The following is a 143,666-nucleotide window of genomic DNA, read 5'->3' as shown; positions in this document are numbered from 1 at the left end:
TAAATAAAAAAACCTTTGGTTTTTCGAATTTTTTTTTGAGAATCGTTAGAGCGTTTTTTTTTAAATTAATTTTTTATACATCTACATTTGAATTTCAAAAAAAAATATGTTAACCCTTTTTTGAGATATTGAATTTTGAAAAAAAAATTCAATATTTTTTTAAAAATCCAAAAAATAAAAAATTACATTTTTGATAATCAAACATTATTAAGGCAATATAAGAGCTTATTCAAAAAAAAAATTATTGAAATCGGTTGACAAGTTGCTGAGAAAATTAAAAAAACAAAATAACGGTTGTATGAGCGGTACCTTTCCTGAGCAATCCAAAAATATTTTTTTCTTATTAAAAGAAGCCAAGTTAAAAAATAAAATTTTAAGAAAATTTAAAGAAAATCTATCGATCTGCTTTTGAGAAAATTCGAATATTAGTTTTTTGACCACAAAAAAATTATATGGTGGCCACTGTTAGTTTTGATCTTAAGAAAAATGAAAAAAAACGCCTAACGCGAATCTGCTCAAAACCCTAACTTCCAAGTTTTAACTCAATCGACCCAATGGTTTAGGCTGTAGGAGCGTGGACAGACAGACAAAACCGACCGGACGGATTCGCGGGACCCACTTTTTCGACTTCTCTACCATCGTAATATAATGTTTGATTAAAATCTCGAGTTCAAAATTTTGCACGAATGCTTGAAACTTGCCATATAGTTCCTATATGTCGCAAGTAAAAACTACAGAATACTGAAAACAATATTTCCTGTGAAATAAAAAAGTTTGAAGAGAATCTTTTTAAATTTGAAAAGGTATTTGAGTCAAAATAAAATTGTTACCAAGTTTTAGTATTGATTTTATATTAGATTTTATTTTTTGTAAAAAAAAAACTGTCAATTAGATTTTTCTCAAAATTTCACTGAATGTTAAAAACAATATTTTTTAAAAGATAAAAGTAGTTTAAAGACAATATCTCAATGTATTGGTATTTGAGTGAAAAATTAATTTTTATCAACTTTTATTAATTTTTTTGTTTGGGTTCTTACATTTTTTTGAAAAAAACTGTCAACTCGGTTTTTTTCAACATTTTACCAGATGTTAAAAACTTTATTTCGTTGCACAAAAATGTTTTAGAGATCAAATAATTCTGTATTAGTAAAATTTTCCGGGTGACAAATTTTTTGTTCAGTTTTTTTGATTTATAAAAAAAAAGTTATCTGATTTTTTTTCAAAAAATATATTTATTTGGTATCACGTTACAATATATTATATAAAATTTAATTCAAGTCTCTAGCGTTTTTGGTTCGTAAGATATTTAGGGTTAACCAAAATGTTCACCTTTTTTTTAAACAAAAGAAACGTTGGGAACGTACGGACATACGGAACGTACCTACACACGCACAGACCTTTTATTTCAACTCTAGGGACCTTGAAACGTCGAGAAATGTCAAATTTTTCAATTTGACAAATCGGACCCATTACAATAACTTCCTATGCGAAGTTAAAAAGGTGAAAATTTTGGTTAACACTAAATATCTCACGAACCAATAACGCTAGAGAGTTTAATTAAATTTTATATAATATATTGTAACGTGATACCAAATAAATGTATTTTTTGAAAGAAAATCCAAATAAAGTTTTTTTTATAAATCAAATAAAATATAATTGACACCTCACTTCAATTATTGAATATAATTTTTAAATGGTTGAGAAGCATATTTCAAATTTATTTAGAAAAATTATTAAAAACAGCGACTCTTGAAGAATTAGAAGTCGATAGTGATAACATACTACCAAATGTATTTAAAAGAGTAATAATAAGACTGGTTCGTTCAATTGACTGACTCGTATCCGCGGTAGATATCTGCTGGTATTTAAAAAATAAAATTATCTGCAAGTTTATAATATAAAAACAACTTTTCTGTCTTGTATTATCATTTAAGTTTTTTAAGCTCATAAAAAAACACCCGATACACCCCAAATAGTTGTGTTTGATCTCAGATAGATAATGTACCTATGCGGATAACTTTTTGTTTGTATTTTACGTGTAGGAAAACAGCTTATCAAAAAAAAATAAATGTGACTATCAACACAAGTCTTCCCGAATCTGGGGAACGGGTTTATTTTACGGTTTTTAAATTGACGCGGGTAGATTTTGACGTCCCATGGCGGCCATTTTGTCTTGGTGACGTCTGTCAAATCTTTTTTTTATTGTTAAGTTGTTTATGCCAAATTATCACAACACGTTCAAATGTACAGTAGACGTGGTAGCCCTTCACTTTCGACTCTTCAACGTTTGGTGGCCAAATTTGAGACGACCGATTCAGTAAACAATCAGCCAACCCATACGTTCAAGAAACGCAAGATCGGCTGAAACATCGTCGCGGTCCGTGAAAGTGTACAGGAGAACCCGAGGCCATCTATTCCTCGCCGTGCACAAGAACTTGGCCTTTCGCAGACTTCAACTTGCCGAATTTTGCGTTGGGATTTTGGTCTCGGGTCTTAATCTATACAAGATCCAACTGACCCAGAAGCTCAAAGTTCATTAAAATAGACAACGCTGTTTGTTCTCTGACTGGGCTTCGAATCGTTTGGAAGAGGACCAATTTCGGCCGAAAGATCACCTTTAGTAACGAGGCTCATTTTTGGATGAATGGCCGTGTTAACTAGTGAAATTGCAGTATATGGAACAACACTAACCCACAAGAGGTTCTTTATGTGATAATGCATACCCAAAAAGTTACCGTTTGGTGTGGGTTTTGGGCTAGCGCGGTGGTGTAATTGGTGCGTACTTTTTAGAAATTGACGTTAGTGAGGCGGTCAACGTCAACAACCAGCGCTACGTAACGATTTTAACTGATTTCTTATGGCTCAAATTGAACCATAATGGACTTTGACGATATGTGGTTCCAGCAGGACGGAGCTACGGACCACACATCAAACGCCACGACATCTACACACAATATATGTCTGCCCTTATTGAAAAACCCTATACTTTGAATAGGGGTTTTTCAATAAGGTTATGATTTTAACTTTTACAAAAATGTTAAAACACAATAAGATGTTAAATTTGTTTAAAATATGTTACCAGAGAGCATAACTTAATAATTACTTACTAAAAGGACTTTAACACATTTTATTTAACTTTAACGGAAGAACCTTAAATAAATTATAAATGAGGTGTGGAATCGGCGAAGATGTTACTTGATTGTCACATTTTTGAAAGTCAAATGTGAGTATCATCGATGAAAAGTAATTCTACTTCATTCAGTTCCATTGAATTTTTAAAATTTATCTTGCCATGGCCCATGGTGATGTCCTTAAGTGGTTTCAATCACATATCGCAATAAAACTTCCAAATTGACTGCCTTAGTAAATAATTATCTTCATGTTGCAATATATTTTTTAAAGCCTGTTACTTAAAAACTATTACAAACTTTTCAAGCATATTTTTGTACTTCTTATTCTCTCTTTAGTACTTTTGTCATACAAAAATCTTTAGCTAGTTAATGTATTTGTTTAGGGACAATGATTTGAATTTCGGCCAATATTTCACTTAAAGCTTGCATAACTTTTATACTCTCGATTTCAGGTAAACATATTTTTATTCTTTTTTTATTAAGAAACTTTACTCAATCAACTCTTATGGGCTCCTGAGACTATCCTCCCCTTTTAGGCCAATATTCTTTATAATTCAAAAACTTTCTTTTCTACGAGTAAAAAGCAAAGAGAAAAACGGGACACATAAACTTTTGTCACTTCAGGGTCAAAATCTATCAGTGCATAACGTACAAACAAACAACAAATCCTTTCTATCTAGGTAAAGAGTTATCAATTTTAAATAATGTGCAGACATCGAGGCGTCCTGATTGTTATAGATGTCTATTTTAAAGTAAGCAACAAAGTTTTTCAGATATGTATAGGTAAAAGAAAACCCTGACCGATATAAATCTATGCAACAAGTTTTCAACCCTTTAGTGATGTTTTAAGTAGAAGAAAACAAAATGTACATCATCAATAAGTTGAAACTTAAGTGCAAAATCGTAGATACATTTTTTCTTATAAGTTTATTACTTGACTTATTATGGCTTTAAAAGAATATCAATGTGGTTGTAAGCAATGTTTACCTTGAAATATGCATAGTTCTTACCGAGCTGCCATAAGTGACCTATGGAACTTAATCTCTACTTTTAATTTTTGAAAAGGAGATTTTCTTTGTTGAGATATAATTTAGTCTCAAAATAAAGTATTTCTAAACTCAAACCTTGAAACTTGTGACACACAATTTGTTGAGTTTGTTTAAATCAGAAGATTTGTTTGACGTTTACAAATTAGATATAACTGTCAAACTAGATGTCATTGTCATGTTAATGGAGTGTGTTTTAACTTTTTTACTTGCGACATATTGGAACCAAAAGGCCTTTGACATTACTTACTTACTTACTACAGTCCGGGCGGACCTGGGCTTCAACCAACATGCGTCTGCAACCAGCTCGGGCCCTAGCTAGCTGTCTCCAGTTTCGCACGCCAAGTTGGTTGAGGTCCTCTCCCACCTGAGTGCGCCACCTGAGTCGCGGTCTTCCTCTACTGCGCCGTCCCTCGATATTCCATTCGCTCTACATGACCCAGCCATCTAAGCCTTTGGACTTTAATTATGCTAACTAGGTCAGTGTCGCTGTACAGCCCGTACAGTTCGTCGTTATATCTTCTCCTCCATTCTCCATCTATGCGTACGGGATCAAAAATCACCCGAAGAATTTTTCTCTCGAAACGCTCTCATCTTTCTTTGACAGGGTCCAGGCCTCAGCGCCATAAATGAGAACCGGGATGATGAGTGTCTTATAGATGGTGATTTTACATGCTCGAGAGAGGACTTTACTTCTCAATTGCCTTCTAAGTCCAAAGAAGCAGCGATTTGCAAGAGTTATTCTTCGTTTGATTTCAGCGCTGGTGTCGTTAACTGTGTTAATAGCGGTGCCTAGGTAGACAAAGTCCTTAACTACCTCAAAGTTATATCTGTCCATGGTGACGTTTTGTCCAAGACGTTGTTGTTCAGTGTAATCTTTTGATGACGGCATATACTTGGTCTTGCCCTCATTGACCACTAAACCCATCTTCTTCGCTTCTGTCACAATGCTCAAAAACGCTCCACTGACATCACGCTTTGATCTTCCAATTATGTCAATATCATCTGCGTATCCGAGTAATTGGATGGACCTTTTTTGAAGATTGTGCCTCTAGTGTTGACGGTTGAGTTTTGCACAATTCTTTCCAGAACGATGTTGAAGAAGTCGCACGACAGTGCATCGCCTTGTCTAAAACCTTTTTTGACATCAAATGCATCGGTAAGATCTTTTCCGACCTTGATAGAGCAGCGTGCATTCTCCATCGTCATTCTGCACAAACGGATAAGTTTGACAGGGATGCCAAAGTTAGACATTGTTCTGTGGGGGTATCGATTTGAAGTTCCTGGATTTTTTCCAAGATCTGCCGTAGTGTGATTATTTGGTCGATAGTAACGATTGTGGACTTTCCTGTTCTGAATCCACACTGATAAGGACCTATCAGGATGTTGACGAACGGCTTTAGACGTTCAGATAATACGGCAGAGAGGATCTTATATGCAATGTTAAGGAGACTGATGCCTCTGTAGTTGGCGCAATTTAGTGGATCTCCTTTCTTATGTATCGGGCAAACGATTCCTAGATTCCTCTCATCGGACATTCTTTCTTTCGACCATATTTTGCAGATGAGTTGATGCATGTCATCGCCTGAAGCTTTGAATAGTTTCGGCAGCGATGCCGTCAGCTCCAGCAGCTTTGTTTGACTTTAGTTTAGATATAGCTATCTTCACTTCATCGAGTTCGGGTAGGCAGAAGTGTTGATCTCCGTCGCCTAGGTTGAGTGGTTCTATCTCCCTTACAGCGGAATCCGGTTCATCATCGCCGTTATATAATTTGGAGAAGTGGCCTTTCCGTATTCTCAACATCGACTGCGGTTCTACTACGATGGTCCCCTGATCGTTCTTACAGGGTTCGTGGCTGGTACCCTTGTTAGTGTTTTTTTACCTTTTGGTAAAATTTACGAAAGTCATTCCGGATGTGACATCCCTCTATCTAATCAATCGGGCGCTTTTCGTGCTCTCTTTTTTCCATCTATGAAGCCGGTGTTCCTCTGTCCTCTTCTGCTCGTAGAGCTCGCGAGCAGCTCTGGTCCTTCTGTGCAGCGCCGTTTTGTATGCCTGTTGTTTCGCTGCGTGCGCTTGCCGGCATTCGTCGTCAAACCAGGGGTTCGCTGTGGTGGCCGTGTGTAACCTAGCACTTCAGTAGCGGCACCTCTGATGGCAGCAAGGCAATGTTGCATAGGACTCCTTAAGAGGTTACTATAGACTCGATCGGAAAAGTCATGGCAGTCTCTTGCGATTGTAGCCGTCTAACGTCGAAACTTCTCACAGTACTTCCTTGTTTTGGCTTGGATAGGGATATCCGTAGCCTTACTTTGGCTCCTTACCTTGGCTACAACGAGGTAGTGGCCCGAGTCAATGTTGGCCTCTCGGAATGTTCGGATATCCTGGATACTGGAGAAGTGTCGTGCGTCGATCGCAATGTGGTCAATCTGGTTGACGGTTGATTGATCAGGAGATTTCCATGTCCCCTTGTGGATATTAAGATGTGTGAACTGCGCACTAGCTACCAGAACGTCTCGCCCCGCAGCGAAATCGACCAGCCTGAATCCGTTGTCGGAGGTAGTGTCGTTCAGGCTGTATCTCCCGATTATGCCATTAAAGATGTCTTCTCTCCCTATCTTGGCATTAAAATCTCCTAAGACAATTTTAATGTCATAGCCAGGGCACTGCTCATATGTCTTGTCCAAGAGCTCGAAGAATATGTCTTTTGTGTCTTCATCTTTCTCCTCTGTTGGGCCATGCGCGCATATTAGGCTTATGTTGGCGAATTTAGCTTTGATGCGGATTGTCGTGATGCACTCGCTCACACTGTTGAAACTCAAGACTTTTTGCCTGAGTCTAGTTCCAACAACAAATCCACACCCAAATAGACCCTGTCTTTGTTCTCGGTAGCAGTCGCCGTAGTATACATCGCAATCTTTTAGTTTGTGTTTTCTCGGTCCATCCCATCGCACTTCTTAGATGGCGGTAATATCTGCCTTGCAGCAGTTTAAATCTTCCGCTAGTTGTTCGGCTGCACGTGATCTGTTAAGGAACCTGACATTTCACGTACAGATCGGAAGTTCGTTGTCCTTATTTTGTTTGCGTGGGTTGTAAACAGTAAATCCGTCCGTTGACGAGGCTTGTTGGCACTTCGCAACTAAGGTATTTTTTACGTGGTCAGGAAGTCACCTCGAAGCGGCGCGGCGGCACAAGAACAGGAAGCCGGATAAACCGCTCCTTATATGCCTGGGCTCCTAATATGTTGTAGAAGCCCTATAAGGTGTTCACTAAGTAGTTTAACCTTACTGGAACTGTAGACGCCCCGTTGATTCCATCTAGGGAATTCCTCCACTGCCGTGTGGATAAGAAGAGGTGGCTTAGTGGAAACACCTCTCCCACCCTCTTTCGTTTAGTTTTTGACATTATGTGAATCGTTTAAATGGCACATTCGAAAGATCCAGTTTTCGATGACTTTGGTGCATAAATCTTGCTTAATTTGACAGATGGCATCATTTATGTTATCTTTGGGGCTGCATTTGTTGGGGGCTTATTCGCATAGACCTGCGACTTAAGAAAGCCCCACCAAAGGTCTAAAGGGATCAAATAACAGAATATTGATTATTTCTTGTCCATATGTCTTGGATGCCCATATCATTTATTTCAGAACACAACAAGTTAGTTATCATCGAACTATAGTGGTCGCCGTTGATGGTGATGGCCTGTACAACATCAATTTCGAAGAAGTACCGACCAATGACGCTATTAGCCCAAAATCTATACCAAACAGTTACTTTTTATATGGATGCATTGGCAACTCTTGAATCTTGTGTAGATTGGTGTGGTTCCAATATTTTAGTACCCATTTATCCGGAAATGGGCCTCATCCCTTTAGATGATTTTTTGACTAAAATTGTGGACAAAATCTAATAAGAGAATACACGAAGTTCGCTAATTCACCAAACAATTAATAGTCGACTTGGAAGGACAGAACCCATGCATATAGTTGAAACTATTTTGATTTTCCTTAAGTGACTGATTAAAAGATTATTTTGACAGAAAGTAAAAGAAACAATATGGCCGCCACGATTTATAAAATCAAACAGTCCCTATTATAAAAGTCGTCCGTCTAAGTTTTTAATTTTAAATTCGATGTCTCAAAAACGGGTCAGCAATTCTACCCGAAATTAAAATGTAAAGCGTATTCCTTTACGTTATTTTCGAGCAAGTCAAATTCATTGACATTTCAAAGCCATTTGTTAGAGCTTGGCTTCTAAACTAAAACTGTTTAGTTCCTCGATAACACTTTTGGGTGTCTTGTAAATAATTCAAAAGAGTGATAGGCAACTGTTATCTATCTAATGCTGAATGCCTTAGCTGGCTATATATTTTCGCCCAATTGGAAAATTCAAAATCGATGGATGTATGAATGTTGTCCTAAGTTCTCGGTTACTTTTGTTTTGCTTTAAAAATAGAAAAAAAAGGCCTTAAAAACTAAATTGATTACAAGCAAGTAAAGTTGCCTTAGTACAACACTAAATGTATTATTTTTCGTTCTATTTATTGCATTCTATGTCAAAATATAACATTGCATTAAAAACATTTAAAAAAAACTAAAAACATAATTTAAAAGAACCAAAACTCAAGCTTATAAAAGCTCTTTAATTGCAGTATTAATAATTATGAGTTAATGACATTTTAATTAACAATCTGACATAGTACATCTACGACGTTTGACAGTTCTTTTAGGGCATGGTTGTCCACCATTCTTTGGTTCACTAATAACATAACGTGAACGTTCCGAATAGCCAAGGCCACAACGTACATTACATTCTGACCAATTAGACCATTCGGACATGACACATCCTTCAGGCAAATCAAGATTTGATGGAGGTTTTTGAAGAACTTGTTTGGGGTAGATTGGTGCTGATTCTGTTGACGGACGATAAGTTTCCTGTTGAGATGATCCTATAGTGAGAATATTTGAGGTTAATTTCAACCGAAAATGAATGATTATAATGACTTACCTAACATTTTACAGGTGTTCATACAATCCTGCTCGCTAAGGAAATTATTGCGATTACCACGGCATCCTCCATAAGTAAAGGACTCACAACGTCCAATGTCTTGATTGTAGGCATAACGTGTGTACGATCCACGGCATGGACCAACATCTGACTTCTCACGGCAGATTTCTATAAAGACAAACATATTAATTAATAAAGAAAAAAGTGTCAAACTTATTTTTTCACATTACCTTTAGCCAAATCCATGCTCAAAGTACAATCGGCACGGACAGTACACTCTTTCTGTTGGTTCAACTCCATGCGAGCGGTACAGTTGGCCATCATGTCCTCCTCAACTAGCACTAAACGAGTACGAATAGTTACTCCACGACCGCATGTAGCTGTGCAAGGACTCCAATCACTCCATTGAGTAGTGGGACAGAGAGGATCTGGCAACTCGACTTGTTCAAAGGTACAATCGGGCTTCATGCACTTTTGCTTTTCAACAATGGTCACATGAGGGCAACGTTTCCTACCCAAATGATTAAGGAAGGTCCTAGTACGCATTGTGATTCCGATTCCACAACTTGCTGAACATTCTGACCAATCTGCCCATGGAGTTGTTTTACAAATTCCAGCACCTTCACCATCATCGTTGGATGAAATCTGACTCTTGGCAAGGTTCTCACCTTCGTCGTCGTCTTCAGCGGGAGCGCTATACAACAAGGGGAAGGAACATTTAAGTGATACTGGTTTCAGCAAATCGCAACATTTCATCCACACTTACCTACATTCGGGAATAGGAGCAGCACACATCTCCTTGGAAACTAGCTGACGGCTGCATTTTGCCATTTTAGCCTTATCAGGATTAAGGTATTCCCTAGTCCTCATTCGTATTCCTTTGCCACAGCTTACTGAACATGGGCTCCAACTGGAGTAGTCACCTACTCTGCACTCACCTGAAAATAGAGAGAAAGCTTAAATTTGGAAGCTTAAAGCTCTTTTTCCGTGTACTTACTTCTGGTGTCCTGATCTTCAGAATCATCAGAAACATCCAACTGGAGAGCTTGCAAAAAGTCGTCATCGCAATTTCTTGAGATAATCTTCTCCCTGCGAATGTACAATTTAGCCAAAGGAGTCATTGTCTTTGAGTTGGGGTTGTAGAAGGGTGCTCTTGGATCTTCAGGGTACATGGTTGTTATTTTGTGCATTCTCTCTCTGGGGATGGTTTCAATGTTTGGAGACATGTAAGTAATACCACTATCGGTACCAGCATCCCATGGGAACAAATCAAAGTCCATTGATTCCTTCCACGAACAGTCCTCAGTGCAAAGATCGAATCCACTAATACCAACAACCCAATCAGGAGAGGGACCTGACAAAAAGAAGTTTTATTTTTAGTAAACAATCACCAAGCTTTTCCCCTTAAGAGCTTTGAGCTTACCAAACATGGAAACCAACGAGACCTTATGATGCTTCCGATCGGTCCTAAAGTTTGACGACGTGTTTTGGTTGACATTTGGATACCATAAGCCTGCAGCTTTAATGAGAGTCCTCAGTCTCGAACCCTTTCCACGGAGTTCTGTCTCAAGAGCTGATGGGGAACCAAACTCAGCCAGTGAACGAAAACCATCGGTAGCGATGTGGTTTTCACCCCAGAAGGTAAAGTTTGAGTCGTGGGAAGCACCGACAATATCCGAGAAATGAGTTAGCCAAACTGCAAAGGGATAGTCCTTGGGATGAGTCTCATTCGACCAAATTCCTTCGAATACAAACTAAAGAGGTTCTTTTAGGACAAATCTTACAACAGCAACAATTCAAAAAATTACAACTTACACTGTATTTAGCTTCATCACAGGCACAGCATTCTTTCTTCACTGTTTTCACATCGGATTTCCGTTCGCACATTTTTTGAGTTAGGCGACCATCGTCAGAGAACCAAGCATGAGAACCTTCATAGACCATGGCTGAAATAGAAACACAACCCGATCCGGCTTCGGGGGCAACCCACATTACTTGAATTTCGGTTTTTGGTAGATCGTCAGCCTCCGAAATTGTATTCACACATTTCTCATTGAACTTAGTGAGGGAATCACTGAATAGTTGGAAACGTCCTACACGTCTGGGACTTGCCACTGTTGGACGTCTTGAGCCACTTACAGCCTCAGCCGTGATGGTGAAGTGAGTAAAATGTTGAACTTTGGTGTGGGTCCGAGAACCAAGGAGAACAACTGGAATAAGGAAGTTGAGAATAACATATGTCAATTTTTCATATTTTGAGACATTTGCATCATTACAATCAGTAATCAGATTTTGGGAGTTTTAATTCTTTGCAATTAAATAAAAGAGCAAGAACAGCTTAGGGAGCTATAGCACACTACAGATTTTGTCATTTACATAAAGTTGACGTATATTTATCTCATATTTGTTAAAATAGACTTCAAAATTATGCAGCCATGACAATGTAATGAATAGTTTTTTGATACAGCAAAAACCGTAATGCCTGAATCACAAACACGCTTCAGCTTCGGCTTCTTCTGCCTAACGGTGGCCTTGCTTCGATCTTGCTTTGAATGACATTTCTATTATTTCATCCCTCCAAAGAGCAAATATTTTTTTCGTTGACATTTTTTTTACAGCTGTTGAGCTGTCAGACAAAGCAAATGATCAGATAATTGCACTAGAGCTTCCGTTTGGAGTCACATTACGTTACATTACGATCTTTTCCTTACGATTGTCAAACGAAACGTGAGGTCGAAGCTCCATTGTGATAGCATGCATTGAATTCCTATGGCTGAGCGTGTTTGTTATTCAGCCTTCTTAACTAACTGATTCAATTACTGAATAATTGACTGATCATCAAAATTATGAAGCACTTTCCGGTGGCGTAGATACTTCAAATTTTGCAACGAGGTGGCCTGATGGTGAAATATAAAGAAAACATTGGAAAATTGAGTTAAACGATTTAGCGGGTGGTGCTTACACCCACTTTCTTATGAAAGCCATACAATTTCCAATTTAACGCATTGTAAAATTTAGTAAAGTTCTAGACTTATACATATGTATATGTACAGACCAATAAAAATATAAGCACTACAATTGTGCATTAAGGGGGCGTGGTATCCACCCATTTTTTTCATGAATTTGGTATGTTGTATATCAAAGATTTCTGTACTTTGACAACATACAAACTTTACAACGTTAGCGATCGGAAATATCTGGGTCCAGATTCTATTTAAACCGAAACGAAATAGAACGTTTCTTTTATTTTAAAAACGAAGTTAATTTTGCGTTAACGATATTATTAAAGTCTGTAACGCATAAAATCGAATTTGTTCCTTTTTCTGTTATTACAGAAGCAAATCGGTTCCATAAGCAAAAACGATCGTTCATTTTTTCCTTACAGAATGTAGCCCCAGTTCCCAGTTTGCTGTCTAAGGTTTGACAGTTGATAATCAGGCCTATTTTGCTATTCATCGGGGAGAATTTCACATGAATTTTCACTTATCATTATTCCGCTATTCATTCGAAGTGAATTTGTATATGTCGGTAATACTGTGCGGTATTCTTCTATTCACGTCAAAGCATTCATTCTTTACAATTCAGATCCGCATATAATTTTTCATATGATGCCTGGTTTGTTAATTTTTGTAAGCAAAATGTAATCAACAACTAATTTATTGCTAAATTTAGAATATTTGTTTTATAAATAAAAGAATATTAACATTTTTAGGGAAGAAAGACACTTTTTAACATTTCTCCGAAGCTCTCTGTTTGGGGATTTTCTTATTCTTCTGCTTACAATTGGACTAAAAAGTCAAATAGCGACCATTTCCAAGAGTTACACAAATTATTCTGTTTAGGTGGATTGATTAAACTTAATGTTTGTATGAATCAAAACAATTTACCCAACATCGCCAAGATTTTGACATGAACAGCTGTTTATTTGAATGTCAAGTTGGTTTGGGATAATGTAGTTCACTCAATGGATAGCAGAATGCAAAGGCAGTGTAAAAGGGAATCGAATGAGTGAATCGATTATACGATCCATGTGAATACTGAATAGCAGAATAGGGCTGAATGCCAACCTGTATTGAAATTTCGGTTTAGTAAGGGGCCAATTATAACTGTCAGTAAAAATTCAAACAGGAGGGACCTGAAATGTTTTACTGATAAACATTGGGCGCATTCATTAAGCTAGTGACTACGTAGTCAAAAACTAGCTTTGTGAATGCAAAATTGCACTACAAAGCTAGTCAATCCGGAACTGTCATATTAATGACAAATACAAATATGTACATATTTAAAATAAGAATCAGAACTTTTAATTGTTTTTTTTTTTTTCTTTTTAAATTTAATTAAACCAAAAAGAAGATAATAATATGATTGATTTATATTTGTATATAAACACCGAAAGATTAATTTCATTTTGTGTCCTTACCGAGCAGCTAATTGTGAAACGTCAAAAAAAAGTGTGAACTAACTTTGTATCTGAAATTTGTACACTACATCTAAGGGGAAATTTTAACAACATTTGTAGTTGCATTTAGCCAATCAGAATCCCTTGACTACGTAGCCACTAGCTTAGTGAATGTCCCCATAGATTCGACATTTGATGGCATCATTCTAGTAAATGACAGTATGAAATTCTTTCGTTAAAAATATAAATCGTAAGGAACGCAACTCCCTCATTTGACACAAACAATGACTATAAATGGGATATATTGTTGCCAGAGTGACATAAATACAGTTTGAATACAAATTTAAATGAAAAAATGTATCATTTAAAAAAAATATATCCAGGTAAGATGTTTAAGGATTGTGGGGGCTATCGCAAGTAATACTTTCCTCATAACGTGAATAATTTCGTAAGTATCCACTCAAGTCGTATTTTTTTAAATTTAATGTAGCAATCAATTTAAATCAATTCATCATTTTTATAAACCCAAAAGAATAAAACAAAAATCATTAATGGCTGAATCACAAACACGCTTCAGCGTTTGTTGACATTTTTTCACAGTTGTTGAGCTGTCAGACAAAGCAAATGTTCAGATAATTGAGCTAGAGCTTCCGTGTGGAGTCACATTACGTTCTTTTTCTTACGATTGTCAAACGAAACGTGAGGTCGAAGCTCCATTGTGATAGCATGCATTGAATTTCTATGGCTGAACTCGTAAACGTCAGGCGAAGACGAAGCTGAAATATGTTTGTGATTCAGCCATAACTATCAGTTCGAGCTGTTAGATAAGATTAATTTAAGTTCTCAAATGAAAATTCCTTCGTCCGTCTCGTTAGCAGAGCAGACATTTATTTAATTGCAAGTATAACACGTTCTGTCGTTTGACAAATTGCGTTTCTAACAATCAAATGCGTTTTTTCAAGCGATTAAGGGTTTTCGAAATGCTTTATCTGGATTTAAAAGACGAATGGTGAGTATACCTGCTTTAAAAATTATAAAAGTTTAAAAGAAAAAAATCGTATTTTTATGCGATAGTTAACATTTGCATATCTATAATTATTGCTAATTATCAAATTAGAGCTATGTTAGGATTAAAAGCCTTTTAATTCCACTTTTCACTCAAACCGCTAGTTGTGGCTTTAAGACTTTTGGCAGAATTCAATTTGTTCCTCCGATAATGAGTCATTATATTTACCATTCCATTGTTGACAATTTCAAATCAAGTGCCCAAAAACAAATTAATTTTGTATGTTTTATATTTCATACGAATATTTCATCATGAATTACATTATTTACGATAATATTTTGGCCTGGGGTATGAACATTTTCTGTGTCGGGCCCAAAATAAATAACATACTGATTTAGTTAACCATATTGTTGATCCAAAAAGTAACAACTATTATTCTTATCAGCAGATAGTACTACAAATGGTAGACATGTGCATTCAAGAGGACACAAGCGTCCATAGGTTTTTCTCAAAACCCACCTCTGTCAATCAACTCCTACTCTTAACTTCCCGCGGTGAACATCGGGTGCCTATTACCTCAACTGGAGATTGGGTTCTAACCCCAGTGGAAAGTTGTTGGGGGCAGCAAACGAGAGAGGGGGGAGAGGTGTTTCCACTAAGGCACCTCTCCTTATACAGACGGCAGCGGACGAATTCTCGAGATGGAATCAACGGTGGCGTCTAGAGCTCTAGTAGGGTTGAACTACTTAGTGAACACCTTATAGGGCTTCTACGACTTATTCGGAGCCCAGGCCTATAAGGAGCGGTTTATCCGGCTCCCCTTCCTTGGAGTTATACTAAGGATCTGGCCCTCCAGGTTGGGGTTTGTACCGTTGCGTAGGGGTGACATTAGTTTCGAAGCACCAACAAGCCTTGGATACGGACGGATTCACTGTTGACAACCCAAGCAAACGAATTAAGGACAAGAAACTTCGGATCTGTACGTGGAATGTTAGGTCCCTTAACAGACCACGTGCAGCAGAACAATTAGCGGAAGCCCTAAACTACTGCAAGGCAGATATTACCGCCATCTAAGAAGTGCGATGGGATGGACCGGGCAAACGCAAACTAAAAGACTGCGATATCTACTACGGCGACTGCTACCGAGAACAAAGACAAGGTCTATTTGGGTGTGGATTTGTTGTTGGAACTAGACTCAGGCAAAAAGTTTTGAGTTTCTACAGTGTGAGCGAGCGCATCGCAACAATCCGCATCAAGGCTAAATTAGGCAACATAAGCCTAATATGCGCGCGGCCCAACAGAGGAGAAAGATGAAGACACCAAAGACATATTCTTCCAGCTCTTGGACAAGACTTATGAGCAGTGCCCTTTGACATTAAAATTATCTTAGGAGATTTTAGCTCCAAGCTAGGAAGAAAAGACATCTTTGGTGGCATAATCGGAAGATACAGCCTGCACGACACCACCTTCGACAACGGACGTAGATCTCCTGATCCATCAACCGTCAAACAGATTGACCACATTGCGATCGACGCACGACACTTCTCCAGTATACAGGATATCCGAACATTCCGGGAGGCCAACATTGACTCGGACCACTACCTCTTTGTAGCCAAGGTACGGCTACGGATATCCCGATCCAAGCCAAAACAAGGAAGTTCTGTGAGAAGAATCGACTTTAGACGGCTACAATCGCAAGAGACTGCCATGTCCTTTTCCGATCGAGTCTCTTATAACTACTTAAGAAGTCATATGCTGCCTGCATTAAGCATTAAAAACCAGTGGCAACATTGCCTTGCAACCATCAGAGATGCCGCAGCGAAACAAGAGACACACAAAACAGCGCTGCACAGAAGGACCAGAACTCTAGCGAGCTCTACGAGCAGAAGATGGAAAAAAAGAGAGCATGAGAAGCGTGCGATCGAGCATCGAGGAGATAGAGGGATGTCACAACAGGAATGAGGTTCGTAAATTTTACCAAAAGGAAAAAAAAACCTCCCAAGAGTACCAGGCACGAACCGAACTGGTAAAGACGATCAGGGGAACATCGTAGTACAATCGCAGTCAATGTTGAAAATATGAAAAGACCACTTCTCCAAATTATATAACGGTGATGACGAACTGAATTCCGGTGTAAGGAAGATAGAACCACTCAACCTAGGCGACGTAGATCAACAATTCCGCCTACCCGACCTCGAAGAAGTGAAGATAGCTTTATCTAAATTGAAGCCAAAAAAGCTGCTGGAGCTGAAGGCATCGCTGCCGAAATATTTAAAGCAGCAGTAGATGACTTTGTAGGAAGCATGCAGTAACTTATCTGCAAAATATAGTCAGAAGTAAGCATGTCCGATGAGTTGAATCTCTAGTCTCCTTAACATTGCATACAAGACCCTCTCTGCCGTATTAAGTGAACGTCTGAAGCCCTTCTTCAACAACCTTATAGTATAGTATAGTTATAGACTTTCAGAATATAGAAGTCCACTATCGACCAAATATTTACATTACGGCAGATCTTGGAAAAAACCCATTAACTTCAAATTGATACCCACCATCTCTTTATCGATTTATTTATTTTTATTTATTTATTTAGCTTAATACAAGCTATCATAACTTAACTTAACTTAAAACTAGCTTAACATTTTTTTTTTTTTTTTTTTTTTTTGCAGTTCTTGTTATCAGTTTTCAACATTAATTCATGTGGGCCCTAAGGCCCACATCAAAGCTCTTTAATGTACAAGAACTTACAATTTTGATTTTACTTAACTTAAAATTACAGGGGACAGGGGATTCGGACTCAAAAAGGGAAAAAGTAAAGGGTATCTTTCAGATGGGATTTGGAAATGTTGAAATCGAAAACTACCATAGCAGCGTTGCAGTGACGAAGAATTCTGGACATTGGTTCAAAGTGCCCGTAATTAGTGCGGTGATGAGGGATATAGAAAAGGGAAACAGATCGCAGATTTCGAGGGTTAGTGTTAAGATGAATATCACTCAGGAGTGTCGGGGAATCTATATTGCCCATTAACAATTGGTGAGCAAACAATATATCAGCGTTTTTGCGTCTAATATATAAGGGCTGCAAGCCTATCAGTTTTAGTCGATCAGCATAAGGAGGCAAGTTGGATGTATCATCCCAGGGGAGGCCACGTAAGGCAAATCGAACGAAACGTCTTTGAACATTTTCAATTCTGAGTGAATGGTTTTCATAAAAGGGAGACCATACTTGGCATGCATCTTCAAGATGAGGACGGACTAGGGAAATGTAAAGCGCTTTAGTAACATAGTGGTTGGAAAATTCTTTTGACCATCTCTTAATAAAACCGAGAGATCTATTAGCTTTATTAATAATTTGGTCAAAATGGGAATGGAAATTCAGGTGTTTGTCACACATAATACCAAGATCTCTAATAGAATCGACTACGTTGACGGCGTCATTAAGGAAGTAGTATACTCTATGAGATGGAATTTGTTTGCGCGAAAAGGTCATTTGTTTACATTTACCTACATTTAACTCTAGGAAATTATGCATGCACCAATCAAAAAAGATATTAAGATCATTTTGGAGTAGAGATAATCTTAAAAATTTTCTTATCATCCGCAAACATTAGGATATCTGAGTTTTTTAATTTAAGACAGACATCGTTAACAGATAAGACGAAGAGAAGGGGGCCAAGGTGACTACCTTGTGGGACTCCAGAAGTCCAGAAGTTGCATGTATAGGACTGGAGACTGAGTTACGGAAAAGGACTCTATAAGTTCTATTCGCAAGATAGGAGCTTATCCAGTTTATAAATATAGATGGAAAGCCTAGAGCTCTTAGTTTGAGATAAATTATGTTATGGGATATTTTATCAAAGGCTTTGCTGTAATCAGTGTATACGACATCAACTTCTTTGCCATTCTTTGCCTGACAAAACTTTGGATATAAATTCAATTAAGTTAGTCGTAGTGGATCTACCTTTAAGAAAACCATGTTGAGCGGGGGAGAATAAAGGCTTGCAATGGAAATAAACGGAATCATAAACTAAGCTTTCAAAAAGTTTTGGAATGCATGAAAGTTTAGCAATAGGTCTATAATTGTTAATTTCAGTTTTATTGCCTTGTTTATGAATGGGAAATATAAATGAATCTTTCCATATATGAGGAAACACACCTTGGGAAAGAGAGAGTTCAAAGAGTGCAGTTAGAGGCTTTGACAGAGAATGCATACATTTTTTTAGAACAACTGATGGGACGCCATCAGGACCAGGGCTAAAGTTTTCTTTGAGGCTTACGATTTTGGCAAGTACCATTTCTTCAGTTATTGTAAACGATGAAAGGGAGGTTTGAGTGCAACCATCTAAATAACTAAAGTAGTGTGGATCAGGATCATGCAGATGTTCAGTATACGATTTGCTAAAGTAATTAGCAAATAGATTTGATATGGTTGTTGGATCAGAGGAGATAATGTTGGAGAAACTCATTGAAGGTGGAAACCCATCAGATTTTTGTTTGACATTTATAAACTTGAAAAATTTCCTTGCATCAGAAAGAAGGTTATTTTCCATTTGGTTAAGGTATTGGTTATAAAGGGATTTTAAAGCTGTGTACGACAGCATCTATAGAGAAGAGCTCTACAGAGCAATTTTTAATTTTGCCATCCCTGTCAAACTTATCCGTTTGTGCAGAATGACAATCAAAGTCGCAAAAGATCTTACCGATGCATTTGATGTCAAAAAAGGTTTTATACAAGGCGATGCACTGTCATGCGACTTCTTCAACATCGTTTTGGAAAGAATTGTGCAAAACTCAACCGTCAACACTAGAGGTACAATCTTCCAAAGATCCATCCAATTACTCGGATACGCAGATGATATTGACATAATTGGAAGATCAAAGCGGGATGTCAATGGAGCGTTTTTGAGCATTGCGACGGAAGCGAAGAAGATGGGTTTAGTGGTCAATGAGGGCAAGACCAAGTATATGCTGTCATCAAAAAGGGACACTGAACAACGACGTCTTGGACAAAACGTCACCATGGACAGCTATAACTTCGAGGTAGTTAAGGACTTTGTCTACCTAGGCACCGCTATTAACACAGACCGACACCAGCGCTGAAATCAAACGAAGAATAACTCTTCCGAATCGCTGCTTCTTTGGACTAAGAAGGCAATTGAGAATTAAAGTCCTCTCTTGCGCATCTAAAATAACCATCTATAAGACACTGATCATTCCGGTTCTTATTTATGGCGCTGAGGTCTGCACTCTGTCAAAGAAAGATGAGAGCGTCTTAGAATGCTTCGAAAGAAAAATTCTTCGGGTGATTTTTGGTCCCGTATGCATGCATATATGGAGAAGGGAGGAGAAGATATAACGACGAACTGTACGGGCTGCACAGCGACACTGACCTAGTTAGCAGAATTAAAGTCCAACGGCTTAGATGGCTGGGTCATGTAGAGCGAATATACACCAACGCTTTAGCCCGTAAAGTCTTTGAATTCAATCCCCATGGAGGGCGCAGTAGAGGAAGACCGCAACTAAGGTAGCGCACCCAGGTGGGAGACCAACTTGGCGTGCGAAACTGGAGACAGCTATCTAAGGACCGAGCTGGCTGTAGACGCGTGTTGGTTGTGGTCCAGTTCCGCCCCGAAATGTAGCGCCATCTTAAGTAAGTAAGTGACAAAAAAACACCTTAGATGGCGTACCCTACATAAATGGTCCTGTCACCTCATTTTGTCTAAAATTACTTTTTATGGGGTTATATAAAGTCATTGGGTTATACCGTCCACTTAGCAACTCTTTATATATTGGAAGTAGTTAAAGATTTGGCTATATTTATTTTATTTTGAACCTTCTAGAACCCTAGCCTTATAAACATTACTGGACATTTATATATAGCCTGCACTTCTTTTAAAAAAGATAAGCAATGTATTTCATATTTTAGGGCTGTAAAAACTAAAACACGAGTAGGACATTATGTAACCCGAATATTATTCAAAAAGATATAATTTTTGTACTTGGGTTACTTATTAGAGCAACATTATCAATATCCTCCAAAAAATCCAAAACTATCCGAATTGATGTAAGCTTCCCTTTCGTTAAAATCATAAAGAATACATAATTAGGTATTTTTTAAATATTTTTCTTCGATACTAATTGTTTGTGTTCAGATTGGAAAAAAATGTTCCACATACGCCAACGTATACCACCTTTAGTGCTTTTGTGTCCTTATTGCCGAACTTAAAATGTAGCAATATTTATTAAGTCGCCTGTATCTTCAAAACCAATATAAAATATTCGAATATCTTAAACAGCGTTATCAATTCTCTTTAAAGTACCTCGCTACATAAAAATCCTAATATTAAAAATAATGTTTTACTTAATAAATGAGTTCACACTCATGTTTAAAACACAACAACAACAACAAAAACTGCGAAAGGTCACGAAAGTTATCGCTGTTCTGAGAGCTGGCGATAACACAAACAAAGTTTAACTCTCCCAGTATGCCAATTTATTTCGCGTTGAAAATTCAACCTCATTTTTCAAAATATTTTTAACACCACAAGGCATAAAGGTATATAACCCTTATCCTTTTTTGATATGCACTATATACTTACTATTGTATGTCCTTCCAGGTACATATCCATTGGGACTGTCGGCAACAATTAAATTATAACCATTATCACCTCGCGTACGCCTACCATGTGGCAAATGGCTAGGAGCTCGAGGACACGCACCGATTAAAATAATTAAACTGAATATCACGAGAAGGACAGTTGCGAAATTTCTCTTATTCATCATCATTATTGTGTTCATCAACTTGACTTATCTATTTAAAATCCTCTAACTAATAACTAATGTAAGTAACTAAGCTATGATTATGATGATGAGATGATGCACAACGGAAAAGTATCTCAAAACACACTATAACACTTTATTCACCCCTCAAAACTAATTAACTCGCATGAAATGCGATACGAACGCGACAGGGATTTGTTTTGATAGCGTGTGCTATGCCTTTCCCAGTGTTTCCGACTCTGACTCTGACTGTGCCTATGCCTGTGATCTTTTCAACTTTTAACAGATAAAACAAAATAAAAATACTATGTATATTTTTTTGAAAGACACAATAACTAAAAAAAAAAGTGAAGGAGCACGTCTCGAGCCTCAAGACAGTATCTCACTTGTCTAATTGGCGACCGTTTGTAGACTGAATCCAATAAAGTATATCACTTTACTGGGGTTGTTTTGAGATACTTTCGATTAGAGTCCCCATAGTTATGAAATATAGCCGAGTCGTGGAATTAAACATATGTTTGCTTCTCTGTACTGTATGATGTTCTCCCGCTTGGAAGTAGCTAGAGTTTGATGCTGTTGGTGATGAGATTATAATAATCAAGTGCAATTGAAACGATGCTTCCTTCGGACTCATACGGTCTTATGTTTTAGTTTCTCGTTGTTTTTCTTTTTGTATGTTGATTTTTTTCCTTCCGTCCGTTTTTGTATGTTCTTGCCGCCCGCACCAAGTTTAGATCACAACCAACATCATAAACGCACTTAGTTTATTTTAATTTTTTTCTTCTTAGAACAAACAAATTCAAACATAAGAAAAAGAGATACATTTGAGGCAGGGTGGTCAATTAGGAGCACTTTTATTGGTATAAGCGACCTTAATGCTAATTGCTACGCATTTTCAAAGTTCACAGAAATGAAAGGGAAATTCAAAGCTGCGTTTATTAAAAAATCTATACACATCATCCCAGTTTTGTGACTTAAAGTATTCAAACGAATAAATGGCGCATACGAGGTTTGGCAATTAAGTACCGGGAATTTGTCAACAAAAAACAAAGAAATGGAGTTTTAGGACAAATTTTACTATCGACCTTCACAATAATCTCCCTTTAACTCTACACAGATTGGAGGCACCCTTGGTATTCCTCCGAAGTTAGCCCGTTTTGCACCACGGTTACACGTTCTTTTACCTTCTGTACGTGGCCATGATAAGTTCCCTTGAGGTGCGACTTCATCTTGGGGAATAGAAAAAAGTCGCAGGGAGCAATATCGGGGCTATAGGGTGGGTGAGGCAACGTTGGGATGCCTTTTTTGCCAAAAACTATTGCACAATGAACTAGAATGGGTGAGAACCTTAGGAACCATCTTTGTGCAGCTCTTTCGCATGTTCAAATTCTCGTGTAACATCTTCCGAGCCATTTCAACTCGTAAGACAATGCACGAATGCTTAGGCGACTTTCAGATGAGCTCAACATGCGCAAACGATCAACATTCGCATCGGTACGAGAGATGACGTGAGCTCCTTCACGTAGATCGTCTTCCACCGATTCACAGCCTTCCTTGAACCGCTTCGCTCATTTAAATACGCGCGTTTTTGACATGCTATCGTCTCCATAGACAACCTGCAATTTTTGGAGGATTTCCGAGGGTGTTTTGCCAGATTTCACTAAAAATTGAATCACAACACGCTGCTTTTAATGTACGTCACACATTTTCACTACGCCACTAAAAAAGTTACTTGCAAAAAATACGCATAAAACGCAAACCAAACGTGCTATATACTTCAACTTTGAACTCTAACTAAATTCCCGGATCTTAATTGCCACACCTCGTACAATTACTACACCAAGAACAATAAATCTGACGGTTCTTGACTTCAAGAAATATACATGAGGGATATAAGGGACTTCGATAACAGGTCTCTTTAAGAATTAACCTTTAAATAATGAATTGAGTTGTCAACCTAGTCAGTAAGAGCCACATCGGAAACCATTTACAAATTGGACGTTTAAAGGGAGGGTAGGTTAGGTTGATGGGCTAGCGATTAATGACACTTAGATGAATGTAGATCCAATGTGATACCCTGCAGTATTGAACTTCTCTAAAGGGATGGGTGTTGGACATTTTTGAGCATATTGCACTTCTTAACTTCTTCTTAAGTAAAATTTCAGAAAGTTGGACCTGAAGGAAAAAATTAGGTTAGATTTTAAATCAAAACTCATATTTCAAAGATATGTTCTACCAAGTAAGTTGAGAACTTGACATCCTCAAGCATAAATAGTACTTCTTATTCTGTTTTCCTTTAAATATTCATCATCTGAACGTAATGTGATACTGTGTGTTCTTTTTGTTCTTCGGCTTATAGACATCATAATGCAAACGCATGCATGCTAAGCTTCTCCACTAACGATGTTCATCTTTTGAGAATCATTAGAGGCAATTTTTTGTATGCTCTTTGTTGGATTGGGCTTCCCTTTCGTTTCTGGATACAGAACAAACTTTACATATCCTCATTCATATGAATGTTTTCTTACAAAAAAAATTATAAATATCACTATTTCCCTACAACACTGGTGTCATTTTTAATTGGCTTTAAATTGTGTGTCGCATTTCTATGCACAACACAAATGTACACACGCATTTCTAGTGCAGATACAAAATAAATCGATTTTGTTCAATTGAAGAAGGACAAAATATTTACGTTATTGTTTGAATTGAAACTAATTTACACAAAATAAAGAGTTTTTGTTTTTTTGTTGCAAATTTGAGATTTTTTTTTATTTTTTCATTTTATTTTTATTCTAAATTATAATTTATTTTTGTTTGTATACAATAAATAGACAATGCAAATTTCTTGGGGTCGGATACCAAACATACATAATTCGAATTGATTTTTGTTTTTACAAAGATGTCATATTATAGGTTTTGTAGTACATACTTTTATATATTGATAAGAAATACAATAAACTTTATTTGAGTTTTTGACCCTTAAAAACGACATGGTACTCATATAACTCTCAAAAATTCATTGAATTTCTATAAATATTGTACCATTAATTTTTTAAATAAAATTTTCGAGCTAAATAAACATAAAAAAAGAAATATAAAATTCTTATAAAAATCCATATCACCAAATATTAAATTAAAAAAAAAACAATAGCAAAATAAATGTCCTTTTTTAAAATTAAAAATAAATAAAAATACCAATTAGATCACAATTAAAATTGTTAATACTATCATATAGTAACATAAAAGTTTGGTTTCAAAATAAAGTTCATAAAAATAAACCGGAAACAAAAGTGTAAATAAACGTACATGTTTATGTTTAAAATGTCTCGTAAAATATTAAATACAATCAAAAAGAGAAACATAAAGTCTTGAACTTAGTGGATGAAGAGTTTATCGATGATTTTCTGTAATACTAAAATGTCAGTATTGGCGTCTCTCGGTGATCAAGAAGATCTGAAAGAAGATAAGAATAATTGTTATATAGTTTGTTGATATATTAAATAAAGAAAATTAAATTTAAGAAAAAAAAAAAACTTTACGAAAAAGGTAATTTTGATCTTTGAAAAACCAAATATTATAGTTGGTGTAGTATCGACGTTTCATTCTAAGATATATAAACAAACTGATCTAAGCAAAATGTTCAGTCGAACAGACCTAAATAATAATACCCCATGTAATGTAACTTCTACCACAACATTCTCAATTAAAAATGGTCTTCAACAGGGAGCGGTGAATTCGCCGATTCTCTTCAGCATTTACACCAGCGATCTGATAGGTAGTCTTACAAAGGCAATTGCGTACGCCGATGATCTAATTGCGTACAGAACGGCCCGAAAGGTTGAGGTTATTAGAATTCTCTTGCAGCGTGATTTCGACAAGATTCAGCGATATTGCGACGACTGGAAACTGAAAATAAATGTCCAGAAGTCGGAGACAATTCTGTTCCGGACTCCGTTGGCCAGGGCCACGAGGGATACGCGCAGGAATTGGCGCAAGATGGTTATTGTTGATCATCACGGGCAGCCATTAGCGAGAAAAAGTGTAGTGAAGTACCTAGGTATCTGGTTAGATCAGTATTTATATTTCGACAGACATATAAATGCTGCTCTGACCAGGGCCAGAGGAGCCTTCGCTCTGACGAAACGGCTGTTTTTTAGCAGTCGGCTTGACCCCAGAGTGAAGGTAATTTGCTACATGGCCCTCATACGGCCAATGATCGTTTATGGTTGTCCTGTGTGGTTCAACGTTGCCCCTTCCCAGATGGAGAAGTTTCGGGTGTTCCAGCGGCAGTGTTTACGACGCTGTACCGGCTTATATCGAACAGCCGAGTCTTCTTATGTGCATTACTATTCCAACGAGGTCCTATACAACGGGGCTCGAATCAACAGAATTGACAATTTCGTGATAAAACTCGTTCGAGGTCACATTGCAAGAGCTATGTCTTCGACGAACAATTTAATTTTCGGGGCGTTCTATCCGAACGACGAGTATTTTGAAAGCACGCTTGAGCGGCTTTATTCCACCAGAGGCATTCCTCTTTTTAGACAAATGCGGTCTGATACAGGATAGATTGGCAGTTCCGTTAATCTACCACGTCAGACGAAGTAAAATAGATCTTAGGGCCGAAAGGCATTAGTTTTAAGTGTTATAGTTTAACTTAGAGTGTCCGTATGGGACCATTAAGTTAGTTGTAAGTTATGGATAATTAGGCTAGTTTTATGAATTTTTGTTTAGCTTTAAGAATGAATTAATAAAAATGAATTATAAAAAAAAAAGTGCGTTGGACTGTCATGCAAGGGGTCTTGGGTTCAATCCCCTGTGCCACCTTAATTTGAAAAAAAAAATAATAATTTTCGCGGGTACTGCCTCTTGCGAGGAATTGACAAATCCTTCAAGAGTAATTCTTGTCATGAAAAAGTGCTTTCTCAACCTAGCCGTTCGGATTCGGCCTAAAATTGTAGGTCCCTTCCATTCCTGACAACAGTACTCGCACACAGGAATGGTTGAAAGTTGTAAGTCACTAGGCCCTGGATCACAACGGACTGTTGCGCCACCCCATTTGATTTGATTTTAAATCCGATCATCTCAGATGAAAACTTAAGACTAAAATCGAAAAACATTTTTGCTGTAAACTGTCATCAAATATGGTTAAACAAAGAACTTATGGTTTCTAATACATGAATCACTTATTAGGAAAACAACATGTTCCTACAGTGAGTGTCATTAATATTCGGTTTTTATTCTTAAACATACTTTTGTTGTTTTTTCGTAGTTAAAGTTGAATTTAGGTTTATTAGTTGGTTATTTTATAAATTAGTATATTATTCCCTAAATACATATTTCATTAAAACAATTTTTGCAATCACTTAACTGCATTAAGATATACGATAAACAACGCAAAAAGGACACATGTAAGCGCTTCATTAATATTCGTTTTTTTTTTTGTTTTCTTTTCTGAGTTTGACATTTGCTCCGATTAACAGTTTGTCTCTTCAAGAGTACCATTAAAATAAAATGTTGAGTAGACATTTGTTGCATACATTTTTAAATCGATTTAGTGTAAGATCGTTTAGTTTTATTTAAAAAGTTAATCATAGGGCGCAAAGGAAAAAATGCAAGCCTTGAAAAAAAGAAACCTTGTTATTTTTCACCATAATAAAGGTGAAACATAAAAAAAATTTGCTGATATTTTAGACATGAAGCCAAACACAGTCGATGATATTGTGTGGAGGTATAAAACAGAAGGAAGGATCGAATCAAAGAAGCAGATGGGCCAACCAAAAAAGTAAACAATGAAAGAAGAACGGCTTATAGTAAGAAAAATTAAATCAAATCATCGTTTAAGTGCACCAAAAATTGTGCAAGAAGTATTAATGGAATGCAAAAAGAAAATATCTGCTTACGGTACGCCGAACCAAAAAGACAATGGTCATGTTGCTCGAAAAAAGCCATTTATCAATATGCACAACAGGCAAATTCGGATCAGATTTGCGAGGTAACACAAAAATAAGAACGCAACTTGGTGGGATGATGTAATATTTACTAACGAGAGTAAGTACAACCTCTATGGATCGGATTGGTGAAATTTGGTGAGGCGCAACCCAAATTAAGAGCTTAAAAGCAGGAACACAAAGCCAACAGTGAGCATGGTACATATGTATGTATAAACCATTGTACCAAAGACACGACTAAATGAATTTCAATGTTTGCATTTTTAAACATTTTTGGTAGGAGAATACGAAGATTGGAATTCATTTGGTCGTGTTCTTGGTACAATAGTGTACTTATAGGAATGGTTTATACATGTTGATTTAAGTGACCTTTTTCAAAGTGATGAAAATGTTAATGACGGGCTTTAGGTCAATGAAAAAACAATTATTATGTTGTCACGACGTTTCGTTCATGTCTATGAACATCATCAGGTGTGGCAATTAATAGTTTATACCTTCCTGGAATCCTTGAAGTGTGAGTAAGAACTTTGCATTCACACTATTTAGAAAAATCTCAAATCTAAAGTTCTCACCACAGCATTGGACGTAATATCAAATTACAAATACAACAATGTAAATAAATGGGTGTTGGAGGGTAAAACGTACGAAAGATTCCGGTCTTTATATACAATCTCTTTATACCAGCTCATTTCCGCAGTGGACATAAAACAACGAGGGAAATACTTGAATGACGCCACAGGATCTATATATAGGCAGCTCTACTGTCAACTAAATCACAACTTGGAAGAGATGAATTATTTTAGGGACGATAATCGGCCCTTTTGAGGTAACCGTCGGAGCGGAACTTTCTCCGCAACGCAACCCTTTTCGGAGATTAAATTCCGGTTTGAGGTAGCTGCCAACGAAAGAAATTTTACGGACATGAGACGACGCAATGCGATGGATATAAATTTCAGGCAGAGATTTGCAAATTAACCGATATATCGAAAATGCGATATATTCTCGATAATATGTTATAAAATAAAGACAATAATCGTTTTAAACCATACAAAATTGGTGGCAGAATGTAATATATTGCTTATAAAAAGTAATTTTTTCAATTATAATGCGCTAGCATTTTTAAGACATTTAATTAGATGCAACGATTTTTAAATCAAAACTATCGAATAAAGTCCACTCCCTTTTTCAAACATATGTTTTTGTTTCCATTTGAAGTGTCAAAGAAAAAGAATAAATTGAAAAAAACTGTTGAAACATAAGTTTTATATATTTGACTTTATACAAGCAATAATAATAATAAACAGATAGTGTTGGTTTATTTTTGGACTCTGAATCCAATGAGATTAGGGCGCAAAATAAAGAAAATAGGAGAACATTGCGAAATGAAAGCAATATACGTGAACTATCTGACGCGGCGTAAGTAAACTTATCTTCTAATCTAATTCTTATCTTTTAATAATTCTAAGATTCTCTTCCAGATTCAAGAAAAACTTTCGCCTGAATAAAAATGCGTTTGCTTTTGTTTGGAGCAGATTCAACACAAATACAAAACAAATCATCGGTATGATTGTGTCACTCCGGAACATAAATTAGCAGCTTGCCTCAGATTTGTTGCCGAGGAAAACTACCAACATGGTGTTGGAAAAGATTTTCAATATTCAGTTGGCTAGTCGACTTTTTCCAGTAATTTCAAGGAAACTTTAGAAATAATGGAAGAGACCTTTTGCAGCAACTGGATATCTTTACAGATGTCTGATGAAGAATGTCAACTGTCCAAAACATATTTCTTCGAAAAAACTGGTTTTTCTGGAGTGATTGGCTGTGTGGATGGTACTCACGTTCAAATCATTGCACCAGTAGAAAACAAACAGTTATTTTTCAATCGCAAGTGACATTTTAGTCTTAACGTTATGATTGTAAGATGTTAGTTTTGCCTATAAAGCACTACTTTAAAATTATTTTTATTTTAGTTTTGCGACTACAAAATGAGAATAAGAGCCGTCAATGCTAACTACCAGGGAGCAAACCACGACTCTCATGTTTGGGCTTTGAGTCCTGATCGACGATATTTCGAAAGAAATCATTTAAGTACAAGAAATAGCTGGTTGCTAGGTAAACATTTGTTTTACAACAATACAGACCATCTGAATTTGTTTCTTTTTGTAGGTGATTCAGGATATCCATTGGAGCCCTGGCTTATGACACCTATACCGCAAAGCGCAGAGAGCCGTTTTAATATATATCACAGAAGAGCTCGTGACATAGTTGAATGTTCAATAGGATTATCGAAAAGCAGATTTCGTTGCTTGTTAGGTGGAAGACAGTTGCACTATGCACCTTTGAAATCTACACAAATCGTTAACGTTTGTTGCGCTTTACACAACATATGTTTACATTTTGATTCAAGTTATGAAATTTTCGAGCATGAAGATTTAAACAATACGGAAGAAGAAATTCATGAAATTCAGACTAATTTGCTTCGAAGCCAAGCAGCTACAATTCGAAATAAAATAGTTCAACTCAACTTTGATGCATAAACATTTATTAAAAATAAATTTATATATTTGAGCAAAAATATCACGAGCCTTCATGGTGCTTGTCTTTGGTTCTTAAAACTATTAAAAAAAAAAAACACTTTCCGCAACAAGAACTTGTCGGAGGACTTCGGAAAATTGTATGTTTCTATCTGTTAAGAATAAAAGAAAACAAATACTTCATCGCAAAGCATCACATGCAAACTGCATGTTAACTCGATAGGGCCGAATAGCATTGCCCAAATTTCAATGATGGTTAAATTAAGAGGTGAAGTTATACAGCTAAATTGTATACCTCATAGAGATGACTTACCAATTATATGCTCATTGTGCAATTTAAAGGAAAGAGAGGTTGTTTTACACTTTGTTGGAAGATGTCCAGTTCTTAAAGAAATAATAAGGAATGCTTTTGGTAGCGAAATATTGACGCATAACCAAGTTAACAATATGAAAGTTAAAAAATTATATCAATTCTGCAGGCTAGCTCTTCTCTATAGAAGTTGAATTGTAAATGAAAGTTTTTAAACATATTATTGACCTATGTTATCTCATTTATGATTTGTCAACTAGGCAGACGGCAGTAAAGCCATGCTTTTTGTTGGTAAACTTTATAAGAAATTGTAATTAACGTTACCAAAATAAAAACCAATCTAATCTAACCTTACACTCCGAAGTAAACTGTTTTCAATTTTTTGTTTAAGCTTTTGGTCAAAAAAGGTTGAAATTTTATTTTGTTGAAATTAAAGTGTAAACTTAACTGTATCATCAATTTGGTTTAAATTTCTTTCAAAGCGAACAAAGAAGTAGTCGCATGTAGACTTTTGTCGGCCACTGTAATTGTAAAATAAATAACTTTTCAATAAAATCGGATAACGATTAACTAAACCCCGAGTAATCTTAAAAACTCTTAGACTATTTTGGTATTTTCAGAAGGTGACCTAAAACTAATTATGTAATTATGATTTACCTTTTGCAATACTCCACCATGGCAGTGTTACATAAGTTAAAAACGCATTCAACGGTGTCGATTGTTGTCTTCGATTTTCCTTCCAAAAATGAAAAGTTTGTGTAAATCCCCTTGTTGCCCAAAGTGGATTATATGCACCATCGTCAAGTTCTGTAAAAATAAAAAACCAAACAAAAAAAAAATTGTCATTCCAATATGGCAATATCTCACATCCCAAAAAGTATGACCACAAAATTCCCACTACACTACGATATCCCAAAAACCCGATCGAGGGAAACCATACATAAAAATAAGTGTAACAACAGTGATTTAAAATAAAAAAATAAAAAAAAACACAACAACAACACCAATATACAAAGTAAACTAATTAAAATATAAAAATGCAACGAATTTTAAATTACAACATAAAAAAAAAACAACAACAATACATATGTCTCAAACCATACTAATAAATTATGATATGTAATAACAACAAAAACAACAACCTTTCAGCGCCTTTTTTGGCAAATCACACCAATAATAAATATCAGTTCCATCGGGTGTCCTTCGCTTTGGCACCATCCTTAGAGCTTTATTATAGAAATTCTGATGTACCGAGGATTTCTTTGCTCCTGCACGGGGTAGAGTTGAGGTTTTTGTCTCTCCATCAGCAACTGGCCCTGGATTGGTTGTTGTTTGAGATAGAGGTCGTGTTGTGGAGGAGTCAGTTGTTAGTGTTTTAATTCCCAATCCTTCGTTGTTGCCATTGCAATCGTTGTGGCTATTGTTGTTCAACATGGGAGTACTTTCAGTGGTATTGTCTCCGTCGACATCATCGTCATCGACTTTAGGTATTGGAGAGTTCTTTAGAGCCACTGTTGGTGGAGATGTGAAAACATCGTCTGTATCTTCGCTAGGTTGTTGTAGTGGATGGCTGTCGGCGTGTCCAGGTGCACATTTTTTAAATGAATAGGATTTTTGCGCTTGTTCCACAGGAAGTTCCTCCTTTCCACGTACGCTTATCATAAGTTTGCTTTCCGTTTCGCTTAGAATTGCTATTTTCCCCGACGATGGTACCGCTTCGGTTCCTATATCGCCATTAAGAGACGTTGCGTCATCGGCTATTTCATACTCTTGCTGTGGCTTCAAATTGTTATTGGAACCATTGAGTGATACATCACACGATTTGGCTTTCTCCGCTCGACTCTCCTTGGCACACTTTCCGGTTTTGTCCTTCTTCGTCGGACTGGCACTCTTTTTGATGTCCTTCTTTGATCGCAACTTATCTTCAGACGACGAGGATGAAGAGGCTACAACCAATTCACTCTCCACACTCAAGATCGTCTTGTGTTTGGGTTTGGACTTTTTGTTGGGCATATTATTGAGACAGGCTGGGGTAGAATTCGTCGCTGCTTCGTCTTCACAAGCTCGGCAATAAACTTCGGACATTTGCGCCGAATCTGTGTCAGACCATCGCTTGCATGGTGAGCCCCGGCCAAAGCAATTAACACAACCACCTGTTGTCGGAGAAGTTACACTGTCTGCGATACTTGGAGCTGCAGTTGGTGCGGTAGCATTTTTAGCGGTGCTGTCGATTGCGTTCAATTTTGCCTCCGATGCCGAGAAAGCAGGACGAAGATCTACAATTAGATCAAAAACATGTGATTTTTAAAACAAAAAAAAAAACGAAGAACTAAAGCAAACAAATCACAATTCAAAATCAAACCAGAAATGGAAAGGATCGAGGTCAAGGACAGGATAAATGTGTTAAGGAAGCAAATATTGCATTCGAAGCAGCGCCAGCGGTATAGAACGCGCTTAAGCCATGAACTTGAGTGATTAGTAGAGTGTTTGTGTTTTTGTGTGTGTTTTGTCTTGAGTCTAAAAAAAAGGGTTAAAGAGGAGCGAAAATATATATTCACACCCGAGAGAGAGTCCTGCTTTCCCGGCAAAATTGTTTTCTTTTTTTTTTACTTTTCAAAATACTTTATTTTTAATATTTTCTGAAGCGGTTATAATATTATTTTTTTTTTACAAAATAGCAAGCAATAGAAGAGAGAGAGAGAGAATATTTTATATAACGAGGAATAATTGTTCTTTAATTAAATTTTAAAAGAATATTTCATGCGATACTAAAAAGTTGCAGGACAAATCAAATAAAAATTATGCGAAATCAAAACTGATTAAATTAAAAACCAAAAAAAGAAAAACAATTTTAAGGAATACAAAACTTGTGTAGTGTTATGATATTGAGAGAGAGAGAGACAAAACAAAAACAAATTTTTCAAAAACAGGTAGCAAGAACAAAATTTCAAAAATTATTTGAAAAAAAAAACTATTTCTCAATTAATAATTACCATCTCTCAAGTCACCAGCTTCGATTTCAGACACTTCACTAGCCAATGAGTCGAGACCTTCGTTTTCGGAACGTGCCTTTGAGCCGGCAGTTGTGTCGGTGGTATTTTTTGCGCGCCATCCATAGCGTGAGAAATTATTTAGATTTGCACTCGGATCACTGAGTCGTCGCTGATGCCGATAATTATAATAATCATCCGGATCTTCGTCCCAATCCTCCCACATATCGGTGGCACAAAATCTGAAATATTGAGGAATTTATTTTAAACAAAACAAAACCAAAACAAAAATAATTGAATACAAATAATCAACTAGCAATAAAGACTTAAATAATATGGCTAAAAGCTCGGTCAGGAGACTATTAAATAAAGTAGTTGGATGTATGTTTTGTAAGGTTGATCGTTTGTATGAAAAATGTATGTATGTATGTTGAGAATTAATTCTGAAGAAAATATCACCTTTTTTGATTAAAGGTTGAATGTTTGAGGATAATTGAACTAATTTTAGATACATACATACGTCATATTCAAAAAGCTTAAATCCCATCAGAATAATGTTTAGCCCAACGGTGGTTTTTTGAGTACTACGCGAATGTGGAATGCTTTATTAAACCTCTCTCTTTCTTTGTCGTTGAAATATTGAAAGATTTTAAATACAGTAAGCCCTCACTTTAGTAGAAAATGGGCAGGTTCAGCCGACATAAGGGACTTGAACGTTAGGCAAGTTTCTATTATCTGATTGGTTAGATGCTAATGGAAAGTTGACTCGAAAGTTAGTCTCCCTAACTGTAAAGTCAAGTCTACTTCTGTCAAAATGACAATTATAATGGGCAGGTTTGCTCTCTAAATTACTGGAGAGCGCTGGGAAACGCCACCTCGGTTGTCCTAGGTTCCATGAAAGTAAAATCTCTATGTACACCTCCTCGCGGTAGAGAGCGGGTAAAGGTAACGCACAAGGGGACCGAATGGCTGCCGGTATACGCAAACAAACCAGCATTGCTGGTCAGGGCACGATCTTGTCCTTGAGTAGTACTAAAAGTTCCCTTAAAGCGGTGGAACTGAGTATAGCTTTCAAGGGTATCAAAGTCTGGTGGCGAATGAGCCTATCCTGTAAGGCCAACGGCAACAGCAAGCAGCGTCTGCACTCATAGTGGGCGGCTGCAAAGGCGTCTGTTTCCCATAGTGGGCGGCCTATATCTGTATGTTTTCGACCATCTAAAATGGCGTAGTGTGCCTGTCGAATCCAAGGCTTGTGTGTATAATGTAGTAAATATGTTATACAGGTACGTGTTATTAACCACAACCAGGAAAATGTATTTTTTATGAAATATGACAACGAACGGTTATAATTCCCAAAGGGGTAACCCAGCTTTGGTATATTCTTCTAATCACTCCGACTGTAGTAAACCGCACATCGGATTTGGGAGTGCGGCACATTTCATACAACAATGGCAATCAATAATGAATCAGAAACAAGATTAAGAAATCCTTCAGATTCAATAAAACGGATTGGAGCATGGAATAATTGTTTCCTGGGGGGTCATTCGGTAAAACGATAATCGTTAGACGATATCGTTTAGACGATAGTCTCACTTCACGTAAGACGATAATCGTCAAAGTGATATCGTCAAAACGATAGCATTTGCCCGATAGCTAAGTAGGTATCGTCTGCTATTAATTTCCATTGACAACTAAGCAAATTGAAGGCATCGAACATGCAAATTGCTGGCTTATCGGTAGAAGCTTTGTGGGGCCAAATTAAGAGCGCTTACATGGAAGCTGGAACTGAAACTATACCCAGACAGACAAGAGCTAGAGATTCCTGGATATCCCAAGACACCTGGGTCAAAATCACATATCGAAGAACACTTAAAATTAGAATCAATTCAGAAAGTGATGCTCAGCGGACATTGATTCTACGAAACGAGTATAGAGCATCTCATAAGGCAGTGCAGCAGTATGTGAAACGTGACAAGAAGAAGGTTTGGACAAACTTGCGGAAAATGCGGAAAATACTGCAGGAAGGGGGGACGCAAGGCAGCTGTATAGAATGACTAAGGATATTGTCGGACAGCGTAGTAGCACTAACAATAACCATCCCGTGTTAGATTTGATCGGCAACCTTTTAGTGAAGATAGAAGATAAGCTACAAAGATGGAAGGAGCATTTTTGTGTCCTGCTAAATGATGACCACAATGTAGAACTAAATACAATATTGAACAACCTGCGCAGATCTTCTAGGGGTATTGACACCAGTCCTTCAACAAGTGCACAGATAAGTAATGCGATACATCTTCTAAAGAAAAACAAAAGCAGACCCTGAGGCAGCTTCCCGTATTTTGCTTTAACTCGTGCAGGCTGTCTAGGAGAGTGAAACTAAGCCAAGGAATTGAAAGGATGGAGTTATTGTAAAGTTACCAAAGAAAGGAAACCTCAAAAACTGTAATAACTGGCGCGTTATCACAGTTCTGTCCGTTTTTCCGATGTAAATGGCAACTATTATTTTCGAGAGGATTAAGTCCAGGGCACCAAGCGGTGTTTTTAAGTGGCCTATCACCGTAATGGCTGAATCACAACGACGCTTCATCTTCGGCTTCGGCCTCGTCTGCGTTACGGTGGCCTTGCTTCGAGGTTGCTTTGAATGAAATTTCTATTATTTCATCCTTCCAAACAGCAAATATTTTGTTTGTTGACATTTTTGTACAGCTGTTGAGCTGTCAGACAAAGCAAATGTTCAGATAATTGAACTAAAGCTTCCGTTTGGAGTCATATTACGTTACATTACGTTCTTTTCTTTACGATTGTCAAACGGAACGTGAGGTGGAAGCTCCATTCTGAACTCGGCTGAACTCGTAAACGTCAGGCAAAGCCGAAGCGTGTTTGTGTTTCAGCCATTAAGGTCTGAGTTTAAAATGTATGGCACTTGAAAAACTAACTAGTTGTCTTGGTCAAAAATTACATTCAAAGAATGCAGTTGACTGCAAATGAAGTCCCTTATATTGTCTGAATCTGCCCAATGATTTAATTGCCGATTTTTGATTTTTGTTTTCCTAAGGATGTAAGTTGTTTTATTGTTTCTTGTTAAGAAATATAATCACTGTGTTGACTATTAATTTAAATAAATTTTAACCTCTTAAGAAGTTGATAGTACCCGTGGCATGATGGTTTGTGCGTTGGACTGTCATGCAAGGGGTCTTGGGTTCAATCCCTGCCTGTGTCACCTTAATTTAAAAAAATTAATTTCGCGGGTACTGCCTCTTGCGAGGAATTGACAAATCCTTCAAGAGTAATTCTTGTCATGAAAAAGTGCTTTCTCAAACTAGCCGTTCGGATTCGGCATAAAATTGTAGGTCCCTCCATTCCTGACAACATTACTCGCACACAGGAATGGTTGAGAGTTGTAAGTCACTAGGCCCTGGTTCACAACGGACTGTTGCGCCACCCCATTTGATTTTGAAGAAGTTGAGAAGTTTCAACGCAATGTAGAAAGATAATATGAAATTGTTTCAATTTGCATCTTAAAGAAAAGAAGATCAAACAAGCTAATATACCTGAAGTCGTTTATAATTTTCTAGTTTTCGCTTCCTTTTTAAGTTATAAAGGTTTTTATGAATTTTGGAATGCCTTGCATAATTAGGAAGGGAGGATATGATTTAAAAGAAGATATTGATGCACATTGATTTTGAATGTCTGCACATTGTAATTAGTGGGAAATTTTGAGTCTGGTAAAGCATTCCACATTCGTGTAGTGTGACTAAAAAAAGAATCTCTGTACCGTACAGTACGGCCCTAATTGGGCTCAAGAGTAAACTGATAGGCATTCCTAAAAGAACGAGTATTACGGTTGAATTGTTTGAGGGGAGCAATGCAACTGGTTATTTCATTAGAGTATTGCTTATGGAAGTAACGATAAAATAATGAGAGACATAAAACCTTAAGACTGTGCTCGAGAGATGCAAAAGTTTCAATTAGACAACGGGCACCTATCATTTTTCGAGATCGCTTTTGAATTCTGCCCAAGAGACTCAAGTGGGATATAGGAGCACTTGCCTAAATATGGGAATTGTACTCAAGTTTTGGACGAATATAGGCTTTATAAATTATAGCCAGATCAGAAGGGGTAACAAACTTCTTGCATCGTCGGAGAAAACCTAAACACTAAGGAGCATTATTGGCGATGTCAAATATGTGATCACTCCACAACAAGTGGTTTGTGATGCACATACCTATGACTAATAGTTGTTCAATCTTCTCGATGGAAGTACCACCCATGGATGGTGGCATTTGGGGAGGGTTACGCATTTGTGACAGTAGACAGCATTGAGTTTTTGAAGCATTAAATTCTACACGGTTTTTGATTCCCTATTGTACCATGCTGTCAAGATCAGAATTAAATGAGCTTATCATAAGTTGCCTTTGTCAGTCCGAAAAACTAGGAGGAGAATCTAAAAACGAATATGAAGAGCTGAGGGTACTGTCATCAGCGAAACAATGTAGAGGATTAGAAGTTTTAGACAAAATATCTTTTATGAATATAAGGAAGAGAGTTGGAGACAAAACGGAGCCCTAGGGCACACCAGCGTTTATTTTGTGAATATCAGATTTGAACCCGTCCAATCCTACTTGAATTGAACGGTCCGAAAGGTAATTTGTAACCCCAACGAATACCAAATACCAATACCAAATGCACGCGTTTTCGATAAGAGTGCTTGATGCCAAACTCTATCAAATGCTTTTGAAATATCAAGTGCAATAATCTTACTTTCTCCAAAACGATGTAAAGATTTGTTCCACTGTTCGGTGAGATAAGCCATGACATCACCAGTGGATAATGACCTCGGTCTTGAAGATATTTCTTAAGCTGATTATTAATCAGCGTTTCCATGACTTTGGAAAGAAGGGACGTGAGTGCTATTGGACAATAGTAAGAGGAGGAGGATAGTTCGCCTTTTTTAGGGACAGGCTGGACAAATTTTTTTAGTAAGAGACGGGGGTATATTTTCCCAAAATTCCGTGATCTTCGCTTTCAATTGACTTTTATTGGTTGGGTTGCAATTCTGCAACCTTCGCTTTATTTTTTCCCACAAATGCTCGATGGGATTGAGGTCCAGTGACTGAGGTGGGGTCTTGTGCTGTTTTCTGGCATTATACAGCAAGAGTAACCATTCCTTCACAACATACGATGTGTGTTTTGGATCGTTATCTTGTTGGAAGTGAAAGGTTACAAATAAATTCAGTTTTTCTGCAGAATGCAGACTGACGCATATTTCTTTTAAGAACGTTCAAAAATATCCACTTGTTTATGATTGCGTCAATAAATTCAAAGTTCCCAGTCCCATTATTCGCTATTGACACCCATAACATACAAATTTATCCCATATGCTTAACAGTGGCAGTACATTTTTTGAATACTTGATTTAAGAAGCCAAAAATGCAAAGTGTACGCTTGATTTTTCCTAAGAAAAAAAATAATAATAAATAGAAATTAAAAAGAATTTTTCAAAAATATTGCATCTTAAATAGGAAAAGTAACAAATAACTAATTCTTAATTGAGTGTAAGTTCAATTTTGGGAGCAACTAACTGTTTTTCTAAATATAGGCATTAAATAGGTTAGGAATTAGTTTAGGCCAAATTTTCTTGTTTTAGAAACGACTGGAAATAGCAATAATGTTCAGGAATCGGATTTTCCGCCAGTTTGCTATATCTTCAAGAATAGATGGCAACATTATAAATATATAAAAGTATTCGCCTGCGCACTGCTCAAATTTGTACGTCATGAAGGCAGTACGGGAACAAATACCACTAAACCCCTAATGGATGAAAAGATATTTGATATATTCATTTTAATGCTGATTGGGTAACAAAAGGGCTATAGACGCTCTACAGATCATTTGTGAACACCTCGACTCTAAAAAGTTATTGTGGAAAAAGTCAAAGGGGTTTTCTTGTGGTACGCGAGAAATTAGCATGAAATAATTATTTTTTTTTAAATAAAAAAACCTTTACTGTTAAAGACTTTTACTGTTTGTAAAAAAGAATATGTTACAATCTATGCGACATTATTATATCAATTTGTTCTAAGGTTCTAAGGGTCCAACGTAACCATTACCACGATTCCCACCATTTTTGGAAACAAATGTGAAAATGGTTGACATATTATACCATAGAGATATGGTAGAGGGTTTCTTAAAGTGCTTAACAGAAACCCTTTTCAATGGAGATAGAAGGATACTTCTATTGAATTCTAGTGAGGCAAAAAACGTCAAGACAACATAAAAGTACATTAGGGTCAATATAATGGGTTTTAGAAAAGTTTAAGATTGAGTCCCGGGAAGTCATATTTTAATCCCTAAAATGATAGTTGTGTGGTCAAAAGAAGAGAACGCGCCTAAAAGACTCTTCATACAAATTTTCAAATCATTAAGATAGAGCTTACGGAAGCAGTGTCAAAAATATCACTACAGGTCGATGACCCAAACGTTTTAAGTGCTGACATTAAAGCTATCGTCAGTTATTTTGAGTGAATTTACTTTTTTAATTAAACTAATATTATGGCCAAATAAATAAAACAACATCAACAACGAGTCTGAGGCGAAGAAAACGGATCTTTACATTAACGAGGACAAAACGAAGTATTTACTTTCGTCAAATAGAGTCGATTCACACCGTAGACTTGGTCAAAATATGACAATTGACAGGTACAACTTGGAGGTGGTAAACGAAATTGTTTATCTGGGCACTGCTGTTAATTCTGCAAATGAGAATGAGAATAACCTTTGCTAATCGATGTTTCGTTGGCATAACTAAGGAGTTGAGGAATAAGGCCCTATCGCGAAGTACCAAAGAGACTGTACAAAACTTTAATCATCACAGTCTTGCTCTACGGTGCAGAAGCATGGACCCTCTCCCAGGCAGATGAATGATCTCTTGGTATCTTCGAGAGGAAGGTTCTGCGTACGATCTATGGCCCGGTTTGTGTCGACAGGCAAAGTAACATCTGGCGGAGAAGATATAATCATGAGCTATACCAGCTGTACAGCGACTTGCCACTGGTCACGAAACTGCCTGTTCAACGCTTAAAATGGCTAGGGCATGTCGAGCGAATGAACATCGAAACTCCAGCCCATAAGGATTCAACACTAAGCCTGAGGGAACAAGAAGCCGAGGAAGGCCGCATCTCCGGTGGAGTGATTAAGTTGAGGCCGACGCACGTCAACTTGGTATTCGAAACTGGAGGCAGGAAGCAAGAGATCGAGTAAGCTGGAGAAAGTTATTACTTGAGGCCCAGGAGCACAACAATGAATACAAAATATTATACAGTTTTTGTCTAATAGTGTTTTATGCTGGCAACAGAACTTATGACACGACTAAGTACTTTTTTGTATGGTGAGAACTATGGAACACTTGGTTTACCAAAAAATTTTAAAAATCAATTTTTAAATATATGCCTCTGTATATTTTCAAGAACATTCTGTTAACATTCTGTGAACATTTCAAGGCTATTTTTTTAGTACTGTTTAAATAGTAGGTTTCTAAAGAACGACCACTTGCAAGTTATCAATGATTTTTTTTCTCGGAGTGAGGTTATTTTCAAATTTACTGAAATAGTAACTCAAAGAGCAAAACTTAATGAACCACAAATTTTAGACAGCTGAATGTATTCCCAAATTTGCATTAAAAGTTAATTTAAAATATTCCAAAAACATTTCGAAAACCAGCTTAAATTTCAAGCATTCACATTAATTTTATTGTGAAGATAACGAAACTTTAGATTGAAAGAATCAGTCTCTGAATTAAAAGAATCAGTCTCTGAAAATCAAAGAAAGTAGGTTTTTAACGAAGCAAATTTTTCTATCTTAAATTTTAAATCTCTATTAAGACTTTCCGGCTTACCGATCTACTAAATTTCAACCTCCAATCATAAGTACTATAAATAATCCAACTGATTGATTTTTAGACGTGTGATTTTCAAAAAGAAATCAAATAAATATAATTTATTTATGGCCAAAAGTTAAGCTTATTATAAAAATAAGGTTTTGCAATTATGTATGTTTTAAAAATTCCAGCTAAGAGGCTCAGTTTTATGCCATCTTTTCCAGAACTGTCTAGGGCTTATGTGTCTTAACATAACTCATCAAGAAAAGGCCCACGGCGCAATCCAGTCACTTAAAGTTTCCTTCAATAAATGTATTGAATTGATGCTAAACCGAGCCATTATATTGATAAATAATAAATGAGTAAATTTGCTTGAGAAAGTATTTATTATGAAATGGTAAATCAAACTGAGAATAAATAAATTGACATTGGCTGTCAAAAAGACCAACTACGATAAAAAGTATTGAAAACTACAGAAAACTGGATAGCCTAAAAAAATACCTCAAATGGAAAAACTTTCATTATTCTAATATTTTGGGAAGTGAGCCATAATTTAGTTTATCAGTATTTCAGGAACCTCTTATGTTTAAATTAAGCTTGATGTTAGGTACATAATTTCAATTTTGAATTTGAAGTTTCACAGTTAATTGTAATAGAAGTCAGTTTAATAATATCTTTCTCTTTCTCAACTTAATTATTGATAACACAAAGAAAAATTATGTTCCAAGCAATGATAGGACTATGATGGACTACGTATTTTGTTATGAAATGGTGTCTACTGAGTATATTTACAATCGAGCTTAAAATGAATCAATCATGCTCTGATATGGGATGATTGTGCACATGTTTGTATTTGTATTGCAATCAATTCAAAACAAAACTTCGCCCTTGTGTCATTCACATTTCAAACTTAACATCAAAACACTCAGTGTCTAAACTCTACTTTAAATGATACCTCAAATAATTCCTCATAACCAATCGTCTGAGCTTGGAAAAACAAAATAAAATTCATGTACTGTGTTTTAGGGTGTTTAAAGAGGTGTAATGGAAATGTCGATAATCTAACGTGTTCTAGCTGTTTTCATTGGAGGGAAATTCATTTCAATAAAAATATATATATTTAATATGTTAAAATATAGAATTTGTAGGTATAGAACACACCCTGGTTCACTGGTGGGTGTTTCAACACCAGACCCTTTAGGTTTTGTAACTGCCATTTCTGCGTGTCCCTTTCCTTGGGGACCTTTCATTCGAACAAATTCGCAACGTGTCTGGACGCCAGCTCCGCTACTAAACAGACCGAATGACATCCTTTGAGCAACTTTCGAGCTTAAACTCGATTGCTTTAAAAAAAAACACACATCATTAAAATTTCTTTTTTTTTGACAAGATGCATGCTTACTCTTGCATCGTAGACCTTTTTTAAGGCATCATAACGAATAGAACCCAAAAATATAACACCTTGTACAGAACCATCTTTGTCATTAGCAACTAACTCGACGCAAACCATTTCCCCATCACGCACTAGGATGTCGCTAAAAACCTAAAAATAAAAAGTAAATGTTGTTTTTTTTTAATCATTATAAATTGCCCTATAGCTAAATTTTGTAGATTTTTTTTTTTTTTGTTTAAATTGAAACAACAGTTAATGTAGGTTCATATTACTAACCTCATCGAAATTGTCGACCATGAAACAAATGTGCGGATACGTCATCTCTTCGCCTTCACCTTTTGTGTCCATTTTTCTACGACTTGGCGAGGCATAAACGCGTTGCGAATGCCTTCGTAGGACTTGCAATTCCTTGGGGGATGTTCTTGTGCAAATTGCCAGCGTTAGTGTGTAGTCAAATTGGTGTATAACCATATTTAAGTAGACTGTCTCCTCCCAATCGACATCTGGGTCACCAATGGGAAGCTTACGTGAATCCTTTCGAAACACATCCACTTCAGTCTGTAGAATAAAAATAAAACAATTTTAAGTTTTTAAGGTCAGTTTTTATTTATTTCGTTTTTAGTTTTACCTCATATTTGGGCATATGCCTGGAAGAGCTCTTTACATGCTTCTTTCTAACGAAAAATAATAAGTCATCAGAATCAATACTATGAACTGGTTCGGATTGAAATAGAAAATGCCGCACGAAAAGATCTGTCCAATAGGTTGTCCCTTGAAGAACCACAAAACCACATTCTGGAAAGATATCAAATAATAAAAATGAATATGAATATCTTGATCACGGTCTTAAATAAAAATAATAATTGTGAATGCGAATAACAATGAAAATTAATCAATATATAATACGGATACGCACTGCAGTCATTTTGGAGACCAATGCATTTTTAGAATCATAATTTATCGTCAATCGGACATAATTTATTACTTCAATGGAAAAAAAGAAACTTTTGTGTGATTTGTAAAGAATTATTATTTGGATGCTTCAAAAATATATAATCGTTAAATTGAAAAACACCGCGTATCAAAATTTTAAAGCCCGTGATTTGTTTAAAGAAGGTTATTTTCTTACTGTTTTTGACATTATGTTAGCTATATGGTAATTTTTGTTTGCCATTTTTCAGCATAAATAAATTGTATGATGTTTCTGAATTCATATGTCAGAAAAAGTTTTAAGTGTTGAGAATATTTTCAAATGTATTTTTGAATTTAACGGATGTCTCTTTTTAAAACCCAATTCCACCACAAACCTTGTTTGGGCACAAAGACCAAGACTCTGAATTTAGATTGTTTTCATAATCTCAAAATCTTTTCTAATAATATTTTAGGGCGAGAGAGGATAAAATTTAAAATCGGTTCTCTAGAAACTAATGGCAGAGTTCAAAATGACAGCTGTCAAAATTCCAAAGGCCCGTGATTTTTTTGATAGTGAAATCCAAAATTGACAGATGTAAAAAATGGGAGACAGAAGTCAAAAATGACATACACATGTCAAAAATGACAGACGACAAAAAGTGACAGACATATGTATGTATGTCAAAAAATTGTCAAAAGTGACAGATGTCAAACTGACGGACGTCAATAGTAACTGGTGTCAAAAGTGACAGCTGTTACGGAATGCATTTTTGTAAGTGCATGGCGTGGTGCAAACGCACATGACTTCCTTTCAAGTCATTTTGGACCACGATGGGTGTAATGCATTTTTGGAATGGTTTAGATGCACTTTGAGACAAAAGTGCATCAGGAGGCCATATCCAAGACCTCCATTTGTTTGGTCCGCTTATGCCCAGGTTAGGTTAGGTTATAGTGGCTGTCCAAGATGGAAACGGACACACTTAGGCCAGTTTAAAGGCCCATTGTGATACCTTTGTTTGAGTCCCTTACGAAACGTGAAAGGCTGATTATGCTAATATGATTTACATCGTTTAGATCGTTAAAGAAGAATTCTCCTAGGTAATTCTTGGGTTTTCGAGCCAGAGCAGGGCATGTACAGAGAAGATGAAGAACTGTTTCCTCCTCTTCCTCGTCCTTACAGCTTCTGCAAAAGTCATTTGAGAATACGCCTAGTCGCGTAGCGTGCTTTCCTATTAGACAGTGACCGGTTATGACACCTATTATCGAGCTTATATGCGATCTGCTTAGAGAGAGGAAGCACTTTGAACGTTTTAAATCCAGTGTTGGCCAGATGTTTTTTGTGACTTGACACGTGGTGATGTTGTTCCACCTGGTGCCTGCCCTCCTCACAGCGTCTTGCATTAGTAACAATTTACAAGTAGCGATTGTGGTAGGATGGGCTGTACTGTACAGTTTCTGGCGTGTTCATCTGCCTTACAGTTACCTGGAATGTCTCCATGGCCCGGCACCCAGCAAAGGTGAATATTAAACTGTTGTGCCATCTCCATTAGAGATGATCGACAGTTATGGACTGTTATAGAGTTTATAGAGACAGAGTCCAGAGATTTGATAGCGGCCTGGCTTTCTGAGAAAATACGGCTATCAGATGTCGATATCACGTTTTCTTTAAGCCAGGACAAGACCGCTTATGCCCAACTTCCAACTAAAATTGTTATTGTCTGTTAAAAAGCACTGTGTAGATAACCCACTGTCTATTTGCCATTTACGAATTAAAACAAAACTTGAAATTTTGAAATCTATGCCTAATAAACAATATATATGTATATAAAAGCAGTTTTCTCGGGCGTATACGCATCTTTTTTTTTCATTGAATTGAAAAAAATATTCAATTAAATTATCCGAAAACTAACATTTTCTTATCAATTTTTTGTTCACCACTTTGAAGCTTTTCTGCCTAAAGCGATATTTAAGTACAGTGGTGGAAAAAGTAATAGAAACAATCTTAACTTACAAATTCTATTGCAATAAAAATCTTATTGGGAAGAGTATAAGCAAATTTAAAAAATATCTAACAACTCTCCATAAATAAATAAATTATGTAGGTGGCCCAACAGTCTCTTGAGAACTAAGGCCTAGTGACTTATACCTCTAAACCACTTCTATGTGCGAGTAATGTTATTAGAGATGGGTCCTACAGTTAAAAGCAGAATACGGCTAATTTAAAGAAGCACTTTTCATGATAAGAATTACTCTTGGAGGGTTTTCCAATTCCTCAAAAGAGGAAGTACAAATGAAAAAAAACCTTAGATGTCGAGCCTTTTGGCATTTAAGTCCTACGCACTAACTAATCACACCACGGACATAAATGCAATAAACAGTTAAAACCTGCATTTAAACTTCGTTTTTAGAACGAATTCAATAAGGGTTGGTTCAGTAGTCCAAATCGAGTTGTTATACTAAGAATACTATATAGTCAAGAGATCATGTATCTCTCAATACGATAACATTAACTTCTATAGACACTTTGTTCAGTTTCGATCGTGTGAACGCCTTACACATAGTTGAAAATTGCATAGTATCAGTTGCACAGTCCAATGTCACTGGTGCTGATGATTTGAATCCAATTTTCATTAAAGCTATTCTTCCATTGCTTCTACCCTACTCTACACATGTAATAAATACAATCCTTACTACTGGCATTTTCCCGCATCAATGGTAAAAAGCAAAAATAATTCCTATCCCAAAAACTCGCTTTGTAATGAATTTAGACCGATTTCAATACTTCCTCTTCTATATAAAGAATGTGAAAGGATAATGCAAAAACAATTTAGCAGCTTTATCAGTCGCAACAACCTTTTAATCGATGTTCAATCGGGTTTTCGTTCACACCATAGCTGTATTACGGCACTAACTAAAATAATCGAAGACATAAGGATTGAACTTGAAATTGACAAAGTAATTTTTTTAGTCCTACTAGACTTTTCAACAGCATTCGACATGGTGAATCACTCGATACTTCTGAATAAACTGCGTCACAAATTCAACCTTCAGAAGCTATTAAACTGCTTTCTTCCGTTTTGAATGATAGAAAGCAAGCCGTTTTTTTTTAATGAAAACTTCTCCGATTTTCTTCCGATTCAACAAGCAATTCTCCCAATGATCAATTTTATCCCCTCTTCTATTTTTATTATATGTGATTCAAATTGGTTTTATTATAAATGAAGTATTAAAAGCTGTCCTTTGGTTTTAATTGAAGACTGCGGTTTCACCCTGAATCAAGAACTAGAAAGGATATCTTACTGGGCGTCTTGCAATGGGTTGATTCACAACGCAAGCAAATGCAAATGCCTGGTTATATCAAGAAAAGAATTAGATCTAACATACCTTCCTTCCATAATTTTAAACGAGAACCCATTAGAATTCGTAAAAATTCCAGTAAAAATCTAGGTGTAATCTTAAAAACCATTGGCCTGGAATGATCACATCACTAATTTATAGGTAAAACTTACGGAACGTTTGGAACGCTGTGGAGCGACCAAAACATCACTCCATTTAAAACCAGACTAATGCTTAGCAAGGACACTAGTTATACCTGTTCTCATTCATGAATGCGAAATTTTTTACAACTGCGATTAACTGTGGATAACATCTTCACATTAACAAACATAGCTAAGACATTCCTTGATAACGGAAAGAAGCTATATGCTTTTTTCGTGGATTTTAAGGCTGTCTTTGATTCCGTAGACAGAAATTCTTTATTCCTTAAACTAAGCAATGTAGAAGATTGAACGAAGATCCTTAAATGTGTTTACTGAGTCCTTTGCTTTTTTCGATATTTCTTGATGAGATCACTACTTCTCTCTGGTCTTATGTATGCAGATGACATCGTCCTACTGGCAGAAACGGCAAATATGATGCAACTCATTGCCAACAAATTACAGCAATACTGCTGTAAATGGAATCTAAAGGTTAACACCGACAAATCCAAAATTATGGTTTTCAGAAACACCACCGGAAGATACTGTAGGGATGAGAAATGGACCTGGGAAGGTGAGGAACTTGAAAAAGTCAAAGAGTACAAGTATCTAGTAGTAATCTTGACTCCAAAACTCTCTCTTGAGAAACACTTCTGAGCCAAGTTACATGATGCTAAAATGGCCATTAACTGCAACTGGAAAGGGCTCCTTGGTAAAAAGAACGTCACAACAAGTGTGAAATACAAACTTTTAGAGACGGTAGTAAGATCAATAATGTGTTATGCCGCGCAGGTCTCGGGAGTTGTCCAATACGATGACGTTGAAAAACTCTTAAGATACTTCTTAAAGAAAATTTTCCGTCTCCCAGAAAACACTCCAACGTACATGCTCCATTTAGAGACTGGACTTCCTCCTCTCTTCTTGTATACTCTGAAACTTCACTTCAGCTACATAAGAAAAATCATGGAATACTCCCCGCAAAGACTTCCTAAAATAGTGGCCTCCTATATCGTGCAACGCAAGTCCTTGTTCTTTGGCGAGTGGTCAAGATTATGCTTGGAACATAACCTAAATCTGTACAACAATACCCCCGAAAGATGGGAAGAAACCTTGGATGTTCTGTGGAAAAATATTAAGGAAACAAAATTTGAAGAGAAAGAGAAATTTTACGAGAAAGACAAAGTAAATCCAGGAACCTATATCGAGTGCTGGATCACAACCTATTAAGCAATTATTTTTACGACAACAACAGCATAGATACTATTTCAACAATCTTTAAAGCAAGAGGAGAGCTTTTGCACCTAAACTACATGCCCCATCGCAGCGACCGATCCACTGAATGTACACTTTGTAATCGACACGCAGCAGAGGACGTAATACATTTCATTGGAACCTGCCCTGTTTTAAATGCCATTAGACGTGCCCACTGGAATAAAATCAGTCTAACTATGGATGAACTAAAAAATATATTAAACGGTGACACTAGCTGGTTGACTCTAGTCAGCTACGTTAAAACGGCATGGAAATACCCTCCCAAATTATAAATGAAAGTTTCTGATTAACTCTTAAATTACCCGTAATAAGTTCTATGTTCTTAGATTACAATATTACAACAACTATTTCAATTCGATGTTAATATATTTTTTTTTTCGGCTGACGGCTAACGCCATTCTCTAATTGTGAACTATATAATATATTTATGAAAATAATATGAATATTTTATAAAGATCACAACTAAACTATATACATCTGCGATTCCATCAGCAAAAATAAACTAAACATAGTTTTTAATAGTATCATTAGATACATCTTTGGGTTAAGAAGGTACGACCATGTTTCACATTTGCAAGAGATTCTACTTAATATGCCTTTAAATGACTTCATGAACATTGATACTGTTTTGTAAAATCATGAAAACACTTCAACCTTCTCTTTGAACAAATCCGAATGTCAACATCGAACAGATCGACATAGATAATTTTGCCTTAGAAGGACAATTTTTTATCGCTGCATGTCGCCTCTGGAACTCATTGCCTGCGCACTCATCCGCGGGATATAAGTGATATGCACATTTTCCAAAAAAAAAGTATTAAAATCGTCTTTTCAAACCAAAGCAACTAACTTAGCTTAGCTTATCATCTCTTCTTAACTCTTAACTATTATTCCCTTATTTTCAACTCAAATAATATTTTATCAATAAATATTTGTTTTTCTTTTTTCTTTAATTTTATTTTAATTTAATTTTATTTTATATTATTTTCTTTTGTATGTTTTTTTTTTTATTTTTAATTGTTATCTAATGGTATGTCATAGGCTCTCACAAATTTATAAGATACATATCTGTTATTTTACTGTGTAAGCTTTATAAATAAATAAACTAAAACTGAAACTCTCCAAAACTTGGTAATAGATTTCGACTTGATATAAGTTGGATTCCAGATGTCTTAATGTAAATATTTTTTATCGTTGATCTGCCTAGTGTGAAGCCACACTGGTACGTGCCATAGTGTGATCCTGATCATATTGTGGCAGAAAGGTTTAAGGTGCTCATACAATACGTTGGAAAGGATTTTGTAGGCAACATTAAGCGGGAAGCCTCTGTAATTTTTGTAGGACATCGGTTCTTTAATCGATTGGAAATATTGATCGGGCATACTTTCCTCTTCGGCCGGAAAGCTTTTGGATCAGTTTCTTAACCCCTTCCATTGCCTGATACTTCACTGTTTCGAGGAGTGCGCGCTGGTTCTATAACCAGATGATATTTGCTTTGCAATTTTTGTAGAACTGGCGTGTGTTGGTGGCGATACTGCACTCATCGAGATACCTCAGCTGAGAAAGGGATGCTTTTTTTCTTTCTACGCAGTTTTTTTTCTTTTTTTATCACGGTACTATTCTTTAGCTGCTTTGCTTTTTTTGCAACATTTGCATTCGTGCATTTTGCTCTCGAATTCATCATCATACCAAGTATTTTTTCTTAATAGCTGATAGACTGTGGTAGTCTCAGTTACTTAATGATATTGCGGTTCCACGCCTATGAATTTCCCGTTCAATTATTCACTGTAGTCTCTGGCATTTTCTTATGTGCTAAGACATGTTTTTTTTTTATAATAAGCACACACTCAAGGGGATATTACTACCCTTATTATGCAGAGGCAGAGTGTGAGCACTAGGAAGAGGAGAGAAAGAGTGTGGTATTCTACATTCGCGTAGCACGGCTGAAGAACGAATCTCTGTATTTGACTGGTATACTAATGAGCATTTCTAGAAGCACGAGTATAACGGTTGAACTGTTTAAGGGGAGGAATGCAGCTGGCTATTTCACTAGAGCATAAACCATTAAAATAACCGTAAAAAAGGGTGAGACAAGAAACATTACGACGATGTTCAAGCGAAGTAAATGAACTTATGATACGTTCAATACTATCCAACAGGCTTAAGTAAGTTGAAGGAACACCAGCCCAGAGTTATACTCAAGCTTTGGACGTATATAAGTCTTGTAAATAACAGCCAGATCAGAGGGGGAGACAAACTTCTTACATCGGCTTAGAAAACCCTAACATCTTGAGGCATTTTTGGCGACATCGTGTATGTGATCGTTCCACAAAAGGTGGTTGGTGACACACATACCCAGAATATCGAGATGTTCAGTCTCCTCGAAGGAAGTGCCATTTATGGATAATGGCAAAGGGTGTATATCTCGCTTTAACGATACAAGACAGCATTGGGTTTTCGAAGCATTAAGTTCAACACGGTTTTTTAATCCCCATTACACAATGCTGTTTAGGTCGGAATTTAAAGAGCTTATCATATTTTGTCGTTGCAGTTCCACATCCAAAGAAGATGGATGTGAGTCTGAAAACGAATATGAAAAACTAAGAGTACTATCGTCAGCGAAACAATGTAATGGATTAGACGTTGCAGACAGGAGATCATTTATAAAAATGCGAAAAAGTGTTGGAGATAGAACAGAGCCCTGGGGCACACCAGCATTTATTTTATGGTTTTCAGACTTGAATCTATCCAATACTACTTGTATTGAACGATCCGAAAGGTAATTACTAATCCAATGAAGTAGGGATTCATGAAAACCGAAAGCACACATTTTCGATAACAGAGCCTGATGCCAAACTTTATCAAATGCTTTTGAAATATCTTGTGCAATAATCTTACTTTCTCTAAAGCGATGTAAAGATTTCCTCCACTGTTCGGTGAGATGAACCATGAGATCACCAGTGGACCTGTTGCTACGAAAGCCGTATTGTCGGTCATTAAGAAACTTTCGATCTTCAAGATATTTCTTGAGCTGATAATTAATCAGCGTTTCTATGACCTTGGAAAGGAGGGACGCAAGTCGGTAATTAGAAGGTGAGGCAGATTTGCCTTTTTTGAGATTGGGCTGGACAAATGCAGTTTTCCATCCTCTCGGAATGAGACCTGAGGAGTAGAACAGATGAAAAAGCTTACGCAGTGGGTTTGCCAGCGTTGAACAACACCTCTTCAGGCTCTCAACTTGGTCATATTAAGAAAGTGGTCAGAGTAAACGTTTGGCCAATTAGCACGTGTCATTTCGACTGATTAGAGGTCGCCAGGTTAGTATGTATATCGATATGATTTATATGGTACTTATCATCGTCTAGCTGCTGCAAAGTCGATTCGTCGGAAGTAATATCTGTTGTCGTTTTCTTGAAGATTGTGCTTTCCTAACTAACTTCCAAGCCTTGGTCAAAACACTCGCGCTTACAAGTTTAGAACGTCAGACCAGTATGCGACGTTTACCAATGTGGATTTAATATAAGAACTTGATATGTAGTAAACGATACAGCCCGGGCCCATCAATTCCTACAACATCCAACCACCCACCGATAAAGACTTTAGTATGTAATGATAATAACCTTTCATAAGACTAAAGTGTTGGGCTTTTCTTTACACCTTTTTCTTCATATATAAACAAATCTATCCCTTAATTACTTTTAACTAATCGGATCTCTTATGTGGCAGTTTATAATCCCGAAGAATTAGGGTCACAGTATCTGTTGTCTTATGATTTCAAAAATATAGAGTGCCATTTTATTTTACAATCAATAATGTACAGGATAAAATAATTACATTGGTAGGATGGCAATTTATAAGTTTTAAACTTAAAAAAGTGCAAATCGACACCCTAACAGCTTTGCTTAATCTTTTTGTGGCATCAATTTCTTAATTCCATATCATTTATGTCTTTTTTTAAAATTGGAAAGCGATTTTCTATCTACATGAATGTTTTACATTTAAAAAAAATACAAGTAGGCATGAGATTCCAAATATGTAAATGTTTACAAAAACTGATAAAAAATAGAAGACAACAGAAAACTGACAAGAAAAAATTGTCTTAAAGATAAGGTTTTCATTGTTCAGTGGTGTTATAATTTTACATAGATAACATTTGTATATGAGTTTTCTTTCCTAACTCAATTTCCATTCATCAACTTTATCAAGTACGATGAGATTTTTATACACACACCGAATTGGGTGGCTTCCAATTTTGTTGTAAGGCGTAATCTATAGGTATTTATATATGTACATTATCCCTTTAGCAGGTCATAAATGAACAATGGCATCTTCTATTGGAGATAAGAACATGGAAAAGATGCAAGAACGAAAAACAAATAGAGTTTCAAGTGGATTCAGAAGGAGGTACTGTACACATTGACGAAAATTCTCAAGTTACAACAAAATGCACCCAGAAGAGAACCAAGTTTACTCATCAACATTACATTATTTTATTTATTTATTTTCTTCGTAACGTGTAACGACTTACAAAGTACATGTACTTAGGTTCAATCACAATTCTGTATTATGAATGGCTCCCACATGAGGGGGATTTTTGTTGTATACTTTCAAACCATTCAATTCAATCAATCGATTTATTATTATCTGTGAAAACAATAAACTCAACCCTATCGTCTCTGCTTTTGTTTGGGCGTCATTAAAATGCACAAGGTGAGATGCAGGGGAGTCGCATTGTGTATTCCTTTTTCAACACACATTATCTTGTACCTACAAACAGACATACTACTATGTTGGATTGAAGACTCAACGATAAAATCGATAACAGACTAAAATTTTAGGAAGAAGGTAGGGTATGTCCTTTGAAAGGCAACTTTTTCTTGGCCAATAGAAGCTTTATATAATTTTGATTGAAATATAGAAACATAAAAGAACTTACCGTCTTTCAACAATTGTCGCATTTCCTTGGTTCTCTGGAAATTGATATCCTCCAATAATTGCTGCAATGGTGTTTGAGCTTTTAGCAAGGATCCACTGGCCAACGCCATTTTTTAGGAGTTTTCCTTCTTATTTCGAATTATTGTAATACAAAAAAAAGAGTTATGGAATAAGTTAAGACTTCTTCGCAGAGCAAATGAGTTTTCCGTTTTAGAATTGGAATTTCGTAAGATGAGTTATTTATTTATTCACCACAGAATTGTTGTAAAAAAAAAACTATTTGTACTTTTTTTCGTAGACATTTTTTATCTACATGAATCTTAAAAAATAAACTTGTTCACTTCTTTTTTAAATGGAATGATTTTATTTTATTTTGTCGGTCATTGTTGGTGAATGAACATCCCTTAGCAAACTTATACTGGAACTGGATTGAAGCTAGCTCTAGCTCTCTCCTGGACGACAATGGATATGGTGGATATATGCTTTTGCATTTGAAAAATTATAGATTTATTTTGATTATACTGCGCAAATTCATAAAATCAAGTTGCCTTTGCTTGAATGGGGAGAATTTTGTGTTTTTTTTTTTCCTATGTGAAAAAAAACTAAACTAAACAAAAATTTTGACAGCCGGATCAGAACATATGGTGGTAATGGAACATGTTCCTTAACAATTTTGAGTGTTCCCATTTCATTTTTGGTAAGGTAGAATAAATTGCAGCAGGGATGTTTGAAATTTAATGGAAAATTTAAAACCACTGTACTTTGTATATACATACATATATTTGAATAGTACTATCATGAAGAGAAACGCTCGACCTATCAGTAGAAAAACAATTATTTTAAAGCAATGGCTAGTTGGACTCGAGTTCAAAGCTTAAATTAATAGTGCTACAAGACTATCCAAACTTATTTCAAATTTGTCACGCTGACTATAAAAACCGGGTTAAAAAGTCGCAAAGTTTAAACGAAATCACGGAGAAAAAGAGACGTCTGTGAAAGATGTTATTCTTAAGCTTAGAACGCTTAAAACACAATATTTAAAAGAAAAAAATAACATTATCCGTTCAAAAGAAGTGTAGCGGGTGCGAATGAGGTGTATAAGCCTATATTGTGGTGCTAAGGCAGGCTCAATTTCTGAAATGACACTGGTGATGAGGTTGTTGGTCAAGGTCTTGAAAGGTCAATGTCGTGAAAGGTCAAAGTCTTGAAAGGTCAAGGTTTTGGAAGGTCAGGGTATAGAGGTCTTGAAAGGTCAAGGTCTAGAGGTCTTGAGTTCTTGAAAGGTCAAGGTCTGGAGGTCTTGAAATTTCAAGGTCTGTTTATTTGCATGTTTATGTACAAAAAATATAGTTTTGTTTTAATCAAATAACAAAAAAATGGACATGAAGTAGGTAGAATATTCTTATATGGTGCTGAACTATTCAGTTATTCATTGTTTAACACGAATCAAACTATCTCACTAGCACTTCATAAGAAAAATCGAAACACCATTTGCATTTTAGAAAGTGCTGTCAAACCTAATCATTTTTAAATCTTCATATGCGGTGGAAACACCATGAATATTTATTTAATCTAAACAGCAAAACTTATCTTTTCTATTAATTTCTCTTGCAAAATAAGCCCAGTTAATCCATTTTCACTAAATAATACCAACAGTAATAGAATGATTTTTTCCCCAATAGAAAACACAGATGATTCCAAATGCACAACTACTCAACGAACACAGCCATTGAGATGCTGATCGTACCAACATTTGAGAACGAAATCACATAAGATCCATTCGAGACTCGTATTAATGTCAAAAACATATCCATAGTAAGATTCTACTTTTATCGGTGTTATTCATACTATGGATATTGTTTTTGTTATTTGTGTAAAATTCTACAATACTTCTTTCTTTTCTTTAAGGTGGCGCTACAGTCCGGGGCGGACCTGGGCCTCAGCCAACAAGCGTCTCCAGCCAGCTCGGTCCCTAGCTAGCTGTCTCCAGTTTCGCACGCCAAGTTGGTTGAGGTCCTCTCCCACCTGGTTGCGCCACCTGAGTCGCGGTCTTCCTCTACTGCGCCGTCCCTCGGGATTGGATTCGAAGACCTTCCGGGCTGGAGCGTTGATGTCCATCCGCTCTACATGACCTAGCCATCTAAGCCGCTGGACTTTAATTCTGCTAACTAGGTCAGTGTCGCTGTACAGCCTGTATAGTTCGTCGTTATATCTTCTCCTCCGTTCTCCATCTATGCGTACGGGACCAAAAATCACCCGAAGAATTTTTCTCTCGAAGCATCCTAAGACGCTCTCATCTTTCTTTGACAGGGTCCAGGCCTCAGCGCCATAGATGAGAATCGGGATGATGAATGTCTTATATATGGTGATTTTACATGCTCGAGAGAGGACTTTACTTCTCAATTGCCTTCTAAGTCCAAAGAAGCAGCGATTTGCAAGAGTTATTCTTCGTTTGATTTCAGCGCTGGTGTCGTTGTCTGCATTAATAGCGGTGCCTAGGTAGACAAAGTCCTTAACTACCTCAAAGTTATAGCTGTCCATGGTGACGTTTTGTTCAAGACGTACTTGGTCTTGCCCTCATTGACCACTAAACCCATCTTCTTCGCTTCTGTCGCAATGCTCAAAAACGCTCCATTGACATCACGCTTTGATCTTCCAATTATGTCATTATCATCTGCGTATCCGAGTAATTGGATGGACCTTTGGAAGATTAAGCTTGTGCCTCTAGTGTTGACGGTTGAGTTTTGCACAATTCTTTCCAGAACGATGTTGAAGAATCGCATGACAATGCATCGCCTTATCTAAAACCTTTTTTGACATCAAATGCATCCGACCTTGATAGAGCAGCGTGCATTCTCCATCGTCATTCTGCACAAACGGATAAGTTTGACAGGGATGCCAAAACTAGACATTGCTCGGTAGAGCTCTTCCCTATAGATGCTGTCATAAGAGGATTTAAAATCGATAAAGAGATGGTGGGTATCGATTTGAAGTTAATGGGTGGACTTTCCTGGTCTGAAGCCACACTGATAAGGACCAATCAGGTTGTTGACGAATGGCTTCAGACGTTCACATAATACGGCAGAGAGGATTCACATTATACGCAATGTTAAGGAGACTGATGCCTCTGTAGTTGGCGCAGTTTAGAGGGTCTCCTTTCTTATGTATCGGGCACACTATGCTGAGATTCCACTCATCGGGCATGCTTTCTTCCGACCATATTTTGCAGATGAGTTGGTGCATGCTCCGTACCAAGTCATCGCCTGCTGCATTGAATAGTTCGACAGCGATGCCGTCAGCTCCAGCAGCTTTGTTTGACTTAAGTTTACATATAACTATCTTCACTTCGTCAAGTTCGGGTAGGCCGAATTGTTGATCTGCGTCGCCGATGTTGAATGCTTCTATCTCCCTTACAGCGGAATTTGGTTCGTCATCGCCGTTATATAATTTGGAGAAGTGATCTTTCCATATTCCCAGCATCGACTGCGGTTCTACTACGATGCTCCCCTGATCGTCTTTACAGGCTTCGGTTCGTGGCTGGTACCCTTGGGAAGTTTTTTTTACCTTTTGGTAAAATTTACGAACCTCATTCCTGTTGTGACATCCCTCTATCTCCTCGATCGCGCGCTTCTCATGCTCTCTTTTTTTCCATCTAAGAAGCCGGTGTTCCTCTCTCCTTTTCTGTTCGTAGAGCTCGCGAGCAGCTCTAGTCCTTTTGTGCAGCGCCGTTTTGTATGCCTCTTGTTTCACTGCGTGCGTTTGCCGGCATTCGTCGTCAAACCAGGGGTTTCGCTGTGGTGGCCGTGTGAAACCTAGCACTTCAGAGGCGGCATCTCTGATGGCTGAAAGGCAATGTTGCCACTGGTTTTCAATGCTTAAATGGAAAAGGACATGTCAGTCTCTTGCGATTGTAGCCGTCTAACGTCGAATCTTCTCACAGTACTTCCTTGTTTTGGCTTGGGTCGGGATATCCGTAGCCGTACCTTGGCTACAACGAGGTAGTGGTCCGAGTCAATGTTGGCCTCTCGGAATATTCGGATATCTTGGATAATGGAGAAGTGTCGTGCATCGATCGCAATGTGGTCAATCTGGTTGACGGTTGATTGATCAGGACATTTCCATGTCCCCTTGTGGATATTAAGATGCGTGAACTGCGTACTAGCTACCAGAACGTCTCGCCCCGCAGCGAAATCGACCAGCCTGAATCCGTTGTCGGAGATGGTGTCGTGCAGGCTGTATCTCCCGATTATGCCACCAAAGATGTCTTCTCTTCCTAGCTTGGAATTAAAATCTCCTAAGACAATTTTAATGCCATAGCCAGGGCACTGCTCATATGTCTTGTCCAAGAGCTCGAAGAATATGTCTTTGGTGTCCTCATCTATCTCCTCTGTTGGGGCATGCGCGCATATAAGGCTTATGTTGGCGAATTTAGCCTTGATGCGGATTGTCGTGATGCGCTCGCTCACACTGTTGAAACTCAAGATTTTTTTGACTGAGCCTAGTTCCAACAACAAATTTTCACCCAAATAGACGCTGTCTTTGTTCTCGGTAGCAGTCGCCGTAGCAGATATCGCAGTCTTTTAGTTTGCGTTTGCCCGGTCCATCCCATCGCAATTCTTGGATGGCTGTAATATCTGCCATGCAGTACTTAAGGGCTTCCGCTAATTGTTCGGCTGCACGTGGTCTGTTAAGGGACCTAACATTCCACATACATATCCGAAGTTCGTTGTCCTTATTTCGTTTGCGTGGGTTGTCAACAGTGAATCCGTCCGTATCCGAGGCTTGTTGGTGCTTCGAAACTTAAGGTATTTTTCCGTGGCCAGGAAGTCACCCCGACGGCACAACCCCCAACCTGGAGGGCCAGATCCTTAGTATAACTCCAAGGAAGGGGATCCGGATAGACCGCTCCTTACAGGCTTGGGCTCCGAATAAGTAGTAGAAGCCCTATAAGGTGTCCACTTAGTAGTTCAACCTTACTGGAACTGTAGACGCCACCGTTGATTCCATCTCGAGAATTCGTCCGCTGCCGCCTGGATAAGGAGAGGTGCCTTAGTGGAAACACCTCTCCTCCCCTCTCTCGTTTGCTGCCCCCAACAACTTTCCACTGGGGTTGGAACCCAGTCTCCAGTTGAGGTACTAGGCACCCGACAGACAGAGGTGGGTTTTGAGAAAAACCTGTGGACGCTTGTGTCCTCTTGAATGCACATGTCTACCATTTGAACATCCTACAGTACTATGAATAGATTTTCCAACAAAACACGGGTAACGTCATATCGGTTTTAAAACTTTCAAATAAAAAATAAGCTCCATCGAGTCCCATTAGACTCGGCAATTTCGTTTTGATATCTGTATTTACATTTATTTTCTAACATTAACACAAAACTTCATTAAAAACATTTCATGTTGGAACAATTGACATAATAAATATCCAAACTGATAAAACATTAAACGGATAAGCATGTATATGCACCGCAACAGAAAATTCAACTCTTCTATCACTATTCAGATGAATTCCTGTGGATTTTATTCTTTCCGATACTGACGATAAATTAATGTACGAAAAATTCAGTGTAAATCCAAATGCCTTCAAAATATTAAATAAAGTTAAAACAAATGTTTAAGAATTCAAAAAAATGTACCTTATAGCTTCCTAATTCTGCTTCTAAGCGTTCTGAATGATTTATTGTCGATGGAATCGATGTAAAAGTTGACTCATATTCTAAATCAACTAAAATCCTTAACATTGAGTTTTGAAATGCTCTAAGAATATAAACAAATACATATATTTTTTATGAAAATTGATTCTAAGCACGTTTATAGTTTTTACCTGTTCCATATGGTTTTTTGCATTGGGCGCCATGCGCTTATTTTCTTCATAATCTTTCGTTCAATGTTCTTTCTTAATTCAGAAATGGTGTTTGAATTCAAATATGTGTAGTTAAGCTTTTGAACGCCACCCAGTGGAGCTGGATTTTTCTTGTTAAACATTGGAAACCAACAAGAAGAATCTTCAATATCAAAGCTCATCATAGATACCCGATTTTCACTTTGTATGTTGCAATAAATCTAACAAATAAAATCAACCATTATTTTTAACGAATTTTCGATAAGTTTTTGACAGTTAGTTTACGATGTGAATCGTGTTTGATGACATTTTTTCTTACATTATTTTTGGAGAAAATACAAAAAACTTTGTTCACAGGGCAGTAGGAGTCCTTCGTTGAATATTTCCTTCCGCTGCTAGGATCCACAACAATATAATCATTACCTTCCTTATACAAGACATAAGCACTTTCGCCGTAAGGATATGCGATTCCTAGAACTATCCAGCAACGAATGCCGATGGTCAGTAAATAATTTGCCAACAAAATTCCAAGATCCTTTGCTGAGCCCCAACCTGTATCCAGTAATGTCTGAAAAACAGTATTTATTTAATAGTTAAAATCCTTAAAAACTTAAAACTTCATACCTCATTGTTTAACCATATTCCTTTAAATTGAGTACATGGGTCAAAATGCCCGATAACATTCAACAGAGATACATATCTACAAGCTGTGTCGATTAAATTCTCACCTGTCTCAATTGGTAATGGAATTGGTTCAAGTAATCTTGTCAAACATACTCGTTTTCCATCCATCGTACAAACTAATGGATCAATAAATCGTTTTGATTGCAAATCTTTGGCCTCTATACACCACTCCTGAATATGTACTCTTACGTCTTTGAGTTCAGAACATTCAAGATTTTTCATCGATACTTGAGGCATATCAAAACTTGGATCTAAGCTTACATAGAGCCACACATTAACTCGTTCTTTGATTTCGGGGACATTTTCCATTGGCAATGCTTCATTTAGGGAGGGAACATTATAGCCAAGGAAGACTTTGGGAGAATTTAACTCAAAAACTCCTTCGATCTGAAAGATAAAAGACGTGGGATTACACCAATTTATAATGGTTTATTGAAACTCCAAAATGAGCATTTCTGAGATTTAAAATCTTTTTTTTACCTTTTGATTAGCTAAAATCGTACTTATTGGAAAACGATATTCTCCTAACCAATTTGACTGAAATCTCTGATAAATTTCCATTGATCTTTCTTCACTTATGTGATTTTCGACGTATTCATCGAATATCGCTATTTTTAAATCACCTTTGAGTTCAATGGGATTACCTCTGGAAAAATTGGAAAAGAAAAATTAATGTTGATAGTTTTTTGCTCTCAAAAATATCGATTTCAAATAAAAATACATCAATTTGTTTTTCCGCATAGAACGACCAAAATAAAGAAATTAGCATTTGACAGAATAAAATCAAAAACTTGTTTGATTTATTTTAACAACGGTAATTCCATTGAGATTCCATACATCAAGTCATGAGATATAAGTACTACAAATTATAACTGACAGATACGTCAAATATTCATTATTTAGGGCATTTTTATAGGATTTGTGATCTCGTTGTGTTAAGACGTATAAAGATTGTGCTCTTAAAGTTTCCGATTTTCAACCGATACAAAAATATTTAAAAAAAAAAAAAGAAAAAGTTCGAGTGGGTTCTTGAAATGGAGGAAGATAACATTCCTTCCTTGCGGCCATCCTGTGCCGCCACATAAATTTAAGAGGACAAATTTAGTGCTATCATCGCAACTGCTAAACAGTGATGATATTTATGAAATCCAAAGATCCGTTAGCTGGGCTGATGATGACTATGATGGCAACGTCGCCGATAAAACACCATACACACACCAATCAAGTACAGCTGCAGTAAGTGTGATAGAGACAGTTCCGGCAACCTATAGCTATATGTCTATGGCAAAGGTATGACTGGAAAAATAGTCTCTAACGTGACAATACCCTTGCCGCGCTTCAACTGCGTGCATATAAAATAGACGCTAAATCAGCAAATAAAAATGTGCTCAATGAGCTTCTTTCAAACGGCAAGGATTATATACTCGAGCATCATTGCTCGAAAGAGGAGACATGCCGCTTCAATCAAGGGTGCGAAAAAATGGCTGTTGAGCCAAATACCTTAAATCGCTTTATTCCTCTGGACTTAGAGGAGAAGAACGATGAAAATATGAAAAGTTCCCTGGGTAACCCAACGGACCCCTCACTTAACCTAATTGTTAAAAAATTCGAGATCAAATGGTCAAAAGAAAATTAATTTCCACTAGACCTTTTCTAATGTTTCCTGGGGAATAGGGAAAGTTTGGTAAAAATACAAAGTTCTAAGATGTTGTTTAGATATAGCATAAAATGGGACTCAATCAGAAATTCGGGCACTAGGCAATGTTACAAGTGTCAACGTTACGGTCACGTATCCGAGTACTGCTCGTTTGCACCTACATATGTAGATGCGTTAAGTGCCTGAACGACCATGAACGCGGAAAGTGTGAGTTAGACCCCAAAAAAAGAAAACAACACGGTAGCTTGCGTTAATTGTGGTTTGTCGGGTCATCCGGCTAGCTATAAAGGCGGCCCAAAAAGATTAGAAATGTTGGAACCAAAACCCCAAAAAGGGTATTAAAAATACGATTGTAAACATGGTTAACAAAGTGCCCAAACATTCTTTCTCTCTTTCTTCTTTTGTTGATGCAATAAGAGGTAGTAAGGTTTCTGCTCCGGTTTTGCAGGTGCAGAATGTTTCTGACACGTTTAATAAAAGTGAGATGTCTGACTTCGTTGAAGAATCTCAAAAATTGTTTGGTGTACCCATTCACCAATTAATTTCCAAAATTAGAGAATTCTGGCCTAATTATGTAAAAACCAGGTGCTTACATGTGTTTTATTGCCTCCCTCGCCCCTCCTTCACCTTTTTTTCAGCTAAATTCATAACTCCGTTAATAAATAACTGTATTAATAACTGCTACTTCCCTGTGTCCTGGAAAAATGCAAATGTAATCCTCATAAAAAAATAATAGTGCCAATACTCTTTCCAAATTTCGACCTATATCTCTCCCTTCAAACCTAGGTAAGATCCTTGAAAAAGTATTTATTTTTTTAAATTCAGACTTTCTTTAATGCAGGGCTCACTCAAACCCAACAATTTGGCTTTAAAAGAGGACACATTTCATGACCGTATTTTCAAAAATTTGAAAAAGAAAAGATGCACTATTGCATGCTTCTTAGACTTTACGAAGGCTTTTGTCGGTTCGAAGGTTTTCGGTTTGGCACAACCGTCTACTATACAAGTTAAAATTACTTAATATCCCTTCCTGTTTTATCAAAACTATACAAAGCTTTATTTCAAATATTTACCCGATAACTTTGGCAACTTAAAATCATCGCCTATTCAAGTACTGTCGGGAGTCCCTCAAGGTTCGATCCTTGGACCATTTCTCTTCAATCTCTACCTATACGATTTCCAAACCACTTTCAACAACTCTAAATCTTTTCTTTATGCAGACAATACTGTACTATTCAGCTCCCATGAACGGCTTTATGAAGTTCTCAATAACTTAAAATGTCATCTAAACAATGTGATTGCTTTTTACAAAAAATGGGGCATCCACCTAAATTATAACAAATTCTTTAGAAATGCCTCTGGCAGAGGTCACCATCTTAAACCTAATCCCTTTGAAGCAAAATATCAAATACCTAGGAGTTCATCTGCACGAAAGACTCAAAATGAACTTCCACGCCAGGATGGCCTTGGCTAAAAGCAAAACAGCTGCAGCAATGCTCAAACTACTTTTGAATTCCAAATACGTCGAAACCAAAACACGTCGAAAAAAAACCTAATGTATAAAACCTTAATCCGCCCACTGATGACTTACAGTTTTCTACTATGGTATCAAATATCACCTAGTGTAGCTGCCGAACTGCAAAATTTTGAAAGAAGTATAATCAGAAACTGCATTTAAAAATGGCGCAAGCCATCTGGGAAATGGTATGGTAACAAATCATTATATGAAACCTCTGGAATTCCACCTCTATTAAGTTATTTCATCCAGCTGGCTAAAAGAAGAATTTCAGCTATCCAACACCACGACAACCTTTTCCTCCGGGACATATTTTCAGCGAACATAGATTTCTCTATTAATGATAGATTCTTTTCATCACCAATTTGCATTTTGAACGAGGGTTCAACCTTACTCTTCAAATCAAAGAGAGTGACAACTTATTCCTAGCTCCTTTCTATAAGAACAAGACTCAAATAGGCTTTCTTTTGAATCCCTTAAATGGTTGTGAAATTATGTTACTTTATATAAATAAAAATAAGTTATCCAAAAGCTATTTTTACTAGAAGAAGAAAAAACTTGGGGCGACTTTTCATTACCGCAACACGAATTTCCTTCTGATTTTTTCTTTACAGTTAGGTAGTAGTCTCAATAGAACATGTTTTAAATATTAAGGCGAGTTGTTTCGATTTGAACTTTGTACTTTGGGAACCATTTTGCTTCGTGGCTCCAGGCTTGTTGTACTAAGATCACTATGATATAGGGTATTGGAACTGGGTCACCAAGGCCACCCAGGAGAGACAGCAATGAAACAGAGACTGCGGTTAAAGGTCTGATGGCCATTAATGGACAGGGAAGTAAATTCATTTGTAAAACTTTGTTGCTATTGCCTTTTAGTTTCAAGACTGACTCCACCTGTGCCAATACAGCGACATGCTTTTCCGGACGCACCCTGGCAATGTGTAGCAATGGATTTATTGGGTCCATTACGATTTTGCTTTTGTTATCATTGATTAGTATTTAAGATACCAGGAAACTAAGTTTGTAAACAAAATTACATAATTGGTATTTTGGAAGAAATTTTCTGTAGATTGGGATATCGGAAATCTATTAAAGCAGATAATGGTCGACAATTTGTGAGTTTAAGAGCTTTTGTGAGAAGAACAACATTGATCTGATAACATCACCTCCTTACTGGCCACAGGCCATTGACGAAGTTGAAAACATGAATAAATCTATTTTGAAGCAAATAGCTTATGGCAAATGGGCAGACTACAGAAAAGAAGTACTGAAATTTACTCTTATGTACAACGTGACACCACATGGTACAACGGGTAAATCGCCTTCAGAGCTTCTTTTTAATAGGACTATTAGAGACAAAATTTCCTCTGTACAAGATGTAAGTGAAACTATTTTAGATTCAGAGGCTAGAGATTTAGACAAGATTAACAAAAAAAGAGGCTGGGATGCGACCCACACTGATAACTTCCCATCCCGTCTGTCGATTTGTCTTGCTTATGTACTCGTATCAATTTTTACCAAATTTGCGTACTATTTTTTGTAGATTTTATTTTTTATGAAAAAACGGACTGTTGGATTTTTATATAAAAATTACTGAATAACGAAAACAATATTTTCTGTGAAATAAAATAAGTTTGAAGCCAATATTTTTAAGTTTTGAAAAGCTATTTGAGTCGAAAGTAAATTTTTACCAAGTTTTAGTATTGTTTTTTTTAGAGTTTTATTTCTTGTAAAAAAACTGTCAATTCGAATTTTTTAAAAATTTTACCAAATGTTGAAAACAATATTTCTTATATATAAAATTACTTTGAAGCCAATATTTCAAATTTTTGAAAAGATATTTGAGTCGAAAATCAATTTTTAACAACTTTTAAACATTTTTTTTTTAGGTTTTTATTTTTTGTAAAAAACTGTCAATTCGATTTTTTTCAAACTTTAACTGAATGTTGGCAACACGATTTTTTGAAAGATAAAAGTAAATTAAAGGCAATATCTCAAATTTTTGAAAAGATATTTGAGTCGAAAATCAATTTTTACCAACTTTTATAAATTTTTTTTAGATAAAAGTAAATTAAAGCCAATATTCCAAATTTTTGAAAAGATATTTGAGTCGAAAATCAATTTTTACCAAATTTTTCTAAATTTTTTTAGGTTTTTATTTTTGTAAAAAAACTGTCAATTCGATTTTTTTTTCAAACTTTAACTGAAAGTTGACAACAAGGTTTTTTGAAAGATAAAAATAAATTAAAGCCAATGTCTCAAAGTTTTGAAAAGATATTAGAGTCGAAAATCAATTTTTACCAACTTTTATAATTTTTTTTTAGGTTTTTATTTTTTGTAAAAAAACTGTCCATTCGATTTTTCTAAAAATTTGTCCTAATGTTGAAAACAATATTTCTTATAAGAAAAAATTAGTTATAACCTATTATCTCAAAGTATTTAAAAGATATTTGAGTCGAAAATCATTTTTTACGAACTTTTGTTAATTTTTTTTCGGCTTTTAATTTTTTGTGCAAAAACTGTCAAATCTATTTTTTTAAACTTTAACTAAATGTTGACAACAAGATGTTTTGAAAGATAAAAGTAAATTAAAGCCAATATCTCAAAGTTTTGAAAAGATATTTGAGTCGAAAATCAATTTTTACCAACTTTTATACATTTTTTTTAGGTTTTTATTTTTTGTAAAAAAAACTGTCAATTCGATTTTTCTCAAAATTTTATCAGATGTCAAAAACATTATTCTTCGTTGCACAAAATTGTTTTAGAGATGAAATCATTTTTCAGTTGTAAAATTTTGGATGTGACAATTTTTTTTTCAGTTTTATTGATTTATAAAAAAAACCGTTATATTGATTTTTTTCAAAAAATATACCTGTTTGGTATCACGTTACAATATATTATATACAACTTAATTCAAGTCTCTATCGTTTTTGGTTCGTAAGATATTTAAGGTTAAACAAAATTTTCACCTTTTTTTCAAACTGCTATGGTAAAAAAACCACCCACGCACTTTTCTTGAGAGCCCTTTCTGCATCTTTCTGCCTTATTATCTGTACAACAAAATTTATTTGAAATCGATATCTCTTCTGGTTCTTGAGCTATGGACGACGAAAAAACCGTCGCGAACGTACGAGCGTACGGACGTACGGACGTACAAACGTACGTACACACGCACGCACAGACATCTTTCTAAAAACCTTTTATTTTGACTCTAGGGACCTTGAAACGTCGAGAAATGTCAAAATTTTCAATTTGACAAATCGGACCCATTACAATAACTTCCTATGGGAAGTTAAAAAAAAGGAAAGGAGAGAGGAGAGGAGATAGACCTCGTTGTGCAAAGGAAGCGGATATTTTCATAAAGCGATAAAGTCTGTGTATTATTTATTTTCTGCACAATTCCATTTGATGTTTTATGTAAAATATTCCTTGTCAAATTTGAAAAAAATGAGTAATATTATTTTAAAAATACAAAATACAGGTCTTTTGTAGACAATTAGGTTTTAAAATGTAGAGGTTAGTGAAGTAAAATTCCTAGTTTGATGTTGATGACACTTGACTGACACTAACTAGTTGCTTTGGTCAAAAGTCCCTTATAGTGTCTGAACCTGCCCAATTTGGAATGACATGAATGACTTCAAAATAAGGCAAGTTTCTGGCTTGGTTAGTTGTCCAAATATTATCTTCCCACTAAGGTTACATTATTGGACAGTTGGCTGAAGAATTAGCCAGAAAAAATCTCTCTAACTATCAAAGCAAATCAACTTATGTCAAAATGACAGCTGTTCATGTTTTTTATTTAAGTGAAAGCTGAACTTTAAACCTCTATGATTTATTTGTTGTCTACACAATTTTATTTAGTGTTTTATTTTAAAATAAATAAGTAATATTTTTTTACAATACAAAATACAAATCGTGATGTAGCTTGCCTAAGTAGTGTTTTGTGTAAGTTTTTTTGCACGATTAACTAAAGGTAAATTGGTTAGAAAAACTAACTAGTTGTCTTGAAAAAAAAATAAAACAGTAAAAAAATTCAGTTTTCTGCAAATGAAGTCCATTACTTCACAGAAAACAAATCAAATACTTCATACTACCAAATTCTTACGTTACTTGTAGAATCAAATGTTCATTCCATGTTGGACTAGATCCATCAGCTGTCATTGTTCTGGCGCTTTTGTCCATAAATGTTGCTGATACAAATGGCCTAACGTTTGAGTATTTAAATGCTGAAAAAACATAATTTAATCAAAAAAGGAAATACGCCTAAGTCTATAATCGAACTTACTTTGCGAACTAAACATTGATGTTGTACTGCTGTCTCTTCGATCTAGATTTGGTGTTGAAAAGGCTCGAACTGGAATTCCCGTTGCTCTTACAACATTGATCACAATATTAAATATTCTTACGTTTTCGTATGTCAGCGAAGACGGATGTGATATGTTCTCTGAGCTCATAGGACTACGTGGACTAAACATCGTTGCCAAAGAGGCAAAAAATGACTTAAGTGTTACAATACTATTTCCCACCAGCAAATCATCTGAACTTCCACTTATCAATGACATTTGATCACAATGATTTCTCACTACTTCGTAAAGGTTTTTTAAATATTTCTTCCCTTTATGTTTGTGTAAATCAATTGGATCCATCCAGTTTCCCATGTCAATAACTTTCTCTTCGTAATCTTCTTCGATTTCACCATCCAAATAGGATACAAATCTGATATCTTTTGTCCTCATGTCCCGTTTGTAAATCGACGATAGCATTCGAAGGCGAGGGTTGTTATCGATCTCCTCACGTGAACAGAATTCCAAATGAGTTTCTTCAAAAGTGCAAGTGTCTACTGGACTATCTTCACTTTCTTTGTCGTCTTCATCGGATGTTTGGTTTTCATCAATTTCTGATGCGTTAGAAGAATATTCCATAAACTTCTTCTTTAGATTTGATAGAATATCTTCTGATGTTTCAGTTCGAAGAGAGTCGGAAGGAAATATTGTGTTAAGCATTTTTTCGGAATAATTTCCTTCATCGCAATTAAAGCTGATTTTTAGTTTGCCAGCAACATTTTCTTGTTTATGAGAGGAAAAATTGATGATTTCAAAGTGTGGCTTCCCCATTTCCATTGATGGCAGTGGTATCGTTATATTGGCAACTTTGATAGCCATCGATGGAAGCTTTTTCTTTTCATAGAGCTGTTAAGTTAATTGTTAGAATATGTATTGGACTTTAAGGAAAATCAAACTTACCTTAATTTTGATCTCTTTTGGAATTCTACGGTCGAGATAAATTCCCAAAGACTCATTGACAAACATTGACAGGTCTGGTTCCAAACGAAAACCTCTTGTCGAACTTACTAGTTGACCGTCAAACAGAATTTTCAAAAAGTAACTCCTGATTTTCTCCAAAGGACGACAAGGTTCAGATAAATTCGATCGTATAATTTCCATCTCTGGCTCACCAGGTGCACGAGAGCATTTTTGTAAAGTTTTCTTTAAATCTTTTTTGATTTGTTCAATGTTCGGCTTATGGATCTTCTCGAAATATTTTTCCGGATCTGTTTTCTTAAGTCTTTTGGCTCTATAATAAGCCTCCAATTCCTCGCGATATATTTCGTTAAGTTCTATTTCAAAACGTTTTGTATAGGCAGCATTGTCTGCGTTTATATCGGCTTCGATAAGTTTGATTTTAATCTTCAACGAAGTCCAATGAAATTCTTGACGTTTTCGAAGATTCTTCAATAGCAACCAATTATCCAAAATATTTCGAACCAAATCTTTACTGATTGTTTCCTCTTCGTGGATTTTATTTCGCAGGCGTTTAAGTTTATTTAAATTGTCTTCAAGTTCGACGATATTTTGAGTTGTGCCATCTTCTAGAAGCTCATTTGCAATCTTTCTGAGATCATTAAGTTTTATTTTTAACTCCGGAATAATTTGTTTTTCTTTTCTTTCAAAATGTTCCTCGAGATAGTTTTCTAGTTTATTAGCCAAAATGTGTTCTTCTTTTTGCAAAGGATGCTGTGTAAATCTTAAGCTTTTTATATTCAAAGTTATAAATTTACGGCTTGGCATTAATGGACTGTTCGTGTCCCCAAGTTTTGCTACGTAAAAAATTGGATTAAACTCTCGAACACACTCTGTTGCATAGAGTAAATCATCTTGGAAATAATTGGTTTGATTTTTCAAAGAACTACCCGACGTAATTTGATCAGTGTTTCCTTCTTCGCGATAACGATTTACCATACGAATTAAGTTTTTATCAGGTTTTAGTTTAGGATCTTCATTGAGGGTATTTTGAATAAATGGATTTGGTGTTGAGGAAGGAAAAAATAGTAAATTTTCATTGTAAATTATTTTTTCAGCTTCAAACCACTTTATTGGATCATCATCTTCAACTTGGATAAAAGATGATGCGGTTTGAATTCTCGGTGACTCTGCGGCTGCAGATGATTGCTGACTTTCTTCCTCAACCGATGGAGAATCTCTTTGTGAATTTGGTGGCTCTGTAGTAGTCTGGCAAAAAAATGTCTCTCCAAGATCTTCAGCGTCTTCTTTAACATTGTCTATTGATAGCTCAGTCTTGTTTAAGATATCAGTTATTTCTTTCTCTGTTTCCTTGAACTCTTTAGTTAGCTTTGGTTTATGTCTCTTTGGTCTTGATTTATTCTTTTTTCTTTTGTGAGACTTTTTGACAGTTGATTCTGGCATTTTTTTATTGTTCCTAGAAAAATAAGGCTCAAAAGTCTTTCATATTGGTTGCTTAGAAAAGCTTCCTTTTTGTATATTTAACTTTACAATCATTTAAGGGAAAACAAATTTCAACTATAACTTTTCCATCAAGACAAAAAAGGTCACATATTTTCCCATGTGAAGCAACTTTTTAAAAATACAAATCATCTATTTACCTTCAAAAACTTAACTTTGATCCTTAAACACACATTTATAAGGGTTGAAATGTTTAAACTTTTAAGAAATGTTAATGTTTCAAAAACAGTCTTTAACCTCGCCTCACTAGATTAAAAGATATAAGTAAATAAATGAATTCTTTAAAAATTTCAGTTTTGAATTATTCTCGTTGATATGGCAACGAGCTGAATTCCGTTTCAAATTGATATGTTCCGCCTTTGATATGAAGGGAACGAAATGAACACATGAACCATTTGACGTTTCAAATTTGACACTGACAGTGACAGTCAAAAATGAACTTTTCGCGGCTGTAGTTTTGTTTACGTTTATAAAATTCTTACCAACATATTAATTTAATTTAATTTACAATTAGTTTTGGAAAATGTCCAATGACAAGAGAACCATCTACGTTGGAGCCCTTTCCGATGAAGTCACTGAGAAACTCCTAAACGATGCTTTCATTCCCTTTGGTGATATTGCTGACATTCAAATGCCCGTCGACTATGAATCGCAAAAACATCGAGGATTTGCATTTATCGAATATGAGGCGTCCGAGGATGCTGCTGCAGCAATTGACAACATGGTAGGATTTAAAACAGAAATCCCTTCGAAATATTTGTGTTCACTGATTGCTTCCAATACTAGAATGACTCGGAGCTGTGTGGACGTACAATTCGTGTTAATTTAGCCAAACCGGTGAGAGTGAAAGAAGGAAGCTTCAAACCAGTCTGGGCTGATGATGATTGGTTGCAAAAACACGCTGGTGCTACTCTTACAAATGAAGAAGGAGCCGATACGGAACAGCCACCATCTGAAAAAGTATATATATTTCTAGAGTAAATGATTGAAAACCCGATCTGCTAAATGACACATTTCTTTTAGCAAGTGGAGAATGTCACGCCGGTTGTTATCTCGAAACCTGAAAAACGAAATCCTCAAGTGTTCTTTGATATTCGTGTTGGTGGCAATGATGTTGGTCGAATAGTTATGCTCCTCCGAGCCGATGTTGTACCTAAAACAGCGGAAAATTTCCGAGCACTTTGTACTCATGAACAGGGCTTTGGGTACAAGGGTAGCACTTTTCATAGAATCATTACTGAGTTTGTATGTAGAGAAGAGTAATTTTTTGAATTGTTTTTGAGATGACTTTGGTTTCTTAAAAGATGTGCCAAGGAGGAGACTTCACCAATAACAATGGCACAGGAGGAAAGTCCATTTATGGCAAGAAATTTGCTGATGAAAATTTCAATCTAAAACACAATGGCTTTGGCACTCTATCAATGGCTAATTCTGGAGCTAATACTAATGGCTCACAGTTTTTTATTTGCACGACAAAGTAAGTATCTTCAAAGTTAGTCATCGTCCAAATTGACATTAACCAAATGTTTGTGTTTTTTTTCTAGGACCGATTGGTTGGATAATAAGCACGTAGTCTTTGGACATGTTATTAGTGGCGCTGATGTGGTGCGGAAAATTGAAAGGTGTGGAACCAAAACAGGCACTCCAACTCAAAAAGTCATAATATATTCTTGTGGAGAGTTAAAATAAATACATAACTTTAAATAACAAAAAATGTGAATTTATTTATTTTTGAGTTTGTACAAAATATCCAGTCCCACCATCCTTTCAATATTTATGGAATTATGGAAGAAGTCTCACGACATCTTATTTATTTATTATTATAATGCGCTGAATACTAACGTATCATGAATATCATGAGACCACGGAAGGGATCGTAGACAAAAACGCAAAAATCTTTTCTGAATGGCTTCAAATCTTGTGAAGTGTACGGCGGCGTATTAAGGTTACCATACTGTACAAGTGTACAAGCATATATTAAGGGCGGGAGCCCTAAACCGCTGCAAAGCAGATATTACCGCCATCTAAGAAGTGTGATGGGATGAACCGGGCAAACGCAAACTAAAAGACTGTGATGTATACTACGGCGACTGCTATCGAGAACAAAGACAGGGTCTATTTTTTAGTTTCAACAGTGTGAGCGAGCGCATCACGACAATCTGCATCAAGGCTAAATTCGCCGACATAAGCTTTATATACGCGCATGCCCCGACAGAGAAAAAGATGAAGACACCAAAGACATATTCTTCGAGCTCTTGGAAAAGATTTATGAGCAGTGCCCTGGCTATGACATTAAAATTGTCTTAGGAGATTTTAATGCCTAGCTAGGAAGAGAAGACATCTTTGGTGGCACAATCGGGAGATACAGCCTGCACGACACCACCTCCGATAACGGATTCAGGCTGATCGATTTCGCTGTGGGGCGAGACGTTCTGGAAGCTAGTACGCAGTTCACACATCTTAATATCCACAAGGGGACATGGAAATCTCCTGATCAATCAACTGTCAACCAGATTGACCACGTTGCGATCGACGCACGACACTTCTCCAGTATACAGGATATCCGAAATTTCCGAGGGGCCAGCATTGACTCGGACCACTACCTCGTTGTAGCCAAGGTAGTACAGACATAAGGCAAAACAGGGAGGTGCTGGCAGAAGTTACAAGGTCGAACGGCTACAATCGCAAGAGATCTCCAAATTATTTTCCGACCGAGTTACCTTTCTCAAAGTTCTCTGCCGCCAACACAATGTATCGAAAAGCAGTGGCAATATTGCCAAGATGCAATCAGAGAAGCCGGTTCTGATGTGCTGGGTTTCAAACAGCCACCCACAAGGAACCCCTGGTTTGATGAGGAATGTCGGCAGGCAAATGCAGCCAAATAACAGCACGCAAAGCGGCGCTGCATAAACGGACGGGAGCTGCACATGAGCTCTATGAGCAGAAGAGGCGAGAGGAATGCCGACTTCTCAGAAGGAAAAATAGAGGGCATGAGAAGCGTCATTTCGTTGAAGATGTTGAGAGGTTTGAAAGCAGGAATGAAGTTCGAAAGCTTTATGAACAGGTGAAACGAAATTCACAGTTATATAAACCTAGAACCGAAGGCTGCAAAGACGAAAGTGGAAAAATCATAGTGGAACCGCAGTCAATGCTGAGGATATGGAAGATCCACTTCTGCAGACTGTATAACGGTGAGGACGAACCGAATTCCGCTGTCAGGTAGGATGATGATCCATTCAACATAGACGACGAAAGCCAACAATCCCGTCCTACCGACCTAGATGAAGTAAAGTTTGCCATATCTAAGCTGAAGTCCAATAAAGCCGCTGGAGCAGATGGCTTGAATGCCGAGCTCTTTAAAGCAGCTGGAGATAAGTTGGTTAGGAGGATGCACCAACTTATCTATAAGATATGGTCGGAAGAAAGCATGCCCGATGAATGGAACCTCAGTTTTGATTGCCCGATCCTGTAAAAAAAGGAGACCCTCTAAACTGCACCAATTAAAGAGAAATCAGTCTACTTAACATCGCCTATAAAATCTTCTCTGGCGTAATATGTGAACGTCTAAAGCCCATCGTCAACAACAACAGGGACGAGCTGTATAGAGCCATGTCTAGTTTTGGCATACCTGCCAAACTCATCCGTTTGTGTAGGATGACCATGCAGAATTCACGCTGCTCCATAAAGGTTGGAAACAACTTAACAGAACCTTTCGATGTCAAAAAAGGTTTTAGACAAGGTGATGCACTGTCATGTGATTTTTTTAACATCGTGCTCGGAAGAATAGTGCAGAGCTCACACGTCAACACTAGAGGCACTATCTTTCAAAATTCGGTCCAATTACTAGCATATACTGATGGCATTAACATAATCGGAAGAACTCAGCATAATGTCAATGGGGCATTTATGAGTACCATAAAATGATTAGATTTTGCAGATGGCCAAAATTTTAGCTCGATTGGATAACGCTAAATGTTTCAAAAAACGCTCAACGTTTCAAAAAACTCTCTTTTTTCTCTGTTTTGCGAAGTAAACTAGCCCTAGCTCCCAAACAACTGTCCCTATTCTCATTATTTATACATTAAATTAAGGGCCAGTTTGTTCACAGCTAATTAAATTTAATCAATAATTGTTGTGACTGTTTAATCCGCGAATTTGCATGTTAACCACAATTGCTGTCAATGAATCCATAGTTGTTAATTAAAAAAGTAGCTAATCAGCCAATATTGGGTGATTCCCTCTATTTAACCAGAGCCTGTGACAAAACTTATTACAGATTTAGCAAAATGTGAACAAATTGACGAGCAGGCCGCTGCTGTGTATGAAATTCTGGAGCAATGGGGAGTTTCACACGCTGTGAAAGCAATGTGTTTTGACACCACTGCTTTAAACACTGGAAGGCTAAAAGGAACTTGCAAAATATTGCAGCAAATGTTGGATGAGGAGTTGCTTCACCTGGCGAGTCGTCACCACATTCTTGAAGTTTTACTAAGAGTTATTTTTGACTGTAAATTGGGTTCAACCACTGGACCTCAACCTGTTATTTTCAAAAGATTTAAAAATAAATGGTCAAAAATAGACCCTAAACGGTATAACACAGGCATCAGTGATGAAAATGTTAAAAAACACCTAGCCAATGATGTTATAACCCAGATTGCAGATGACTGCAAAGAATTCCTGCAGTTGGTTTAAGTGTTTGTTGGGGTGCTAGATGGAAACGTAGTTAGATTAAGAACACCAGGTGCTATTCATAATGCCAGATGGATGTCTAGAGCTATTTATAGTTTAAAAATATTTATGTTTCGAAGCCAGTTTAGCATGAGTAATGAAGAACGAAATGCTCTTGCGTTTTTATTGTTAAAATTTACTGCAAAGCTTGGTTTAATGCTCCAAGGGCTTATATGGCTCCTAAACAAGATTTTGATCTTTTGCGTAGTTTTATCGAGTACCAGAAAATAGACAAGGACATTTCTGAGAAAGCTCTTGCAAAATTTTCAAACCATTTATGGTATTTGAGTTCAGAGTTGGTAGGTCTGGCGTTTTTTGACCCACCTTTATCCAACAGCGAAAAATCTGAAATGGTCAACATACTTTTGATAAGCAACGAGGCAGAAGATAACAGAGTTGTAAATACAAGACTTCCGAAACATCAACTTGAACAATTTATAACAGCTGGGTTAAAAAACATTGTCAACAAAGAGACATTGAACTTTTTTAACCGCTTAAAAATAAAGGTAGATTTCCTGAAAGAACCTCCAAATCTTTGGCCCGAAAACCCCTATTTTAAGGATGGTTTCAAAATAGTTAAATCACTTAAGGTCGTAAATGACATGGCAGAAAAAAAGAGTCAAATTAATAACAGATTTTAATGACCTTTTAACAAAAGATGAGGATCAAAAGCAATATGTTCTTCACTTTATGTAAATCTCTAGATTAAATTATAATCTTTGTTAAGTATTTATTTCATTTATTATGTATCAGTGATGTAAAACACGATATTATAGTCACCCCTATCACAGAGTCCCTCGTAGCGAGTCCCCGAAAATTGTGTTACGCTACGAACATAGAGGAAATATATTATTATAATATATTTCCTCTATGGCTACGAATACGAATACATTTACATCATAAGCCCCGAACGAATTCAAGAAAGCATTGGCACACAGAAATACTAATTTCGGAGTTTTAAAATCAGCTGATATGCGTCAAAATAAGAAAATTAAATAAAAATTTGTTTTTCATCTTTTGATTTGTTCTTGTTTTTATTTGTTTTTGTCTTTAAAAATTGATAGTATTGTCGTTGCAATGTTTGCAATAAATGAAGAAAATACACGAAGACTGGATGAATCATATGATTGACGCGAAGTGGTTGGAAGACGCCGTGGAACATTTCTCACATCAACTACGTCTGATGATATCGAAACATCGGCAAGTTAGTTCCCTTCACAAGGTTCATTTGATTCTAAAGCCTCGGAGGAATTTTCGAATCCAAAAGATTGTGGATCTTTTATGCCGCTGGTCAAAGTTCATTCATTGTTATGACACCTTCTTCGAGGCTGCTAAAAAAATGCATTCTATTTGCTCCGCCACCTGTAGCTTTGCATTCTTTTTTGTTCTCAACCATTTTCCTCTTGATTTATGCCTTTCAATCTAACCACACTTAAGAATTAAATTAAATTATAAAAAAGTTTGGACTAATTTATTCAATTTACTTTTTTCCAGCTAGAGGTGTCCTTAGAAGGTGGGTCTTTAACTATTTAACTCTATTTTTACTGCCTTCCAAAACGAATTCACTTCCTCCTTAGGGATTTTTGAAAATCCTTGGGCAATTTCAAGTTTTTCTTGAAGACTATTTATAAAGCCTTTCGAATTGAATTTTATTTGTAATGACTTTATTTGCCCTTCAAAAAAAAAAAATAAAAAAAAAATAGGTAAACACTTTCACATTAAAACAATAGTAAAACTTACATGATTCTTTTCATATATTTTATTTTTATTTAATTTATCTTTGCAAGCTTAATTTTTTGTTCGTTTTAAAAACTCCGATCAAAATAATTGTTCGTAGAAAAAACTGCCAAACTTCCTATTCATTCGGGGCTAGTGATACCAATTTTCACGAACTCCGAATTTCGTAGCAAAATTTTTTAGTACGACGGGACCAATGATACAATTATTCGGGGTTCGTACTACGAATCTATTACGACGGGGCCTGTGATAAGGCTGAGTATTTTTGTGCAAGAAAACTGTTTTGTTTTATGATTCGTTCTCCAAAATAAAGCAATATTCTTTAAAAAAAAATACGATATCTATAAATTTTATCCAAATTTGTACGTAAATGTATTCATGATATTTGTATTGAGTATTGTGACAAAAGTACTACCTTTAATTAAGTACATAAACAGTGACAATACGGTCAACTGTTTGGGAGCTTTATCTAATTTTATTTTTTGAATCTTTGAGCGCGTGTCGGCAGCATTTATAGTTATCGAATCGAGCTGAAATTTTGGCTAGCTAAAAATCTGCAAAGGCTGATCATTTTATGGGGTTCCCCCGTAACGAATTCGACAAAAAAGTTTATTCAAATGTTGTCTATCATGATTTTTAAAAAATCATTTTTTTTCTTGGGTTTCAAAAATATTATAGACTAAACATGATTTTCTTTAAATACTTGTTGGATGTCCTCATCATTTTCAGTGAATCAACAAGAAAAATCACAGAAGATAATGAAACTTAAATATTGCGTAGGAAAACTGTTTTAATCTTTCGGCAACTAGAAAACTTGAGCTTTAGTTCTTTTATTTCAATAAGTTGACTGTTGCTTTCAATTTTATCTTCAATTTCTTGAACTCGTTAATTGCTCCATGCGTAGGTTGTGTCGTTTAACATCCTAGTTTTTCTTTTTTTTATGGCGAAAATACTAAAAATAAATTTTGTGAAGAGCTAGGTAAACTTTTGTGGTGTTTTTTCTATTTATTTAGTTTCTTCAACTATGCCCTTGACAGCCTCACATCTTAAGTACCGAAAAAGAAAATATTTTTTTTCTATGACTTAAAGTTGTTTCCTCGCCCTAATATTTAAAACATGTTCTATTGAGACCCCTACCTAACTGTAAAAAAAATTAGAAGGAAATTCGTGCGGTAATCGAAAGTCGCCCCCACTGAACACAAGTGCACTCGTTTTTTTTTCAAAATTGAAAAAAAAAAACAACTTCTTAAGATGGAAGCTTCATCAGACTATCAAACCATAAAAATAAAAAAGCAACAAACAAAATTCTTAATTATTCAATTCAATTTTATTAAGTCATAAAAAAAACAGTAGGTTAAAACATGTCTTTTGAGTTCCATTATCTTGGCCCAGCATCTAATTGCCTTTGAATGCTGCAAAATAAATTAAAGAAAAAAATTCATTAGTTTTCTAGTTTGGAAGAAAGAAACTATAATATATTTAATAATTTATTATTTTCAGAATAAAATTAACAGCATGGTTTTTTATTTGGGTTCGCTCAGTAGAGGGAACCTGAATAGGTAAGGATATCATCATAAAGACGCTTTCCTTTTCAATAACATACAAAGGCTAAATTAACAAAGATTCTCACCTTTAAGGAAATTGTTTTTCAACTTAAACGCTTCCAGAGTAAAGATCTCTTGTCATTATAATCGCAAAATCTGCAAAGTTATAATAAAAATGTTTTAGTAAAGTCTCGCTTTGTTTTAAATCAAAATTTATTATTTAATTAAATTTCAGACAAAAAGATTGACAGCATGGTTTTTATTTGGGTTCGCTCAGTAGAGGGAACCTGAAAAGGTAAAGTTATCATCACTAAGACGCAACTAGACTATACGAAGAAATAAAACTATGAACTAACCTAAAGCGTTTTCATCAAATTTTCCAGAGGGATTAAGATAAAAGCCATCGTCACCATGAATCACTCTCTTTCTGTAAAAAATTAAGAAAAACACAAAATTTAGTTTTGCTTTCCGAAACACAATAAATATTTTGTATTGTATAAAAATATCAGTTTAAAAAATTGTTACATGAATATTCAAATGAACTATACTTTAAAAATGAATCATCATTAAAACAAAGGTCGTCAAGAAACATTTTGATTTCATGGCACTTTTAGTCTCAGATTTAAGAATGCTTCTAGACGGTCAATGAAAAACTAAATAGCAACAAATCTATGATACTTACTTTTTTCGGAAAAAAACTTGATGGAATTAATTTTCTATAAATTCTCTACTTTGGCGTCATCCATATGCCATTTTGGCGCGAAAATCTGTAATAAAATAAATCAAAAATTAAGCAACTAGGTATCAATTTTATTCAGATAAAAATTTTATATAAGAAGCATCTTCAGTATCCTTTTGGTTTAAATTAGTGTGAAATCAGCATAGCTTTCTTTCAGATTAGAGTTAACATCATGTACGATGAATTTTTTGAACTTGGCAATATTTTATGAGAATTATGAACAGAAAAACCATAAACCAAGATCCTGAATAACATGCAACTTTTTCTTAGAATATCCTTACCTTTTACGTTGAATGGCATTTTTCATACAAGTTTCCGTCTAACGTGAGCATGTTGAGCTCAGGGTTTCCTATAAAACAAAAATATATATATATGTGAGTTCTGTGTTCATTTAATAGATTGACTAATATCAATTTTTGATATTTTATCAGTATCCTTTTGGTTTAATATTTAGTGTGAAATCAGCACAGCTTTTTTCAGATTAAGTTTAACATCATTATATATGTCACTTCTGTGAATATCTAAGTTTTTTATTTTAGATTCCCAGAAGTCATGGTTAAAGTTAAAATTAAATCGTTTAATAATTACCTCTTGATCTTCGCAGGAACTTCAACGATGATTATCTCAGAGACAAACGAGAAACATCTGTAAATTAAAATTTTAAAATTAGTATTTTTCAGTTGTATGACTTTGATATGATAATTTATTTAATTTAATTTTAATTTTCAGTTGGCCGTTCTTATCTATCCGCAATAAATTTTAATGAACAAGTTCATTAATTATTAGGTAGTGAACACTCATCAGATTAAATAAAATATTCTTTATTTGTTACAAACTTCTTTTTATACATACCTTATTTATAATCCATGATTATCTAAGTCATCTTGATTCTTTCAAGTATTTCACTCAATTAAATGATTTGTTTAAAGCTTTGTGGTATAAGTGATGTGATATTTTTATAATAACACATTTTCTTTTATTAAAAATTACACGAAGTGAGAAAAGCTTCGGATAAACGCGACTTTTCTCCTCTGAAGTTAGATTGAAAATGAGAAATATATGAGCACCGGAAACTCGACGTTGTTGAAAAAAAGTTAAACTTGAAGTTAGAAGCAGTTTGTGCATATCCATTTCCGTTTTCTTCCAGTGGTTTTCTGGTTCAGTGGATGATTTAATTAAGGCACAGCTGCATTCGCTATTTTTAAAATCAGTGATTCCAAAATTTAATTTTTTTGAAATTGTGTTAAGATTAAAACATTCTATATAAAACATATAGTACATTCTGATGGATCATATACAAATTGCTTGAAGACTTGAACAAAGTATGATCATTGACATATGCTGGATATAAATGATCTCATTTATTACTTAATGGCCTATTGCCGTTAGCTAGGTTAAGGTGCCAGTTATAGCTGTCATTGAAATTGATCCGGAATTTTTTTTGAATTGATATTTGATGGTGTTTCCCTTTGATTAGAAATGAAAATTATAGACTGATCGATCAGAAATCATACCAAGAATTTTGTTTGAGAAAAAATGTGTATTTACGCATTTAATTTTCTCTAAAAATGTATGTTTCTATTTTCCGGACGGAAATTAATTTGCCTAAACAGCTGATCCTTTTATGTTCAAAATTAAAACCAACTACTCTACTGATTTGTGTTCCAATTTGAAACAGGAGGAATCTGAAACATTTTACTGATGAGCGTTTATAGCAATCAATGAATGTACGTCATTAAATTGTTGTTTTCTTTCAATAATAACATCGAGCTTCTCACCTCAGACAACTTTTTAGTTGTTGATTTCAACACCAACAGTAACGCGTTAGTTATAGCTATCATTGGTTTTTATCATTAAAAACAAACATTGGAAATTGTTTGACTGGTTGTTTATAGCTATTATTAGAAATGTCTGTCATTGAAAAAAATTTTCTGATTGAAACCCACCGGAAAATTTGTACTGACAGAAATCTGTCATTGGAATTGTGTGAAATTGGAACACAAATCAGTGGAACGATTCATTTCACTTTTGAACATAAAAGCATCAGCTGTTCAGGAAAATGCGGAAAATAGAAAAACACATTTTTAGAGAAAAATAAATGCGTAATTATACTTTTTTTCTCAAAAAAATTCTCTTTGATGTGATTTCCAAACAATCGGTATATAATTTTCATTTCTTATCAAAGGGAAACACCTACAAATATCGATTCAAACATTTTTTTCGGATCGATTTCAATGATACCTTTAACTAGAGCCTAAAACAAAATGGAATTTTCTTTGGCTTTTTGCAGTCCGCTGTTCAGTAAAATGAAATTTCATCATTAAAAAAATTAAAATGGATTTATAAATTAAATAAAACTTTGAATGCATTGTTTCTTTTTGAAAAAAAAATATATAAATTGCATCAATCTTTTGCTAGAAATAAGTCTGTGACATGTTCAAAAGCTAAACTACTGATGCATTTTACTGATAGTTATAACCGGACTCTAAAATCCGCCGACTGACAGAAATCTGTCATTGGAATTTTTTTAAATTGAAACACAAATCAGTGGAACGATTCGTTTCACTTTTGAAACAAAAAATAAATGTTTTTCGAAAACTAATGGAGAAGTCCAGAGCAGTACATTTGCATAGTTTTTGGACAAAGGCAATCCGCATACAATTTTTTATTCATATTTATTTATAATAATCTTCGAATTTCAAATCTATACTTATCATACTCCATCCCTGCAATTATTCGCACACAGGAATGGTTGAGAATTGTAAGTCACAAGGACCTGGTTCTCTACGGACTGTTGCGCCACCTAATTTTACTTATCATACTTTTATGTAAAAGAGCCCTCCATTCAGCATCAAGGTCATCGACAAGTTCCTGAAATAAATTTGGAATCAATTGTATAAGCAAGGTAATTCCTGGGGATTAATTTTTGGATCAATTTTTTGCACGGCTTCTTAAACTTTATCTTGGAACTTAATTCTTTTTCTTACTTGCGTGCATAATTCGATGTAGTAATCTCTACACTTTTTTTATAACTTCACCTGTTAAGCCCCCAAAGCAAACTAAAATGTGAGCTTGTGGGCCAAGAAAGATTTCTTATGTCATATTAAAAAAAATAAAAAATACAAAATAAAAACCCTGTTCTTTAAAAGCATTTTACAAAAAGTAAAAAAAGCTAAAAATATTTAATTTTTTGAACATAACCTGTTTCTTAATTTTGTTCTACTGAAATAATGAACAACGCAGTTAGACTACTAGTGCACTCACAGCCTTAAATACAAAGGGTGGTTAAATTTTCATGGCCGATGTTGAATGTGAAGTGTTTTTTCAGCATTTCATTTGACATTTCTCAATTTCAGATTATTTCAATTTAAACTATGGAAAGAAAAGCAATCAACCAACGCTTTAAAGTTATACAAGCTTATGATAAAAATCGGAGTTCTTATCAAAACGCATATTGTCCACTTCGTGATTTTTTTCGGTCAATTTAATCGGCAAAATGTGTGTACAATCGGAAAAATCGTGTTGGGTCTGTAGGAAAACACCAGTGCAAGCAATGCAGGTACATCTCTCGTACCTACTCCAGAAAATATTGCTGCTGTTCGCGATAGTGTGGATAAAGCCGTCCACTTCTTGTCGTACCCAACAATTAAAAGATCATTGTTGATAAACATTATGCATAAATACATACATACTTGCATTTACACACTTACAAGGTGCAATTGATTCAAGAACTAAAGCCTTTTGACCATTTCAAGCGTCGTAAATGGTCAGAATGGTGGCAAAAAATGGCAACAGTGGATAATTGTCACATAATTAAACAATGGCCCTTTTGCGCTACAAATTCAATGGCCGCGTTATGTCACGTGGTGCATTGTCAATTGGAGGCCAAGATCATGTGATTTGACACTGTTACGCTTCTTTATTTGAAGTAATTAAAAGAAAAGGTGTACATCGAGAAGCCAGCAACAATTCAAGAGCTAAAAGATGGATAATTAAATAAATTAATGGCATTGAACCTCATTGAAGGAATCAGTTAGTTATTAAGGCGCATGTAAATCCGTCATAAGTTTCCAGCAATTTAAAAACAATTGTTTTGATGTTATCAAAAATAATGTTTGGTGGAATAAAATCACTTTACACAATTAGCATACAAAAAATGATTAAAAAAATGATAAATAATCAAGTTTGACGCCCAGGTGAACTGTTTCCAACCAACTTAAAGGACATTATTGTTGAAAAATGGGAGCAACTTATAAATAAGGCAAAAAATACTACAATGTCCCAAAGGTAGTACAAATTCCTGGTCATTTTTAAAAAACGTACGTAACACCACAATGCTCGTCCACAATGCCACTCCCTATGTTAGCTCGATTGATAAAGCCAATTTGCTTGCAACACATTTTGCTGTTAATTTGAAGCTACCGGATAGTGTCATGAGTCCTCCTGTTTTTGAGAGCGTAAATATTCTATTGGACGAATCTTCTTTCGCACTCATGCAGTCGCAAGAGTACTGAAAGACCTTGACATACACAAATCCGCTGGCCCAGATAGTATTCCCCCTATTGTTCTGAAGAGGTGTTCTTCAACGCTGGCAAAACCACTGAGTAAGCTTTTCCATCTGTCCAATTCTACAGGTCTCTTCCCGAGTGGATGGAAAACTGCATTTGTCCAGCCTGTCCCTAAAAAAGGCGAAGCCTCCTCCCCCCCAAACTATCGTCCAATTGCACTTACGTCCCTTCTTGCCAAGGTCATGGAAACGCTGATCAATTTTCAGCTTAAGAAATATCTTGAAAAACGGAAGCTTCTTAATGACCGACAGTATGGCTTTCGTAGCAATAGGTCCACTGGTGATGTCATGGTTCATCTCACCGATCAGTGGAACAAATCTTTACATCGTTTTGGAGAAAGTAAGATTATTGCACTTGATATTTTAAAAGCATTTGATAGAGTTTGGCACCAAGATCTCTTATAGAAAATGCGTGCTTTTGGTAGTGATGAATCTCTTCTTCGTTAGATTGGAGATTACCTTTCTAACCGTTCAATACAAGTTGTATTAGATGGTTTCAATTCTGAAATTCATAAAATAAATTATTGTTTTTATACAAGTTTTATTGTAATAAGTAATGAAAATAACTAACATAATTTTATAATAATTATAATACATTAGGTAAAGAAGAATCTAAGCAAAAACTAGTATGTTAGGATGAGAATGCAAAATTATGGAATGTCCGTGATTTTATGTTCCCGCCAGAATCTGTCCCTTCGCAATGACCCTCTGCGTCCAGGGTTGGTACGTGAGGTCTTCTGTCATTCCTGAGGTCAGGGATGTCGTACCCTTAGGGTGGTAACACCTCCCCTTTTAGCTGGTGGTGAGGGAGGAGAATATCTCTTTGTTGCTCTACGCTTTCTATTCGATCGTCTCTGGATAGACGGTGGAGTGATGATTGCTTCTCGCTGATCCAAACCACTTGGATTGTTGTCCCCAAGCTCCCAATCAAGTCTTCTGCTATGTTGTGGACACTCCTCTGAGGCAACTGCTACAGGCTGTGAACTTTGGCTGGCGGTTATCCCCGGACTTTGGAGTTCTGGAATTGGTTTCATGTTGAAATCTTGCAAAAGTGTTGAAAGAGGTATTTGCGCTGTTGGTGTCGATGACGTCTGTGTGGATGATCTCGGTCTAATTTGATTTGTGTGAGACCGCACTAGTCTATCTCTTATGTTGACGCGAACATTATAGTTGACTGCTCCAACTCTCTCCAGTATTTCACCTGGAATCCACCTGCTTTTGTTTGAACGATACAGCTTGACGAAAACTGCATCTCCTACAGCGAATGATCTGTGCTTTGCTCCATACTGTCGATTGAAACTCAGGTTTTGTTTTTCATTGATGACTGGCTGGTTCAACTTTGGTTGAATTAGAAGATCCAACGATGTTCTGATTTTTCTGTTATACATTGCTTCAGCTGGTGACGTACTGTTCGGCGTGTTGCGGTTTGGAGTTGTCCTATACATGAATAAGAACTGTTGCAGAGCTTCCTGCATGGTTACCTCCCCTTTAAGTTTTTGAAGAGATCGTTTGAGCGTGCCGACAAATCTTTCGGCTTGCCCGTTCGATTGGGGATGAAACGGTGCAGTTTTCATGTGAAGAATACCTGCTGACTCACAGAAATGTTTGAACTGGTGGCTGCAAAACTGAGTTCCATTATCCGATACCAAGGTTTTCGGATATCCATGTCTGGAAAAAATTTCTCGCAAGATGTTGATTGTAGCTGTAGAGGTTGTAGATGACGTTTCTATGATTTCAGGCCATTTGGAATGAGCGTCTATTACTACCAAGTAATATACATTCTGAATTGGGCCTGCGTAATCAATATGAATACGTTGCCAGGGCTCCGTTGCGAGAGGCCATGACTGAAGTGTTGTTTTTATTGGTGACTTTGCTGCTGATTGACAACTCGAGCATTCCTTCACGAAATTTTCGATATCTTTATCAATCTGTGGCCAGTAAATGTAGCCTCTAGCTATCGCCTTCATGTTTTGGATACCTGGATGACCTCTGTGTACTTGGCGAAGTATTTTGGTACGGTAACATTCGGGAATAACTAGTCTATCTCCAAACATGATGCAGTTATTAACGAGTGTCAATGCTTCGCGTCTATTAAAGTACTGAAGCTCGGTTGAAGATAGATTGTTTTTGTTTGGCCACTTTGATTTGATGAAGTTAGCTATTCGATTCAGTTCTGAATTGTTCAACGTAGCTTTTTGTACCATGTCAAATGTAAGTGGTAGTAGCTGAATGGTGTGTTTCAAATCAGCGCAAGCTTCTTCTTCCACAGTGGTAGTAGCTATGACGTACTCTTCAGAATTGGGCCTTGGATGTTGGCTTATCAACCGTGACAAAATGTCCGCGTTTCCGAAGTCACTAGTGGAAATGAATTGAATCGAAAAATCATACCTTAGCAAAGTAATCGCCCACCGCTGCAACCTGTTGGCAGTATACACTGGAACTCCCTTCTTTGAGCCAAAAATTGACAGAAGTGGTTTGTGGTCTGTCTGAAGGGTGAAGTGACGTCCAAGTAACATACGGTGAAACTTCTTTACTGCAAATGTAAGAGCGAGACCTTCTTTTTCTACCTGGCTGTAGTTCTGTTCTGTTGATGTGAGTGTCCGGGATGCATGATAAACAGGTTTGATGGTGCCATCTTCGAAACGGTGAGAAATACATGCTCCTATTCCCATGTTAGATGCGTCCGCTGCAACGATGATTGGTAGTTGTGGATCGTAATGCGCTAAACCCAGGTCTGACGAAAGGATGTTCTTGAAGTTTGTAAAAGCATCTTGACATGCTTTTGTCCATACCCATTTGCTGTCTTTTTTCAGTAGCGCGTGCAACGGGCCACTTAATTTACTGATGTCGGGTATAAACTTGCCATAATAGTTTATGGCCCCCAAGAAAGACCTCAACTGTGACAAATTTTGCGGTGGTGGCATCGAGACAATGGCGGCAGACTTATCTGGGTCCGGTTTGAGTCCGGTAGAGGTGATAACATGACCCAAATATTTGAGTGAGGTCTGGAAAAATGAACATTTTTCTATTTTTATATGAAACCCATACTCACGTAGTCTGGTAAGAACTGCCTTCAGTCTCTGAATGTGTTCTTCCACAGTTTTCCCGGATACCAGAAGATCATCAATAAACGCTGAGACTCCTTCAAGCTGACAAAGCATTGTATCCATGACTTGTTGGAAACTTCCTGGTGCTGCTTTGACACCAGGAGGAAGTCTGTTGAACTTGTACAGGCCTCTGTGGGTGTTGATTGTGAGGAACTGCTTGCTTTCTTCTTCGACTTCAACTTGAAGGTATGCGTCCGACAAGTCAATGTGTGTGAAAAACTTGCCATCAGCATGTTTTACGAAAATCTCTTCAGGAAGTGGAAGTGGATGTTGGTGGGGCTGAAGAGCATCATTCAAGCCTGTTGAGTAGTCGGGGCATATCCTTACATTGCCATTGGCTTTACGAACGGCAACTATGGGTGCTGCCCACTCCGAAAAATCTATCGGCGTTATAACACCCAATCGTTCCAGTCGGTTCAATTCTTCTTCGACTTGCTGAAGTGCTGCATACGGAACTGGTCGTTTCGCTCGATATATTGGTGTAGCATTCTCTCTCAGGTATAATTTTGGCCTGAATTTAGTGCAATGACCCAGGGCTTCAGTGAAAATGTCTGCAAATTCTTTTTTTATCTTCTGTATATGAACGTCTACAGAAATTGTTGATGTTGATGTTAAACGGAGTATTTTGGATATGTTACTGAATGGCTGATCCCATAGACGAAATTCGTCTATCCAATTTATTCCAAAAAGATTTAAATTTGGAAGGTCAGCTACACGACAAGACAGTTTTGATGTTTTATCACCCAGTTTAACATCTGCAATGAAAGAACCAAGCATGGTAATTATTCTACCCTGAGCATCAATTACCGATTCTGAGTTGTTGTCCAAAAAGAGCTTAGGGCTCCCCAACTGCTCCCAATTATTCTTCGATAGAATTGTGACGTCAGCTCCAGTGTCTAATTGAAGATTGAGTGCTAATCCATTTATGTGAACTTCTATAAATTTGCGATTTGCTTTTTGAAGTGTGTTGACTGCAACTACATTTGATTTTCGTTGTCTTTTGTTGGATTTGCCTTTGGGTCTTGATGATTGTTGATTGGTGTTTGCTTTGGCAAAGCAAGAACAGTAACCCTCTTTGTGACCAGTACGCTTACATGATGAGCATTGGTGGTTCTTGAATGAGCAGTCTGCAGCAAAATGCATACCACCACATCCCCAGCATGGTGTACGCGGCAATGTCTTGATAGATGTGGAACTGCCTGATGCGGGATGACTGATGGGTAGAGCATTTTTGTTCGGCTGTTTCTTTCTGCCATAAGAAACTGTATTTGTTTTGAGTGGTGCAGTTTCGAGCAATTGAGAATCTTGCTTTAGTGTTGCAATTCTCTGACATTCCAATAGCAAGTTCGAAAGCGTAATTTTTGTTTCGTCTCCTGATTGCAGCAATGCAAGTAATCTTGTTCTGACATCTGAGTCACATGAAGCATGCAACCCTTTGACAAAAATTAAGCACTTAAATTGCTCACTTGTCAGCTTCCCAAGTTGAAATTGCTCACAGCTCTTATTGACTCTACTAGTGTAAGCTGTGTAGTCTTCACAACTGCTTTTTGTGATTTGTAAGCAGTGGAAGCGCGTGTTAAAGATCGACTCCGATTGTCCAAATATTTTGCTAAGTTTTTCCATTGTAGTACTAAAATCGAAACTAGCAGGTGTATTGGGTAAAATTAAATTCACATATCGGGAGTACTCTGATGCACCCAACTTTCTTAAAAGTAGTCGAACTTTAGCATCCTCTGTTAACGCTCTTGCATCTTCTTCAAACGTGGTCGCGAAACGTTCGAACCACTGTGCAAATGTGACTCCGTTTTCTTCATCGTAATGAAAATCTTGGATGTTTTTTGCTAGCACCTCCATCGTATATTCTGCGGTCGATCTTTCCTTCTTCATATTAAATATATTCTCCGAGAGGCGCTCCATGAGGGCAGATTGATTAGTCATCATCACTTGGAAGAACGATATGAAATCTTGAGGAATCTGCGGCGGTGGTGGTGGCATTTGGAGGTTAGGTTGAAGTGGATTTTGTGGCGCAATTTGTTGTGGAGGTGGCTGCTGTTGCTGAAGACGTTGTTGCATAGGAGGCTGTTGCTGTACCTGCTGCTGTTGTTGTGGTGGAAGCTGGTTTGGAGGAGGCTGAGTGGCCGTTGATTTGATTCTGGCATGATGGTTCTTTAATTTTATTCAACGAATCCTCGTCGCCACTATTATGTTTTTATACAAGTTTTATTGTAATAAGTAATGAAAATAACTAACATAATTTTATAATAATTATAATACATTAGGTAAAGAAGAATCTAAGCAAAAACTAGTATGTTAGGATGAGAATGCAAAATTATGGAATGTCCGTGATTTTATGTTCCCGCCAGAATCTGTCCCTTCGCAATGACCCTCTGCGTCCAGGGTTGGTACGTGAGGTCTTCTGTCATTCCTGAGGTCAGGGATGTCGTACCCTTAGGGTGGTAACATAAATGCTGATATCCCTCAGGGCTCCGTTTTGTCTCCGACTCTCTTCCTTATATATTTTGTCTGTCACTTCCATTAAACTGTTTTGCCGACAACAGTTCTCTTAGCTTTTCATATTCGTTTCTAGATTCACATCCTTGTCCTTCGGATGTGAAACTTCAACGGAAGTGTATGATAAGCTCTTTAAATTCTGATCTTGACAGCATTATCCAATGGGGAATCAAAACCGTGTTGAATTTAATGCTTCGAAAACTCAATACTGTCTCCTGTCGTTAAAGCGTAACGCACCCTGATGCCACTTTCTATGAATGACACTTGCATCCAGGAAACCAATCAACTATCAGTACTCGGTATGTGTATTACAGGTCGCCTCTTATGGAATGATCACAAATTCGATATCGACAAAAATGCTGCCAGGTGCTTAGGATTTCTCCGACGACGGTGCAAGAAATTTTTCACCCCATCTGATCTGGCTGTAATGTACAAAGCCTTCATCCGTCCTAACCTTGAAAATAATTCGCTTATCTGGGCAGGTGCCCCTACAACAAGTTTAAATCTCTTGGATAGAATTCAAAAAAGGGCTTTAAAAAAGATAGGCGACAGAACTACAATCGAAACATTTACATCGCTAGAGCACCGCCGCATTGTTTCATGCCTTTCGTTGTTTTATCAACATTTTTACAAACAATGTTCTGTCAAATTAGCCAGTTGCATTCCCCACCCCTTAAACTATTCGGCCGTAATACTCGCACTTTCAGGAATGCTCATCAGTTTACCCTTGAGCTCAATTTCGAGCGTACTGTCAAGTATAGGGATTCTTTCTTAAATCGCACATCGAGAATGTGGAATGCTTTGGCCAACTCTGTCTTTCCCTCCCATTTTGATGTTCAGAACTTTAGGACCAATGCGCACCGGTATCTCCTTTTAAATCCTTCCCTATTTTCCTAAAAAACTGAACTGCCACACAAAAATATGTACATGCTACGAGTATTAAGCAAATTGTCATTTAACTCCTTCAATATTTATTTCTTTCTAAGAAAAACTCAATAGTCTTAAAGAATGTAGTAAATTCCTCAGATTGTAAGTAACAATATTTTGATCTTCCGATAGAGATTCATTTGTATCAGCGAAACTTGCCTTGATCAACTGATTTAGATCCACATACCACTAAAATATACAGAATATTTTATTACAAATATTTATGTTTTGAGTTCGAATATTAAAAAAAACATTACCTCAAGATTTCGCCAAGTAGAAATAAATTCCAATTCCATGGCATTATTAGTATTTTCTTTGATCTCAACAAACAATGCATCTTCTGGAGTTATTTTAATCAAACTTAAATCAGTTACTAATTCTTTGAGTTCGCCAATTGCTAGAACCATTGTTCGTCGATTAGATAATTTATTCCAATTTGAATTATGATATTTTATTTTGAATGAATTCAAGCTCATGCAATCATAGGTATGTAGCTCAGCAGCTAAGTGTTTTTCAGAAAAGTCTCCTAAAATTTCAATTTTGTCTAAATAACCCTAGAAAATTTATTAAATAAACAATAACTTACCGTTTACATACCATAAAGCATCTGGTTCAGGAAAAATGTTTAAATACTTTTCCTGAATTTCCTGTAAAATATCAAACAAAAGAGAGTTACAAATAAAGAAGCTCTTAATAATAGGAGGATAATAACTTTGATTTTACAATCAAACCTAAAGGCCCAGCTATAATAGGCATAAGCAAACATAAGCTTATGTCAAAAACCCAACGAAAATTCGCTTTAGTTTGCGAAATTAATGCAATTTTGCTCACGTATCTACATGTCAGATTTTACTTATTCGGCGAGCGACTGGGATCGCACTTGCTTAAGTGTGCAAGTTAACGAAACTTAGAAAAATTGAACGAAACGGAGCTAGACTCCATTATGTTAAATATTAGAACTATAAGAAAAACTGTTGATCTGCTTTTGACTCATTTAGAATCTTTTCGCTTTAAACGTAATTTAATTTTTTTTTATCAGAAATCTCGATCAACGATGGTGAAGGTGCTTTATTTCAATATTCCAGGATACAAACTTCATACTAAGTGTAATAACTCATATGCTTCGCAGTTTTTATAAGGAATTGTTTTTGTGAGAACTGTTTGATTTCTACCCCTGTGTTGTTAAGTTCTGACATATTAAAGCACTATTCACATGAGCACGACCAACGAATGAACGAATATTCGTTGATTTTGACATTTCTTTCACATGAGAGTTTTCAATTCGTCGCGAATGAAGTTTGACTTTGACCACAGCCGAACACCATTCACCACCGAAACCAAAATGGTAGACATGTGCATTAAGAGGACACAAACGTCCACAGGTTTTTTCTCAAAACCCACCTCTGTCTATCAACTCCTACTCTCACCTCCCCGCGGTGAACATCGGGTGCCTAGTGCCTCAACTGAAGATTGGGTTCCAACCCCAGTGGAAAGTTGTTGGGGGCAGCAAACGAGAGATGGAGGAGAGGTGTTTCCACTTAGGCACCCTTTATTCAGGCGGTAGCGGACGAATTCTCGAGATGGAATCAACGGTGGCGTCTACAGTTCCAGTAAGGTTATAGGGCTTATATTCGGAGCCCAGGACTGTTAGGAGCGGTTTATCCTGCTCACCTTCCTTGGAGTTATCCTAAGGATCTGGCCCTCCAGGTTGGGGGTTGTGCGTCGGGGTGACTTCCTGGCCACGTAAAAGCTTTCATAGTTGCGAAGCACCAACAAGCCTCGGATACGGACGGATTTACTGTTGACAACCAACGCAAACGAATAAAGGACAACGTGCGGCCGAAGAATTAGCGAAGGCCTTAGACCGCTTTAAAGCAGATATTACCGCCATCCAGGAAATACGATGAGATGGGCCGGGCAAAAAGAGGATGAAAAACTGCGATATTTACTATGGCGACTGCTACCACGAAAACCAACAGCGCTTATTTGGATGCGGCTTCGTCATTGGATCCAGACTTAGGCAAGAAATCTTGAGCTATAGGTGCATCAATGAGCACCTCATGACCATCGCATCAAGGCTAAATTCGGAAACATTAGCCTGATATGCGCGCACGCCCCCACAGAAGAGAAAGACGACAACACCAAAGATATGTTCTATGAGCTCCTAGACAAAACATATGAGCAGTGCCCTAGCTACGATATTAAAATAGTCCTGGGCGATTTTAATGCCAAGCTAGGAAGGGAAGACATCTTTGGTCTAATAATCGGGAAGAATAGTCTGCATGACAAAAAAGGTACTTGGACTTCTCCAGATCAATCTACCCTCAACCAGATTGACCATATTGCGATCGACGCCAGACACGCTTCCAGCATCATGGATGTCCGAACTTTCCGAGGAGCTAACATCGAGTCGGACCACTATACCTCGTTGTAGCCAAGGTAGCACTTCGGATTTCCAGACCCAAGGCAAAACAGGGAGTGCTGGGAAAAGGTACAACGTCGAACGGCTACAATCGCCAGAGATCGCCAAATCCATTTCCGACCGAGTTACAAATAACCTCTCTCGAAGTTCTCTTCCGCCAACACAATGTATCGAAAACCAGTGGCAACATTGCCAAGATGCAATCAGAGAAGCCGCCTCCGATGTGCTGGTTTTCAAGCAGAAACCAAAAAGGAACACCTGGTTTGATGAGGAATGTCGGCAGGCAAATGCCGCCAAACAACAGGCACGCAAACCGGCGCTGAATAAAAGGACGAGGGCTGCTCATGAGCTCTATGAGCAGAAGAGGCGAGAGGAACACCGATTTCTCAGAATTAAAAAGAGAGGGTATGAGAAGCGTGCGGTCGAAGATGTTGAGAGGGTTAAAAGCAGGAATGAAGTTCGAAAGTTTTATGAATAGGTGAAACGAAATTCACAGGTACATAAACCTAGAACCGAAGGCTGCAAAGACGAAAGTGGAAACATCATTGTCGAACCGCAGTCAATGCTGAGGATATGGAAGGATCACTTCTACACTGTATAACGGAGACGACGAACTGAATTTCGCTGTCAGGCAGGATGATCCATTCAACATAGACGACGAAAGTCAACAATCCCGTCCTCCCAACTTAGACGAAGTTAATATTGCCATATCTAAGCTGAAGTCTAATAAAGCAGCTGGAGATAAGTTGATTAGGAGCATGCACCAACTTATCTGTAAGATATGGTCGGAAGAAAGCATGCCCGATGAATGGAACCTCAGTATTGTTTGCCCGATCCTGAAAAAAAGGAGACCCTCTAAATTGCACCAACTATAGAGGAATCAGTCTACTTAACATCACCTATAAAATCTTCTCTGCCGTAATATGTGAACGTCTAAAGCCCATCGTCAAAAACAACAGGGACGAGCTGTATAGAGCCATGTGTAGTTTTGGCATCCCTGCCAAACTCGTCCGTTTGTGTAGGATGATTATGGAGAATTCACGCTGCTCCATAAAGGTTGTAAACAACTTAACAGAACCTTTCGATGTCAAAGAAGGTTTTAGACAAGGTGATACGCTGTCATGTGATTTTTTTAACATCGTGCTTGAAAGAATAGTGCAGAGCTCACACGTCAACACTAGAGGCACTATCTTTCAAAAGCCTGTCCAATTACTAGCCTATGCTGATGACATTGACATAATCGGAAGAACTCAGCGTTATGTCAATGGGGCTTTTGTAAGTATTGAGGCAAAGGCGGCAAAAATGGGTTTAACGGTAAATGAGGGCAAAACAAAGAACAAGCTGTTGTCAAGAAAGGACATACAACACCGACGTCTTGGTCAAAACGTTACCATCGATAGACGTAACTTTGATTTAGTCAAGGACTTCGTCTACCTAGGTTCCGCTGTAAAGTCTCTTGAGGGACCAAAATGGCGCTATATAAGACCCTTATCATCCCCGTCCGGTGCAGAAGCATAGACTATGACAAAAGCTGATGAAAGGACCTTGGGTCCGTTCGAGAGAAAAGTTCTTTTTGTGATCTACGGTCCCGTATGCATTGTAGGGGAGTGGAGGAGAAGACTTAGCTAGAAGGGTAAAAGTCCAATAACTTAGATGGGTCGTAGAGCGCATGGAAACCAATGCTCCGGCCTGGAAAGCCTTCGAATCCAGTGAATCAGGTGGCGCTTAATCTAAAATCTAAAAATCAGAAGATTTTGAAAAATGGAGGAAAAAATAAAAAAAAGTTGTTATGATATCTTAATTTTGAACTTTTGAAACTTTTTACAAATATTTTTAATATAGTTTAATATAGTTATTCACCTTTTTAAACGACCTTAATTCAATTACAGGTTCCTTCATATCCAAAAAGATTTTACGGGTCTTTTGTGTTTTAGAAAAATCAGAAACAAAAGCTCTATAACCAATTTTTGAAATATAAATACTGAACAGTGCGTATGTGCTCTCAATTTGCAGCTCCAACTCATTGGCACTACAAGATTTTAGATTTTATCAATTTTATATTTCATTAAAATGTTAAGTCTTATACTTTTCTTCAGATGGTTGAAGTATCCAGTTCTTGAAAGGAAAATGATGATAACGATTAAATGCAAATCCAAATGTACCTAGAACGAATTTTAACAAAATTTAAGACTTAAGAAAGTTAATTCCAATTTTTTTTTCGATCACAGATTGAAGTCTAAATTTAGTTAGTAGCTAAAGTGCGTGTTTCAGCTCCGAAGCCACCCCTTGTTTCGCTTACCTAAGCGATCTGTCCAAATCGTCAATTTTTTCTCGTTTGCATTGAAAACGCTTTTCAGAACATTCTCTGTAGACCATTTTGAAAAAGATGATTTCTCTTCTATACCGTTATCATCTAAACAAAAGGTATTTAAAGGTACAACTTAAGGAAAACCATTTTTCTAGACAGCAAAATACCTATGCCTGCCGTGGAATGCTTTGGTTGGCTATCATCCTTTTGATAACCATTATCATGATGATGTTTTAACGATAATGAAACAGTACCAATGGATTGCTTGCTTAAAACTGAACTTCTTCTATTTTTAAGCAAACTTGTCCTGGTACTGGATTTTCTTTTCTCAGTCTCTCCATAACCAACAAGTTTGGTTGTGAGCGTTGGTCTCCTGATATTTTTTTCATATTCTTCTGCCACAATTTTCACAGGCTTGCCGAATCGATCTTTGAATGTTGACTTTCGATAAGAATTCTTAATGGATTCCAAAGCCGATAAGAATTCCGAAAAATATTCATATGGGTGAGTTCCAAGTTTTTCTCTACTCCCATTGATAGGAAGAACCACTACTGGGAGAACATTTTTAAAAAGCGGAAATAGTCGTTCAGGGTTGTTTTGATGATCGAATGATAATAATTGTCTTTGCATTTCAATTTCCTTATTGGTTTCTTCTTCTTCTGCTGTGGTCTTAGGGCGCCCTAGAGCTGCTTTGTTTTTGTCATCAACAATTTCATCAAGATAATCTTCGGGAAAATTAAAACTGGAAATGACTCTTGGAATAACGTTCTGAATGAAATCGTACATCATTGGTTTTGTGAAGAGCCCATGAAGATTAAAATCATTTATAATTATAGGCGAACGGATTTCCAATCCTTTTTTTGTTTCAAACAAATTAACATCTTCTATTGGAGTTCGATTGTCTTCAAATAAACATGTAATTGGATCATCCCAATGACAAATATAATCTGGTAGTTTGAATGATATTTCGAAAAACTTTGAAATATTATCACTTTCAAAATCATCTGACTTTATTTCAGTGGGTTTTTGTTCAATATTTTTGTCTGTTTGATACCAAGTCATGATTAACCTGGGAAAGTTTGTAATACTAGGCTTCGAGAGGGAATTGATTTGATAGACTCCGCCAAGAATTTGGTATTGCCTTAAATTTAACTTAAAAACAAGATTATAGTAATTAGGGAATAACTAAGATTTAACTTGAAAATAAAACTAAATCATAAAAGAAATTGGAAAGAATATAATTTTTTAAATAAATGAATATACCTCGCCTTTTGATAGTTTCAATTTATTAGGATGATACTCTAGTATAGCTTTCATATAATCTGCAGAGTCCTGTTCTAGAAAATCTTCTCGAACTATAGGTACCTGATGAGGTGTAACTATGGGAGGCTCTTTGGGAAGTTTGATAACATTCGCAGACCCGTCTTTTTTTTTTTTTTTTTTTGGTTTAATGGTTTGGGCGAGGTCGTCGCTATTTTTATTCTCCTTGGCCCTAAGTTCATCTTGTTCAGCTTTTATTCTAAAGACAAGGAGAAAAAAGTTTATGCTCTTTTTTCCGATAAACTGTTTGTTTATTATAATTAGTTTGTTAGCCAAGCCGCGCACATCGTTATACTAGCCCGAAATAATTTCTCTTGTGTTATTTCTAACTGCGCTTGATTATTTTGCTAAATCGAAAACGGTTACGGGATTCATCATCTTCTGATGAGAATTCCCCAACTGTAAAAATGAGCAAACGTAAAAAAGTGGCACATAATCCGGGTAGCTCCCAAAATAATTCATCTTCTTATAATCGCTTCAGTGATCTTTCTGATTTATTGCAATTATTTAGTTTACCTTAACAATAAAAGCATTAAAATGAATGAACTAAGAAGGCAAGCTAAAGGGCCCAACTATAATAGACTTAAACAAGCTTAAGCCAGCTTAATGGAACGAACCAATACGCAGCCTTATATGTCACTAACCATAATAGACGTTCTGCTCAGTTTCGTTAAATTTCGCTAACTTTCGCGCAATTACGAAAGAGCCATTTAAATGGCTCGAGCTTAAGCAAATGTCAAATTTGCTTAATTTACTTGAATCCATTATGGTTACTTTTTGTTTTGACGATAACTTCTGATAACTTTTCGTTCGGTTTTGACATTAGCTTACTTTCGGTTAAGTCTATTATGGCTGAAACACACACACGCTTCAGCTTCGGCTTCGTCTCCGTTACGTTAGGCCCGCTTCGAGGTTGCTTTGAATGACATTTCTATTATTTCATCCCTCTAAAGAGCAAATATTTTGTTTGTTGACATTTTTTTTACTGCTGATGAGCTGTCAGACAAAGCAAATGTTCAGAAAATTGAACTAGAGCTTCCGTTTGGAGTCACATTACGTTACATTACATTCTTTTCCTTACGATTGTCAAACAAAACGTGAGGTCGAAGCTACTACATTGTGATAGCATGCATTGAATTCCTATGGCTGAACTCGTAAACGTCAGGCGAAGCCGAAGCTGAAGCGTATATGTGATTCAGCCATTATAGTTGGGCCATAAGTCTTTTAACCACGTTTCAGTATATTGGGACTTTTATCGAAAGAACCCACACTTCGTGCCTCAGTGTCATCGATGTTCAATGTTTGGGCATGGCTCTTCTTTTTGTAATGTAAACAAAGCATGCTCCTACCCTACTGCTCTGAATCGCATAATTCACAAGAATGCACTAACAGAGAAAACCCACCTAAATGTGTTAACTGTGGTGAACAACACACAGCAACCGACGCCTCATGTAGAAAGAGGTTAGAATTCATGGAAATACAAAATCGACTCAAAGCCAAGAACCGGGGAAGACGATTTGGTTCAGAACATGAAATTCATGATTCACTTCCAAGCAGAAACACCAGCTTTAACCTCAACACCTCTGACTTTCCTCTATTAGTTCAGAAAAAAAAACAACATTCAAACAACACTCCTCCAGTGTCTGCACCGCGAAGCCTTCCAAAAACACTCACCAGCACCGCTAAACCAAAACAACAATTTATTTAGTTTTGATGAACTTATTTCACTTAAAAATTAAATGTGAAGTAAATTATCTTTATGTAAAAGTAGACAAGATCAATTTAACGCCCCACAAAAGTATTCAAAATTATAGGTTCTTATTTTCCTGGCGGTAGTAGAATAAATAATGAAAAAAAACGAAAATTTAAGTCTGACATCTTGAGGTTTATAAGACCAAACGAGAATTTTCTCTTATGCGGAGACTTTATCTGTCGTCATTCGTCATGGGGTTGTGTTCGAGCAAACGCTTGGGGAACAATTTTTTCAGATCTCAAGGTCTTCGAAGAGCCAACTTACTATCCTTCCAATGGTAGAGGTCATCCCTCAACCTTAGATCTGGTACTTTCAAATACAATTGACAATATTATAAACGATCTTTCATCTGACCACAAACCTGTTGTTTTCTTTCTTAATGAATCATTCACCACTGCGATTCCAGCTGAAAACTATAATTTTAATCGGGCTAATTGGAAAAAATTTAAACGTCACGTAAACGATTCATTTTCTATGGTTAAGGCGAATGTCCCTTTGCATTCTGCCTCCCATAAAAACAAAAGCGAAATTTCATTACTTACAAATGAAGTACGAAGGACGATAACATTTAGGAACTTAATTCGTAGACGTTATCAAAGGTCAAGAGACCTATTTCTGAAATTTCAATTGAATTTGCTTAACAAATTACTTACTTACTTACTTAAGGTGGCGCTACAGTCCGGGGCGGACCTGGGCCTCAACCAACAAGCGTCTCCAGCCAGCTCGGTCCCTACCTAGCTGTCTCCAGTTTCGCACGCCAAGTTGGTTGAGGTCTTCTCCCACCTGAGTGTGCCACTTGAGTCGCGGTCTTCCTCTACTGCACCGTCCCTCGGCATTGGATTCGAAGACCTTTCGGGCTGGAGCGTTGATGTCCATCCGCTCTACATGACCTAGCCATCTAAGCCGTTGGACTTTAATTCTGCTAACTAGGTCAGTGTCGCTGTACAGTCCGTACAGTTCGTCGTTATATCTTCTCCTCCTTCCTCCATCTATGCATACGGGACCAAAAATTACCCGAAGAATTTTTCTCTCGAAGCAGCCTAAGACGCTCTCATCTTTCTTTGACAGGGTCCAGGCCTCAGCGCCATAAATGTGAACCGGGATGATGAGTGTCTTATAGATGGTGATTTTACATGCTCGAGAGAGGGCCTTACTTCTCATTTGCCTTCTAAGTCCAAAGAAGCAGCGATTTGCAAGAGTTATTCTTCGTTTGATTTCAGCGCTGGTGTCATTGTCTGCATTAATAGCGGTGCCTAGGTAGACAAAGTCCTTAACTACCTCAAAGTTAAAGCTGTCCATGGTGACGTTTTGTCCAAGACGTCCTCGTTCAGTGTCCTTTTTTGATGACAGCATATATTTGGTCTTGCCCTCATTGACCACTAAACAAATCTTCTTCGCTTCCGTCGCAATGCTCAAAAACGCTCCACTGACATCACGCTTTGATCTTCCAATTATGACAATATCATCTGCGTATCCGAGTAATTGGATGGACCTTTGGAAGATTGTGCCTCTAGTGTTGACGGTTGAGTTTTGCACAATTCTTTCCAGAACGATGTTGAAGAAGTAGCATGACAGCGCATCGCCTTGTCTAAAACCTTTTTTGACATCAAATGAATCGGTAAGATCTTTTCCGACCTTGATAGAGCAGCGTGCATTTCCCATCGTGATTCTGCACAAACACGATAAGTTTGACAGGGATGCCAAAACTAGACATTGCTCGGTAGAGCTCTTCCCTATAGATGCTGTCATACGCGGCTTTAAAATCGATAAAGAGATGGTGGGTATCGATTTGAAGCTCCTGGGTTTTTCCAAGATCTGCCGTAGTGTGAATATTTGGTCGATAGTGGACTTTCCTGGTCTAAAGCCACACTGATAAGGACCAATCAGGTTGTTGACGAATGGCTTCAGACGTTCACATAATACGGCAGAGAGGATCTTATATGCAATGTTAGTTGGCGCAGTTTAGAGAGTCTCCTTTCTTATGTATCGGGCACACTATGCTGAGATTCCACTCATCGGGCATGCTTTCTTCCGACCATATTTTGCAGATGAGTTGGTGCATGCTCCGTACCAAGTCATCACCTGCTGCTTAACAAATTAGTTATACAAAAAATGCAGGAAATTCGTAATAAAGTCTGGAATCGAATGTTATACCAAATTGAATTGAAGATTTTTAAGAAGAAAAATAATAGAATCCCATACCTCGAATGTAATGGCCAAATTCTTCATACGAATAAAGAGAAGGCTACTGAATTCACTAAATGTTTTCTGTCTAGTCACTCAATAACAGATGTCTTTAGCGACATTCAAACCAAACAAATAGTACAAGACAGTATTAACTCTATTAATCTATCTTTAATAGAATTAAATAATATCCATATACCAATATCTCTTGTTACAGACACCATTGTTTCTATTCGCATAAAAAAAGCTGCTGGTAATGATAAAATTTCAAACAGGGTCATTAAAAACATACCAAAAAATGCTGTTCAGTATTTAACATCCCTATTTGAAAGTTGTCTTCGACACGGATATTTTCCAAGAAGGTGGAAGATTGCTGAGATAATTCCCATAGCTAAACCTACACAACCATTGACACAGGCATCTAGTTATCGCCCAATAAGTTTACTCAGTTGTTTAGGCAAACTTTTTGAAAAAATTATCCTTTTTAAGATGAATGAATATGTAGAATTAAACAGTCTTGTTCCAATAAAACAGTTTGGTTTTAGGAGGGAACACTCGACGGTTCACCAAATAAAAAGAATCAATAGTATAGTTAAAGAATCGCTTTCAAATAAAAAATCCTTAGTAGTAGTAGTAGTAGTAGTAGTAAATTTTATTGCGTATTTTTTTTCATTTACATTTGACACTTAGAAATTATTATAAAAACATAGAAAGTAATATTGCCGACTTAGAATTGGCCAAGCTAAACAATTCAATTAATTTTTGTTATTTATGAACAAACACAAAGATATTAAAGAACAATGTCTTGATTTATTTTAGAAATGCGTCCACTCAACAAACAAGACGACAAATTATTAAAGAACTTAACCTATAAAATAACAGAAGGATAGACTTAGAAGAAAGAGATAACAATGTTTAAAAATAAAAAGAAAGAGAGATAGAAACGGAATTGCAGCATCTATCTCAGACACAGAAACTGTGTGCACGAAGAGTATATGAAGACAAGAGAGCTTACAAAGAATATAAAAATGTACACATACAAACTCAAAATTCACAATGCATATTTTCTTTTTCTTTTGTTTACTTTATAAATTCTCTCTTTTTGGTTATATGAATGTATGATTGTATATTTACTTTCAAAGAAATATCTTAAATCTACTTAAAGTACTTAATGTCTATTTCACAGCAAGATATGAAGGCACAAGAGCCGTTGTACATTAATTTATCACATCAGTTACATATATTATATCCTTAATAGAGTATATACATTTTATGTTAAGTAAGTCTTTTAGTTAAATTGTTAATACCGGGTAGTAAGGGGTTGGACCACTTAGCCTCTATAATTGTTAATGGAGCATTTCGTATAAAAGGGGGAGAGAAACTTAGTTTCATCATATTGCATTAGAGAAGCTGGATTGGAATCCTCCGAGAGTATGCAGACAGGAGACAAGTAGTAAAGGTCATTAATAGATCTCCCAAAGTTCCCCTCGAAGATGCTTCGGAGGACAGGGTTATTGGGATGCTGTAAGTTAACGATTCTTTTTTTTTTGCTAACAAAGACAGGTAATGAAGTAATGGAACTATTCCAGATTCTTCATATATGCTTTTATTGCTAAACCATTTTCCTGAGGGTTTACACTTTTTGGATATACAACTGCGAATAACCCTTCTTTCGAATTTTTGTAACTCAGAAGCCACATTCGGAGTTATTTGAAACCAGATTAGGAATCCATACGAAATAAGAGGACGAATAAGTGTTTTGTACATGAGGAGCTTAGTTGCCTTTTCCACGTTTTTTGAATTAAGTAATAATTTAAGAGCAGCAGCCGCACCCTTGCTTCTGTTCAGTGCAATCCTTGCATGGGGATTCATTGCGATTCATTTTTAGTCTTTCGTGGAGGTTAACACCCAGATATTTGACTGATTTCCTCAGTGGGATTGAATTACCTTCAATGCAAAGCTTAAGTTGACGGCTTTCACGAACAGCCAGATGATGTCCTCTTCCTGAGGCATTGCGGAATCAGATAAGCTCGCACTTATTAAAATTTAAATCGATTCCCCATTTTTTATAGTAAGATATGGCTATGGTCAGATGGGATTTAATTTCTTTAAGAGCTTTGTGCGGACGCTCGTGACAACTGTATAGCAGAGTGTCATCAGCATATAAGATTGCCTGAGAATCATTATGTTGAATTGGGAAATCATGTAAATAAAGGTTGAAAAGGAATGGGCCAAGGATGGATCCTTGGGGGACCCCTGAAAGGATAGGAATTGAAGAGGAGTATTTATTTTCAAAAAAGACTGAAAGGCTGCGATTAGTCAAAAAACTTTGGATAATTTTAATGAAGAATGGATGAAACTGAATTTGATTTAATTTAAAAAGAAGGCCATCAAACCATACGGAATCAAATGCTTTTGTAAGGTCCAGCGCGCAGGCGAACGTACACTTCTTACTCCTTAGATTATTAAGGACTCTATCCTGGAAAGCCAGAAGAGCATGTTCCGTGGAGTGGCCACGTTTGAAGCCAAACTGTTGGGGTTGGGTAAGTTCTTGAGGAAAGAACGATTGAATTTTTATTAGTAAAACTTTTTCGAGAATTTTTCCGAGGTTGGAAAGAAGGGAGATGGGGCGAAAGTTGCTTAAGTCGCTGGAAGAATTGTTTTTCCTGATAGGAATAAGTTTGGCTTTTTTTCCAGGAAAGGGGGAAATAGCAATTGTTTATACAGTTGTTAGCTAAAGGTGTAAGATATTTTGCTAAGATTACTTTGGCTTTTCTTATGACAAAATTTGAGATGTTGTCAGGACCAGCTGATTTTTTATTATTTAGTGAAGACATTATGGACTCAACTAGAGTTGTAGATGCAAAAAATTCGTTGGATATATCACTTGACAGATTCTCTGGTGAAAATGAAGTTATAGTCAGAGCATGGTTCCAAGCTGTAAAAGCACTGTTAAAGGTTGTTACCAATAGCGAGTTTTCAACATCGACGGAAGGAGTTCTTAAGGAGTACAATTCAGCATAGTATAGTGTTCAAATGCCTTTATTTTATCAGCAGAGGAGTTGAACACTCTATCACCTAAAGTTAGCGCCACAGAGCTGTCGCCACTACTCTTAAACTTTCTACCCGTTATACGATTAATAACTTTAAACACGTTAGCTGAAGGCTTTAGACTATTTAACTGTGCTTTGAAACTTTCGTTAACTTCCATTCTAACTCTATCTTTGATGATCTTGCTCAGGCAACTAATTCTTGCAGACAACTCTATATATTCATGGCTGCTGCGATCGCCAAAGCGGTGGAAAATTCTTTTAACCCTTTTTTTTCCAGTTTTTTCTTGTTTTATACAGATTAAGAGTATCATTTGAGATGTTAAAATGATTGGGATGTAGGATTTTTGTCTTACTGAACACTTTAATGCAGTCTGTTACAGTGTTAGAGAGAGAATTGATATGAATTTAAATTTCATCATTTGACAAGTTCCGATCACATGGAACTGGTAAGTTATTTAACTTAGACCCAAGTGCCCTATTAAAATGTACCCAATTAGTATCTTTAAAGCAAGAAAAGGTTTGAGGCAGAACCGGAAAGGGACTATCATTTAACTACCAGGTCAAAGTTAAGAAAATGATTGTTTAGATACCAACTTGCAAAATGTGAACCATTTAAGTTGGTCTTGGAATCACCCCATAAGGTGTGTCGAGAATTAAAGTCACCTCCCACAATTATGTAGTCAAAATTAAGAAGGCAGGATAGAAGATCATCAAGTGCCTGAACCAAACTTGAACCGACGCTACATGGAATATAAATAGAAACTAATGCTAAGATTTTAGTTGAGTTATATGATTTTAAAGGAATTGAAGCTATGGTGGCCGAGATGATATTATTGGAGAAAAAAACTTGCGAGAATTGAATAGAATTTTTGAGAAGGATTCCCGTTCCCCTACCTTCATTATTTCTGATGAAGTCATATTTTTCGTTAAAATTGCACTTCAATATATTTTTTTTGAGACAAGTTTCTTGTACTAAGATGGCTGTAGGAAGAGTGTCCTTAAGAAGGAGATCTAATTCAATTTGTTTGTCACGTGAAAAGGAATTGATGTTTGCAGTGATAAGGTTTATATTCATGGTGATGGAGGTGTAAGGGATGCTATAAAGCAAAGATGGAGGTGTAAGGGATGCTATAAAGCAAAGATATGCGCCAGGTTTTTGGTTAGCATCTAGTTTATTGGTAAACCAAATAGTTTGTTGGACTCTTCAATAAAGTCCAATATATCACCCCCCGGAATGGAAGTGGGCTGTAACAAAGCAGGGGTATGCTTAGCTTTACCTCCTCTTGCTGCATCAGCATATGAGAAGAATTGGTTAGGAACTAGGTTGACTTGGTTCATTACTGAGCTTCTTAAGCCAGCCTTATTAACTTTTATAGCCGACAAGACTCTTTCCTTTTTTTTTTTTAATATTCCACCCGACTAGGGCAGCCTTTATAACTAGCGGGATGACCCGTCATCCCACAGTTTACACATGAAGCAATCGAGGTTTCCCTCTTAGGCCCCAATTCACACTTTCCCACATCGTGGAAAGCCAGGCACTTCACACATCTTACTGCAAATGAGCAGTATATTGTCCCATGTGTCCAAATCTTTGGCACCTATAGCATTGACGGGTTCCGGAACTACTAACCGAATCCCATTTAATTCTGTGCCTGAGAAGCACTTTCAAGGTTTTAATTTTGGAAACACTTTCCCTGTCCTCCAAGACGCAAAGGAAGAGATCCAAGGGAATCTCATTCTCTCTAGACCACTTGGTCTCAAATTTTTTTACTACCACCCTCAGAGAGGGATCCAATCCAAGCAGCTCTTTATGTACCTCCTCGGGTGAAAAATTGCCGCTGAGTCCCTTGAGTACTAAATTAAATTTCTTATGCTCCTTAGGAGTAAAAGAGAAAGCCTCAATACTACATTTTTTGAAATGCTCCATGATAAAGCCATGAAGTTCAACCCCCCTTACAAAAATTTTAAGACGGCAAAAACCGGTTGTTACAAATTTAATGTTATCTAAATTAATTTTGACTTACTTAACATTTCCATTATGGTTTTAGCCGTCACTCCCTTTGTAAAGATTGGAGGGCACCAGGAACCTGCATCTGCTTTATGTTGATTGATGTTGGTGTTACTGTTGTTGGAGTTACTGGAACTCACACCATCCTTGATTACACTGGCCATGTTGCCAAGCTGATTGGATTTGGATGTACTCTGTACCTTTTCAAATTCTGAATTGACCAGAAGAGCATAATAGTTGGTGTTGTTAGGTGCTTCAATTGCCACTTTTTTCGCATCCTATCGCTATAGTTTTGGCGCCTCTTGCGCGCTAAAACTTGCCTGTACATTTCTTTGTCGTTTTCCAAAAGCTTGCACAACGTTTCTTCTGTACCACATGCAATATTGTTGTTTGCATTCGTTTGCCTGTTTACAGACAGACCGTTACTCGTCCCGATGTGGACACAGTTGCTAAGAGGCACTTGAAAGCTACCTCTCTCCTTCTTTTTGGTTGCCGAAACACTGGCGTCCATCTCCATCTCGCTCTCACCTGATACGCAATCAACATTTGCAGAAGTGTACGTGCCAGCGTCCTCTTCAACGCCGGCTTCTCCATCCCACCACGGGATTCTTTCTAGATTATTCGAAATCTTTTTCTTATCTTCCTTGTTAATTATTTGCGACGGGAGAAGAATTCCATCTTTAAATTTATCTGGCGGAACCGTCGGTAAATTCGACCGCGAATAGTTTATATTCGCCATTTTCCTCAAAAACAGAATTTATTACTTAGTACATTTTTTTTTTCAAACTTTTTTAAATTCACAGACAGAAAACACAACCGCTTAGTTCGGCGTCCAATTTGCGAATCAATAAAAAATCCTTAGGTATGGTTTCGTTTGACATTCAAAAGGCATTTGACAGTGTTTAGCACAAGAATTTGAAGAATTTCCTATATTATAAAAGCTTTAGTTGCTAAAAATCATTGTATTCTAATCTCTATATGTTATAAATATTCTAACATGTAACACGAATTCATTGAAGAAGAAATAAATTTGAAATTTGAAATTTAATAAACTTACCGGACTGCTTCGTCAAAATCAGCTCTTTCTTTTATCATCTTGGTTTTAACGTCGGCTTGAATTTTCAAATAACTCGCCCATTCTTTTCGAAGGCAAATTTTTAAATCTAGCAAATTTATACATATTATTTAAACAAAAGTATAAAATGATTATGTTATAAATTATATACTTACTTTTTTCAATCTGATTATTCATCAGCTCCGTCGGTAATTCATATGACCTAGATCTAGAACTAAAATGATCAAAATGATAATGTAAACCTCTTAAGACCATATTTTCTAACAGAACACTAAATGGTACATTCAAATTGGTTTTGATTTGTTGAAATTCAATAGGTTTTGATTTTAGTCTAGAATACAATTATTTTTTAAGTATGGACAAAAAAAGAAATATTTAAGAATTTTTACTCTTCAGGATCCAAATAAAGAGGAACGTTTTGAAAAGTCCAAAGATGCATATCAAAATGTTGACCACTAAAAGAATATTCTGCAGTTGTTGCATCAATTGGTCTAATAAAAAAGAAACGTTATAAGATTATGTAATTCACTTTGAAATTTGAGCAAACTTACTCCATGTAAGCAACTTCAGATGATAAAACACGATATGTTAAATGATCGATATAATTGCAAATTTTGTTTTGGGCAAATTGGTTCAACTATAAAAGTTTTTAGAAAAATAGAACACTGATATTAATGGAATTCAAACGCTTTCAAAGTTATTATATACTGTTAACTCTTGTATTAACATTCACTAAGGAATTTAGTTGCACGCAACTTAAATATTAATTATTATAGGAAGTCAAACTACGATCAGAGGCTCATCATAAGTGCACGTGTTAGTTGTTAGGAAAAAACTAAAACAGAACAAAAACTAAAATGAGAACGTTTATGATAGTAAACTGGTTGTAAACAATGATTTTAATTCCACCTTATTTAAATTTAAATCTGTCGCTGAACAGTTTAAGTTATATAAAATGCTCATTCGACTTAAAGCTCCATTCTTCTAGTAAGTTCTTTGGATTCTTTTACCTGAGCGTCGAACTTGTCAAGTTGTAGAAGCTGAGTAAGGTCAATGATTCTCGGGAATTATTTGTCCAGAAGAGTTCTGAAACCAAAGGTCGCTCACCCCTCCTACATTGGCTTTGTTCTATTATGCTGGCTGCTGGCTCCTTATTCCTGACTGTATAGTGTATCACTTCTGTCAATACCTTGTTTCCTTCCTGGGTCCCTTATGTCTTAATAGCTGTTCGTCTCTCCTTTTCCAAAACATATCCTTCAACTTTTCCAATTGGGCTGGATCTAAGGTTTTATACGACCCGTGCCGATGATCAGCCAGGCTTAGGGCCCAATTTCTAAAAATAGCTCACTCATTAACGGAGTATCCGGATACCAGGCGACCTCCGGATTAGCTAGCCTTATCTGTGTAAGCGAATCTCTGCACAGATGGATCCCCCCTTTACTTCGCCTACTCGTGGGAATTAAATGGATACTCTAAAAAAAAAACATAACCAGAAGCAAAAACGTCAAAACGGTACCGGTACTCCGGGTACACCGGGAGGCAGTTCGGTGGCAACGTCGGCTGTCGTTACATCTGTAATAAACACCAGAGAAGGGTTTGTGCCAAGTCACTGCCCATCTTCTAGCCTGGTACAGGATGTATCACTGACCAAAACGCTTCCAAAGGTCGGTAGTGGAAAGTTCGTGTATAATGATCTTTCCACTACTAAAGAGAGTAAACCTCTCCAGAATGCTCCTAGGAGCTCATATAAACAACGGCGTTATGCGATGAGTATTCTAAAATTCCCTGGTTCAACATTGGGGTATGGAAGTAATCCCATCCTCTTAGCAAGATTCAGGAGTGGGCTTAATCCCTCTTAGACAAAACGAGGCGCTACGACTCCACGTCAAATCGACAAAGGTCTTTGTAGGAGTCCACTCCCGTCCCTAAAAAGCCCAAAGTACAGAACACCAGCACTCCCAACATTGCTAGAGTACTTCTCACTAAACCTTTTTGTGATGTACTTAAGGAGTCCAACAAGATCATAGTTGCGGTCATTGATAGGAGCAATATTGATGGCACGATTACTTGTGACCGTGGGCAGATGGTGAAACTGGGGCCCCGGCTGGTTTACTCAAAGTCATGCGAGACCATCCGGGTCCACCACCTGTAACAAGCGATGAGAGTTGGCATCAAGGTCATGTCCAACTCATCGCTTGTAACGATCAGAAGTCGCGCCATCTCTATACGCTGTTGGCATGCTGGGCGAAGTTTGACCAGGCGCAAAACTCGAGGTCGTTGCAAAGGAAGATATTCCATGCAGGCCAAAGCTCGCGCTTGGATCCCTAAAGAACCCTCATGTCCAGATGACATACGTGAGATGATTAAGATCAGCAACTGGAAGATCACGAAACTGGAGGAGCCAAAGGGTCTTTATCGAAGAGCGATTATCGTAATCAATAAAGACTCTGTGGCTTCTCTGGCACGAGTTAAGGGAGTTATAAGATACGGTTTCGAGACAGTTACGCTCCGTCTCTATACAAAACATGACGTAGACGCTTCATGCGAGCCTCCACAACCCTTTTTGAAAGCTGTGTCGCAAGACTTAGGGGGTCCCAGTGCTACTATCACCTTCCCTTCTTTGGATGTTGATGTACCTGGGCCCTCTTCTGTCGCAGCACAGTCTTCTTCCGCATCCTCTTCAGAAGCTGTGTCGCAAGACGTAGGGGGTTCCAGTGCTATCATCACCTTCCCATCCTGTGGATTAAAATGTGGCGGGCCCTCTTCTGTCACAGCACAGTCTTCTTCTGAAAATGTCAAAAGTTTATCCCTAATGGAGACCGATGACTCAAACGACAAAGCTTTTTTGGTGTACTTCTTCCATATACTGGGAAATTTGCCTTTTTTGGAGAAAGTTTGAATAAGAACGTAAGGGGTTTAACTAAAGCATTACTACACTTTTTTAAAACTATCGGGGGAATACCATCGGGACCCACTGAACAGTCATCATTCAACGCGGATAAAAGATCAAGGACCGTACTCTGTAGTACAACTTCTTCAGGGCTAGGAAATTCACGGAAATTTGTTGCGAAAACGTTACAGATATCAACAGTTTTATCTTACCACGTATGTGAAGTTAACTCGAAAGCCATCTGATTTGTTCTTTAAGTTTACAAAATTCCAAAAATTTTTAGGATTCTCCTTCAAAGAGGTGCCCATATTAGTAACATAGCTAGCATACACAAAATTAGAAAGAGACTTAAATTGGTTTATTTTTATTTATTGATTTCTTTAAAGGTACTTTTTTAAACCAAATAATAATTAAGGATCTTATATAAAGTTAAAACTGTTTCAGCAATTCCAATAATGGTAAAATCTTCAGACAACTGCTGATAATTGGCTCTTCTGAAATCAAAATTATATAAGCAATCAAAGGAATTACTGTGCTCAGTAAGGTGCTTACTTAAGTCAAAAATAAAATTCCAAAGGGGGTTGATTTTTATCAATATTCGTAATTCCTCCTAATCTAGTTTCTAGAACAAGAGTACTAAAGCGTCAGAAGAAAAGACTAAATCGAGAATTCGATTTTTTGAGTTTTTGATACAGCTTGCTTGCTGAAAATCAGTAAGAAGGACTTTCTCCAGAAAAGATAGTTCCAATTGTGAAGAAGAAGAAGAAGCTTCAAGGGGTTATGCCGTCGGGGTTACTTCCTGACCGCGTAAAAAATTCCTAAGTTGCAAAGCACCAACAAGCCTCGGATACGGACGGATTTACTGTGGACAACCCAAGCAAACGAATTAAGGAAAACGAACTTCGGATTTGTACGTGGAATGTTAGGTCCCTTAACAGACCACGTGCAGCAAAACAATTAGCGGAAGCCCTAAGATGCTACAAGGCACATATTACCGCCATCCAAGAAGTGCAAACTAAAAGACTGCGATGTACACTGCGGCGACTGCTACCGAGAACAAAGACAGCGTCTATTTGGGTGTGGATTTGTTGTTGGAACTAGGCTCAGGCAAAAAGTCTTGAGTTTCAACAGTGTGAGCGAGCGCATCACGACAATCCGCATCAAAGCTAAATTCGCCAACATAAGCCTAATATGCGCTCGTGCCCCCACAGAGGAGAAAGATGAAGACACCAAAGACATATTCTTCGAGCTCTTGGACAAGACATATGAGCAGTGCCCTGGCTATGGCATTAAAATTGTCTTAAGAGATCTTAACGCCAAGCTAGTAAGAGAAGACATCTTTGGTGGCATAATCGGGAGACACAGCCTGCACGATACTACCTTCGACAACGGATTCAGGCTGTTCGATTTCGCTGCACTTCTCCAGTATACATGATATCCGAACATTCCGAGGGGCCTAAATTGGCTCGGACCACTACCTCTTTGTAGCCAAGGTACGTCTACGGATATTCCGATCCAAGCCAAAAGAAGGAAGTACTGTGAGAAGATTCGACGTTAGACGGCTACAATCGCAAGAGACTGCAATGTCCTTTTCTGATCGAGATTCTAATAACCTCTTAAGAAGTCATATGCTGCCTAAATCAAGCATTGAAAACCAGTGGCAACATTGTCTTGCAGCTATCAGAGATGCCGCCTCTGAAGTGCAAGGTTCCACACGGCCTCCATAGCGAAACCACTGGTTTGACGACGAATGCCGGCAAGCGCACGCAGCGAAACAAAAGGACCAGGGCTGCTCGATAGCTCTACGAGCAGAAGAGGAGAGATTAACACCGGCTTCTTAGATGGAAAAAAAGAGAGCACGAGAAGCTAGCGATCGATGAGTTAGAGGGATGTCACAACAGGAACCGAAGCCTGTAAAGACGACCAGGGGAACATCGTAGTAGAACCGCAGTCGATGCTGAGAATATGGAAAGATCACTTCTCCAAATTATATAACGGCGATGACGAACCGAATTCCGCTGTAAGGGAGCTAGAACCACTCAACCCAGGCGACGCAGATCAACAATTCCACCTACCCGACCTTGACGAAGTGAAGATAGCTATATCTAAACTTAAGTCAAACAAAGCTGCTGGAGCTGACGGCATCGCTGCCGAACTATTCAAAGCAGCAGGCGATGACTTGGTTGGGAGCATGCACCAACTCATCTGCAAAATATGGTTGGAAGAAAGCATGCCCGATGAGTGGAATCTCGGCATAGTGTGCCCGATACATAAGAAAGGAGACCCTCTAAATTGCGCCAACTACAGAGGCATTAGTCTCCTTAACATTGCATATAAGATCCTTTCTGCTGAATTATGTGAACGTCTGAAGCCGTTCGTCAACAACCTGATTATTCCTTATCAGTGTGGCTTCAGACCAGGAAAGTCCACTATCGACTAAATATTCACACTACGGCAGATCTTGGAAAAAAACCCAGGAGCTTCAAATCGATACCCACCATCTCTTTATCGATTTTAAAGCCGCGTATGACAGCATCTATAGGGAAGAGCTCTACCGACAATGTCTAGTTTTGGCATCCCTGTCAAACTTATCCGTTTGTGCAGAATGACGATGGAGAATGCACGCTGCTCTATCAAGGTCGGAAAAGATCTTACCGATGCATTTGCATTTGCCATGCGACTTCTTCTACGTCGTTCTGGAAAGAATGGTGCAAAAATCAACCGTCAACACTAGAGGCACAATCTTCCAAAGGTCCATCCAATTAATCGGATACGAAGATGATATTGACATAATTGGAAGATCAAAGCGTGATGTCAGTGGAGCGTTTTTGAGCATTGTGACAGAAGCGAAGAAGATGGGTTTAGTGGTCAATGAGGACAAGACCAAGTACATGCTGTTAGCAAAAAAGGACTTTGAACAACGACGTCTTGGACAAAACGTCACCATGAAGAGCTATAACTTTGAGGTAGTTAAGAACTTTGTCCACCTAGGCACCGCTATTAACTCAGTACTGGATTTGTTATCCGTATTAGAAATAGAGAGTACGAAATATCCGTTTTCGAAAATATTTGCATTCGAAACACATTAGAGAGCAGGGCCCCTGGACCCTGTCAAAGAAAGATGAGAGCGTCTTAGGCTGCTTCGAGAGAAAAATTCTTCGGGTAATTTTTGATCCCGTACGCATAGATGGAGAATTAAGGAGAAGATATAACGACGAACTGTACGGGCTGTACAGCGACACTGACCTAGTTAGCAGAATTAAAGTCCAACGGCTTAGATGGCTAGGTCATGTAGAGCGGTTGGACATCAACGCTCCAGCATGGTAGGTCTTCGAATCCAATCCCGAGGGACGGCGCAGTTGCGGAAGACCGCGACTCAGGTGGCGCACCCAGGTGGGAGAGGACCTCAACCAACTTGGTGTGCGAAACTGGAGACAGCTAGCTAAGGCCCGAGCTGGCAGGAGATGCATGTTGGTTGAGGCCCAGGTTCGCCCCGGATTGTAGCGCTACCTTAAGAAGTAAGTAAGTAAGTATAGACGTTTAAAATGAAAATAGTCTTAGTCTGTACCATTATCTTTACACATACTAGTTCAATTGATAATTCAAATGGAAGAGATACAGAAGATAGCGCAGTAAGCAACTTTGATCTGCTTCTTTGTCTTCTTAAGTTGTTTTAATCTCTATACCATTTGAAGATGACAAGTGTTTTAACATCTTAATTGGAAATGACAATGGGAAACGACCCATTTATTTGTTTGGAATGAAAGCTGACGGCAATGGGAGTCTATGTTGGAAGAAGCAAAGTGCTAAAAGTTGCATAGAGCTGCCGAGAACAAAGAAATTCTTTACTTTAAGTCGTCCGCAACTGTTTTGAACTGTGTTTGTTCTCCCCGTGGTATTGAACCACCATTTAAAATAGTTCGAGTCAAAAAACATATGTTATTAAAAAACATTAATTGACGAAATGTGAGTTGCTGGATAATCTTCCGTTAATTAGTTGATGTCTTCTTAAGGTTTAACTTTTTATATTTTTTGCAAATAAAAACACTATGACTTTTTTTAACTCAACAATTAATACAAGTTTTTGATGTAATCGTAGTTTTAATTAAATAACAATATTAATACATACCTCTTCAATGTCACGCAACACCTTTGTCGACACTTCTTTATTTGAAATTTTTAAAAACGTTTCAATTCGTTTCAATAACTTAAAAAAATATGAAATAAATAATGAAAACATGTTTCTATAAAATAAACTTAAACTTCTTCATACCTCCATGATATCGCAAATTCGATTATCATACTGTACACCAAAATCAATTCTGTAATCCTTCAAAAATATCTTTGTCATATTTTGAGAATCAATATCTTGATTTAAAATACTACACTCATCAATGCCCAAAATCCAGTTAATAGTGTTTTCAATATCTTCCTTTTCCAAAAGGTGAGATTTTTCAAAGAAACTACGAATGCTTGGAGGATCGAATGGTTTTGGTATTTTATCACAAGATAGATATTCTTGCCACTTTAAATTCAAAAAAATAATACAAGTTATTAGAAATTTTAAATATTCAAATTTTAAATAAATTTCGTTACAAAAAACAGGCATTATCAGTATCAAACATAAAAGAAGAACTGCTAAAAAAGAGATTCTTTCTTAAGCCACACAGTACAAATGTAGATAGCTTCAAATGGGCTGATTTTTCCACCCTTTCAGTAACTTAAATCTTTTGGAACAGTGAAATCTCGTTTTAATTTAAAGTTATACAAAATGTAATGCCTTAAACTTAATTAAACCTTAAATCTAAGATGAGTTAAAAATTGGTTCTTACCTCTTTTATCAAATTTTCATTCTTTTCAATTTCCTTGACTTTAAGTTCAATATCTGGGGAAATTGAGTTTCAATTGTAAGAAACTCAAACATGTACATATTTCTTACAAACCTGCAATTTCCATTGTGCTGTTCCAAATACGTTGTATTAAGTTCTCATGCTTTATTTGATAAACATGATTTTCCTGAATTGTAATCAACTTGTAGCCGTCTTCTTCAGCTGGTATAGTTTTCCTTGAATCAATGGACTTTAATTTTTTTTTTGGCATATTGCTTTGAATTCTTTTAAAACATTTTATTTATATATTTCAATAAGCTTCGATGTTTGACATGTATAAATTTTAAAATAAATTTCACAGATTATTAAGTCAATTTCAATGAAAATTGAAAGAAGTCACTACAGTTCAAATGGCGCCCAATTCAGGATTTGTTATTTTTTTAAATGGAGTACTATTGTTTTGATTGTCCAATATTGTAAGACAGTCTTTTGCTTCACAATAAATCTATTACTAAGCTGTGTCTGCATTTGTGTTGTACGGTTTGGTTTACTTAAAGAAATGTATTACAATGGGCTTGAGATATGCAGAAAAAGGAAAACAATTTTTATTGCAATTACAAATGAATTAACACTCATTAATTTTATTTGAGGTCTTATTAAAGTATTCGAAAAAATGTTTTTCGAATTTCATGGTATGAAATACAATAAGCAAAAATTCAAAAATTAGTCAAAAGGGAAAGACTTTTATAATCAGACAGTGGAAGGACGGATACATAGAAAATTGATGATTGATTTTTCATCAAAGAAGATTTCCTCCATTTATATATTCTCTTCTCAACGTTTTTACTTCATTTAATGACGCTGAATCATTCGATGTCTCTTCTTTATCTCCAAACCAAGTGGATCCTCTTCAGCAAATATTCCCAACGAATCTCTCCTTCGACTTAGATGACCCAAATGTTGCAAGCTTACTGCTGGTACAGAACATCTTCTCGATGAGGGGATTTCTAAAAAACGAAAAATAAGTTCAACAAATTATATCAAGAAAGTCATAAAATTGTAAAAGAAAAACTTGCCAGAAATTAATAAGGTCTTCGGCCTGTTGGTAACATTGGTAACAATCAAATTGGAAGCAGGGTTGATGACATTTTCAAGAATTGGACTGTCGGATGTTGGAGATGGTAATAATGTTGTGGTGCTATTCGAACAGCTATTCCGTTCGTCTACTGACGTGTACGATCTCAATTTGGGATAGATACGTTTGGACCGTTGCAATATTGGTCGATCAACAGATTTCGATCGGGAATTCATGGAGAGCAGCCGATTTTCTTCAATTTGAGATAGTTTTTGTATCCTTGAACGTGTTATGTTGCAGAAAAATTGGGTAACACAAAGATATACAGAAATAGCGAAAAATAGACACAACATTTAAATATATCAAAAATCCAACAAAACAAAGGATGTGTAGAAAGAGATAGGGGAGGACAACGAAAGTTTTAAAAAAATGATGTTTTTTTTACATACCATCGTTTTAGGCAATCAAATGTAAAAGCTTTGGCTTTTTTCTTTTATTTTTAAGCAATAAATATGAAAATAAAATGCTCAACAATATCGAAGTTAATTATTTTCATAACGATGTGTCTGGTGGTAATTTTGATGTTGGGCTATAAATTTTCTGTTGGCAACATGCTCGCAATTTATAATATTTTATTTGTATTCAACGTGTAATTTTATTTTTTTATGTTTTATGTTAACACTTCTTACAAAAGAAAAATCCAATTTTCATCAAATATTTTGATTTTTCAAATAATCTTTGGATTAACTGCAAGACAAGCCAATTTAAAAGTATTAATAAAAACCATAAAGCAAAGTAAGACATTGTTAATACATTTTAACTAAAGAATTAATCATTTAATACTAGTTTTGTGTTGATTTGTAGCGTGTCAAATGTCAATCGATAAACTTTCGACTTTTTATTGAGATAAAATTATACATACCTCAACTCATACGGGAAAAGTAATTGAATATGCAATTCGAAAAGGGCACATGTCAAAAATTTCATGTGACGTAAGTACTTGTCTACACCCATTAAGATCGAAAACAGAACACCTCTGGTATTAATTCTACTATAAACGTCATCGCTTGTACTGTAATAAAATGTATGCACTAGTTTGTAAAATAACCATTTTTTTCAATTCCTTAACATTTTAAATATTCAGGGGTGCCCTTTTCAAAATTGCATATTCAATTAAAACCAAATTAAGTTTATCCAAAAAAACAGCCAAAAATAAAAAGAAGTTTACGTTCAAAAAGTGCAAAATTTATTCGAGTCATCAATACTGAATCTGAAAGTTCTAATAATTCAAATACTACGTTTACAAAACATACTAAGTAATAAAATGAAAAGATTTTAACTTTTGCATTTGATATGATTTTGGAAATGTTGGAACTTCTTGAAGAAGAAAGTAAATTACAAGGGTAGATGCAAAAATACTCCATTTACCAAGATGGGAACCTTTCGTACGTTTCGATCTCCAAAACCCCTTTGTTTACATTGTTGTAGGTGTAATTTTGACAATAAGTCTATATAATAGACTTAACCAAGCTTAAGCCAGCAGGGAACGAACCAATACGCAGCCTTATATATCACTAACCATAATAGACATTCTGCTCAGTTTCGTAAAATTTCGCTAACTATCGCGCAATTACACAAGAGCCATTTAAATGGCTTGAGCTTAAGCAATTGTCAAATTTGAAACGCATTACGTTTGACATTTGCTTAAGTTACTTGAATCCGTTATAGTTACTTTTTGTTTTGACGATTACTTTTGATAACTCTTCGTTCGGTTTTGACATTAGCTTACTTTCTATTAAAGTTGGGGCTTAACAAAAAAAAAATGCGTTGGGCTAGCAGCACTTTGAAAAGCAAAAACAAAATGGGGAGGTTAATAAGTTTTTTTTTCAGATTTTTTCGATGTAAAAGTGAGTTTTAAGCTTTAATTTTGCAGTCATTTTGTTGATAGGGAACCAATTTACATTTTTGTTTTGAAAAAAGCACGTTCAACATCAGTTTATTATAATTAATTTACTAATTTACAGTAATAACTACGAAATTCTTTAAATTTCATAATGAACCTCGGCATTTTGTAACAAAGGTGCGTTCAAAGAACCATCAAGTTAAGGGTGCGAGCGCAATTTATTGAATTCAATTTTTTTTGCAAGTAGTTAAAATTGGTATCAATTTAATTAATCCAAGTATATTTATAGTTTGTTTTTGCTGACAACTCGGGAATAAATGTACAAGGAAAAAAAACAAATAAGGTTTACCTGCATGCAAACTTAATATATAAAAACCGATTTTTCCTTCAGCGAGCAATGCGTCTCAAAGACTGCGGCGCTCTTAGTAAAGTGTATACACACTCTGGCTTTGTTTATGTTAAAGAGAGCGAAGAAGGAGAGACAATATACTTCAACAACGATACAATATTGAAAACCATACTCGCTGCCTCTGGTGTGACAGGCAATCAAGAAGAAAAAGAATTTCACCAGCATTCAACATGATGAACAAAGTTGCTCATATCAATGCTCAGAGTTTGATGAAAAAGAATGATGAATTTAGATTACTTTTTGAATAACCGCAGATCGACGCGATCTGTGTTTCCGAAACGTGGTTCTCTGCATCAGTTAGAGATGCAACATACTATCTTAGCGGATGTAGGACTTTCCGGTCTGATAGGTGCAACCGCGGAGAAGGTGTTGCTATATATGTCAGGGAAAACCTTACCTGTAAGAAGTTATACTATTCATCACCCGGCTCTTCTTGCGAGTATTTGTTTTTGGAGGTTAAAGGAAGTGGGGGTAATCTTCTCTTGGGAACCATCTATAGACCTAATAGTTTTATCGATTTGGAACAAATCTATAGAGTTATTGAAGAAATTACTGTGATCTCTTCAAACATAATCATGTGCGGTGAATTCAACTGATACCATTTAACTGACAAAAGGTTAATTGAGAACATGAGATTCTTCGAATTGCACTCAGTCAACATTACTCAACCAACCCATTTTTCTCAGTCATCTTGTACGCTATTAGATCATTACTATGTGAGTGAAATCGATCGAGTACTGTTATATGATCAGCTTGAAACTCGAAACTGATTTTAATTCAAGTGTAAACCAAGTGATTTCTAGAATTAAGTTTAGAGATTTTAAGAACATCAATAAAACGCATCTTGAAAATGATATGAACATGATACCATGGAGTAGCATTTTCTAAATGCCTTCACCAGATGACCAAGTCGAGTTTTTAAACACAAATCTTAGTATTTTATTTAATCAACACGTTCCATTGAAAACAGGATTAAAGACCTAATAAATCGGCGTGATCTAGCATACCGACGCTGGAAACGTTTCCGTGTTAACGAACTCAGTGATTTGTACAAATCACTAAGAAAAAAAGTAGTTCAAGAGGTTAGACGCGCAAAATTACAATTCTACTCTTACGTCTAGATTTAAGGTCCCATGGTCGTAAGCTATGGAACAACCTCCGCCAGCTAGGAATAGGTAAACAAAAAAATTATTTTCCAGCTGCAATGAATATAAATGAGCTAAAGAGTAAATTTGCTTCTACACATTTAGTAACTCCAAGAGATCATGTACATACAGTTGTGTTCATAAAAATAGCAATGCTCTCCAAATAAAACAAAAAGGCCTTTTATATCAACGTTATAATCTATTTCATTAAACTTCTAATAACAAACTAGAATATTTAATTCATAATAACAAAAAATAAGTACTATCGATTTTTAACCGTTAGCTTTGTCACAATAAAAACCGAAAGAAGTAAGGAAAACTGTAATAAGTTATATGAAAGTATACAAATAATGTTAGCTTACAATAGTTCTTTGTTGCATAACCATTGTTTTTTATGATGCTTCGCATCTAAGTGGCACCGAGTCCACTAAAACCTGACACCTCTCGACTGGTATTGCGTTCCACGAATCATACACTGCTTCCCACAATTTTTTCGAATTCTAACGTAACATAACCTCGTCAAGAATTCACGTACTCGGTTGCATCTCTTATGCCCCCGATGGGATTAATATAGGCCCGACATATTATAATTTTTCCTCCACCATGCTTAGTGTGTTTATAGTATATAGTGTTTTTATAGTATACCGTGGATTGTATGCTGCATTTTAGGGTCTTCTCACATATTCTCGACGACCCTTTGACCCAAAAAGAACGACTTTGCTTTCACCGCTCCACAAAACATTCCTCCATTTCTCTTCTGCCCTATCTCTATGCGCTTTAACAAACTCCATTCTCGTTGCCACATGCCTTTCGTCAAGAATGGTACCTTGTTTGGACTTCGGGCTGGTAACTTCGCTTATAAAAGACGTCTTCGTATTGTGACAGCGCTAGAAGACAGTTGAAGAAAACTTTATATTTTCCTAGAGCCTACAGAAGGGTTCTGTTTTGATAACTGAACAATTTTTCTGTACGTTCTTTCAGTAGTCATCCTTTTTGGGCCTCGCGTTTTTGGTTTATTTTGCTATTTTAAGGCGTTACTGACCATTTTTGCTAAGCAGCCTAGGATGTCTTGAATATTTTGGTAGGTTTTTCTCTCCAAACGCAGTTTTCGAATAAGTTTTCGAGTTTATTTGGTGCAGTGCTTGACCGTCCCATAGTTTATTTTAGTGCTAATATTTATTAATTTTCTATATGCTAATATGTTACAAATACTTAAAACTTTACATAGTAAAATATTTACTAACCGAAAAATAAAAAAATTGAATTTTTAACACTTTTTAATTATAAAAAAAGCACTGCTATTTGTATGAACACTCTGTATTCAGATGTATTCAGAGAGTTCAAATAATGTGTGTTCATCGGGAAAAGTAGAGTATAACTTCAAGCTAAAAGTCTCTAATATGAAAACGAAAGGCCGTTAGATGCAAGTAACATTATCATTTTTTTTTGTAAAAATGTCCGTTATTTTTATGAACTCACTGTACATTGAATTCAAATTTAAATCAAAGTTATATCGTTGTTTGCTTTTTATTTACCTTTACTTTCAAAAAATAAATTAAATTGTATTTATGGTAAAAAAAGGTTATTGAAAACAAAACAAAGACCATTGTCAATGAATCTGGCAACTCTTTTTTACTTGTGCGTTCAAATAATTTTGACGTCTCATAAATATGTATATCACCTTTTAATTTGATAGTTAAAAAGAGACACCAAAAAATGGCAGACACTTTTAATTTACGTTGTCAATGAGTAAAAGCGAGATAAAACGATGTAATATCAAAATAATCCCCATCAAAATATATTTCTGGAAACAGTTTTATACAAAATCATGAAATTATTTTTTTTAATCATTTGAAATAATTGTTTAACCGTTAACTCTGACATTTAGATTTAAAAACAATAATATACTGCGAAAACCATTTTTTTATAAGGACTCAGAAAACCGAGAACTATAAGCAAAATGCAAAATTCGTACTGTTTGTTTTTATCATAAAATTAAAAGTGATTGTTCTAGTTTCTTTTTTAAATGAGTTTTGAAAACAATAATTTATGTGGGTATAATATTTACGTTTATTAAATATGTAATTAATTTATTTCTCTAAATAATAACAATATAGCATCTACAAAATTAAAATACATTCTAAAATTGACTGGACACAGTTTAAAATTTTTAAATTAAAATTATTCTAGAACTAGGAACTATGACAAAAATTCTTGTGCTTATATTTATTAATACAAAATTGAAAACAATAAGTAAATACTTGATACTTGAAATAAAATTCAAGCAAAAAAGCTTTGATAAAAAATTGCATAATGTATAACTTTTTTTATTAATAACAAATATAAATGCAAGATCAAATTAAATCTATTAAAAAAATTAGCAGTTTTCTTGTACTGTTGGAAACACTAATTAGAAAACATTTTTTTTTAAACCAAAACAACAAAAAGGGAAAGCATTTTCATATGTGAAAAAAGGGGAAGAAATAGAAAGAAAAGATACAATAAAAATAGCAATTAAATTAAGTTATATTTTTTTTTTTTGTAAATTTTATTTACAAAGAAATACATTTAACAATAATATTATAGACATATTTATATAATTAAATTCACATTTAATAGTTTGTAGAGTTATTAAAAAGAATGAATACTTTAAGATTTAAAATAGTTGAATATATTCATGATATTAGTACCTTTGGATGGACGTCGATCGCTCTTCATCTGGGCATAAACTTGTAAGGAGCATCTACGATTGTTGCGTTTGTCTCCTTTGGATTGCTATAAAGAAAAGTAATCAAGAAATATTTAAAATACGACACACTGACCAACAGAAATTATAGAGAATTATAGAGTTTGAAAAAATGAATACAAGAAAAATCAAATCACAATTACTTGTAATTGAAATCTCCACACAATTTTCAATTACTTTAAAATGTAATTCAAGATTTTCAATTACTAATTACATGCAATTGAAAAGCGTCAATTACTTGAAATTTAATTACATATGTGCTTCTCTTGAAGAACTTGAACAAACTCTTTACAATTTGCATATACATGTTATTAGTAAGTTCAATTTTTCAATTACAATTACAAGTAATTGAAATGAAATATTTGTTCAACTACAATTACAAGTAATTAAAATACATTATTTTTGTAATTGTACTAATTAGTTACAATTGAAATATAAGTTGAAATTAATTACAACTCACCTCTTTATAATGTTGAGTTATATCAGAAGCTGCCTTCAATAGAAGATACAATAGGACAAGTACGAATAAATAAATAATAGGTTCAGTTGAGGTGCCCTTCTTAGGTGGCGGAGTCTTATTCAAATCCTTTTTGCGATAAGTCTTTTTTAATTGCTTTAGTAAATTTTCATTTGATTTATCAATATTTTCTGTAATTATTTGTTGGATTGATTGATCTTTAGCTAAAATTTCAGCTGTAAATATTTGCAAATCATAACAACAGTCTTGATGTTCTTTTAATTTAGCTGATATGTCGGCTTGTCGTTTGATTTCTTTTTCTGTTTCTTCTTTTAATTGTAATCGAAGAAGATCTTCTTCCTGTTGTTGTTGCTGTAATTGTTGTTGTTCTTTTTCATAGTGACGTAATCTATTTGTTTCTTCGAGTTTTAATTGAATATTTTTATCATAATTACGTTTAAGAGCATTTGTAGTAAAGTATAATGTCACAACAACAAGGAGTATAGCAACACAAGTTACGAATTTATTTTGTAAATTATTATTCGTCATTTTGATTTGAAATATTTTATAGTGATGCTATGGCGGATCAAGATGATGCATTAAATGTAAGAGTTATAACATGTAAAAGCTAGAATGAAAAAACAATACAAATAATACAATAAAACTGGGTTAAAAGGTTTTCTAAGACGCCAGTTATAGCTATCATTGAAATCGATCCGAAACATTTTTTGAATCAATATTTGACGGTGTTTCCATTTGATTAGAAATGAAAATTATATACTGATCGATCGGAAATCACACAAAGAATTTTTTTGAATGTATTTTTCTATTTTCCGGACGGAAATTCATTTTCCTGAACAGCTGATACTTTTATGTTCAAAAGTGAAACGAATCGTTCCCCTGATCTGGGTTCCGATTTCACACAATTCCAATGACAGATTTCTTACAGTAAACATTTTTCGGTGGATTTTAATCAGGAAATTTTTTTCAATGACAGACATATTTAGGGATAGCTATAAACGACCTGTCAAAAAAATTCCAATGTTTGTTTTCAATGATAAAAACCAATGATAGCCATAACTGGCGTCTAACAAACAATCAAATTATACGGTTTTAAAATGTTTCAAGGGGGTGAATTTCTTAGATGTTTTCATATGAGCTGACTCTTCATCAATTAAATTCGTGATTATTTTCCAAATCTATGCTGCTGCGTTGATGGTTGTTGTCTATAAACCATATACAGTTCAGAAATGTTAAACCAAGTTGACATTTGTGTTCAGGAGGTTTGACAATCCATCGTGAATCGTTTAACGTCAGAACAACCGGTTCAAATTTAACAAAATTTACTCTGAAGACAATAAACCTGATCGCGAAGTTTATAGAAGTACAAAGTTTTGAAGTTCATTTCTGGTTACAAAATTGTTAAATATGGAGGTAAGGCAACCTTCAAGTCATTAACGAATTATTGAAAAAATGCATTAAAATGCACTGTTGGTTACATCATCGGTCCTTATTTCATTCAAAATGAAAAAGTGGCTGACGTTATGATGAATGGCGAGCGGTCTGGAATAACGCTTATTGATTTTTTTTTTGTAAAAATGAATCGGCTAATCATTGAAGACCGTCCAAACAAGACGGTGCAATTTAATCATCATTAAAGATGAATCATCAGTTTATTGCATAATTATTTTGTTTACAATTTTATTTCTAGAAGCAGTCCTGTTAACATTTATTAGAAAAAATAGTGAAAAATTGGACTGATCTAATGGCCTATGTAAGTTGGAGCCGCGGTGAACATATGTGGGAATTAATGTTTAAGCAATAAATGCCACAAGATCATAGTGATAAAAACTCATTCCAACAATATTTCTGTCTTGTATCATTATGTAAAGTACTCAAACTCTTGAAAAACGAAACGCCTTAAGTATTTTTTTAAAAAATAGACTTTTCAAAAAATTGTCATAAGTTTTTAGTATTGCAAAATCATATCGTCACCTCCTAGTGATGCCTGCTGGATAGCCTATCTCAAAGCTAATGTGACAGTACTCCAGGAAATGCGATGGAATGAGCCAGGCAGTAGGAAGATTGAAGGCTATGATTATCAGCGCGAATGCCCCGACGGAAGAGAAGGATGACAATTTTACGAGCTCCTCGACAAAACATATGAACAATGTCCTAAAAACTACGTTAAAATTCTCCTGTGAGATTTCAATGCCGAAATGGGCAAAGAAGCTATCTTTGGTAGGTCAATCGGAAGATATAGCAACTTCCTAGCCGAGAAAAATCTGGGGTTGAGTGGCACCAGATTCCCTAGCCCAGATATCCACAAAGCAACTTGGCGGTTCTCCGATGATTGAACATGCAACCAAATCGATCATGTTGCTATTGACGGAAAACTTTCCTCTAGCATACAACTTAACACAAAAATGGTGTTATACTGCGTATACAAATATTCATGGAAGCTCTTAGGTGAACAACAACCACGAAGAGAAGAATGAACGTTGGAAGACTGCAGCAGTAGGATATCGCCAATAAATTTGCCAACCTAGTATCCCTAGAGCTTACGAGAAACACTACAACGGATGAGATGTGTCCAGAGCCCCACTCGTAGCTTTGCAAACAATTCATCAAGAATACTGCAGAAGAGTTGCTAGCTTCCTCACAGCCGCCACCAATGATCTCTTGGTTTGACTCCAAATGTGCTCAGGCAAAGCCTATTACCCTGGTTACAAGACGAGATCGAGGAATCGAATCGAATCGAATTGAGATTTCGATCCAGGTATATGAAATCTCAATTAGAACCAAAAATACTCCATTTAAATGGAGTCTTTTTCCTTAGAACAAACAAGAGAGAAAAAAATTATCGCACGCACACAAGCAAAACCTCACACACCAATAACTCGATTCCCCGATTCAGGTTTACAAACAAATTTACGATTCGATTCACCTCTTTCAGTGGGATCGGATCGAGTAATCCTATTTCGATCCGATCCAGGTCTATACGGCGCTAAATCCTGATTCAATTCGGATTCAATTCTCCTTGTAAACGCGGTAAATACGGAGCACACAGATTGTGGCAGCAAAGGAGGACACGTCTTTTCTGTCACCTCTACGTCGACAAGAGAAGGGATGAGAACCGCTTGCTCAGAAGAAAGAAGAGCAGCGTGAAATCGAGGAGATCCAGGGATGTTTTAACAGGAGACAGGTTCGGAGCTACCACCAGAGGAGTTTGAGAAGGTGATGGGCTGTCAAGTATAGCTGCTTTAATATTGTTCTTGAAAAAGTGGTGCGCATCTTTCATAAATCAACACAATATCCTGGATATGCAGATGACATCAACATTTATGGGAAGAAACAAACGAGCAGTGACGGGAGCCTTTTCTAATATCGAGTCTGAGGTGAAGAAAATGGGTCTTGACATTAACAAGGACAAAACGAAGTATTTATTGTCGTCAAATATAGTCGATTCACATCGTAGACTTGGTCAAAACGTGACAATTGACAGGTATAACTTCGAGGTGAACTGCTGTTAATTCTGCAAATGATGTCAGCGCGGAGATCAAAAGTGGAATTACCCTTGCTAATCGCTCTTTTTTTTGCTTCAGCAAGCACTTGAGGATTAAGGCCCTATCACGAAGTACCAAAGAGACACTGTACAAAACTTCTACCAGGCGGATGAAGGATCTCTTAGTATCTTCGAGAGGAAGGTTCTGCGTACGATCTATAGACCGGTTTGTTCCGACAGGCAAAGTAACATTTGGCACAGAAGATATAATCATGAGCTATACGAGCTGTACAGCGACTTGCCACTAGTCAAAAAACTGCCTATTCAACGCTTAAAATGGCTAGGGCATGTCGAGCGAATGAACATTGAAGCTCCAGTCCGTAAGGTATTCAACGCCAAGCCTGAGGGAACAAGAAGCAGAGGCAGGCCTCATCTCCGGTGGAGGAATTAAGTTCACACACTTGAACTTCGTATTCGAAACTGGAGACAGCAAATTAGAGATCGAGTTAAGCTGGCGAAAGTTATAACTTGAGGCCCAGGAGCACGAAGCGCTCAGTGGTGGGGATTTTTCGTCTCTTTAAGTACTTACAGTTAAATAGTTAGAACAGTTACAGCCTGGGGCGCACCTGGGCCTCAACCAACATGCGCATCCAGCCAGCTCGTTCCCTAGCTAGCTGTCGTCAGTTTCGCACGCCAAGTTGATTGAGGCCTTCACCCACCTGAGTGCGCCAACTGAGTCGTGGTCTTCCTCTACTGCGCCCTCCCTCGGGATTGGATTCGAATACCTTCCGGGCTGGAGCGTTGATCTCCGTTTGCCCTACATGACCTAGCCATCTAAGCCGTTAGACTTTAATTCTATTAACTAGGTCAGTTTCGCTGTACAGTTCGTCATTATATCTTCTCCTCCATTCTCCATCTATGCGTACGTGACCAAAAATCACCCGAAGAACTTTTCTCTCGAAGCATCCTAAGACGCTCTCATCTTTCTTTGACAGGGTCCAGGCCTCAGCGCCATAAATGAGCACCGGGATGATGAGTGTCTTATACTCGTAGATGGTGATTTTATATGCTCGAGAGAGTACTTTACTTCTAATTGCCTTCTAAGTCCAAAGAAGCAGCGATTTTCAAGATTTATTCTTCGTTTGATTTCAGCGCTGGTGTCGTTGTCTGTGTTAATAGCGGTGCCTTAACTACCTCGAAGTTAAAGTTACGTTTGGTCCAAGACGTCGATGTTCAGTGTCCTTTTTTTGATGACAGCATATACTTAGTCTTGCCCTCATTGACCACTAAACCCATCTTCTTCGCTTCCGTCGCAATGCTCAAAAACGCTCCACTGACATCACGCTTTGGTCTTCCAATTATGTCAATATCATCTGCGTATCCGAGTAATTGGAGGGACCTTTGGAAGATTGTGCCTTTAGTGTTGACGGTTGAGTTTTGCCCAATTATTTCCAGATCGATGTTGAAGAAGTCGCATGACAGTGCATCGCCTTGTCTAAAACCTTTTTTGCAAATGCATCGTTGAGATCTTTTACGGCCTTGATAGAGCAGCGTGCGTTCTCCATCGTCATTCTGCACAAACGGATAAGTTTGGGATGCCAAAACTAGACATTGCTCTGTAAAACTTTTCCGTACAAATGTTGTCATACGAGGCTTTAAAATCGATAAAGAGATGGTGGGTATCGATTTTAAGTTCCTGGGTTTTTTCCAAGATCTACCGTAGTGTGAATATTTGGTCGATAGTGGACTTTCCTGGTCTGAAGCCACACTGATAAGGACCAATCTGGTTGTTGACGAATGGCTTCAGACGTTCACATAATACGGCAGAGAGGATCTTATACGCAATGTTGAAGAGACTGATGCCTCTGTAGTTGACGCAGTTTAGAGGGTCTCCTTTCGTATGTATCGGGTACACTATGCTGAGATTCCACGCAGATGAGTTGGTGCATTCTCCGTACCAAGTCATAACCTGCTGCTTTGAATAGGTCGGCAGCGATGACGTCATCTCCAGCAGCTTTGTTTGACTTCAGTTTAGATATTGCTATCTTCACTTCGTCAAGGTCGGGTAGACGATTGTTGATCTGCATCGCCTGGGTTGAGTGGTTCTATCTCCCTTACATCGAAATTCAGTTCGTCATCGCCGTTGTATAATTTGGAGAAGTGGTCTTTCCATATTCTCAACATAGACTGCGGTTCTACTACGATGTTCTCCTGATCGTCTTTACAGGCTTCGGTTCGTGGCTGATACCCATGGAATGTTTTTTTACCTTTTGGTAAAATTTACAAACCTCATTCCTGTTGGTACACCTCTGATCGCGGGCCTCTCCTGCTCTCTTTTTTCCATCTAAGAAGCCGGTGTTCCTCTCTCCTCTTCTGATCGTAGAGCTCGCGAGCAGCTCTGGTCCTTCTGTGCAGCACCATTTTGTATGCCCAGGGGTTTCACTGTGGTGGACGTGTGAAACCTAGCACTTCAGAGGCAGCAGCTCTGATGGCTGCAAGGCACTGTTGCCACTGGTTGTCAATGCTTAATGCATGCAGCATAGGACTCCTTAAGAGGTTATAAGAGATTCGATAGTAAAAGAGCAACGCAATCTCTTGCGATTATAGCCGTCTAACGTCAAAACTTCTCACAGTACTTCCTCGTTTTGGCTTAACAGCCCTTCGTTAACAGGTCTGGTTTAAAAAACCGTAAATTTAAATTGATATCCTTAAAAGTGGAAAGAACTATGAACATTTTTTTTAAAGCTTTATTGAATACACTGCTTTAGGTTTTGGAGACCTAGCGCTAAGAGTTGTATGTTAATTTATTTAATAAAATTCCAAACACGCAATCAGTGAGTGTAGTTACCTTTAAAATGTCTTCTTTTTCTTTTAATATTCCTTGCGTGTTTTTGAAATGGAAAGAATGAACAAAGAATACCCAGAAATTTAAGATAGTATAAATTAGATAAAGGACACGCACATCATTTTACGACTTCTCATCCGATTTAAAATTTTTGGCAGGCAGCGATTAGATATTCTTTTGATTCGCAGAGATTTTAAATTAAAAGACTCGATATAATGTTCTCCTTTTAAGAAGACGAAGGATCCAAGTACCTATTATTTCACAATACTGCCCTACGATTATGATAAGAACTACCGATATATTTATGTCTGGGATTTAATAAAATTAGAACTCATACCTCCTTTAAACCCAATCAATAATTTAGAAAATCTTTTGTTTTATTAAAATCAAACAATTTAGTAAATAATTGTCACTAGTAACTCGCTTTTATTTGTTTAATACTTTTATCACTATATTGTTATCCTTTTTATCACTGATGCCATTATTCGAGATAAATTTTAAAATGCGACTTTAAGTTTCAAACAGGGTCTACAGATACACACATACGTCCCATAAACCCACAAAATTTAAAAACACTGAATGTCTACATCAGTAGAAAAAACATACATATAAATCTTTGTCCTTTTTAAGTTAGTCCTTTCAGTTATTTGTGTCATAAATGCATGTCTATCCCAGTTTGGGTAAAATCAATATTTTCACTTTTTTCTATTTAATTGGGTTAATGAATTTTCAAGTTAATTTCATTTTTACTTTTTAATAAATGATATGATTGCGAGAGTATATTTAAATAGAACAAATATTTTAATTAAAATTTAACATTTAACTTTAAATAAAACATACTATAGGTTCCTTTTTGTTGTGTTGATAGAAGAACTTTGTGATGTTTGATATTTGTACTTTTGTTAAGCAAGAATTTGACGTAACTTTTTAAGAATTGAATTGTTTGCAAAATTTTAAATTATAAACATAAACTATGTGCACTTTATATGTAAATTAAAAATAAAGCTAACAAATATTATTAATTTTAAGAGCTGTTTGTCTGGCAGACAATTTAACTCTTGTGTCCTTCAAATGAAACTACGTTGTTATGGAAATGAGCAGTTTATTCTTTGTGGCATAACAACAATATGTTGACATGCTCTTTGTTTATGTTGCAAAAAAAAAAGTTTCTTGGACTTGTTGAAGATGAGAAAGTGGCACAAAACACTACAGGGCTGGATAAATGATCTACTTATTTAAATAGATATTCCATATTTTATATAATACTTTTTAAAAAAGGAAAGACTCTTTTACTACTTTATATAGGGCCCGACATCTAACTTTTTTTTCAACTAGTGCTTATTTTAGCAAGAATTGGCCGTTAAGGGCTTGCACATGAGAGCGAACAACGAATGGACGACCAAACGTGATTTATACATTTCAAAAAGTCAATTTCAAACAGAAACACATTTAAATTATAAGAAACCAATTGGCACTTATGTTAGGGTAATAAAATTAGAATTTTGTTCTCTTAGACAAGACAATTTTGTAAAAACAATTTGGTAGTAACGAATTGCAGGGTGGTTGCGACGAACTGTCAAACTCTATTCGTGTTCCACATACTATCGCATTATCTGTGTAACGCAAGTGTTGAAAACGGTTGTTTTTCCAAACACGTTAAGTGTGCTGAAGTTGTGCCTCTATTCAAAAAAGTAATGTTCTCCGACTATAGACCTATTTCTCTGCTTTCAATTTTCTCAAAGCTTTTTGAAAAACTTATAAAGGCAAGAATAATTTCATTCTTGGACAAAAATTAACCTTTCAGCGATAATCAATTTGGATTTCGATCAGGAATGTCTACGGAAGACGCTACTTTACTGTACTTAATTATATAGCAGTTTAAATTGCAACAAAACTACCATTTCTCTTTTCGTTGATATGACTAAGGCCTTTCATATGGTTGACCACGACGTTCTGTTAAACAAACTGTATAATGCTGATTTTCGAGGTGTTATATTTAAATGGCTTCAATCCTACTTAAAGGAAAGAGAACAAAACGTAAATGTGAACGGAACTTTAAGCAATTAATTTCCTTTCAAAAATGGAGTCCCACAACTCTCCGTTCTCGGTCCATTATTTTTCTTAATTTATATAAATTCTCTTTTCAATCTTAAATTAAATGGTTTCCCAATGATATAGCATGCACCTATCAATTTAATACTACTTTTGAATGTGTGGCCAAAATTGAAGAAGATTTAGAAATCCTTAGGACATGGTTTGCTGCTAATTATAAGCGAGAAAACTAAGTTAGTAACTTTTAAACTTTCTGATAACAGTCTTTTTAATTATAACCTTTGCTTTCATGCCCATAACTGTAAACAATTTTGCTTACCTATTCATAAATGTGGTAAACTTAATTTTTATTCTCATAGTTTATGTTCCGATAGTTGCTTTAAAATTGAGTCAGTGATGAAATTCAAATACTTGGGTGTTCTAATCGATTTCAAATTAAATTGGAAAGAACATATTCGCTCCTTTAAATCACACATGATGTTGGTTACTCGTAAAATGTACCTCATAAAACCATTTTGCTCGAAAAAAGTGTTAAAAGTAATTTATAACGGTCTTGCGCATTCAAAGCTTCAATACGGAATTTTCAGCTGGGGTTGATCATACGCAAATACTTTTAGACCCCTTATGTTAGCTCAAAAACATGCAATAAGAATAATTTGTAATAAAAACCGTTTTGCTGAAAATTGGCCTTATACGAAGAATTGCAAGTTTTACCAATGAGACATCTCTATGTTTTCAAAGTTTTAAGAGAGTTTTTCAAACAAAGTGGCAATATTCCAACTAGAAACTCACATCTTTACAGTCTACGTATAAATAACTCACATCTTGTTACTGTACCACTCGCACGTAGAACACATTTCTCCCTTTTTTCACAGTTACAGCTCTAAAACTTCTATCTAAATTATTAAAATCTTCACTCGATTTGTTCCTTACTTTACTTTCAGACTCGATAATCTCACTTAAACTTATCAGTTGACTAGAAGTGAAAGAATTTTTCAATTAGAGACATAATGGGCGCTTTTATAATTGTATTATTGCTTTTGTTTGCAATTTGTTAAATGTCAAAAAAAAACTATTTGCACATGTTTCCTGCTTTGAACATAACCACTATTTTTCTGATTTTCCTTATCTGTCAAAAAGTTTGAAAATGTTTATATTTCAAACTTGTTAAGGAACCACAAGACATTGAAAGCTATTCATTATTTTAAGTTGCATTATAAATTTTCAAGCTTAATTATTGACAACTGTGGATAAATTTGGATAACTATTTGATCATTTGCTTCATACTATATCTTTCTTGAAGCTTAAAACCAGAATTCACTTATTACTTCTGAATATAACTTTACACAAATAGTTCTTATTGATTTTGACAGTAATTTTATGATAAATGATAAGCTAAAGGCAAACAAATTAAAGTTTGACGATTTGGAAGCGTTGTTGTGGCTTTGAACTATGAATTGCCAAACCTTATTAAACAGAAATGTCAACTAAATTTATCAACTGTCAAACCATTGATAAAACCATCTAATCTTTGTATGGACTTATAAATAACGCTTTACGTACATAAAATCATCGGCTGCCGTTAGTCTTCTCTAAAAATGTAATTTTTTATTCCAAATTAATTTTCCTGAACAGCTGATACTTTTATGTTCAAAAGTGAAATGAATAATTCCACTGATTTGTGTTCCAATTTCACACAATTCCAATGACAGATTTCTGTCAGTAAAAATGTTTGGGGGCTTTCAATCAGGAAATTTTTTTTAATGACAGAAATTTTTAATGAAAGCTATAAACGACCTGTCAAATTCCAATGTTTGTTTTCAATGATGAAAACCAATGATAGCTATAACTGGTGCCTCAGAGAGATAGGTTAACCGGATACCTTTTTGTTAGTATTTTACGTGTAAAAGAACAGCTGATCTTAATCAGAATATACACATGTTAAGGTTCGAATGTTTTTGTATTACGTTGAAAATTGTTTTCGCATTTGTTTTTGATTTTTCTTAATTTTCGAACTTGATTTTAAAGTTAAGCAGCTCTGTTTGGTTAGAAATAGGTTTAAGCTATAGTCTACTACAATTCTAGTACAATTTCACTTAAACCTATAAAAAGTGTTTGAAATCCTTGAAATTATTCTGCTTACAAAATATTTTCTTATTGTGTAAAAGATGTGTACAGTTTCAAACAACATATTGCCAATGACACTTTGCTGAATATATCGAGTGAAAAATCTTAGCGCTTGTGCTATTAAAACTTTGAAATACAAAGATATTGGCAAACTTTTAATTGACTTTTCATATCTTTTCAATCAGAGTCATCTATTTATTTGCTTCAGTCTATTGACATTTTAATATTTCTTTTTATAATTTCAAATAAAATGTCAACGAAAATTTTTAAAAACAGTTTAAACCTAGGTCCTTTTGTGTTTATATTAGGACTCCAGGTAATCGTTCTTAAATAAGTTTAAACTGTCTATCAATAACATAGACTGGAGTTTGGTGTACCAAAGACATAAGGGCGCTTATTAATAGAGAATTACTAAAGTCGTGATTTCTAGATCTATAGTTTGAGGCTTGTTGGTTAAATAAACACAGCTCTTATTCATAGTCAATTTTCAAGCTGTGTTTAGTAAAACCCCATGTTAAGATTGAATTCTACTACAATTATACGTCAAATGACAGGTCAAAGTAAAAAAAAATAATGTTATATTTTCAACCTCCTTAATTCGTGCTGTCATTCCTCACAATGGATGTCGAAAAAAAAGTAATCACAACAAAACTATTTAATAAAATTTAAAATTAAATTCAATGCTGTAAAAACCTAGAGACTGGTCAGAAACGGGGAATTTTCTTTTACTTGGTAGTTCTCCAAGTTATATCTTTAGTAGAAATTGAAATGGATTGAAACTTGTTTTATATTATTTTTCTTTTTCTTGGTGGCATATTTTGTAGATCACCAAACAACTCAAACTGCTCTTAGATATCCATATCTTTTTGAATTGCGGTATCAATCGACATTTTTCTGGACATCAAGTTTACGTAAAATTTATTTGATTGTAATACATATACTTTTTCAGCTTTTCAATTCACAAAAAAAAATCAAATATGAAATTTTGCTGTGGAAATAAGTACCTACTTAAACACAGCATTTCCCATGTTTATAGTTAAACCGCAGGTTTAGCCCTAAGCTTAGGTTTAAATTTATTTCTAAATAGCCTCAACTCTATACTTGCTCAGTAACAACTTAGCAAGAGTTTAAAAAAGATCTATGAATATGCCCCAAGGAACTTAGCAGATCATGTTTAGTTAGGAACAGGTTTAATATATATTCCACTACAATTCTAGTACAATTTCATTTAATCCTATAGAAAAGTCTTTGAAACCCTTGAAATTATTCTGCTTACGGTTTTGTTAAGAAATATCATGTACGTTGTCGTCTGTTGTAAGAAAGTGTTTATTTATTGTGGTAAAGCAAATATACGTACAGTATCAAACTTTGGTGAATTAAAAACACACAGATATTCGGAAACCTTTAATTGACCTTCCATATGTTTTCAATCTTCGTTATCTATTTCAAAGGAGTCGGTTCAAATTAAGTAGAGCTTTGGTTTTCTGTTTTGTGGAAGAATTCCATGATCAAGCTTAAACCTACGTTCTTAAGTGTTTAACTTAAGACTCCAGCCTATTGTTCTTAAATGGGTTTAAATTGTCTTTCAATAACATAAACTGGAGTTTATTTTACCATAGACATAATAAGAACTTATCAAAGAATTATGAATATGATTCAATTTATTTTATTATTTTATTAATTCCATTATCCCTCTCGTTTTTGTTTAATACATTAAGATCAAGTGAGATCAACTTTTGTTTTAGAGCATATAAGATATTCTTGTTTATAAGATTTATCTATAATTTTCACAGTTGCATCAAGGCCCCTGTTAAAAACTTTTCATTCAACTAGCCTATAGATGAAAATCTGATCCGAACTACTGCAAGCCAATTTTATTAATTCTTTCTTAGGCACTAACCCTACGAACATCCTCCTTTGAATAACGCACCCACTTGTTTGAAACAAATTAATGCCCCATAGTCAGCTGTCAAACTGCAGTACAATTTGATGACGTACATTTATTCGACGCAGTTCCGCCATTCTCATTTCTCAAATTCTCTCACTCCTCTCCTCGCATATCGCATTCAACAATTGCGTCATCATAAAACATCTTTACTTCGTAGGAAGTCGATAAAAAGATTAGTGTGGGATTTGTTTACAATTAAATGTTTTCATTCGAGTCTACCCTCGCTCATAAATGATTCATAAAAGCTATCGTTAAACATATGATTTCTGTTTCTGTTTATATTTCGTTTGTGTTTATTTTAAACTAAAAATCTTCTGTGAGAAACTGAGGCGAAGTTTCATCAAAGAGTCAGAAAAGCTTGCCGGGTACGGTTTGCTTACTTGGGGTTGTCTTCCGGAGCTCCTCTCTCTCGCATTTGAATTGTGTGTAGTGTATTCTAAATCTAATACAAAATTGTTAGAAAATGGTCTCTCCCACTATGTACTGGCATAAAAACAAATTAAACGACATCAAGTACTCTGTGAATAGAATTGAAAGAAATGAAGAAACAAGAGGCATTCGTGCATCTCTATTCAACTCGCTATCACCGATAATTCTAAGCACTGGACTTGGTCGGTCAGAAGAAATCGGTGCAGCTATTGCAAAAGCAGGTGAGCTGCCGGTGAAATATTCGCAATACACAAATCACAAGAAATACTACGACTGCGACTACGGTGACGGTTCAGTGAACACATTTAACCCCAAGTTACGAGCTCTTCTTATTTTGGTGGCACTTCTCTTGGTCGGTTATAAAATTTACAATATTACAAGTAAGTAGAAAAATCTAAATTACGACTAAGTATGTACCTAACTACTAAAAATCAAATTCTAATATTCGACGGAATCTTCAAGATTGTGTTTTTAATTATTTAAAAAATCAATTATTTCCCCATCAATCAATAAATTATTTTAGTTCAAGGCCCTTTCTCATTTCCTTGCGTTACTTTTAGTTCGTGGGTTGATTTGAATGCATTTTGGGAAATGATAAAAGTCCAAAAATAGAATATCGATGATCTCATTATTTGAAGTAAGAAGAGTAAGTACGTTACGTACCAATAATGAATACGTTCAAATGGGTGGCAATGGCAGGCAAAGTGAAGTTCATTTTTTTGTTTTGTTTCTTTGTTGACGTTGAACTTGGGTTCATTTGGATGTGAAAGAAACACATCATTCGTCCCACCTTTTCGTGGGCCCACTCTACTAGCACTGTCTTCATTAGATTCTATTTAAAACTTTGTTTACCTTTTAGCATTTGTGTTTTGTTTGCTTAGTTATTAAATCAAAGATATGTTAATAGATAGAAAAAAGTGTTGAAATCATAACACAAATAGGGCTTTAATAATTCAGATGGTTTGAGTAATGAGACAAATAATAAAGTCCATAATGGACAAGCAGTTAAGCAAAGTTAAGGTACTTACTTGGTGGCTTTTTCTGTACCTAAGGACAAAACGTACTTGATTGACCTACATTTAATGCATTTTTCTCATTTTGTTTTGGCTTGCAGAACTTGTTCCTTGTAATGGATTTTTATTTTAAAATTCTCCCAAATAAGGTAACATAATTTTTGTTTTATTTTCATGGGGAATTAAAACTAATATAATTACAGCTTCGGTCAAAATAATAGGAACATTTTTTACTTTTAAATTTAATTGTATCTTTTTTTTAATTTATTTTAAACTTTTCAAAATAACAAACGATATATTAAATACCTACAGTACATTTACAGTCTTATTTAAAAACGCTGTATAGAGCCTACATAAAGTTATGTTATCTCTATAATGCCTCTAAACGCAAAAATGCTATTTATAAAACTTATACAAGGTTGCATAGTCCCATAATAAGCTAAACGCGTTTTGAGGTTGAATAGAGCCTACATAAGGAAATTATTGTTATTATTATTTCGTAAATGTCATTTTGATTTCTCTCCTCTCTTTTTGAAATTAAAATAAAAACAATAATGCCTCTCGAGTTTAGCTCGTGAGCCGAAGAAACGAAGAATCTAAAAAAAATATAGATTTTCGAAAGAGAATATCATACAAATATTTGGAATTATTTTGTTATATTTTAGTTGCTATGACAACTAGCAGATTTTATAGTACTTTTGGCACTTTTTTTGATATAAGCATTGTATAACTAAAATTTATAGCAGATTTTTTTATAAATAGGAATTTTTGCAACGTTACATAGAGCCTACATAAATCCTTATTCACTGTATAACTATTCATCTGTTTAGCGAATTCTATTAAATAAGACTGTTAGTTTATAGCATTATACCATTCAGCTGGTCAAAATATAAGGAAAAAAGAGGTTGGGAGGCCACCCATACTGATAACTTCCCATCCCGTCTTTCGATTTGTCTTGCTTAAAAGGTTTTGGTGTTTTGTTAAAAAAAGTTGTCAGTTGAAAATCTCAAAACTACCAACAATATTTTGCATATAATGAAATAGTTTTATTTCAAAATCTAGTTTTGTTAACGAGATTTTTAGTAGAAAACAAATATTTACCAATTTTATTAGCATTTCTTAAAAGTTTTTATTTCTTATTATAAACAAATACAAACTGGAAGAATGAAATGAATTTGAAGGCAATACCTTCTATTGTTCTTTTTTTACTGTTTTTTGTAAATATTATTTTTTTTTTGTTGAAAAAACGGACTGTGGGATTCTTATACAAAATTTATTAAATATCGAAAACAATATTTTCTGTGAGATAAAAGCCAATATTTTTAATTTTTCAAAAGTTATTTGAGTCGGAAGTAAATTTTTACCAAGTTTTAATATTGTTTGTTTTTTCTTTTTGATTTTTTTTTTTGTAAAAAAAACTATCAATTCGATTTTTCTCAAATTTTTTCCGAATGTTAAAAAAAATATCTCATAAGTTAAAATTAGATGGAATACATAATCTCATATTTTTGAAAAGATATTTGAGTCGGAAATCAAATTTTATCAACTTGTGTTATTTTTTTGTTTAGGTTTTGTTTTGTTTATATTTTGAAAACGTTATTCTTCGTTGCACAAAATTGTTTTGAAGATAAAACAACTTTTTGTTCATACAATTTTCGAGGTGACAAATATTTTTGTTCAGTTTTTTGGGATTTATAATAAACCGTTAATTGGATTTTTTTCAAAAATATATTTGTTTGGTATCTCATTTCAATTTACAATATAAAATTAAGTTCAAGTCTCTACAGTTATTGGTTCTTGAGATATTTAGGATTAGCTGAAATTTTCAAATTTTCTCCAAATTGCTATGGTAAAAAAAACACTTACTCAATTTTCTGAGAGCCCTTTCTGCATCTTTCTGCATTATTATCCGTATAACAATTTTTTTTAAGTCGATATCTCTACTGGTATGTATATATGAAGCATTGAGAGCAAAAGTGGCGTAACCCCAAATTGCAATAATTGCGAAAATCACGGTTAAAGAAAATAAAGAAAAACATTTGTTGATTATAGGTTTCCTATTTAAAATAATGGCTAATAAACTTTAGCTATGTCATACCTAGTGGAATATCTTCTATTTTAGGTCTTAATCTTGTCTGTAAATGTGTGATATTTTATGTGGCTTACACTACTTCTGCTTTCTGTATACAGAAATAATTTAAAAAAAGTAAGTTGGTTACACAAACAATTAAAAATTCAAGTTATTAAATTTTTTTCTATTATGACTTTCTTAGTACAAAATAGTTACAAGCTATGAATTAAGACTATCACTCTTCATCCTCATCTACCTAGAAATACTTGTCAAGTTCTAATAAAAGTCCTGGTAACTCGGGGGAGTAAAATTTAGTAAGTCGAGTAAAACTTTCTTTTTCTGTCTGTGATTAATGCAGATGTTCTTTTTTTTAAAACACGTCTTCGTTATTGCTGTACTTTTAAGAAATATTGAAGGGGGTCTCTTTCAAAAATTGAAGCCATCGAATCTTAAGCCATACCACTAACCTTTGGATTTGTTATATTTTTTTTTCAATTTTGCTTTCGAAAACATCACAGATCCATTCATAATTTTAAATGGCTCCTTCTTTCTTGCCGCTGCTAGATCCTTATACCAGTCCATAGGGCCAAGAATGTCTTTTAAATACTTCTTTTGTTTTTCGATAAGACCAACGTGACCACCCAGCATTTACAACATAGTCACTATGCGAAACAATATATTGGCTAAAAACGGACATCTTAATATTCCTATTTTGCTCACATCACTAGTCAGTGTACATAATTAAATTTGAGGTAGTCACAAAATGTTTATAATAATGGAATAAGCAGCTGCCAATTTCTTGGGGAACTCTTGATCCAACCGACTCATCCCAAATATACAAGTATGTTAGCTTTGTTCTTTATCATGTCATAAATATCTAGACAATTTGTCCAAAGCTGCCTCTTATAATAGCACACACCCCTTGAAATGACTGAAGTTGGCAAGGTTTTCATTAGATCAAATACAATTTCTAGCCAACTCCGCTTTTCTAAGATGCAGTTCTTGTTTGATTAAGCTAGCTGTACAATTTTAGTGTAGAAATTGCGTATGTGTTTAGAATTGATTAATTTAAAAAAAATGCATAATGCAGAATTGGCGTAAGCGGTTTCAACAATTTTGTGTAATTTTATGAGCTACGCCACTTCTGCATAGAAAGAAAATTTAATTTTGGTCATGTTAGTGTAATAAACTCAAAATTGTAGTGACTTACAACTCTCAACCATTCCTGTGTGCGAGTAATGTTGCCAGAGATGGAAGGGACATACAGCATATATGCCAAATCCGAACGGCTAATTTGAGAAAGCACTTTTCATGACAAGAATTACTCTTGGAGAATTTTTCAATTCCTCGCAAGTTGCACAGGCAGGGATTGAACCCAAGACCCCTTGCATGACAGTCCAACGCACTAATCATCATGCTACGGGTACTACAACTAAACTGGATACCCGTGAGATTATTTTGATGATTAACACATTTGTTAGGTTTGTAATTAAAACTAAAAATGGAAATATTTTTCCGTCCCGGGTCCGGAATTCCTCTTGACGGCCCTGCTCCCAGCTGAACATTGTTTTTTTTTTTTAAGTTTAAATAAAGTATTTCTATGTTGGGTGAGGTCACTTTCCACTTGTTCGCGCCATCTGCTCCGCGGTCTACTGCGCTGTCCTGTGTGGATTCGAAGACTTTCCGGGCCGGAGCATTGGTTTCCATGCGCTCTAGGTGACCCAGCCATCTTAGTCGTTGGACTTTTACCCTTCTGGCTAAGTCTACGTCGCTGTACAGTTCGTACAGCTCGTCGTTCCATCTTCTCCTCCACTTCCCTTCAATGCATATGGGACCGTAGATCACACGAAGAACTCTTCTCTAGAACCGACTCCAAGTGATTTCATCCGCTTTTGTTATAGTCCATCCATGCTATAGCGACACTTTGGTCCCTCTAGAGTGGACTTTACTACTCAATTGCTTTCTTAGACCAAAGAAACAGCGGTTAGCAAGAGTTATTCTGGGTTTGATCTCAGAGCTAGTGTTGATTTTTGCTTTTACAGCGGAGTTATGACTACCTCAAAGTTACGTCTGTCGATGATGACGTTTTGACCAAAGACGTCGGTGTTGTATGTCCTTTCTTGACGACAGCATGTACTTTGTTTTGCCCTTATTAACAGTTAAACCCATTTTTGCCGCCTCTACCTCAATACTCACAAAAGCCCCATTGACATCACGCTGAGTTCTTTTGATTATGCCAATGTCATCACCATATGCTCACAATAGGATAGATGTTTGAAAGATAGTGCCTCTAGTGTTGACGTGCACTATTCTTTCAAGGACGATGTTAAAAAAATCGTATGACAGCGCATCACCTTGTCTTAAACCTTTTTTGACATCGAAAGGTTCTATTAAGGTGTTTCCAAACTTTATTGAGCAGCGTCAATTCTCCATGCTCATCCTGCATAAACGGACGAGTTTGGCTAGACGTGGCTCTATACAGCTCGTCCCTGTAGATGCTATCATATGCGGCCTTGAAATCGATGAAAAGATGGTGGGTGTCGATTTGGTGTTCTTGCGTTTTTTCCAGGATCTACTTTCAAAAATTTAAATAATTAAATTTTACATTTTGCTTTACACATGTACTGAAAAATACCAAAAACTTGAAGTTGTTTTTATTATTTTGGCCATTGCTGTAGATACATTGTTGACGCTGACTCTCTATATCCAACTGATTATATATGTATGGATGTAGGTCATATGGACCTTTAGAAAATATTTTTGTTTAATATTTAGAAGACGAAATTTATAAATTCCGACTTTTATGGTCCAAAAGCAAATTGAAACAATGACATTTCTGTATAAATAGCATACATTAAGGTTCAAAGAAATTATTTTATGAAAGAAAATATTAGTTTCTCTTTAAAACAATGAAATAATTGTCATTCACATTCCCACATTCAAATCGCATTAGAGTTATAAATGCATCTGACCATCTGTGTACCTACACACACTGAGCTTACGTCACTTTCTGAGATATCAAATGAAAATGATGTATTAATATTCAAAACCATATCCAAATGTATGCTTACTAACTCTGACATCTAGTTAAATATGCACAACAGGCTGCTATTGTCAACAATATTTTTTTATTTGTTTTTGAAGGTCACTAAAAGAGTTGCATTGTCATGTGTAACATCAATCTTCCCACATCTTTCGATGATCACATAAAATAATTTAATATGTAAATATATATATTTTTGTTTTAAATTTACAGTGCCTTACACCAGTCAAGAGAGTCTCTCCAATATCGGAATAATTACACAAAAAAAACTGAATGATGCCTTTGAATGGGCGGCTCAGCCAGATGTCCGAAATAAAATAAATCCAATTCTCTGTGGATTAGCATTTTCAGTGTTTTCATTCTTCCTCGTATACTTAGATAGCAATGTTCCTGGAATCAATCCACCATCTCCATTCTCTCCACGCTCAAAAATGCTGTAAGTTATATATGCAAAGAAAATTTGTCGAAGCAGTGATTCTAATTTGTATCATTCTTTACAGATATCGCCGCCAGAAGACTAGCTCCATCCATCTGGGGTATTTAACGGCCATAGCTGGTGGGTTAGTAGTTAGCGCATTAATGATGTTGGATTTTTAAAGAAAATCTAAACTCAAATTAAACAAAAATGTGCCTTTGGAGATGTAGGACTTAATGAATTTCCACATTAAAGCAACACAAAATAAGTATTATAGTACAAATAATTATTTATTTTTCTTTAGATATATCGAATACAAAATATACAACAATTATTGTAGGTTTGTATATTACACAATATTCCTCTTTTTTAAGTTTATTGAAATACATAGTTATATTATTATACTGGTTAATAATAAATAATTTATGTTACGTTTGGTTTTAAACATGTATTTATTAAGAAAGACTCTAATTTGTTTGTTTAGAAGATAAAAAAAATAAACGAAAATTATTTAACAAATAAATTCAATTGTTGTTTAATTATTTTAGGCTATTATTTTGAATTTGGAGCAAAGCAAACGCAGACACATTTTGTATTCTGGTAAGTTCTGTTTCATGAGGTGCATTTTGAATCGGCTCAATTTTGTGAATGTGAAAACGGGTTTGTGAGTTGAAATTACCAATGCAACGGACCATACTTGCTGAAAGGAAATTCCATACCAAAATTATTCTGAAATATCATTTCTTCTAAAACTCTCTGCCTTAACTTACTTGTATTAATGTCCAATAGAATATTCTCAAAATCATAATAAAACCCCGGCAAAATTGGTCCTGACTCACTTCGCATAAGAATTATGTGTTCAAATCTTATTTTAGTTTTAGTAATTTTCATCACATTTCCTTGAGACGAAACAGAAAAGATTTAATCGAGTGTTTTATTTGTTGGCATACTTACCATACACTTCGTATAATGCCTTCAATTCTGGATAAGTTTTGAAATTCTTCATGACAAACTGAACACTTCCGGTAATGCAAACACATTGCCGCTCTGGTCGTATTCCCAATTTTGTTTGTATTGTCGATTGTGTAGATTCCAGTGGCTGGGATCTTTCCAAAAGTAATTTTTTCTTTGGAACTGGATAAAATTCAATTCCCAACTGACTTGATCCACCAGCTATGGATTGTTTTCTTTTATTCCTTGAGAAATTTTCTCTATTGAAAATTGGAGCTAACTTAAGTGGTGGTCGTTTAAGTGATAATTTTGACATTGAAGGAAATAAACTTGATGTTGTGGCGGTGCTGGGAGGAAGCATATCTTGAGCTCTACAAAAATCTTCATCGGAATTCTTGTCATGGAACTCTCGTACGAATCTGTTCATTGAATTGTGTTCCTTGGGAACTTAAATTGGTTTTGGTTAAAAAGATGTATGTAGTGGGAATGAGAGATTCTTACTTGCTTTTCGTAATCTTCCATAGTTTTCCATGATTTGAATTGAAAATTACTCAGGATTTAATCAATAAGAACAATAAAACGTGAATATTTGTTTTAATACTTTAGAGCATTTTTTCAAAAATAACTGTAATCTTTGTAGATTTTGAGTTTCCGTTGGACAGTAGTGCAAGTGTTGCAGAAATCTGAATAAAATTGAATTTATAAAAATTTTGCAAGATAAAACAATAGAAAAGATATTTAAGGTGTGCTATGTTTCCACCAAAGGTTTGTCTCAGTTTAGATTAAATAAATCTTTTTGGTGTTTCCACCGCACAAGAAGATTTAAAATTGATTAAGTATGACAGCACTGATGTTTTGGATGTGTGAAGTGCAAGTGAGATAGTTTGATTCGTGTTATAGGCTTTTCACACCAAGTCCAAAACTCGGTTTTCAAGAAATTCTCGGTTTTGGCCGAAAACCTACATCGAAAACTCACGTTTTAACATTCATTTTTGGTAAACCACAAGTTTTCGTAAACCAAAAGTTTTATATAAAACGTCTCGAAAACTAGTAGCAATTCAAAGTTGAGCTAAACAAACAAACCTTTGGAAACATTCAGCGCTCAAATTAATTATTAATGTAAACAAAACAGCTGATGGCTGCAGCTGTCAAAACAAATATTTAATTTTGAAATAAATTTGGTAGTTTTAAGTAATATTATTAATAAAATTTCCTTACAAAATAAGAATTATTGCTTTTTGTTTTTTATTTACAGAATATGAAAGAGAAAACAAGGAACCTTTGGGAGAGCTGCGTTGCAACAGACAAAATGTGGGAAAATTTGCGGCACTGGCGGTTCTTTTATGATCCTCCAAAGTGTCAAACACTCTTTGTTAAGCGAGGAACCGGAATTCAATAAGGCTACTGGCGTGACGACCCCAAGGACGAGGAAGACTTGTTCATAGTTCAGCGGCTATCGCCCCTTGATGAACAGCAATGCCAACATCAAGAAGATCCTCAGTGCTTTGGACAAGCCAGGTGAGCCGTCAAAGAAAGAAGCCAAAGGAATAGTCATGGAAAAATTGCAGCCCATCATAACAGATTCAGTGATCGCTCTGGATGAGTGTGATTTTGGTACGAATCTGGAACTAGGAATTGACATTTTCTGCTCCGGCACTAGGACCTACACGAAATCAGTCAGAATCTTCTCACACACCCATCCCCCTAAGTTGCTCGGATGGCCACAATGTATGACGATTCTGAAGGGACATTTGGCCAATAGAAGCAATAGTCATAAGCTCAGTATTTTGGATTGAATTTGTTATGAAAGAAGAAGAAAATGTTTTAAATAAAATGAATTTTTATTGTAACAGTTTTGTGTGTTGTTGATTCTATGATATATTTTTAAGACAATTAGCTTCTCCTTAGTGAATTGTTAGGAACGGTTAAAGTAAATAAAGAGGATAGCTAGCTGAGCTAGAGAGCTTGTAGTTCTTTTTGGTTCATGTCGTGAGCCCATTCCACCCGTTCCGAGAACTTCAGTTGAAACTCTTTTTATAGACGAGCTAATGTTACGTTAAAATCAATTTACAAATAATTTCCATTAAAACAAAACTTTTTACTCACAAATTTTAAATCGATACAAAATTTGACAGCCGGTGTTAAACAAATTTAAATGTCAAATGAAAACGTGTAAATGTTCGGTGTGAACGATTTTTGGGTTTTCGAAAACTTTTTGCCGAAAACCCGGTTTTGGGTTTGGTGTTAAAGGCCTATCAAGCAATGAAAAACTGATTAGCTCAGCACCATATAAGAATATGCTATCTACTCCATGCGCAAATTTTGTTTTTAATTTGATTTTTACACAAA

At 36.0% G+C, this 143,666-nt stretch overlaps 8 protein-coding genes, 2 long non-coding RNA genes and 2 other non-coding genes across 18 annotated transcripts; 3 read left to right on the top strand and 9 right to left on the bottom strand.

Annotated features, from left to right (window-relative positions):
• Positions 1-8,698: 8,698 nt before the first annotated feature.
• On the bottom strand, positions 8,699-21,795 carry LOC129939491 (spondin-1). Its single transcript, XM_056047516.1, has 8 exons — positions 21,185-21,795; positions 10,999-11,393; positions 10,607-10,937; positions 10,181-10,537; positions 9,950-10,121; positions 9,414-9,877; positions 9,184-9,351; positions 8,699-9,124 (listed from the first exon to the last, which is right to left on the bottom strand). Exons 1-8 carry the CDS (start codon positions 21,381-21,383, stop codon positions 8,859-8,861), a joined length of 2,352 nt encoding a protein of 783 aa, XP_055903491.1. The 5' UTR covers positions 21,384-21,795; the 3' UTR covers positions 8,699-8,858.
• A 2,306-nt stretch (positions 21,796-24,101) lies between these two features.
• LOC129939381 (uncharacterized protein KIAA0930 homolog) lies at positions 24,102-53,594 on the bottom strand. 2 transcript variants are annotated; one of them, XM_056047376.1, is made up of 9 exons: positions 53,020-53,594; positions 43,052-43,218; positions 42,700-42,981; positions 42,433-42,573; positions 42,192-42,373; positions 33,157-33,395; positions 31,306-32,439; positions 30,821-30,970; positions 24,102-24,821 (listed from the first exon to the last, which is right to left on the bottom strand). In XM_056047376.1, exons 1-9 carry the CDS (start codon positions 53,126-53,128, stop codon positions 24,781-24,783), a joined length of 2,445 nt encoding a protein of 814 aa, XP_055903351.1. In that variant the 5' UTR covers positions 53,129-53,594; the 3' UTR covers positions 24,102-24,780. The 2 variants fall into 2 exon arrangements, with proteins under 2 accessions (XP_055903351.1, XP_055903352.1); XM_056047377.1 differs by lacking the exon at positions 31,306-32,439 and having other exon boundaries at positions 53,020-53,593.
• On the top strand, positions 52,394-53,371 carry LOC129939383 (uncharacterized). Its single transcript, XR_008780540.1, has 2 exons — positions 52,394-52,928; positions 53,002-53,371. It is a non-coding gene; the product is annotated as an uncharacterized LOC129939383 (long non-coding RNA).
• A 4,756-nt stretch (positions 53,595-58,350) lies between the features above and the next one.
• On the bottom strand, positions 58,351-69,742 carry LOC129942194 (coiled-coil and C2 domain-containing protein 2A). Of its 2 annotated transcripts, XM_056051043.1 has the most exons (10): positions 69,622-69,742; positions 67,964-69,437; positions 67,006-67,909; positions 66,826-66,946; positions 60,028-60,193; positions 59,488-59,934; positions 59,183-59,431; positions 58,846-59,084; positions 58,658-58,778; positions 58,351-58,602 (listed from the first exon to the last, which is right to left on the bottom strand). In XM_056051043.1, the coding sequence occupies exons 2-10, from the start codon at positions 69,422-69,424 to the stop codon at positions 58,417-58,419; spliced, it is 3,894 nt and encodes a 1,297-aa protein (XP_055907018.1). In that variant the 5' UTR covers positions 69,425-69,437; positions 69,622-69,742; the 3' UTR covers positions 58,351-58,416. The 2 variants fall into 2 exon arrangements, with proteins under 2 accessions (XP_055907018.1, XP_055907019.1); XM_056051044.1 differs by lacking the exon at positions 69,622-69,742 and having other exon boundaries at positions 67,964-69,609.
• A 165-nt stretch (positions 69,743-69,907) lies between these two features.
• Positions 69,908-71,195, top strand: LOC129939222 (peptidyl-prolyl cis-trans isomerase E). The gene is made up of 5 exons (XM_056047155.1): positions 69,908-70,205; positions 70,268-70,441; positions 70,505-70,726; positions 70,786-70,958; positions 71,026-71,195. The coding sequence occupies exons 1-5, from the start codon at positions 70,005-70,007 to the stop codon at positions 71,168-71,170; spliced, it is 915 nt and encodes a 304-aa protein (XP_055903130.1). The 5' UTR covers positions 69,908-70,004; the 3' UTR covers positions 71,171-71,195.
• A 6,056-nt stretch (positions 71,196-77,251) lies between these two features.
• On the bottom strand, positions 77,252-79,295 carry LOC129939695 (uncharacterized). 5 transcript variants are annotated; one of them, XR_008780568.1, is made up of 7 exons: positions 79,082-79,295; positions 78,818-78,874; positions 78,511-78,578; positions 78,173-78,257; positions 77,847-77,917; positions 77,577-77,646; positions 77,252-77,358 (listed from the first exon to the last, which is right to left on the bottom strand). It is a non-coding gene; the product is annotated as an uncharacterized LOC129939695 (long non-coding RNA). The 5 variants fall into 5 exon arrangements; XR_008780565.1 differs by having other exon boundaries at positions 77,577-77,917; XR_008780566.1 differs by lacking the exon at positions 77,252-77,358 and having other exon boundaries at positions 77,377-77,646.
• Positions 78,329-78,409, bottom strand: LOC129943633 (small nucleolar RNA Me28S-Cm3227). The gene has a single exon (XR_008781341.1). It is a non-coding gene; the product is annotated as a small nucleolar RNA Me28S-Cm3227 (small nucleolar RNA).
• LOC129943632 (small nucleolar RNA Me28S-Cm3227) lies at positions 78,650-78,732 on the bottom strand. Its single transcript, XR_008781340.1, has one exon. It is a non-coding gene; the product is annotated as a small nucleolar RNA Me28S-Cm3227 (small nucleolar RNA).
• A 4,106-nt stretch (positions 79,296-83,401) lies between the features above and the next one.
• Positions 83,402-87,985, bottom strand: LOC129942933 (uncharacterized protein K02A2.6-like). Its single transcript, XM_056052088.1, has one exon. It carries the CDS (start codon positions 87,974-87,976, stop codon positions 83,549-83,551), a length of 4,428 nt encoding a protein of 1,475 aa, XP_055908063.1. The 5' UTR covers positions 87,977-87,985; the 3' UTR covers positions 83,402-83,548.
• A 1,363-nt stretch (positions 87,986-89,348) lies between these two features.
• Positions 89,349-113,561, bottom strand: LOC129940111 (uncharacterized). The gene is made up of 16 exons (XM_056048356.1): positions 113,298-113,561; positions 113,187-113,239; positions 112,628-112,879; positions 112,484-112,561; positions 106,016-106,101; positions 105,854-105,955; positions 105,620-105,795; positions 105,447-105,552; positions 95,335-95,590; positions 94,239-95,223; positions 94,063-94,176; positions 93,850-93,925; positions 93,624-93,792; positions 89,928-89,988; positions 89,599-89,867; positions 89,349-89,530 (listed from the first exon to the last, which is right to left on the bottom strand). Exons 1-16 carry the CDS (start codon positions 113,452-113,454, stop codon positions 89,396-89,398), a joined length of 3,075 nt encoding a protein of 1,024 aa, XP_055904331.1. The 5' UTR covers positions 113,455-113,561; the 3' UTR covers positions 89,349-89,395.
• Positions 113,562-113,851: 290 nt separating this feature from the next.
• LOC129940112 (uncharacterized) lies at positions 113,852-128,362 on the bottom strand. The gene is made up of 5 exons (XM_056048357.1): positions 128,109-128,362; positions 120,922-121,546; positions 120,406-120,490; positions 114,260-114,511; positions 113,852-114,190 (listed from the first exon to the last, which is right to left on the bottom strand). The coding sequence occupies exons 2-5, from the start codon at positions 121,465-121,467 to the stop codon at positions 114,036-114,038; spliced, it is 1,038 nt and encodes a 345-aa protein (XP_055904332.1). The 5' UTR covers positions 121,468-121,546; positions 128,109-128,362; the 3' UTR covers positions 113,852-114,035.
• A 5,168-nt stretch (positions 128,363-133,530) lies between these two features.
• On the top strand, positions 133,531-140,797 carry LOC129942592 (uncharacterized). Its single transcript, XM_056051602.1, has 3 exons — positions 133,531-134,204; positions 140,165-140,387; positions 140,452-140,797. The coding sequence occupies exons 1-3, from the start codon at positions 133,859-133,861 to the stop codon at positions 140,546-140,548; spliced, it is 666 nt and encodes a 221-aa protein (XP_055907577.1). The 5' UTR covers positions 133,531-133,858; the 3' UTR covers positions 140,549-140,797.
• The last annotated feature ends 2,869 nt before the right edge of the window (positions 140,798-143,666 follow it).

Source organism: Eupeodes corollae, chromosome 1 (assembly GCF_945859685.1).
Source record: "Eupeodes corollae chromosome 1, idEupCoro1.1, whole genome shotgun sequence".
Classification (NCBI taxonomy): domain Eukaryota; kingdom Metazoa; phylum Arthropoda; class Insecta; order Diptera; family Syrphidae; genus Eupeodes; species Eupeodes corollae.
Note: the sequence above shows the minus strand (reverse complement) of the source record. Positions and strands in the feature narration are given on the sequence as shown.

Excerpts from the sequence above, each read along its gene's own strand:
- LOC129942194 (XM_056051043.1), bottom strand. The coding sequence starts at position 69,424 with ATGCCAGAATCAACTGTCAAAAAGTCTCACAAAAGAAAAAAGAATAAA. Across the intron at positions 66,947-67,005 it reads ATCAATGTTTAGTTCGCAAA|CATTTAAATACTCAAACGTT; the intron begins GTAAGTTCGATT and ends ATGTTTTTTCAG. Across the intron at positions 58,603-58,657 it reads CAGAATTAGGAAGCTATAAG|GCATTTGGATTTACACTGAA; the intron begins GTACATTTTTTT and ends AATATTTTGAAG.
- LOC129942592 (XM_056051602.1), top strand. The coding sequence starts at position 133,859 with ATGGTCTCTCCCACTATGTACTGGCATAAAAACAAATTAAACGACATC. Across the intron at positions 134,205-140,164 it reads TAAAATTTACAATATTACAA|TGCCTTACACCAGTCAAGAG; the intron begins GTAAGTAGAAAA and ends TTAAATTTACAG. Across the intron at positions 140,388-140,451 it reads TCTCCACGCTCAAAAATGCT|ATATCGCCGCCAGAAGACTA; the intron begins GTAAGTTATATA and ends CATTCTTTACAG.
- LOC129939381 (XM_056047376.1), bottom strand. The coding sequence starts at position 53,128 with ATGGCGTTGGCCAGTGGATCCTTGCTAAAAGCTCAAACACCATTGCAG. Across the intron at positions 33,396-42,191 it reads ACACCCACCAGTGAACCAGG|ATTTTGTGCCACCGATATGT; the intron begins GTGTGTTCTATA and ends TCAATATTTCAG. Across the intron at positions 32,440-33,156 it reads AGCTGGTGACTTGAGAGATG|ATCTTCGTCCTGCTTTCTCG; the intron begins GTAATTATTAAT and ends ATCTAATTGTAG.
- LOC129940111 (XM_056048356.1), bottom strand. The coding sequence starts at position 113,454 with ATGCCAAAAAAAAAATTAAAGTCCATTGATTCAAGGAAAACTATACCA. Across the intron at positions 95,224-95,334 it reads TGAAACTATCAAAAGGCGAG|TTAAATTTAAGGCAATACCA; the intron begins GTATATTCATTT and ends CTTGTTTTTAAG. Across the intron at positions 94,177-94,238 it reads GCATTCCACGGCAGGCATAG|ATGATAACGGTATAGAAGAG; the intron begins GTATTTTGCTGT and ends CCTTTTGTTTAG.
- LOC129942933 (XM_056052088.1), bottom strand. The coding sequence starts at position 87,976 with ATGCAACAACGTCTTCAGCAACAGCAGCCACCTCCACAACAAATTGCG.
- LOC129939491 (XM_056047516.1), bottom strand. The coding sequence starts at position 21,383 with ATGAACACAATAATGATGATGAATAAGAGAAATTTCGCAACTGTCCTT. Across the intron at positions 10,938-10,998 it reads GTGATGAAGCTAAATACAGT|TTTGTATTCGAAGGAATTTG; the intron begins GTAAGTTGTAAT and ends GAACCTCTTTAG. Across the intron at positions 9,352-9,413 it reads GAGCATGGATTTGGCTAAAG|AAATCTGCCGTGAGAAGTCA; the intron begins GTAATGTGAAAA and ends TTGTCTTTATAG.
- LOC129940112 (XM_056048357.1), bottom strand. The coding sequence starts at position 121,467 with ATGACGAATAATAATTTACAAAATAAATTCGTAACTTGTGTTGCTATA. Across the intron at positions 120,491-120,921 it reads TAACTCAACATTATAAAGAG|CAATCCAAAGGAGACAAACG; the intron begins GTGAGTTGTAAT and ends TTTTCTTTATAG. Across the intron at positions 114,191-114,259 it reads GAAGACCTTATTAATTTCTG|AAATCCCCTCATCGAGAAGA; the intron begins GCAAGTTTTTCT and ends TTCGTTTTTTAG.
- LOC129939222 (XM_056047155.1), top strand. The coding sequence starts at position 70,005 with ATGTCCAATGACAAGAGAACCATCTACGTTGGAGCCCTTTCCGATGAA. Across the intron at positions 70,442-70,504 it reads AACAGCCACCATCTGAAAAA|CAAGTGGAGAATGTCACGCC; the intron begins GTATATATATTT and ends CATTTCTTTTAG. Across the intron at positions 70,727-70,785 it reads ATAGAATCATTACTGAGTTT|ATGTGCCAAGGAGGAGACTT; the intron begins GTATGTAGAGAA and ends GTTTCTTAAAAG.